Here is a 144179-nt window from a genome sequence, read left to right as displayed (position 1 = left end):
CGTGCTCAGTGTGTGTCAGTGTGTGAACAGACCGGGCTCAGTGTGTGTCAGTGTGTGAACAGACCGGGCTCAGTGTGTGTCAGTGTGTGAACAGACCGTGCTCAGTGTGTGTCAGTGTGTGAACAGACCAGGCTCAGTGTGTGTCAGTGTGTAAACAGACCGGGCTCGGTCTGTGTCTGTGTGTGAACAGACCGGGCTCAGTGTGTGTCAGTGTGTAAACAGACCAGGCTCAGTGTGTGTCAGTGTGTGAACAGACCGGGCTCAGTGTGTGTCAGTGTGTGAACAGACCGGGCTCAGTGTGTGTCAGTGTGTGAACAGACCTGGCTCAGTGTGTGTCAGTGTGTGAAAAATCCTGGCTCAGTGTGTGTCTGTGTGTGAACAGACCGGGCTCAGTGTTTGTCTGTGTGTGAACAGACCGGGCTCAGTGTTTGTCTGTGTGCGAACAGACCGGGCTCAGTGTTTGTCAGTGTGTGAACAGACCGGGCTCAGTGTGTGTCAGTGTGTGAACAGACCGTGCTCAGTGTGTGTCAGTGTGTGAACAGACCAGGCTCAGTGTGTGTCAGTGTGTGAACAGACCGGGCTCAGTGTGTGTCAGTGTGTGATCAGACCGGGCTCAGTGTGTGTCCGTGTGTGATCAGACGGGGCTCAGTGTGTGTCAGTGTGTGAACAGACCGGGCACAGTGTGTGTCAGTGTGTGTACAGACCAGGCTCAGTGTGTGTCCGTGTGTGAACAGACCGGGCTCAGTGTGTGTCAGTGTGTGAACAGACCGGGCTCAGTGTGTGTCAGTGTGTGAACAGACCGGGCTCAGTGTGTGTCAGTGTGTGAACAGACCGGGCTCAGTGTGTGTCAGTGTGTGAACAGACCGGGCTCAGTGTTTGTCTGTGTGTGAACAGACCGGGCTCAGTCTGTGTCAGTGTGTGAGCAGACCGGGCTCAGTGTGTGTCAGTGTGTGAACAGACCGGGCTCAGTGTGTGTCAGTGTGTGAACAGACCGGGCACAGTGTGTGTCAGTGTGTGAACAGACCGGGCTCAGTGTGTGTCAGTGTGTGAACAGACCGGGCTCAGTGTGTGTCAGTGTGTGAACAGACCGGGCTCAGTGTGTGTCAGTGTGTGAACAGACCGGGCTCAGTGTTTGTCTGTGTGTGAACAGACCGGGCTCAGTGTGTGTGCGTGTGTGAACAGACCGGGCTCAGTGTGTGTCAGTGTGTGAACAGACCGGGCTCAGTGTGTGTCCGTGTGTGAACAGACCGGGCTCAGTGTGTGTCAGTGTGTGAACAGACCGGGCTCAGTGTGTGTCAGTGTGTGAACAGACCGGGCTCAGTGTGTGTCAGTGTGTGAACAGACCAGGCTCTGTGTGTGTCCGTGTGTGAACAGACCGTGCTCAGTGTGTGTCTGTGTGTGAACAGACCGGGCTCAGTCTGTGTCCGTGTGTGAACAGTCCGGGCTCAGTGTGTGTCAGTGTGTGAACAGACCGGGCTCAGTGTGTGTCCGTGTGTGAACAGACCCGGCTCAGTGTGTGTCAGTGAGTGAACAAACCGGGCTCAGTGTGTGTCAGTGTGTGAACAGACCAGGCTCTGTGTGTGTCAGTGTGTGAACAGACCAGGCTCTGTGTGTGTCAGTGTGTGAACAGACCGTGCTCAGTGTGTGTCTGTGTGTGAACAGACTGGGCTCAGTGTGTGTCCGTGTGTAAACAGACCGTGCTCAGTGTGTGTCAGTGTGTGAACAGACCCGGCTCAGTGTGTGTCAGTGAGTGAACAAACCGGGCTCAGTGTGTGTCAGTGTGTGAACAGACCAGGCTCTGTGTGTGTCAGTGTGTGAACAGACCGGGCTCAGTGTGTGTCAGTGTGTGAACAGACTGGGCTCAGTGTGTGTCAGTGTGTAAACAGACCGTGCTCAGTGTGTGTCTGTGTGTGAACAGACCGGGCTCAGTGTGTGTCAGTGTGTAAACAGACCGTGCTCAGTGTGTGTCAGTGTGTGAACAGACCGGGCTCAGTGTGTGTCAGTGTGTGAACAGACCGGGCTCAGTGTGTGTCAGTGTGTGAACAGACCGTGCTCAGTGTGTGTCAGTGTGTGAACAGACCAGGCTCAGTGTGTGTCAGTGTGTAAACAGACCGGGCTCGGTCTGTGTCTGTGTGTGAACAGACCGGGCTCAGTGTGTGTCAGTGTGTAAACAGACCAGGCTCAGTGTGTGTCAGTGTGTGAACAGACCGGGCTCAGTGTGTGTCAGTGTGTGAACAGACCGGGCTCAGTGTGTGTCAGTGTGTGAACAGACCGTGCTCAGTGTGTGTCAGTGTGTGAACAGACCGGGCTCAGTGTGTGTCTGTGTGTGAACAGACCGGGCTCAGTGTTTGTCTGTGTGTGAACAGACCGGGCTCAGTGTTTGTCTGTGTGTGAACAGACCGGGCTCAGTGTTTGTCAGTGTGTGAACAGACCGGGCTCAGTGTGTGTCAGTGTGTGAACAGACCGTGCTCAGTGTGTGTCAGTGTGTGAACAGACCCGGCTCAGTGTGTGTCAGTGTGTGAACAGACCGGGCTCAGTGTGTGTCAGTGTGTGATCAGACCGGGCTCAGTGTGTGTCCGTGTGTGATCAGACGGGGCTCAGTGTGTGTCAGTGTGTGAACAGACCGGGCACAGTGTGTGTCAGTGTGTGTACAGACCGGGCACAGTGTGTGTCCGTGTGTGAACAGACCGGGCTCAGTGTGTGTCAGTGTGTGAACAGACCGGGCTCAGTGTGTGTCAGTGTGTGAACAGACCGGGCTCAGTGTGTGTCAGTGTGTGAACAGACCGGGCTCAGTGTGTGTCAGTGTGTGAACAGACCGGGCTCAGTGTTTGTCTGTGTGTGAACAGACCGGGCTCAGTCTGTGTCAGTGTGTGAACAGACCGGGCTCAGTGTGTGTCAGTGTGTGAACAGACCGGGCTCAGTGTGTGTCAGTGTGTGAACAGACCGGGCTCAGTGTGTGTCAGTGTGTGAACAGACCGGGCTCAGTGTTTGTCTGTGTGTGAACAGACCGGGCTCAGTGTGTGTCAGTGTGTGAACAGACCGGGCTCAGTGTGTGTCAGTGTGTGAACAGACCGGGCTCAGTGTTTGTCTGTGTGTGAACAGACCGGGCTCAGTCTGTGTCAGTGTGTGAACAGACCGGGCTCAGTCTGTGTCAGTGTGTGAACAGACCGGGCTCAGTGTGTGTCCGTGTGTGAACAGACCGGGCTCAGTGTGTGTCAGTGTGTGAACAGACCGGGCTCAGTGTGTGTCAGTGTGTGAACAGACCGGGCTCAGTGTGTGTCAGTGTGTAAACAGACCAGGCTCAGTGTGTGTCAGTGTGTGAACAGACCGTGCTCAGTGTGTGTCAGTGTGTGAACAGACCGGGCTCAGTGTGTGTCTGTGTGTGAACAGACCGGGCTCAGTGTTTGTCTGTGTGTGAACAGACCGGGCTCAGTGTTTGTCTGTGTGTGAACAGACCGGGCTCAGTGTTTGTCAGTGTGTGAACAGACCGGGCTCAGTGTGTGTCAGTGTGTGAACAGACCGTGCTCAGTGTGTGTCAGTGTGTGAACAGACCAGGCTCAGTGTGTGTCAGTGTGTGAACAGACCGGGCTCAGTGTGTGTCAGTGTGTGATCAGACCGGGCTCAGTGTGTGTCCGTGTGTGATCAGACGGGGCTCAGTGTGTGTCAGTGTGTGAACAGACCGGGCACAGTGTGTGTCAGTGTGTGTACAGACCGGGCTCAGTGTGTGTCCGTGTGTGAACAGACCGGGCTCAGTGTGTGTCAGTGTGTGAACAGACCGGGCTCAGTGTGTGTCAGTGTGTGAACAGACCGGGCTCAGTGTGTGTCAGTGTGTGAACAGACCGGGCTCAGTGTGTGTCAGTGTGTGAACAGACCGGGCTCAGTGTTTGTCTGTGTGTGAACAGACCGGGCTCAGTGTGTGTCAGTGAGTGAACAGACCGGGCTCAGTGTGTGTCAGTGTGTGAACAGACCGGGCTCAGTGTGTGTCAGTGTGTGAACAGACCGGGCTCAGTGTGTGTCAGTGTGTGAACAGACCGGGCTCAGTGTTTGTCTGTGTGTGAACAGACCGGGCTCAGTGTGTGTCAGTGTGTGAACAGACCGGGCTCAGTGTGTGTCAGTGTGTGAACAGACTGGGCTCAGTGTGTGTCAGTGTGTGAACAGACCAGGCTCAGTGTGTGTCAGTGCGTGAACAGACCGGGCTCAGTGTGTGTCAGTGCGTGAACAGACCGGGCTCAGTGTTTGTCAGTGTGTGTACAGACCGGGCTCAGTGTGTGTCAGTGTGTGAACAGACCGGGCTCAGTGTGTGTCAGTGTGTGAACAGACCGGGCTCAGTGTGTGTCAGTGTGTGAACAGACCGGGCTCAGTGTGTGTCAGTGTGTGAACAGACCGGGCTCAGTGTTTGTCTGTGTGTGAACAGACCGGGCTCAGTCTGTGTCAGTGTGTGAACAGACTGGGCTCAGTGTGTGTCAGTGTGTGAACAGACCGGGCTCAGTGTGTGTCCGTGTGTGAACAGACCGGGCTCAGTGTGTGTCAGTGTGTAAACAGACCGGGCTCAGTGTGTGTCAGTGTGTAAACAGACCGGGCTCAGTGTGTGTCAGTGTGTGAACAGACCGGGCTCAGTGTGTGTCAGTGTGTGAACAGACCGGGCTCAGTGTGTGTCAGTGTGTGAACAGACCGGGCTCAGTGTGTGTCAGTGTGTGAACAGACCGGGCTCAGTGTGTGTCAGTGTGTGAACAGACCGGGCTCAGTGTGTGTCAGTGTGTGAACAGACCGGGCTCAGTGTGTGTCAGTGTGTGAACAGACCGGGCTCAGTGTTTGTCTGTGTGTGAACAGACCGGGCTCAGTCTGTGTCAGTGTGTGAACAGACTGGGCTCAGTGTGTGTCCGTGTGTGAACAGACCGTGCTCAGTGTGTGTCAGTGTGTAAACAGACCGTGCTCAGTGTGTGTCCGTGTGTGAACAGACCGTGCTCAGTGTGTGTCAGTGTGTGAACAGACCGGGCTCAGTGTGTGTCCGTGTGTGAACAGACCGGGCTCAGTGTGTGTCAGTGTGTAAACAGACCGGGCTCAGTGTGTGTCAGTGTGTAAACAGACCGGGCTCAGTGTGTGTTCGTGTGTGAACAGACCGGGCTCAGTGTGTGTCAGTGTGTGAACAGACCGGGCTCAGTGTTTGTCTGTGTGTGAACAGACCGGGCTCAGTGTGTGTCAGTGTGTGAACAGACCGGGCACAGTGTGTGTCAGTGTGTGTACAGACCGGGCTCAGTGTGTGTCCGTGTGTGAACAGACCGGGCTCAGTGTGTGTCAGTGTGTGAACAGACCGGGCTCAGTGTGTGTCAGTGTGTGAACAGACCGGGCTCAGTGTTTGTCTGTGTGTGAACAGACCGGGCTCAGTGTTTGTCTGTGTGTGAACAGACCGGGCTCAGTGTTTGTCAGTGTGTGAACAGACCGGGCTCAGTGTGTGTCAGTGTGTGAACAGACCGTGCTCAGTGTGTGTCAGTGTGTGAACAGACCAGGCTCAGTGTGTGTCAGTGTGTGAACAGACCGGGCTCAGTGTGTGTCAGTGTGTGATCAGACCGGGCTCAGTGTGTGTCCGTGTGTGATCAGACGGGGCTCAGTGTGTGTCAGTGTGTGAACAGACCGGGCACAGTGTGTGTCAGTGTGTGTACAGACCGGGCTCAGTGTGTGTCCGTGTGTGAACAGACCGGGCTCAGTGTGTGTCAGTGTGTGAACAGACCGGGCTCAGTGTGTGTCAGTGTGTGAACAGACCGGGCTCAGTGTGTGTCAGTGTGTGAACAGACCGGGCTCAGTGTGTGTCTGTGTGTGAACAGACCGGGCTCAGTGTTTGTCTGTGTGTGAACAGACCGGGCTCAGTGTGTGTCAGTGTGTGAACAGACCGGGCTCAGTGTGTGTCAGTGTGTGAACAGACTGGGCTCAGTGTGTGTCAGTGTGTGAACAGACCAGGCTCAGTGTGTGTCAGTGCGTGAACAGACCGGGCTCAGTGTGTGTCAGTGCGTGAACAGACCGGGCTCAGTGTTTGTCAGTGTGTGTACAGACCGGGCTCAGTGTGTGTCAGTGTGTGAACAGACCGGGCTCAGTGTGTGTCAGTGTGTGAACAGACCGGGCTCAGTGTGTGTCAGTGTGTGAACAGACCGGGCTCAGTGTGTGTCAGTGTGTGAACAGACCGGGCTCAGTGTTTGTCTGTGTGTGAACAGACCGGGCTCAGTCTGTGTCAGTGTGTGAACAGACTGGGCTCAGTGTGTGTCAGTGTGTGAACAGACCGGGCTCAGTGTGTGTCAGTGTGTGAACAGACCGGGCTCAGTGTGTGTCCGTGTGTGAACAGACCGGGCTCAGTGTGTGTCAGTGTGTAAACAGACCGGGCTCAGTGTGTGTCAGTGTGTAAACAGACCGGGCTCAGTGTGTGTTCGTGTGTGAACAGACCGGGCTCAGTGTGTGTCAGTGTGTGAACAGACCGGGCTCAGTGTTTGTCTGTGTGTGAACAGACCGGGCTCAGTGTGTGTGCATGTGTGAACAGACCGGGCTCAGTGTGTGTCAGTGTGTGAACAGACCGGGCTCAGTGTGTGTCCGTGTGTGAACAGACCGGGCTCAGTGTGTGTCAGTGTGTGAACAGACCGGGCTCAGTGTGTGTCAGTGTGTGAACAGACCGGGCTCAGTCTGTGTCAGTGTGTGAACAGACCGGGCTCAGTCTGTGTCAGTGTGTGAACAGACCGGGCTCAGTGTGTGTCCGTGTGTGAACAGACCGGGCTCAGTGTGTGTCAGTGTGTGAACAGACCGGGCTCAGTGTGTGTCAGTGTGTGAACAGACCGGGCTCAGTGTGTGTCAGTGTGTGAACAGACCGGGCTCAGTGTTTGTCTGTGTGTGAACAGACCGGGCTCAGTGTGTGTCCGTGTGTGAACAGACCGGGCTCAGTGTGTGTCCGTGTGTGAACAGATTGGGCTCAGTGTGTGTCAGTGTGTGAACAGACTGGGCTCAGTGTGTGTCAGTGTGTGAACAGACCGGGCTCAGTGTGTGTCAGTGTGTGAACAGACCGGGCTCAGTGTGTGTCAGTGTGTGAACAGACCGGGCTCAGTGTGTGTCCGTGTGTGAACAGACCGGGCTCAGTGTGTGTCAGTGTGTAAACAAACCGGGCTCAGTGTGTGTCAGTGTGTAAACAGACCGGGCTCAGTGTGTGTCAGTGTGTGAACAGACCGGGCTCAGTGTGTGTCAGTGTGTGAACAGACCGGGCTCAGTGTGTGTCCGTGTGTGAACAGACCGGGCTCAGTGTGTGTCAGTGTGTGAACAGACCGGGCTCAGTGTGTGTCAGTGTGTGAACAGACCGGGCTCAGAGTTTGTCTGTGTGTGAACAGACCGGGCTCAGTGTGTGTCAGTGTGTGAACAGACCGGGCTCAGTGTGTGTCCGTGTGTGAACAGACCGGGCTCAGTGTGTGTCAGTGTGTGAACAGACCGGGCTCAGTGTGTGTCCGTGTGTGAACAGACCGGGCTCAGTGTGTGTCAGTGTGCACAGACCGGGCTCAGTGTGTGTCAGTGAGTGAACAGACCGGGCTCAGTGTGTGTCAGTGTGTGAACAGACCGGGCTCAGTGTGTGTCAGTGTGTGAACAGACGGGGCTCAGTGTGTGTCAGTGTGTGAACAGACCGGGCTCAGTGTGTGTCAGTGTGTGAACAGACCGGGCTCAGTGTGTGTCAGTGTGTGAACAGACCGGGCTCAGTGTGTGTCCGTGTGTGAACAGACCGGGCTCAGTGTGTGTCAGTGTGTGAACAGACCGGGCTCAGTGTGTGTCAGTGTGTGAACAGACCGGGCTCAGTGTGTGTCAGTGTGTGAACAGACCGGGCTCAGTGTTTGTCAGTGTGTGAACAGACCGGGCTCAGTGTGTGTCAGTGTGTAAACAGACCGGGCTCAGTGTGTGTCAGTGTGTGAACAGACCGGGCTCAGTTTGTGTCAGTGTGTGAACAGACCGGGCTCAGTGTGTGTCAGTGTGTGAACAGACCGGGCTCAGTGTGTGTCAGTGTGTGAACAGACGGGGCTCAGTGTGTGTCAGTGTGTGAACAGACCGGGCTCAGTGTGTGTCAGTGTGTGAACAGACCGGGCTCAGTGTGTGTCAGTGTGTGAACAGACCGGGCTCAGTGTGTGTCCGTGTGTGAACAGACCGGGCTCAGTGTGTGTCAGTGTGTGAACAGACCGGGCTCAGTGTGTGTCAGTGTGTGAACAGACCGGGCTCAGTGTGTGTCAGTGTGTGAACAGACCGGGCTCAGTGTGTGTCAGTGTGTGAACAGACCGGGCTCAGTGTGTGTCAGTGTGTGATCAGACCAGGCTCAGTCTGTGTCAGTGTGTGAACAGACCGGGCTCAGTGTGTGTCAGTGTGTGAACAGACCGGGCTCAGTGTGTGTCAGTGTGTGAACAGACCGGGCTCAGTGTGTGTCAGTGTGTGAACAGACCGGGCTCAGTGTGTGTCAGTGTGTGAACAGACCGGGCTCAGTGTGTGTCAGTGTGTGAACAGACCGGGCTCAGTGTGTGTCAGTGTGTGAACAGACCGGGCTCAGTGTGTGTCCGTCTGTGAACAGACCGGGCTCAGTGTTTGTCTGTGTGTGAACAGACCGGGCTCAGTGTGTGTCCGTGTGTGAACAGACCGGGCTCAGTGTGTGTCCGTGTGTGAACAGATTGGGCTCAGTGTGTGTCAGTGTGTGAACAGACTGGGCTCAGTGTGTGTCAGTGTGTGAACAGACCGGGCTCAGTGTGTGTCAGTGTGTGAACAGACCGGGCTCAGTGTGTGTCAGTGTGTGAACAGACCGGGCTCAGTGTGTGTCCGTGTGTGAACAGACCGGGCTCAGTGTGTGTCAGTGTGTGAACAGTCCGGGCTCAGTGTTTGTCTGTGTGTGAACAGACCGGGCTCAGTGTGTGTGCATGTGTGAACAGACCGGGCTCAGTGTGTGTCAGTGTGTGAACAGACCGGGCTCAGTGTGTGTCCGTGTGTGAACAGACCGGGCTCAGTGTGTGTCAGTGTGTGAACAGACCGGGCTCAGTGTGTGTCAGTGTGTGAACAGACCGGGCTCAGTGTGTGTCAGTGTGTGAACAGACCGGGCACAGTGTGTGTCCGTGTGTGAACAGACCGGGCACAGTGTGTGTCCGTGTGTGAACAGACCGGGCACAGTGTGTGTCCGTGTGTGAACAGACCGGGCTCAGTGTGTGTCAGTGTGTGAACAGACCGGGCTCAGTGTGTGTCAGTGTGTGAACAGACCGGGCTCAGTCTGTGTCAGTGTGTGAACAGACCGGGCTCAGTCTGTGTCAGTGTGTGAACAGACCGGGCTCAGTGTGTGTCAGTGTGTGAACAGACCGGGCTCAGTGTGTGTCAGTGTGTGAACAGACCGGGCTCAGTGTGTGTCAGTGTGTGAACAGACCGGGCTCAGTGTGTGTCAGTGTGTGAACAGACTGGGCTCAGTGTGTGTCAGTGTGTGAACAGACCAGGCTCAGTGTGTGTCAGTGCGTGAACACACCGGGCTCAGTGTGTGTCAGTGCGTGAACAGACCGGGCTCAGTGTTTGTCAGTGTGTGTACAGACCGGGCTCAGTGTGTGTCAGTGTGTGAACAGACCGGGCTCAGTGTGTGTCAGTGTGTGAACAGACCGGGCTCAGTGTGTGTCAGTGTGTGAACAGACCGGGCTCAGTGTGTGTCAGTGTGTGAACAGACCGGGCTCAGTGTGTGTCAGTGTGTGAACAGACCGGGCTCAGTGTGTGTCAGTGTGTGAACAGACCGGGCTCAGTGTGTGTCAGTGTGTGAACAGACCGGGCTCAGTGTGTGTCAGTGTGTGAACAGACCGGGCTCAGTGTTTGTCTGTGTGTGAACAGACCGGGCTCAGTCTGTGTCAGTGTGTGAACAGACTGGGCTCAGTGTGTGTCAGTGTGTGAACAGACCGGGCTCAGTGTGTGTCAGTGTGTGAACAGACCGGGCTCAGTGTGTGTCCGTGTGTGAACAGACCGGGCTCAGTGTGTGTCAGTGTGTAAACAGACCGGGCTCAGTGTGTGTCAGTGTGTAAACAGACCGGGCTCAGTGTGTGTTCGTGTGTGAACAGACCGGGCTCAGTGTGTGTCAGTGTGTGAACAGTCCGGGCTCAGTGTTTGTCTGTGTGTGAACAGACCGGGCTCAGTGTGTGTGCATGTGTGAACAGACCGGGCTCAGTGTGTGTCAGTGTGTGAACAGACCGGGCTCAGTGTGTGTCCGTGTGTGAACAGACCGGGCTCAGTGTGTGTCAGTGTGTGAACAGACCGGGCTCAGTGTGTGTCAGTGTGTGAACAGACCGGGCTCAGTGTGTGTCAGTGTGTGAACAGACCGGGCTCAGTCTGTGTCAGTGTGTGAACAGACCGGGCTCAGTCTGTGTCAGTGTGTGAACAGACCGGGCTCAGTGTGTGTCCGTGTGTGAACAGACCGGGCTCAGTGTGTGTCAGTGTGTGAACAGACCGGGCTCAGTGTGTGTCAGTGTGTGAACAGACCGGGCTCAGTGTGTGTCAGTGTGTGAACAGACCGGGCTCAGTGTTTGTCTGTGTGTGAACAGACCGGGCTCAGTGTGTGTCCGTGTGTGAACAGACCGGGCTCAGTGTGTGTCCGTGTGTGAACAGATTGGGCTCAGTGTGTGTCAGTGTGTGAACAGACTGGGCTCAGTGTGTGTCAGTGTGTGAACAGACCGGGCTCAGTGTGTGTCAGTGTGTGAACAGACCGGGCTCAGTGTGTGTCAGTGTGTGAACAGACCGGGCTCAGTGTGTGTCCGTGTGTGAACAGACCGGGCTCAGTGTGTGTCAGTGTGTAAACAAACCGGGCTCAGTGTGTGTCAGTGTGTAAACAGACCGGGCTCAGTGTGTGTCAGTGTGTGAACAGACCGGGCTCAGTGTGTGTCAGTGTGTGAACAGACCGGGCTCAGTGTGTGTCCGTGTGTGAACAGACCGGGCTCAGTGTGTGTCAGTGTGTGAACAGACCGGGCTCAGTGTGTGTCAGTGTGTGAACAGACCGGGCTCAGAGTTTGTCTGTGTGTGAACAGACCGGGCTCAGTGTGTGTCAGTGTGTGAACAGACCGGGCTCAGTGTGTGTCCGTGTGTGAACAGACCGGGCTCAGTGTGTGTCAGTGTGTGAACAGACCGGGCTCAGTGTGTGTCCGTGTGTGAACAGACCGGGCTCAGTGTGTGTCAGTGTGCACAGACCGGGCTCAGTGTGTGTCAGTGAGTGAACAGACCGGGCTCAGTGTGTGTCAGTGTGTGAACAGACCGGGCTCAGTGTGTGTCAGTGTGTGAACAGACGGGGCTCAGTGTGTGTCAGTGTGTGAACAGACCGGGCTCAGTGTGTGTCAGTGTGTGAACAGACCGGGCTCAGTGTGTGTCAGTGTGTAAACAGACCGGGCTCAGTGTGTGTCAGTGTGTGAACAGACCGGGCTCAGTTTGTGTCAGTGTGTGAACAGACCGGGCTCAGTGTGTGTCAGTGTGTGAACAGACGGGGCTCAGTGTGTGTCAGTGTGTGAACAGACCGGGCTCAGTGTGTGTCAGTGTGTGAACAGACCGGGCTCAGTGTGTGTCAGTGTGTGAACAGACCGGGCTCAGTGTGTGTCAGTGTGTGAACAGACCGGGCTCAGTGTGTGTCCGTGTGTGAACAGACCGGGCTCAGTGTGTGTCAGTGTGTGAACAGACCGGGCTCAGTGTGTGTCAGTGTGTGAACAGACCGGGCTCAGTGTGTGTCAGTGTGTGAACAGACCGGGCTCAGTGTGTGTCAGTGTGTGAACAGACCGGGCTCAGTGTGTGTCAGTGTGTGATCAGACCAGGCTCAGTGTGTGTCAGTGTGTGAACAGACCGGGCTCAGTGTGTGTCAGTGTGTGAACAGACCGGGCTCAGTGTGTGTCAGTGTGTGAACAGACCGGGCTCAGTGTGTGTCAGTGTGTGAACAGACTGGGCTCAGTGTGTGTCAGTGTGTGAACAGACCAGGCTCAGTGTGTGTCAGTGCGTGAACACACCGGGCTCAGTGTGTGTCAGTGCGTGAACAGACCGGGCTCAGTGTTTGTCAGTGTGTGTACAGACCGGGCTCAGTGTGTGTCAGTGTGTGAACAGACCGGGCTCAGTGTGTGTCAGTGTGTGAACAGACCGGGCTCAGTGTGTGTCAGTGTGTGAACAGACCGGGCTCAGTGTGTGTCAGTGTGTGAACAGACCGGGCTCAGTGTGTGTCAGTGTGTGAACAGACCGGGCTCAGTGTGTGTCAGTGTGTGAACAGACCGGGCTCAGTGTGTGTCAGTGTGTGAACAGACCGGGCTCAGTGTGTGTCAGTGTGTGAACAGACCGGGCTCAGTGTTTGTCTGTGTGTGAACAGACCGGGCTCAGTCTGTGTCAGTGTGTGAACAGACTGGGCTCAGTGTGTGTCAGTGTGTGAACAGACCGGGCTCAGTGTGTGTCAGTGTGTGAACAGACCGGGCTCAGTGTGTGTCCGTGTGTGAACAGACCGGGCTCAGTGTGTGTCAGTGTGTAAACAGACCGGGCTCAGTGTGTGTCAGTGTGTAAACAGACCGGGCTCAGTGTGTGTTCGTGTGTGAACAGACCGGGCTCAGTGTGTGTCAGTGTGTGAACAGTCCGGGCTCAGTGTTTGTCTGTGTGTGAACAGACCGGGCTCAGTGTGTGTGCATGTGTGAACAGACCGGGCTCAGTGTGTGTCAGTGTGTGAACAGACCGGGCTCAGTGTGTGTCCGTGTGTGAACAGACCGGGCTCAGTGTGTGTCAGTGTGTGAACAGACCGGGCTCAGTGTGTGTCAGTGTGTGAACAGACCGGGCTCAGTGTGTGTCAGTGTGTGAACAGACCGGGCTCAGTCTGTGTCAGTGTGTGAACAGACCGGGCTCAGTCTGTGTCAGTGTGTGAACAGACCGGGCTCAGTGTGTGTCCGTGTGTGAACAGACCGGGCTCAGTGTGTGTCAGTGTGTGAACAGACCGGGCTCAGTGTGTGTCAGTGTGTGAACAGACCGGGCTCAGTGTGTGTCAGTGTGTGAACAGACCGGGCTCAGTGTTTGTCTGTGTGTGAACAGACCGGGCTCAGTGTGTGTCCGTGTGTGAACAGACCGGGCTCAGTGTGTGTCCGTGTGTGAACAGATTGGGCTCAGTGTGTGTCAGTGTGTGAACAGACTGGGCTCAGTGTGTGTCAGTGTGTGAACAGACCGGGCTCAGTGTGTGTCAGTGTGTGAACAGACCGGGCTCAGTGTGTGTCAGTGTGTGAACAGACCGGGCTCAGTGTGTGTCCGTGTGTGAACAGACCGGGCTCAGTGTGTGTCAGTGTGTAAACAAACCGGGCTCAGTGTGTGTCAGTGTGTAAACAGACCGGGCTCAGTGTGTGTCAGTGTGTGAACAGACCGGGCTCAGTGTGTGTCAGTGTGTGAACAGACCGGGCTCAGTGTGTGTCCGTGTGTGAACAGACCGGGCTCAGTGTGTGTCAGTGTGTGAACAGACCGGGCTCAGTGTGTGTCAGTGTGTGAACAGACCGGGCTCAGAGTTTGTCTGTGTGTGAACAGACCGGGCTCAGTGTGTGTCAGTGTGTGAACAGACCGGGCTCAGTGTGTGTCCGTGTGTGAACAGACCGGGCTCAGTGTGTGTCAGTGTGTGAACAGACCGGGCTCAGTGTGTGTCCGTGTGTGAACAGACCGGGCTCAGTGTGTGTCAGTGTGCACAGACCGGGCTCAGTGTGTGTCAGTGAGTGAACAGACCGGGCTCAGTGTGTGTCAGTGTGTGAACAGACCGGGCTCAGTGTGTGTCAGTGTGTGAACAGACGGGGCTCAGTGTGTGTCAGTGTGTAAACAGACCGGGCTCAGTGTGTGTCAGTGTGTGAACAGACCGGGCTCAGTGTGTGTCAGTGTGTGAACAGACCGGGCTCAGTGTGTGTCAGTGTGTGAACAGACGGGGCTCAGTGTGTGTCAGTGTGTAAACAGACCGGGCTCAGTGTGTGTCAGTGTGTGAACAGACTGGGCTCAGTGTGTGTCAGTGTGTAAACAGACCGGGCTCAGTGTGTGTCAGTGTGTGAACAGACCGGGCTCAGTTTGTGTCAGTGTGTGAACAGACCGGGCTCAGTGTGTGTCAGTGTGTGAACAGACGGGGCTCAGTGTGTGTCAGTGTGTGAACAGACCGGGCTCAGTGTGTGTCAGTGTGTGAACAGACCGGGCTCAGTGTGTGTCAGTGTGTGAACAGACCGGGCTCAGTGTGTGTCAGTGTGTGAACAGACCGGGCTCAGTGTGTGTCCGTGTGTGAACAGACCGGGCTCAGTGTGTGTCAGTGTGTGAACAGACCGGGCTCAGTGTGTGTCAGTGTGTGAACAGACCGGGCTCAGTGTGTGTCAGTGTGTGAACAGACCGGGCTCAGTGTGTGTCAGTGTGTGAACAGACCGGGCTCAGTGTGTGTCAGTGTGTGATCAGACCAGGCTCAGTGTGTGTCAGTGTGTGAACAGACCGGGCTCAGTGTGTGTCAGTGTGTGAACAGACCGGGCTCAGTGTGTGTCAGTGTGTGAACAGTCCGGGCTCAGTGTGTGTCAGTGTGTGAACAGACCGGGCTCAGTGTGTGTCAGTGTGTGAACAGACCGGGCTCAGTGTGTGTCAGTGTGTGAACAGACCGGGCTCAGTGTGTGTCCGTCTGTGAACAGACCGGGCACAGTGTGTGTCAGTGCGTGAACAGACCGGGCTCAGTGTGTGTCAGTGTGTGAACAGACCGGGCTCAGTGTGTGTCAGTGTGTGAACAGACCGGGCTCAGTGTGTGTCAGTGTGTGAACAGACCGGGCACAGTGTGTGTCCGTGTGTGAACAGACCGGGCACAGTGTGTGTCCGTGTGTGAACAGACCGGGCACAGTGTGTGTCCGTGTGTGAACAGACCGGGCTCAGTGTGTGTCAGTGTGTGAACAGACCGGGCACAGTGTGTGTCCGTGTGTGAACAGACCGGGCACAGTGTGTGTCCGTGTGTGAACAGGCCGGGCTCAGTGTGTGTCAGTGTGTGAACAGACCGGGCTCAGTGTGTGTCAGTGTGTGAACAGACCGGGCACAGTGTGTGTCCGTGTGTGAACAGACCGGGCACAGTGTGTGTCCGTGTGTGAACAGACCGGGCACAGTGTGTGTCCGTGTGTGAACAGACCGGGCTCAGTGTGTGTCAGTGTGTGAACAGACCGGGCTCAGTGTGTGTCAGTGTGTGAACAGACCGGGCTCAGTGTGTGTCCGTGTGTGAACAGACCGGGCACAGTGTGTGTCCGTGTGTGAACAGACCGGGCTCAGTGTGTGTCAGTGTGTGAACAGACCGGGCTCAGTGTGTGTCAGTGTGTGAACAGACCGGGCACAGTGTGTGTCCGTGTGTGAACAGACCGGGCACAGTGTGTGTCCGTGTGTGAACAGACCGGGCTCAGTGTGTGTCAGTGTGTGAACAGACCGGGCTCAGTGTGTGTCAGTGTGTGAACAGACCGGGCACAGTGTGTGTCCGTGTGTGAACAGACCGGGCACAGTGTGTGTCCGTGTGTGAACAGACCGGGCTCAGTGTGTGTCAGTGTGTGAACAGACCGGGCTCAGTGTGTGTCAGTGTGTGAACAGACCGGGCTCAGTGTGTGTCAGTGTGTGAACAGACCAGGCTCAGTGTGTGTCAGTGTGTGAACAGACCGTGCTCAGTGTGTGTCAGTGTGTGAACAGACCGGGCTCAGTGTGTGTCAGTGTGTGAACAGACCGGGCTCAGTGTTTGTCAGTGTGTGAACAGACCGGGCTCTGTGTGTATCAGTGTGTGAACAGACCGTGCTCAGTGTGTGTCAGTGTGTGAACAGACCGGGCTCAGTGTGTGTCAGTGTGTGAACAGACCGGGCTCTGTGTGTGTCAGTGTGTGAACAGACCGTGCTCAGTGTGTGTCAGTGTGTGAACAGACCGGGCTCAGTGTGTGTCAGTGTGTGAACAGACCGGGCTCAGTGTGTGTCAGTGTGTGAACAGACCAGGCTCTGTGTGTGTCAGTGTGTGAACAGACCGGGCTCAGTGTGTGTCAGTGAGTGAACAGACCGGGCTCAGTGTGTGTCAGTGTGTGAACAGACCAGGCTCAGTGTGTGTCAGTGTGTGAACAGACCGGGCTCAGTGTGTGTCAGTGAGTGAACAGACCGGGCTCAGTGTGTGTCCGTGTGTGAACAGACCGGGCTCAGTGTGTGTCAGTGTGTGAACAGACCGGGCTCAGTGTGTGTCAGTGTGTAAACAGACCGTGCTCAGTGTGTGTCTGTGTGTGAACAGACCGGGCTCAGTGTGTGTCAGTGTGTAAACAGACCGTGCTCAGTGTGTGTCTGTGTGTGAACAGACCGGGCTCAGTGTGTGTCAGTGTGTGAACAGACCGTGCTCAGTGTGTGTCAGTGTGTGAACAGACCGGGCTCAGTGTGTGTCAGTGTGTGAACAGACCGGGCTCAGTGTGTGTCAGTGTGTGAACAGACCGGGCTCAGTGTGTGTCAGTGTGTGAACAGACCAGGCTCAGTGTGTGTCAGTGTGTGAACAGACCGTGCTCAGTGTGTGTCAGTGTGTGAACAGACCGGGCTCAGTGTGTGTCAGTGTGTGAACAGACCGGGCTCAGTGTGTGTCAGTGTGTGAACAGACCGGGCTCAGTGTGTGTCAGTGTGTGAACAGACCGGGCTCAGTGTGTGTCAGTGTGTGAACAGACCGGGCTCAGTCTGTGTCAGTGTGTGAACAGACCGTGCTCAGTGTGTGTCAGTGTGTGAACAGACCGTGCTCAGTGTGTGTCTGTGTGTGAACAGACCAGGCTCAGTGTGTGTCAGTGTGTGAACAGACCGGGCTCAGTGTGTGTCAGTGTGTGAACAGACCGGGCTCAGTGTGTGTCAGTGTGTGAACAGACCGGGCTCAGTGTGTGTCAGTGTGTGAACAGACCGGGCTCAGTGTGTGTCAGTGTGTGAACAGACCGGGCTCAGTGTGTGTCAGTGTGTGAACAGACCGTGCTCAGTGTGTGTCTGTGTGTAAACAGACCGGGCTCAGTGTATGTAAGTGTGTGAACAGACCGGGCTCAGTGTGTGTCAGTGTGTGAACAGTCCGGGCTCAGTGTGTGTCAGTGTGTGAACAGACCGGGCTCAGTGTGTGTCAGTGTGTGAACAGACCGGGCTCAGTGTGTGTCAGTGTGTGAACAGACCGGGCTCAGTGTGTGTCAGTGTGTGAACAGACCGGGCTCAGTGTGTGTCAGTGTGTGAACAGACCGGGCTCAGTGTGTGTCAGTGTGTGAACAGACCGGGCTCAGTGTGTGTCTGTGTGTGGACAGACCGGGCTCAGTGTGTGTCTGTGTGTGAACAGACCGGGCTCAGTGTGTGTCAGTGTGTGAACAGACCGGGCTCAGTGTGTGTCAGTGTGTGGACTGACCGGGCTCAGTGTGTGTAAGTGTGTGAACAGACCGGGCTCAGTGTGTGTCAGTGTGTGAACAGAACGTGCTCAGTGTGTGTCTGTGTGTGAACAGACCGGGCTCAGTGTGTGTCCGTGTGTGAACAGACCAGGCTCAGTGTGTGTTAGTGTGTGAACAGACCGGGCTCAGTGTGTGTCAGTGTGTAAACAGACCGGGCTCAGTGTGTGTCTGTGTGTGAACAGACCAGGCTCAGTGTGTGTTAGTGTGTGAACAGACCGGGCTCAGTCTGTGTCAGTGTGTGATCAGACCGGGCTCAGTGTGTGTCAGTGTGTGAACAGACCGGGCTCAGTGTTTGTCAGTGTGTGAACAGTCCAGGCTCAGTGTGTGTCAGTGTGTGAACTGACCGGGCTCAGTGTGTCTGAGGCTGATATAGGAAGAGTTTAAGAATACAGTCTGCCTGAGACTGATAGAGCGCGAGTGAGGGAATACAGTCTGACTGCGACTGATAGTGTGAGAGAATACCGTCTGTGTGAGGCTGATAGAGAGAGAGTGAGAGAATACAGTCTGTCTGTGACTGATAGAGAGTGTGAGAGAATACAGTCTGTCTGTGACTGATAGAGAGTGTGAGAGAATACAGTCTGTCTGAGACTGATAGAGAGTGTGAGAGAATACAGTCTGTCTTAGACTGATAGAGTGTGTGAGAGAATACAGTCTGTCTGAGTCTGATAGAGATTGTGAGAGAATACAGTCTATTTGAGACTGATAGAGAGTGTGAGAGAATACAGTCTGTCTGAGACTGATAGAGAGTGTGAGAGAATACAGTCTGTCTGAGACTGATAGAGAGAGTGTGAGAGAATACAGTCTGTCTGAGACTGATAGAGAGTGAGAGAATACAGTCTCTCTGACGCTGATAGAGAGAGAGTGAGAGAATACAGTCTGTCTGAGACTGATAGAGAGAGTGAGAGAATACAGTCTGCCTGAGACTGATAGAGAGAAAGGGAGAGAATACATTCTGCCTAAAACTGATAGAGAGTGTGAGAAAATACAGTCTGCCTGAGGCTGATATCGGAAGAGAGTGAGAATATAATCTGTCTGAGAATGTGAGAGAATACAGTCTGTCTGAGACTGATAGAGAGTGTGAGAGATTACAGTCTGCCTGAGACTGATAGAAAGAGTGTGATAATACAGTCTGTCTGAGACTGATAGAGAGTGTGAGAGATTACAGTCTGCCTGAGACTGATAGAAAGAGTGTGATAATACAGTTTGTCTGAGACTGATAGAGAGAAAGGGAGAGAATACAGTCTGCCTAAAACTGATAGAGAGTGTGAGAAAATACAGTCTGCCTGAGGCTGATATAGGAAGAGTGTGAGAATACAATCTGTTTGAGACTGATAGAGAAAGAGTGCGAGAGAATACAGTCTGTCTGGGCCTGTTAGAGAGCGAGTGTGAGAATACAGTCTGTTTGAGACTGATAGAGAGAAAGTGAGAGAATACAGTCTGCCTGAGACTGATAGAGAGTGTGAGAGAATACAGTCTGTCTGAGCCTGATAGCGAGAGAGTGAGAGAATACAGTCTGTCTGAGACTGATAGAGAGAAAGTGAGAGAATACAGTCTGCCTGAGACTGATAGAGTGAGAGAATACAGTGTGTCTGAGGCTGATAGAGAGAGAGTGAGAGAATACAGTCTGTCTGAGACTGATAGAGAGTGTGAGAGAATACAGTCTGTCTGAGCCTAATAGGGAGCAAGTGTGAGAATACAGTCTGTCTGAGACAGATAGAGAGAAAGTGAGAGAATACAGTCTGCCTGAGACTGATAGAGAGTGTGAGAAAATACAGTCTGCCTGAGGCTGATATAGGAAGAGTATGAGAATACAATTTGTCTGAGCCTGATAGAGAGAGAGTGTGAGAGAATACAGTCTGTCTGAGACTGATAGAGAGAGAGAGAGAGAATACAGTCTGCCTGAGTCGAATAGCGAGAGTGTGAGAGAATACAGTCTGTCTGAGACTGATAGATAAGAGTGTGTGAGAATACAAACTGTCTGAGACTAATAGAGAGAGAGTGTTAAAGAATACAGTCTGCCTGAGTCTGACAGTGAGAGTGTGAGAGAATACTGTCTGCCTGAGACTGATAGAGAGCGAGTGTGAGAATACAGTCTGCCTGAGACTGATAGAAAGAGTGTGAGAGAATACAGTCTGTCTGAGCCTGATAGAGAGCGAGTGTGAGAATACAATCTGCCTGAGACTGATAGAGAGAGAGAGTGAGAGAATACAATCTGCCTGAGACTGATAGCGAGAGAGTGTGAGAATACAGTCTGTCTGAGGCGGATAGAATGAGTTTGAGAGAATACAGTCTGATCATCCTCAATCAGTATCCTGTTCCTGCCTTATCTCCATAACCCTTGATTCCACTATCCTTGAGAGCTCTATCTAACTCTTTCTTAAACGAGTCCAGAGACTGGGCCTCCACTGCCCTCTGGGGCAGAGCATTCCACACAGCCACCACTCTCTGGGTGAAGAAGTTTCTCCTCATCTCTGTCCTAAATGGTCTACCCCGTATTTTTAAGCTGTGTCCTCTGGTTCGGCACTCACCCATCAGCGGAAATATGTTTCCTGCTGCCAGAGTATCCAATCCTTTAATAATCTTATATGTCTCGATCAGATCCCCTCTCAATCTTCTAAACTCAAGGGTATACAAGCCCAGTTGCTCCAGTCTTTCAGTGTAAGGTAATCCTGCCATTCCAGGAATTGGCCTCGTGAACCTACGCTGCACTCCCTCAATAGCCAGATGTCTTTCCTCAAATTTGGAGACCAGAACTGCACACAGTACTCCAGGTGTGGTCTCACCAGGGCCCTGTACAGCTACAGAAGCACCTCTTTGCTTCTATACTCAATCCCACTTGTTATGAAGGCCAGCATGCTATTAGCTTTCTTCACTACCTGCTGTACCTGCATGCTTACCTTCATTGACTGGTGTACAAGAACACCCAGATCTCTCTGTACTGCCCCTTTACCTAAATTGATTCCGTGGGGTAGTAATCTGCCTTCCTGTTCTTGCCACCAAAGTGGATAACCATACATTTATCCACATTAAACTGCATCTGCCATGCATCTGACCACTCACCTAACCTGTCCAGGTCACCCTGTAATCTCCTAACATCCTCCTCACATTTCACCCTGCCACCCAGCTTTGTATCATCAGCAAATTTGCTAATGTTATTGCTAATACCATCTTCTATATCATTAATATATATTGTAAAGAGCTGCGGTCCCAGCACGGATTCCTGTGGTACCCCACTGGTCACTGCCTGCCATTCCGAAAGGGAGCCGTTTATCACTACTCTTTGTCTCCTGTCAGCCAACCAATTTTCAATCCAATCTAGTACTTTGCCCCCAATACCATGCGCCCTAATTTTACTCACTAACCTCCTGTGTGGGACTTTATCAAAAGCTTTCTGAAAGTCCAGGTACACTACATCTACTGGATCTCCCTCATCCATCTTCAGAGTTACATCCTCAAAACATTCCAGAAGATTAGTCAAGCATGATTTCCCTTTCATAAATCCATGCTGACTCTGACCTATCCTGTTACTGCTATCCAGATGTGTTGTAATTTCATCCTTTATAATAGACTCCAACATCTTTCCCACCACTGAGGTCAGACTGGTCTATAATTTCCTGCTTTCTCTCTCCCACCTTTCTTAAAAAGTGGTACAACATTAGCTACCCTCCAATCTGCAGGAACTGATCCTGAATCTATTGAACTCTGGAAAATAATCACCAAGTCACCCACGATTTCTCGAGCCACCTCCTTCAGTGCTCTGGGATGTAGACCATCAGGCCCTGGGGACTTATCAGCCTTCAGACCTAAGAGTCTCTCGAACACCAATTCCTGGCAAATATGAATTCCCTTCAGTTCAGGTCCTTCAGCCACTGTTACCTCAGGGAGATTGCTTGTGTCTTCCCCAGTGAACACAGATATGAAGTATCAATTCAACTCTTCTGCCATTTCTTTGTTTCCTGTAATATATTCCCCTGTTTCTGTCTTCAAGGGCCCAATTTTAGTCTTAACCAATTTTTTCCCTTTCACATACCTAAAAAAGCTTTTACTATCCTCCTTTATATTTTTGGCCAGTTTACCTTCCTGCCTCATTTTATCTCTGCGTATTTCCTTCTTAGTAATCCTCTGTTGTCCTTTAAAAGCTTCCCAGTCCTCCGTTTTCCCACTTATCTTTGCTACGTTATACTTTTTCTCTTTTGACTTTATCTGTTTCTTAACTTCCCTCGTCAGCCACGGCCACCGCTGCCTCCTCATAGGATCTTTCTTCCTTTTTGGAATGAACTGATCCTGCACCTTCTGCATTATATCCAGAAATATCTGCCATTGTTCCTCCACTGTCATCCCTGCTAAGGTATTGCACCTTTGAACTTTGGCCAGCTCCTCCCTCATAGCTCCATAGTTCCCTTTATTCAACTGAAATATTGTCACTTCCAATTGCAGATTGAAGCTTATTGTATTATGGTGACTACTTCCCAATGGCTCCTTCACTTCGAGGTCCCTGACCAATTGTGGTTCGTTGCACAATACCAGATCCAGAATTGCCTTCTCCCTGGTAGGCTCCAGCACCAGCTGTTCTAAGAATCCATCTCGGAGGCACTCCACAAAGTCTCTTTCTTGACGTCCAATACCATCCTGATTCTCCCAGTCTACCTGCATGTTGAAATCCCCCATAACAACTGTAGTAACATCTTTGCGACAGGCCAATTTCAGCTCCTGATTTAACTTACACCCTACATCCAGACTACTGTTTGGGGGCCTGTAGATAACTCCCAAGAGGGTCTTTCTACCCATAGAATTTCTCAGCTCTATCCACACTGACTCTACATCCCCTGATTCTAGGTCCCCCCGCGCAAGAGACTGAATATCATCCCTTACCAACAGGGCCACCCCACCCCCTCTGCCCGTCAGTCTGTCCTTACGATAGCACGTGTAGGCTTGAATATTCATTTCCCAGGCTCTGTCCACTTGAAACCACGTCTCAGTTATCCCCACAATATCGTAGCTGCCAATTTGCAAAAGAGCCTCAAGCTCATCCATCTTATTTCTAATACTTCATGCATTCATATATAGTATTTTTAATTTGTTACTGCCCTCACCCTTCCCATCAACCCCCATTTCACTCAACCTTACAGCATGATCCCTTTCTGATTTTTCTGCCTCATTGATACCGTTGTCTTTCTTGACTTTCCTTGTTCTAACTTTCCCTCCAATTTCCTTCTTAAACTTCCAGTTTGTCCCCTCCCCCCGCTACTTAGTTTGAATGTAGCTGTGTTGCAGTAGCAAACCTGCCTGCCAGAATGCTGGTCCCCAACCTCTTCAGGTGCAAACCGTCTCTTTTGTATAATTTCTGCTTACCACAAAACATACCCCAGTGATCCAAGAATTTAAATCCTTGCTTCCTGCACCAGTTCCCCAGCCACACATTCAAGTCCATTATCTCCCTGTTTCTGGCCTCACCAGCCCGAGGAACTGGAAGCAAACCGGAGATAACCACCTTGGATGTCCTGCTTTTCAGCCTTCTTTCTAGTTCTCCCAAGTCCCACTGTAATATGTTCCTCCTCTTCTTCCCGACATCATTTGTGCCGACATGTACCACCACCTCTGGCTCTTCACCTTCGTCCTTGAGGATTTCCTGCACTCTGTCTGTGATGTCTTTAACCCTGGCACCAGGAAGGCAACACACCATCCTTAAGTCCCGCCTGTTGCCACAGAAACCCCGTTCAGTTCCTCTCACTATGGAGCCCCCTATCACCACGGCTCTGTGCGATGTCTGACTCCTCGGCTCTGCCTCCATGCCAAATTTTGATTGACAGACCTGACCACCTCGCGGACTGGCAGTGTCATCTGTCTACTGTTCCCAAAAGATTCAACTTATTCCTGACAGGTACTTCCCCCAGGGTCTCTTGCACCTGTCTCCTCTCTGCCTTCCTCATCGTCTTCTCTCTTCTGCTCTCTTCTGGTATGGTTGGTGTAATAACCTTGCTGAAGGTCCTGTCCAGAATGATCTCGTTCTCTCGGATGAGCCTAAGGTCCTCGAGTTCTTTCTTCAGTGCTGCGATATGCTCGGTCAGTAGCTGAACGTGCACACACTTTACACAGATATACGAGCCAGACACACCAGAGTCGTTGACCTCCCACATCAAGCACATAGCACACTGAACCAGCTGGGCAGTCATGTCTTCACCCTCTTCAACTGTGTTGAAGAGACAGAGAACACAGTCTAAGACTGATAGACAGACTGTACTCTCTCACACTCTATCAGTCTCAGACAGACTGTACTCTCTCACACTCTATCAGTCTCAGACAGACTGTACTCTCTCACACTCTATCAGTCTCAGAGTGTGAGAGAGTACAGTCTGTCTGAGACTGATAGAGTGTGAGAGAGTACAGTCTGTCTGAGGCTGATAGAGTGTGAGAGAGTACAGTCTGTCTGAGACTGATAGAGTGTGAGAGAGTACAGTCTGTCTGAGGCTGATAGAGTGTGAGAGAGTACAGTCTGTCTGAGGCTGATAGAGTGTGAGACAGTACAGTCTGTCTGAGGCTGATAGAGAGCGAGTGTGAGAATACAGTCTGCCTGATTATGATAGACAGAGTGTGAGAGAATACAGTCTGTCTGAGCCTGATAGCAAGAGTGTGAGAGAATACAGTCTGTCTGAGGTTGATAGAGTGAATTTGAGAGAATACTGTCTGCCTGAGTCTAATAGCGAGAGTGAATGCAGTCTGCCTGGGACTGATAGAGAGAGAGTGAGAGAATACAGTCTGTCTGAGACTGATAGAGAGAGTGAGAGAATACTGTCTGTCTGGGACTGATAGAGTGTGAGAGAATACAGTCTGTCTGAGACTGATGGATGAGTGTGTGAGAATACAGTCTGTCTGAGACTGATAGAGAGAGAGAGTGAGAGAATACAGTCTGCCTGAGACTGATAGCGAGAGTGTGAGAGAATACAGTCTGTCTGAGACTGATAGAGAGAGTGAGAGAATACAGTCTGTCTGAGACTGATAGAGAGAGAGAGTGAGAGAATACAGTCTGTCTGAGACTGATAGCGAGAGAGTGAGAGAATACAGTCTGTCTGAGACTGATAGAGAGAGTGAGAGAATACAGTCTGTCTGAGACTGATAGCGAGAGAGTGAGAGAATACAGTCTGTCTGAGACTGATAGAGAGAGTGAGAGAATACAGTCTGTCTGAGACTGATAGAGAGAGTGAGAGAATACAGTCTGTCTGAGACTGATAGAGAGAGTGAGAGAATACAATCTGTCTGAGACTGATAGCGAGAGAGTGAGAGAATACAGTCTGTCTGAGACTGATAGCGAGAGAGTGAGAGAATACAGTCTGAGACTGATAGAGAGAGAGTGAGAGAATACAGTCTGCCTGAGGAATGGGTGATTGTTTGTTAACTCATTATATTTTGAAAATTGCGAGTCTTCTGTCACCATAGTTCCCTCTGACCGTCTCACTTTGCTCTCACACTTTTCCAGGTCTCTTCCTGTCAGCAGCAGCTGCGCCCCCAGCAGCACCAGCACCACCAACAGCAGCAGCTGCCCCCCAGCAGCACCAGCAGCATCTCCAGCAGCAGCAGCAGCAGCACCAGCACCACCATCAGCAGCAGCTGCCCTCCCCAGCAGCACCTCCAGCAGCAGCAGCAGCACCACCATCAGCAGCAGCTGCCCTCCCCAGCAGCACCAGCAGCATCTCCAGCAGCACCAGCAGCACCAGCAGCACCACCATCAGCAGCAGCTGCCCTCCCCAGCAGCACCAGCAGCATCTCCAGCAGCAGCAGCACCAGCACCACCAACAGCAGCAGCTGCCCTCCCCAGCAGCACCAGCAGCATCTCCAGCAGCAGCAGCAGCACCAGCACCACCATCAGCAGCAGCTGCCCTCCCCAGCAGCACCAGCAGCATCTCCAGTAGCAGCAGCAGCACCACCATCAGCAGCAGCTGCCCTCCCCAGCAGCACCAGCAGCATCTCCAGCAGCAGCAGCACCAGCACACCAACAGCAGCAGCTGCGCCCCCAGCAGCACCAACAGCAGCAGCTGCCCTCCCCAGCAGCACCAGCAGCATCTCCAGCAGCAGCAGCAGCACCAGCACCAGCACCACCAACAGCAGCAGCTGCCCTCCCCAGCAGCACCAGCAGCATCTCCAGCAGCAGCAGCACCAGCACCACCAACAGCAGCAGCTGGCCCCCCAGCAGCACCAGCAGCACCAACAGCAGCAGCTGCCTTCCCCATCAGCACCAGCAGCATCTCCAGCAGCAGCAGCACCAGCACCAGCACCACCAACAGCAGCAGCTGCCCTCCCCAGCAGCACCAGCAGCATCTCCAGCAGCAGCAGCAGTGTCAGGATGGTGAACTACCAGATTCGTGTATACCAGGACTCGGATTATCAGAGCGTGCGGGACCTGTATGTAAGTGGTGTCCGCCAGCATTTCCCCAGGGTGTGTCGCTATGTCCTGAAGCAGCCTGTGATCCAGGCCAGTGTCACTGTCAGCTTGTCCTTGCTGTTGGTGCTGTGCGACTCCTTGCTGCTGTTTCTCTTCCTGCTGGCTGTGTTACTGGTCCTGGGCCGCCTGCTCCTCAAGAGACTTTGGGACCTCCTGATTGACCAAAACCTGAGGGCAGACCTCCTGGACATCTGGGCATCGTACAGTGAACGGCCAGGTGCCTGTTTCTGGGTGGCACAGTGGGATGGTGTTGTGATCGGGACAGTTGGAGCTGTTCCATCTGACCACTCGCCCACTGACCTTGAGCTGAAACGACTGAACGTTCACCGGGAGTACCGTGGCCAGGGCATTGCCAAGGCCCTGTGCCACACTGTCCACGAGTTTGCTCATCTCTCTGGCTTCACTGGCATCGTGCTGGGCACTTCAGTCATTCAGACAGAAGCGCAGCAGCTCTATCGCAAGCTGGGCTACAGGCTGGTGGGCACGAGGGTCGTGCCACACACCTTTGCTAAACTCATCAACTACACCATCTACAAATACCAGTACCAGCTCCGCCCCCGCCCTGACCGCCCACAAACACAGGAATGATTACTGGGAGAGTAACCCGCAGCCTGTCCCAGAGCAGGAATGTGCCCCAATCAGGACAGGCCATGACAAACACACAGCCTCTCAAACTAGGGACCGATCAAACAAACCAACATGGTTACCAGGATAGGACAGATCTTGTTAAAGGAGACAGACAGATCAACCTGTTCATTCAAGGGAAGAGGTGATAACCATGTGCATTATATTTAATTGGACTGACTATCAAGCTACACATGTTGACATATGTGTTTTCCAGGCAAGCCGTACTATCCTAGTGCATCGGGGGATCAGAACAGACACCTGGAAGCAGTGTTCCAGCTGCTGAGGAAGTGCACTGAAAGGTAGAAGCTTGATAGTCATTTTGATAGACGTACAATTGGGTTTTAAAACAGCAGATGGTTATAAGACACATGAGGAGTCACCATGCTCTGGCACCACCTTTTTATCGAGAGCCCGAGAATACAGGAGCAGAATTTATAATAGATGGAAGCTGTTCCACTAGACACATGATCAGGGCTAATCCTGGACAACCCTTATTATTTCCCTCAGTTCCCTGGAAAATCCAACAGTCCCAGCCCTCGACGACTGACTGAGACTCCACAATCTCCAATGGGAGAGAATTCCAAAATTCACAAGGCTTCTGAGTTTTCCAGATTCAAATGAGATTGCCTCTCATTCCTCGAAACCCCTGAGTATTGGTCCAACTTATTCAGCTCCTCATCACCAGGATCCGATTTAAGTGAGCCCTCACTGTAACTCTTTCAGTTTTAGTTTATATTAAAAGTACACAATGTTCCAAATGCGATCTTAGCAAAACCCGAAAACTGCGCCATTACTCCAAGACTCTTGCAAAGGAGCGAGAGAGAGAGTAACTCTTTATTTATCATTTCTCCCACATACAACTGATACAGTGAAAATGAGACAGCGTTTCCTCCAATACATGGACAGCACAATCTACACACTCGTACACCGCATAAAGTGAAAAGGAAGTGCAGAACACACACATTACACTGGAATAGAAGAACGATAAATAATAGGCATTATTCCTACAGCAATTCAAAGTCATGCAAAGGGTTTCAGATGGGAAAGTCCGATCATACGGTGTTAAGGAGCCCGATGACTTGGGGGAAGAAATTGTAGCTCAGCCTGGCTGTGAGAGACTGGGTACGCTGGTACCTTCTGCCAGATGGCAGGAGGGAGAAGAGTTTGAGTGAGGTGGGGTGTGGGGTTGTCCACCATGGTCTTAGCCTTTTGGATGCAGCGTGTGGTGTGGTGTAACGGAGGGAGGAGAGATCCCAATGATCTTCTCAGCTGTCCTCACTATCTGTTACAGGGTCTTACGATCTGAGACGGTGCAATTCCTGAACCAGACAGTGATGCAGCAGCTCCGGGTATTCTCAATGAACCCCCTGTAGGATGTGGTGAGGATAGGGGGATGGGAGGTGGGCTTTCCTCAGCCTGTGCAGAGAGTAAAGACTCTGCTGGGCTTTCTTGGCTATGGAGCTGGTGTTGAGGGTCCAATGTGCCATTTACCATTACAATTTATTGTCAAGATGAAAGCCAGTTAAGTGCCTTTCACCTTGGGCACCTCCAATCCAAAGCTGGACTGATTGTATTGTTGCCCTGTTGTCATGGTGACTGCTTCGTTGTTGCTCACTCTGGCCTAGTGAAAGCCACCCTCAAACTCTTTAATTCTGCTGACAAATAACCAGAACAAAGCTCAGTAAACCTCTCACCAGCACGTAGGCCAGATATTCCACCTCTCACCACTGTGAAGGAGAGACTCTCGAACATGTTGAGCATTTGTCAGACCTCAGCAGCTCCCTCTCTCAACCAGCCCCATCTCCAACAACAGCCCCAGCCTGCTTTCTCCAAGATATAGCAGCAGATGGTTGACAATAAAGACAGCTGCAAGTTCCCAAAGTCCAAGGGTACTCAGCAGTTGTCAGCACACTGTTGGACTGTGTGGTGTTTCAGCATCGACTCAGAACATCAAAGGAATTCCATCAGTAATGCATCTGCCACATCCTCGGAATTCACCTCTGAGCAAACTTTAGTCTCCTTCTTGAACCCAACTCCACAAGCACCCAGACCAAACATCTGCTAAGTCCACTTTGGAACTGACTGGACACTCTGTCTGGGTGGACACTCTGTCTGGGTGGATACTCTGTCTGGGTGGACACTCTGTCTGGGTGGACACTCTGTCTGGGTGGACACTCTGTCTGAGTGGACACTCTGTCTGGGTGGACACTCTGTCTGAGTGGATACTCTGTCTGGGTGGACACTCTGTCTGGGTGGACACTCTGTCTGAGTGGACACTCTGTCTGGGTGGACACTCTGTCTGGGTGGACACTCTGTCTGGGTGGATACTCTGTCTGGGTGGATACTCTGTCTGGGTGGACACTCTGTCTGAGTGGACACTCTGTCTGGGTGGACACTCTGTCTGGGTGGACACTCTGTCTGAGTGGACACTCTGTCTGGGTGGACACTCTGTCTGGGTGGATACTCTGTCTGAGTGGATACTCTGTCTGGGTGGACACTCTGTCTGGGTGGACACTCTGTCTGAGTGGACACTCTGTCTGAGTGGACACTCTGTCTGGGTGGACACTCTGTCTGAGTGGACACTCTGTCTGGGTGGACACTCTGTCTGGGTGGACACTCTGTCTGAGTGGACACTCTGTCTGGGTGGACACTCTGTCTGAGTGGACACTCTGTCTGGGTGGACACTCTGTCTGGGTGGATACTCTGTCTGGGTGGACACTCTGTCTGGGTGGATACTCTGTCTGGGTGGACACTCTGTCTGGGTGGACACTCTGTCTGGGTGGACACTCTGTCTGGGTGGATACTCTGTCTGGGTGGATACTCTGTCTGAGTGGACACTCTGTCTGGGTGGACACTCTGTCTGGGTGGATACTCTGTCTGGGTGGATACTCTGTCTGGGTGGACACTCTGTCTGGGTGGACACTCTGTCTGAGTGGACACTCTGTCTGGGTGGACACTCTGTCTGGGTGGATACTCTGTCTGGGTGGATACTCTGTCTGGGTGGATACTCTGTCTGGGTGGACACTCTGTCTGGGTGGATACTCTGTCTGGGTGGACACTCTGTCTGGGTGGACACTCTGTCTGGGTGGATACTCTGTCTGGGTGGACACTCTGTCTGGGTGGATACTCTGTCTGAGTGGATACTCTGTCTGAGTGGATACTCTGTCTGGGTGGACACTCTGTCTGGGTGGATACTCTGTCTGGGTGGACACTCTGTCTGGGTGGACACTCTGTCTGGGTGGATACTCTGTCTGGGTGGACACTCTGTCTGGGTGGATACTCTGTCTGGGTGGACACTCTGTCTGGGTGGACACTCTGTCTGGTGGCTGAAAGTATCTCCCCTACCATGTGTGGGCTTCTCAACTCTCAAATCTCTGATATTCCAGGGAGGATAACTAAAACTCCAAACCCACTCAGAAGCTCTTACTGAATTATGGTTGCATTGGCATTAATCAAGCCATTTGGCCCATTGAGCCCACACTGACCCTCTGAAAAGCATTCCACCCAGACCCAGGCCCTACCCCATCCGTGTAACCTGAATTTCCCATGCTAGCCCACCTAGACTGCTCATCCCTGGACACTGTGGGCAATTTAGTTTGCCCGTTCCACCAGACCTGCAGATCTTTGGACTGTAGGAGGAGCCTGGAGCACCTCAGGGAAACCCACGCAGACATGGGGAGAATGTGCAAACTCCACCCAGTCACGGAATTGAACCGGGATCCCTGTTGCTATTAAGACAGTGACAACTTGTCTGTCCAACTGCATCACATTTAGAGTCTAAAAACCATTAATATTGAGGCCTAGTGGAGGCAGGAAAGAAAAGGAAACATTTCCTGCCTCAATGGCTCAAGCATGTCCCTACTTTCTGGTGCCTATTGATCTGCAGCCCATGTTTCAGCCTGACCAGTATTATTATTTTTTTGATTAGATTCCCTACAGTGTGGAAACAGGCCCTTATTATGAAGACTCAGGGCACAGACTCACCACGCTGAGGTGATACCATCCTTGAATTGAGAGGCAATCAATGATGGTGCCACCTGAATGCCAGGATTTGTGGTCCTTCCTTGAGTAATCCCTAGTTTCACACGGTATTCTGGATTGCCATCTTTGTCAGCAAGTGAATAACTCCACCCTTGCCCACATATTTCACTGGCCATTTAACGTTCTCAATTTCTACACTGCTGGTGACCTCGATCTTTCCACTTTTGTTTTTTTGTGGTATGAGCAACATTAGATGGCTTACTCTTTATCTCGACATCAAAGTCTTAATGCAGATTGTAAGCAGTGCATTATCCATTTGCGTGACACATTTTCAAAACATTTCTAAAAATAAAGATATCATCTGATTGCATGTTGTGTTTTAATCTGCTTAATTTACTTGTGTTTTAATTTAAATTGCCTAAAGTCTGGGAGAGAAAAAGCTGAACAACATTCGATAACTGGGCTAAACTTGAAAAAAAGACTCGCAGAAAAGTTGGGAGTTCATTGGTTACGAAGCAACTGACGGGTTTTAATCACGAGGCTTTCAAACGCTGTTCAAGGAGAAGGATGCAGAGTGAAAACAAGATTGTGGAATTATGTAAAGTCAGAATGAGAGGAGGTCTTCAATACCCTTCTCTTTACCATCAGGCAGAAGTGGATATGTTAGCAGATTATTGGACAATGTTAAAGACCATTAGCGATCCCTCAAACACTGAAGCAGTCCGTGCTCAAATGCAACAAGATCTGGATAATATCTGACAACTGACATGTCCCATACAGCCACACAAATGCTCAGCTATGACCATCTCCAATAAGAGACAATCTAACCACCACCCCTTGGCATTCAACGGTGTTCCCATCACTGAACCCCCACTGTCAACATCCTGGGGGTTACCATTGACCAGAAACTCAACTGGACTCACCACATAAATGCAGTTGCTCCAAGAGCAGGAATATTGCAGTGAGAACTCACTTCCCGACTCCCCAAAGCCTTCTGCAATCTACAGGCCTCAAGTCAGGAATGTGATGGAATACTCCCCAATTGCCTGGATGGGTGCAGCTCCAACAACACTCAAGAAGCTTTACTCCACCCAGGAGAAAGCAGCCCACTCGATTGGCCCCACATCCACAAACACCCCCTCCCTCCACCACCGACACTCAGCAGCAGCAGGGTGTACTATCTCCAACACGCACAGCAGAAATTCACCAAAGATTCTCAGACAGTACCTTCCAAATCCCCAACCACTTCTAGCCAGAAGGACAGGGCAGCAGGTACATGGGAAAACCACCCACTCCAAACCACTCACCGTCCTGACTTACAAATATATCACCGTTCCTTCACCGTCGCCTCCAAACCACTCACCGTCCTGACTTACAAATATATCACCGTTCCTTCACCGTCGCCTCCAAACCACTCACCGTCCTGACTTACAAATATATCACCGTTCCTTCACCGTCGCCTCCAAACCACTCACCGTCCTGACTTACAAATATATCACCGTTCCTTCACCGTCGCCTCCAAATCACTCACCGTCCTGACTTACAAATATATCACCGTTCCTTCACCGTCGCCTCCAAACCACTCACCGTCCTGACTTACAAATATATCACCGTTCCTTCATGGTCGCCTCCAAACCACTCACCGTCCTGACTTACAAATATATCACCGATCCTTCACCGTCGCCTCCAAACCACTCACCGTCCTGACTTACAAATATATCACCGTTCCTTCACCGTCGCCTCCAAACCACTCACCGTCCTGACTTACAAATATATCACCGTTCCTTCACCGTCGCCTCCAAACCACTCACCGTCCTGACTTACAAATATATCACCGTTCCTTCACCGTCGCCTCCAAACCACTCACCGTCCTGACTTACAAATATATCGCCGTTCCTTCACCGTTGCCTCCAAACCACTCACCGTCCTGACTTACAAATATATCACCGATCCATCATCCTCACCTCCAAACCACTCACCATCCTGACTTACAAATATATCACCGTTCCTTCACCGTCACCTCCAAACCACTCACCGTCCTGACTTACAAATATATCACCGTTCCTTCACCGTCGCCTCCAAACCACTCACCGTCCTGACTTACAAAAAATCGCCGTTCCTTCACCGTCGCCTTCAAACCACTCACCGTCCTGACTTACAAATATATCGCCGTTCCTTCACCGTCGCCTCCAAACCACTCACCGTCCTGACTTACAAATATATCGCCGTTCCTTCACCGTCGCCTCCAAATCACTCACCGTCCTGACTTACAAATATATCGCCGTTCCTTCACCGTCGCCTCCAAACCACTCACCGTCCTGACTTACAAATATATCACCGTTCCTTCACCGTCACCTCCAAACCACTCACCGTCCTGACTTACAAATATATCGCCGTTCCTTCACCGTCGCCTCCAAATCACTCATCATCCTGACTTACAAATGTGTCACCGTTCCATCACCGTCGCCTCCAAACCACTCACCGTCCTGACTTACAAATATATCACCGTTCCTTCACCGTCGCCTCCAAACCACTCACCGTCCTGACTTACAAATATGTCACCGTTCCTTCACCGTCGCCTCCAAACCACTCACCGTCCTGACTTACAAATATATCACCGTTCCTTCACCGTCGCCTCCAAACCACTCACCATCCTGACTTACAAATGTGTCACCGTTCCATCACCGTCGCCTCCAAACCACTCACCGTCCTGACTTACAAATATATCACCATTCCTTCACCGTCGCCTCCAAACCACTCACCGTCCTGACTTACAAATATATCACCGTTCCTTCACCGTCGCCTCCAAACCACTCACCGTCCTGACTTACAAATATATCGCCGTTCCTTCACCGTTGCTGGGTCAAAATCCTGGAATTCCCTCCCTCAGGGCATTGTGGGTCAACCCACAGCACATGGACTGCAGCGGTTCAAGAAGGCAGCTCACCCCCACCTTCTCAAGGGGCAATTAGGGACGGGCAATAAATACTGGGCCCAGCCGGTGAATCTCATATCTCATGAATGAATTAAAAAAAGCTAACAATAGTCTGAAATACTTCCCTCTGTGCTGTCTGTTTCTGTTATTGTGTGACAAAGGGATAGCATGCCAGTTTGAAGGGAGAGGGATGAAATGAAACTTATCAACATTATCAACAGTGAGGAAGATAGTGACAAACCTCTATCAATGAAGATAGATTTATGATAGACCAGGTCAGAAGTGGGAAGTGATTTATTCTGCACAGGGACAAGAAAAAACTCTGAAGGACAGAATTGTAAATGCCCATAAATCAATAAAGATGAAAGGATACATTGAAACAGCAGTTAACATTTCTGATACAACCCTCAACCTGCAATTAACTAAACAGATCAAAGCCGAAACCTTTGTTTCTGCTTTTTCCCCATCCTCACCATGGGAAAAAAGGGATGTTTTTCTTCATACAATCAGCCAGAATACTTTGCCAAGTTCTGGGTGCCACACTTTAGGAAAAACAAGGAACTTCAGTTACGCAGAAAGGCTGGAGAAGTTGGGATTTTTAATGGAGAGAGGGGAAGGAGGGTTTGACAGAGTTGTTTAAAATCACGAGAGGCCTGGACAGAGCAGATCAGGTTCCACATGATGATAGAGTCAATCACAAGAGAGGATGATGATTGAATTCAAGTGGTTGGTGCAGGGTAAAATGTTTTAATGCAGCACATTGTTTGTATCTGGAACGCATGGCCTGAGAGTGTTGCCGAGGCAGGTTTGCTAGCGATTTTAAAGAGAGAACTGGATTATTATCTGTAAAAGAAGAATATGCGAGACTCGGAGTTGGAATTAGGTGAATTGCTCCGGAGGAGATCCAACTGATCAATCATCTATCAATGTACAAAACGTTCTCACTTCCAAACTTCCCACTTTGGCCCCTCCTATTCCACTATCAACCATCATACCGCACCCACTCCCCGATACTGGGACCTTACCTTGAGGCCCTCTGCCTGCCTTTCACCTCTGACAAACTGCAAACCCCTTCTCACAATGTCTCTTTCTGACCATTTCTTATTCTGTTCCAATGACATTTCTCTGGTTTGCTGCTTGCTGACCTCTAATGCCCTGGGAGACACAGTGGTATGTATTGGGCATATCTCACAGACAGACAAACACTGCTTGACATTGCGGCTTTCTGACCAAGAGAAGAAGCACTCAAACAGAACACAGGCCGATGTGCTCTGACCGAGGAGATTACAAGACCCAGGAGTTGCCACATCGAACTGATCGTAAGACGCTCAAGAACAAACCTGTTAATCTGAACAAGTGGCACTGTCCACAGTTTTAATTTTCTGCCCATTTCTTGGAATTTTACATTGGAATCAATATTTCTCCTCAGATGTTAATTTATTAATTTTTATTGATTATCAATTTGCGCAATTACAGAATCCTTACAGGGTGGAAGCCCCACCCAACCCTCCAAAAAAGTGCCCAGACCCACACTATCCCTGTCACCCCACATTTCCCATGGCTAATCCACCCCTAACCTCGACATCCCGGGAGACAAAGAAGGGTGGTAAGGACAAGCCAGGGAACTGTAGACCAGTGAGCCTGACCTCAGTGGTGGGCAATTTGTTGGAGGGAATCCTGAGGGACAGGATGTACATGTATTTGAGGAGAAAGTGAGGACTGCAGATGCTGGAGATCAGAGCTGAAAATGTGTTGCTGGAAAAGCGCAGCAGGTCAGGCAGCAACACATCCAAGGAGCAGGAGAATCAACGTTTCATATCCGCCACAAATTCACCTGCACCTCCACACACATCATCTATTGCATCCGCTGCACCCGATGTGGCCTCCTCTATATTGGGGAGACAGGCCGCCTACTTGCGGAACGCTTCAGAGAACACCTCTGGGGCACCCGGACCAACCAACCCAACCACCCCGTGGCTCAACACTTCAACTCCCCCTCCCACTGCACCAAGGACATGCAGGTCCTTGGACTCCTCCATTGCCAGACCATAGCAACACGACGGTTGGATGAAGAACGCCTCATCTTCCGCCTAGGAACCCTCCAACCACAAGGGATGAACTCAGATTTCTCCAGTTTCCTCATTTCCCCTCCCCCCACCTTGTCTCAGTCCCAACCCTCGAACTCAGCACCGCCTTCCTAACCTGCAATCTTCTTCCTGACCTGTCCGCCCCCACCCCACTCCGGCCTATCACCCTCACCTTGATCTCCCTCCACCTATCGCATTTCCAACGCCCCTCCCCCAAGTCCCTCCTCCCTACCTTTTATCTTAGCCTGCTGGACACACTTTCCTCATTCCTGAAGAAGGGCTTATGCCCGAAACGTCGATTCTCCTGTTCCCTGGATGCTGCCTGACCTGCTGCGCTTTTCCAGCAACACATTTTCAGCTATACATGTATTTGGAAAGGCAAGGACTGATTAGGGATATTCATGGCTTTGTGCATGGGAAATCATGTCTCACAAACTTGATTGAGTTTTTTGAGGAAGTGACAAAGAAGATTGATGAGGGCAGAGCAGTAGATGTGATCTATATGGACTTCAGTAAGGCGTTCGACAAGGTTCCCCATGGGAGACTGATTAGCAATGTTCGATCTCATGGAATACAGAGAGAACTAACCATTTGGATAGTTTGCAGATGACTCCAAAATTGGAGTGTAGTGGACAGCGAAGAGGGTTACCTCAGATTACAACAGGATCTTGACCAGATGGGCCAATGGGCTGAGGAGTGGCAGATGGAGTTTAATTCAGATAAATGCGAGGTGCTGCATTTTGGGAAAGCAAATCTTTGCAGAACTTATACACTTAATGATAAGGTCAGAGGGAGTGTTGCTGAACAAAGAGACCTTGGAGTGCAGGTTCATAGCTCCTTGAAAGTGGAGTTGCAGGTAGATAGGATAGTGAAGAAGGCATTTGGTATGTTTTCCTTTATTGGTCAGAGTATTGAGTACAGGAGTTGGGAGGTCATGTTGCAGCTGTACAGGACATTGGTTAGGCCACTGTTGGAATATTGCGTGCAATTCTGGTCTCCTTCCGATCGGAAAGATGTTGTGAAACCTGAAAGGGTTCAGAAAAGATTTACAAGGATGTTGCCAGGGTTAGAGGCTGGGGCTGTTTTCCCTGGAGCATCGGAGGCTTATAGAGGTTTACAAAATTATGAGGGGCATGGATAGGGTAAATTGACAAAGTCTTTTCCCTGGGGTCAGGGAGTCCAGAACTAGAGGGCATAGGTTTAGGGTGAGATGGGAAAGATATAAAAGAGACCTAAAGGGCAACTGTTTCACACAGAGGGTGGTACGTGTATGGAATGAGCTGCCAGAGGAAGTGGTGGAGGCTGGTACAATTGCAACATTTAAAAGGCATTTGGATGGGTATATGAATAGGAAGGGTTTGGAGGGATATGGGCCGGGTGCTGGCAGGTGGGACTAGACTGGGTTGGGATATCTGGTCGGCATGGACGGGTTGGACCGATGGGTCTGTTTCCGTGCTGTACATCTCTATGACTCTAATGGGCAATTTAACATGGCCAATGCACCTAAAGTGCACATCTCTGGACTGTGGGAGGCGACTAGAACCACTGGAGGAAACTCATGTTGACATGGGGAGCATGCGCAAACTCCCCTCAAGAGGGTGGTATAGAACTGAGGTCCCTGGTGCTGTGAGGTAGCGGTGCTAACCACTGAGGCACCGTGCCAGCCCAATATGTCAACCATTTATAAATAAAAGATGTTTCTGTGTTGCATTTTACAAATACCTTACAAAGTTAGATACTATCGCATCAATGTCCATCTATAGTGCATCATTGACATGGGCTGTTTACCAAAGCACTTCTCATGAAGACGTTTGAAACAGTTCGGCAAAATGTAAATAAGGAATTTCAAATGAACTAGGGCAGATTTGGCTGGAGTGGGCAGGAAAAAGGAGTTTAGTAGCAGAGACAGTTGAGGATCAATGGCAGACCTTTTTTTAAAAAGTGCAGGACTCAGAACATATATATGCCTGTGAGAAAGGACAATTCCATGAATAAGATAAGCTCACCACAATTAACAAGGGAAGCTGAGGATACATTTAAATTGGAAGAAAAAAATATACAAAATGGCAAAGATTATTGGTGAGCCAGAGGATTGGGAAACTTAAAAAGCAAAAGATAGTCAAAATAAAGACAGAGAAAGTAAGTGCTGGGAGGTAGCTAGCAAGCCAGGCAAAAGTGAGGACTGCAGATACTGGAAACCAGAGTCTAGATCAGAGTGGTGCTGGAAAAACACAGCAGGTCAGGCAGCATCCGAGGAGCAGGAAACATCAAGCTGGATAACAAGGGCAACAGAGGGTAGAAAATAGATATACAGGCCCCTCAGAGAATAATGTTGGGGATCCAGGAAATAGAAGATGAGTTGAGTAGATATTTTGCATTATTCTTCACAGTAGAAGACATTAATACCTCTCCAATATTACCAAATATTAATTGCATTAATACCTCCCCAATATTACTAAATAATCAAGTGTTAAAAGGGGGAGAGGAAGTCAGTAGGTAGAGTATAGCATTAGAAAACCAGGTCAGGCAGCAGTGAGGAGCAGGAACCCTTCAACAGAGCTGTCGCTGCCTGACCTACTTTCCAGCATCACACTTCATCAACTCCGGCTCTCTCACATCTGCAGGCCTCACTGTCTCCAAGAGGAAATAAGTATAATAACTAACACAAGAGAAAATATACTCATGAAACTATTTGGGCTAAAGGCTGACAAGTTCCACTGGGAACCATTTTCCCGATTTCTTATGATCATAGAATTCCTACAGTGTGAAAACAGGCCATTCGGCCCAACAAGTCTGTACCAACCCTCTAAGGAGTAACCCACTCAGATACATCCTTTTACCTTATTACTCTACATTTACCCCTAAAGCACCTAACCTACACATCGCTGAACACTATGGGACAACTTAGCATGGCCAATTCACCCTGGGAGTGGGTGTGGACATGAGGATGGTGCAGTTCATGTAGTTTATATGGATTTCAGCAACTACTTTGACAACATCCCACAAGGGAGACTGATAAGAAGATAAATGCATGTGGGATCCTGAGAAACGTGATAAATTATTCCGAAAATGGGCTTTGTGGCAGGAGATTGAGGGAAGGCTGTTTGTGTGACTGTCGGTGGTGTCCGATGCGTACCACTGGGGTTGGGTGCTGGGTTCCTTTACTATATATATATATACCCTATATACTTGAGTAAAAGTTGATCTCATTTAAAAGTTGACCTATTTTTGGCTAAGAAATCTGGAATTTTCCATATCTCTTGAGTAAAGGATGACCCTCGTTCTTCACAGACAACAGATCAACATTTTTGAATCAGAGTATTATCCTGCACATAAATGTTAAGGTGAGGAAATGAATCTTTTTTCGTGCTGTTATATGAGATCACACCAATTCGGCATGAGTCAGGTGGCAACCAACCTTGTGGGATACAACCATATCCCCTCGTTGAGGTTTTAAAATTTATTCATCATTTTGTGAAAAAATGCCCTCCAGAAAGAAAAAACAAAAACCATACAGTAGTGTTTAATCTGAAAGTTATTGAAGTTGCAGAGAAGAAAAATAACTGTGCAGCAGCAAGAAAACTTTCTTTTTCAGAGAACCTTGGAAGAGACTGGAGAAAGATATTGAATCAAACTCAGACCACACCAGAGTGGAAGTATGCCAACATAGCAAGTAACCACAACTAGAGAAAACATTACTGAGTGGCTGCTTGAAAATCGTTAAAATGGAAAATGTGTTAGTGGGTGGTGAAGTGTGTGGGGGAGGTGAGTGGTGAGGTGTGGGGGAGGGGGTGGGTGGTGAGGTGTCGGGGAGGGGGTGGGTGTTGAGGTGTGGGGGAGGGGGTGGGTGGTGAGGTGTGGGGGAGGGGGAGGGTGGTGAGGTGTGTGGGGGAGGTGAGTGGTGAGGTGTGGGGGAGGGGGTGGGTGGTGAGGTGTGGGGGAGGGGGTGGGTGGTGAGGTGTGGGGGAGGGGGTGGGTGGTGAGGTGTGTGGGGGAGGTGAGTGGTGAGGTGTGGAGGAGGGGGTGGGTGGTGAGGTGTCGGGGAGGGGGTGGGTGTTGAGGTGTGGGGGAGGGGGTGGGTGGTGAGGTGTGGGGGAGGGGGAGGGTGGTGCTGTGTAGGGGGAGGGGGTGGGTGGTGAGGTGAGGGGGTGGGTGATGAGGTGTGGGGGAGGTGGGTGGTGAGGTGTGGGGGAGGTGGGTGGTGTGTGGGGAAGGGTCTGGGTGGTGAGGTGTGGGGGACGAGGTGGGTGGTGAGGTGTGGGGGAGGTGGGTGGTGAGGTGTTTGGGGGAGCTGTGTGGTGAGGTGTGGGGGAGGGGGTGGGTGGTGAGGTATGGGGGAGGTGGGTTGTGAGGTGTTTGGGGGAGGTGGGTCGTGAGGTGTGAGGGAGGATGTGGGTGGTGAGGTGTGGGGGAGGAGGTGGGTGGTGAGGTGTAGGGGAGGGATGCTGGTGGGTGGTGAGGTTTTGGGGAGGAGCCAGTGGTGAGGTGTGTGGGGGAGGGTGGGTGGTGAGGTGTGGGGGAGGGGGTGGGTGGTGAGGTGTGTGGGGGAGGTGGGTGGTGAGGTGTGGTGGAGGGGTGGGTGGTGAGGTATATGGGGGAGGGTGTGGGTGGTGAGGTGTATGGGGGAGGGTGTGGGTGGTGAGGTGTTGGGGAGGCTTGCCGGTGGGTGGTGAGGTTTTGGGGAGGAGTCAGTGGTGAGGTGTGTGGGGGAGGTGGGTGGTGAGGTGTGTGGGGGAGGGTGTGGGTGGTGAGGTGTTGTGGTGGCTTGCCGGTGGGTGGCGAGGTTTTGGGGAGGCGTCAGTGGTGAGGTTTTGGGGAGGGGGTGGATGGTGAGGTGTGGGGGAGGTGAGGACTTATTCATTGCTTGTTGACATATGTTGGAGGGAGGAGGTGATTGGTGACGTGATGGAGTGTAGAGGTGATGTGGGTGGTGAGGTATGGGGATGTGGGGGTAGTTGACGAGGCGTTGAGATTTGGGGGGGGGGGGATAGTGAGTTGTTAAAATGGAATAGATTCCCTACAGTATGGAAACAGACCGTTGGGCCCAGCAAGTCGACACTGACCCATTCCCCTACTTGACATTTACCCCTGACTCATGCCCCTAACTCACACATCCCTGAACACTGTGGGCAATTTAGCATTTCCAATTCACCTAACCCACACATCCCTGAACACTGTGGGCAATTTAGCATTTCCAATTCACCTAACCCACACATCCCTGAACACTGTGGGCAATTTAGCATGGCCAATTCACCTAACCCACACATCCCTGAACACTGTGGGCAATTTAGCATGGCCAATTCACCTAACCCACACATCCCTGAACACTGTGGGCAATTTAGCATGGCCAATTCACCTAACCCACACATCCCTGAACACTGTGGGCAATTTAGCATGGCCAATTCACCTAACCCACACATCCCTGAACACAACGGGCAATTTAGCATGGCCAATTCACCTAACCCACACATCCCTGAACACTACGGGCAATTTAGCATGGCCAATTCACCTAACCCATACATCCCTGAACACTGTGGGCAATTTAGCATTTCCAATTCACCTAACCCACACATCCCTGAACACTGTGGGCAATTTAGCATGGCCAATTCACCTAACCCACACATCCCTGAACACTGTGGGCAATTTAGCATGGCCAATTCACCTAACCCACACATCCCTGAACACTGTGGGCAATTTAGCATGGCCAATTCACCTAACCCACACATCCCTGAACACTGTGGGCAATTTAGCATGGCCAATTCACCTAACCCACACATCCCTGAACACTGTGGGCAATTTAGCATGGCTAATTCACCTAACCCACACATCCCTGAACACTGTGGGCAATTTAGCATGGCCAATTCACCTAACCCACACATCCCTGAACACTACGGGCAATTTAGCATGGCCAATTCACCTAACCCACACATCCCTGAACACTACGGGCAATTTAGCATAGCCAATTCACCTAACCCACACATCCCTGAACACCACGGGCAATTTAGCATGGCCAATTCACCTAACCCACACATCCCTGAACACTGTGGGCAATTTAGCATGGCCAATTCACCTAACCCACACATCCCTGAACACTGTGGGCAATTTAGCATGGCCAATTCACCTACCCCACACATCCCTGAACACTGTGGGCAATTTAGCATGGCCAATTCACCTAACCCACACATCCCTGAACACTGTGGGCAATTTAGCATGTCCAATTCACCTAACCCACACATTCCTGAACACTGTGGGCAATTTAGCATGGCCAATTCACCTAACCCACACATCCCTGAACACTGTGGGCAATTTAGCATGGCCAATTCGCCTAACCCACACATCCCTGAACACTGTGGGCAATTTAGCATGGCCAATTCACCTAGCCCACACATCCCTGAACACTGTGGGCAATTTAGCATGGCCAATTCACCTAACCCACACATCCCTGAACACTGTGGGCAATTTAGCATGGCCAATTCACCTAACCCACACATCCCTGAACACTGTGGGCAATTTAGCATGGCCAATTCACCTAACCCACACATCCCTGAACACTGTGGGCAATTTAGCATGGCCAATTTACCTAACCCACACATCCCTGAACACTGTGGGCAATTTAGCATGGCCAATTCACCTAACCCACACATCCCTGAACACTACGGGCAATTTAGCATGGCCAATTCACCTAACCCACACATCCCTGAACACTGTGGGCAATTTAGCATGGCCAATTCACCTAACCCACACATCCCTGAACACTGTGGGCAATTTAGCATGGCCAATTCACCTAACCCACACATCCCTGAACACTGTGGGCAATTTAGCATGGCCAATTCACCTAACCCACACATCCCTGAACACTACGGGCAATTTAGCATGGCCAATTCACCTAACCCACACATCCCTGAACACTACGGGCAATTTAGCATGGCCAATTCACCTAACCCACACATCCCTGAACACTACGGGCAATTTAGCATGGCCAATTCACCTAACCCACACATCCCTGAACACTGTGGGCAATTTAGCATGGCCAATTCACCTAACCCACACATCCCTGAACACTACGGGCAATTTAGCATGGCCAATTCACCTAACCCACACATCCCTGAACACTACGGGCAATTTAGCATGGCCAATTCACCTAACCCACACATTCCTGAACACTGTGGGCAATTTAGCATGGCCAATTCACCTAACCCACACATCCCTGAACACTGTGGGCAATTTAGCATGGCCAATTCACCTAACCCACACATCCCTGAACACTACGGGCAATTTAGCATGGCCAATTTACCTAACCCACACATCCCTGAACACTGTGGGCAATTTAGCATGGCCAATTCAACTAGCCCACACATCCCTGAACATTGTGGGCAATTTAGCATGGCCAATTCACCTAACCCACACATCCCTGAACACTACGGGCAATTTAGCATGGCCAATTCACCTAACCCACACATCCCTGAACACTGTGGGCAATTTAGCATGGCCAATTCACCTAACCCACACATCCCTGAACACTGTGGGCAATTTAGCATGGCCTATTCACCTAACCCACACACCCCTGAACACTGTGGGCAATTTAGCATGGCCAATTCACCTAACCCACACATCCCTGAACACTACGGGCAATTTAGCATGGCCAATTCACCTAACCCACACATCCCTGAACACTGTGGGCAATTTAGCATGGCCAATTCACCTAACCCACACATCCCTGAACACTGTGGGCAATTTAGCATGGCCAATTCACCTAACCCACACATCCCTGAACACTGTGGGCAATTTAGCATGGCCAATTCACCTAACCCACACATCCCTGAACACTGTGGGCAATTTAGCATGGCCAATTCACCTAACCCACACATCCCTGAACACTGTGGGCAATTTAGCATGGCCAATTCACCTAACCCACACATCCCTGAACACTACGGGCAATTTAGCATGGCCAATTCACCTAACCCACACATCCCTGAACACTACGGGCAATTTAGCATGGCCAATTCACCTAACCCACACATCCCCGAACACTGTGGGCAATTTAGCATGGCCAATTCACCTAACCCACACATCCCTGAACACTACGGGCAATTTAGCATGGCCAATTCACCTAACCCACACATCCCTGAACACTGTGGGCAATTTAGCATGGCCAATTCACCTAACCCACACATCCCTGAACACTGTGGGCAATTTAGCATGGCCAATTCACCTAACCCACACATCCCTGAACACTACGGGCAATTTAGCATGGCCAATTCACCTAACCCACACATCCCTGAACACTGTGGGCAATTTAGCATGGCCAATTCACCTAACCCACACATCCCTGAACACTACGGGCAATTTAGCATGGCCAATTCACCTAACCCACACATCCCTGAACACTGTGGGCAATTTAGCATGGCCAATTCACCTAACCCACACATCCCTGAACACTGTGGGCAATTTAGCATGGCCAATTCACCTAACCAACACATCCCTGAACACTGTGGGCAATTTAGCATGGCCAATTCATCTAACCCACACATCCCTGAACACTGTGGGCAATTTAGCATGGCCAATTCACCTCACCCACACATCCCTGAACACTACGGGCAATTTAGCATGGCCAATTCACCTAACCCACACATCCCTGAACACTGTGGGCAATTTAGCATGGCCAATTCACCTAACCCACACATCCCTGAACACTGTGGGCAATTTAGCATGGCCAATTCACCTAACCCACACATCCCTGAACACTGTGGGCAATTTAGCATGGCCAATTCACCTAACCCACACATCCCTGAACACTGTGGGCAATTTAGCATGGCCAATTCACCTAACCCACACATCCCTGAACACTACGGGCAATTTAGCATGGCCAATTCACCTAACCCACACATCCCTGAACACTACGGGCAATTTAGCATGGCCAATTCACCTAACCCACACATCCCTGAACACTGTGGGCAATTTAGCATGGCCAATTCACCTAACCCACACATCCCTGAACACTGTGGGCAATTTAGCATGGCCAATTCATCTAACCCACACATCCCTGAACACTGTGGGCAATTTAGCATGGCCAATTCACCTAACCCACACATCCCTGAACACTGTGGGCAATTTAGCATGGCCAATTCACCTAACCCACACATCGCTGAACACTACGGGCAATTTAGCATGGCCAATTCACCTAACCCACACATCCCTGAACACTGTGGGCAATTTAGCATGGCCAATTCACCTAACCCACACATCCCTGAACTCTGTGGGCAATTTAGCATGGCCAATTCACCTAACCCACACATCCCTGAACACTGTGGGCAATTTAGCATGGCCAATTCACCTAACCCACACATCCCTGAACACTGTGGGCAATTTAGCATGGCCAATTTACCTAGCCCACACATCCCTGAACACTGTGGGAAATTTAGCATGGCCAATTCACCTAACCCACACATCCCTGAACACTGTGGGCAATTTAGCATGGCCAATTTACCTAACCCACACATCCCTGAACACTGTGGGCAATTTAGCATGGCCAATTCACCTAACCCACACATCCCTGAACACTGTGGGCAATTTAGCATGGCCAATTCACCTAACCCACACATCCCTGAACACTGTGGGCAATTTAGCATGGCCAATTCACCTAACCCACACATCCCTGAACACTGTGGGCAATTTAGCATGGCCAATTCACCTAACCCACATATCCCTGAACACTGTGGGCAATTTAGCATGGCCAATTCACCTAACCCACACATCCCTGAACACTGTGGGCAATTTAGCATGGCCAATTCACCTAACCCACACATCCCTGAACACTGTGGGCAATTTAGCATGGCCAATTCACCTAACACACACATCCCTGAACACTGTGGGCAATTTAGCATGGCCAATTCACCTAACCCACACATCCCTGAACACTACGGGCAATTTAGCATGGCCAATTCACCTAACCCACACATCCCTGAACACTGTGGGCAATTTAGCATGGCCAATTCACCTAACCCACACATCCCTGAACACTACGGGCAATTTAGCATGGCCAATTCACCTAACCCACACATCCCTGAACACTGTGGGCAATTTAGCATGGCCAATTCACCTAACCCACACATCCCTGAACACTGTGGGCAATTTAGCATGGCCAATTCACCTAACCCACACATCCCTGAACACTGTGGGCAATTTAGCATGGCCAATTCACCTAACCCACACATCCCTGAACACTACGGACAATTTAGCATGGCCAATTCACCTAACCCACACATCCCTGAACACTGTGGGCAATTTAGCATGGCCAATTCACCTAACCCACACATCTCTGAACACTGTGGGCAATTTAGCATGGCCAATTCACCTAACCCACACATCCCTGAACACTACGGGCAATTTAGCATGGCCAATTCACCTAACCCACACATCCCTGAACACTGTGGGCAATTTAGCATGGCCAATTCACCTAACCCACACATCCCTGAACACTACGGGCAATTTAGCATGGCCAATTCACCTAACCCACACATCCCTGAACACTACGGGCAATTTAGCATGGCCAATCCACCTAATCCACACATCCCTGAACACTATGGACAATTTAGCATGGCCAATTCGCCTAACCCACACATCCCTGAACACTGTGGACAATTTAGCATGGCCAATTCACCTAACCCACACATCCCTGAACACTGTGGGCAATTTAGCATGGCCAATTCACCTAACCCACACATCCCTGAACGCTGTGGGCAATTTAGCATGGCCAATTCACCTAACCCACACATCCCTGAACACTGTGGACAATTTAGCATGGCCAATCCACCTAACCCAGACATCCCTGAACACTGTGGACAATTTAGCATGGCCAATTCACCTGACCTACACATCTTTGGACTGTGGGAGGAAACCGACGCAGACACGGGGAGAATGTGCAAACTCCACATAGTCGCCCGAGGGTGGAATCGAATGGGGGTCCCTGGTACGCTGAAGCAGCAATGCTAACCACTGAGCCACTGTTTTTTTTAAATAAACCAGTTAAGATCTGCCTTCCTCCCTCATTCATCCGACCCCACACCCCTGGCCTATTAGGAGCAGAAATTAGGCCATTTAGCCCATTGAGTCTGCTCCACCAGTCGATCATGGCTGATACGTTTCTCGTCTCTATTCTCCTGCTTTTTCCCTGAACTCTTGATATACAAGAGTATCTATCTCTGTCGTAAATATACTCAATGTTTCCATGCTGTACACCTCCAAGACTCTATGCCCTGGCTGACTCTGGCAATGAATTCCATGGATTAATCACTTGCTGGCTGAAGAGGTTTCTCCTTATCTCTGTTCTAAAAGGTTTTGCCTTTCCTCTAAAGCTGTGCTCACAGGTCCTAGTCTCTCCTACTAATGGAAACATCTTTCCAACATCTACTCTGTCCAGGACATTCAGTCTTCTGTAAGTTTTAATTAGATCCTCCCTCATCCTTCTAAACTCCATCGAGTATAGACCCAGAGTCCTCAAACGTTCATCATACGTTAAGCTTTTCATTCCTGGGACCCTTCTCGTGAATCTCCTCTAAACCCGCTCCAAGGCCAGTACATTCTTCCTGAGATATGAAGCCCAAAACTGCACACAATACTCCAAATATGGTCTGACCAGAGTCTGATAGAGCCTCAGAAGTACATCCCTGCTTTTATATTCAAGTCCTCTCAAAATAATAGACAATAGACAATAGGTGTAGGAGTAGGCCATTCTGCCCTTCGAGCCTGCACCACCATTCATTATGATCATGGCTGATATCCTCAATCAGTATCCTGTTCCTGCCTTATCCCCATAACCCTTGATTCCACTATCCTTGAGAGCTCTATCCAACTCTTTCTTAAATGAATCCAGAGACTGGGCCTCCACTGCCCTCTGGGGAAGAGCATTCCACACAGGCACCACTCTCTGGGTGAAGAAGTTTCTCCTCATCTCTGTCCTAAATGGTCTACCCCGTATTTTTAAGCTGTGTCCTCTGGTTCGGCACTCACCCATCAGCGGAAACATGCTTCCTGCCTTCAGAGTGTCCAATCCTTTAATAATCTTATACGTGTCAATCAGATCCCCTCTCAGTCTTCTAAACTCAAGGGTATACAAACCCAGTCGCTCCAATCTTTCAACATAAGATAGTCCCGCCATTCCAGGAATTGACCTTGTGAACCTACGTTGCACTCCCTCAACAGCCAGAATGTCTTTCCTCAAATTTGGAGACCAGAACTGCATACAATACTCCAGGTGTGGTCTCACCAGGGCCCTGCAAAGCTGCAGAAGCACCTCTTTGTTTTTATACTCAAACCCTCTTGTTATGAAGGCCAGCATGCTATTAGCCTTCTTCACTACCTGCTGTACCTGCAGGCTTACCTTCATTGACTGGTGTACAAGAACACCCAGATCTCTTTGTACTGCCCCTTTACCTAACTTGACTCCATTTAGGTAGTAATCTGCCTTCCTGTTCTTGCCACCAAAGTGGATAACCATACATTTATCCACATTAAACTGCATCTGCCATGCATCCGTCCACTCACCTAACCTGTCCAGGTCACTCTGTAATCTCCTAACATCCTCCTCACATTTCACCCTGCCACCCAGCTTTGTATCATCAGCAAATTTGCTAATGTTACTATTAATACCATCTTCTATATCATTAATATATATTGTAAAAAGCTGCAGTCCCAGCACTGATCCCTGCAGTACCCCACTGGTCAATGCCTGCCATTCCGAAATGGAGCCGTTTATCACTACTCTTTGTCTCCTGTTAGCCAATCAACTTTCAATCCAAGTTAGTACTTTGACCCCAATACCATGCACCCTAATTTTGCTCACTAACCTCCTATGTGGGACTTTATCAAAAGCTTTCTGAAAGTCCAGATACACTACATCTACTGGATCTCCCTTGTCCATCTTCGGAGTTACATCCTCAAAAAATTCCAGAAGATTAGTCAAGCATGATTTCCCTTTCATAAATCCATGCTGACTCTGACCTATCCTGTTACTACTATCCAGATGTGTCGTAATTTCATCCTTTATAATTGACTCCAGCATCTTTCCCACCATTGAGGTCAGACTAACTGGTCTATAATTTCCTGCTTTCTCTCTTGCTCCTTTCTTAAAAAGTGGTCCAACATTAGCCACCCTCCGATCCACAGGAACTGATCCTGAATCTATCGAACTCTGGAAAATAATCACCAATGCATCCACGATTTCTCGAGCCACCTCCTTCAGTGCCCTGGGATGTAGACCATCAGGCCCCGGAGACTTATCAACTTTCAGACCTAACAGTCTCTCCAACACCAATTCCTGACAAATATAAATTCCCTTCAGTTCAGGTCCTTTAGCCACTGTTACCTCAGGGAGATTGCTTGTGTCTTCCCCAGTGAACACAGATCTGAAGTACCAATTCAACTCTTCTGCCATTTCTTTGTTCCCTGTAATATATTCCCCTGTTTCTGTCTTCAAGGGCCCAATTTTAGTCTTAACCATTTTTTTTGCCTTTCACATACCTAAAAAAACTTTTACTATCCTCCTTTATATTTTTGGCCAGTTTACCTTCCTGCCTCATTTTTTCTCTGCGTATTTCCTTCTTAGTAATCCTCTGTTGTTCTTTAAAAGCTTCCCAGTCCTCAGTTTTCCCACTTATCTCAGCTATGTTATACTTTTTCTCTTTTGACTTTATATGTTTCTTAACTTCCCTCGTCAGCCACGGACACCCCTGCCTCCTCATAGGATCTTTATTCCTTTTTGGAATGAACTGATCCTGCACCTTCTGCATTATACCCAGAAATATCTGCCATTGTTCCTCCACTGTCATCCCTGCTAAGGTATTGCACCTTTGAACTTTGGCCAGCTCCTCCCTCATAGCTCCATAGTTCCCTTTATTCAACAGAAATATTGTCACTTCCAATTGCAGATTGAAGCTTATTGTATTATGGTCACTACTTCCCAATGGCTCCTTCACTTCGAGGTCTCTGACCAATTGTGGTTCGTTGCACAATACCAGATCCAGAATTGCCTTCAGCACCAGCTGTTCAAAGAATCCATCTCGGAGGCACTCCACAAAGTCTCTTTCTTGACGTCCAATACCATCCTGATTCTCCCAGTCTACCTGCATGTTGAAATCCCCCATAACAACTGTAGTGACATCTTTGTGACAGGCCAATTTCAGCTCCTGATTTAACTTACATCCAACATCCAGACTACTGTTTGGGGGCCTGTAGATAACTCCTAAGAGAGTGTTTTTACCCATAGAATTTCTCAGCTCTATCCACATTGACTCTACATCCCCTGACTCTAGGTCCCCCCGCGCAAGAGACTGAATATCATCCCTTACCAACAAGGCCACCCCACCCCCTCTGCCCGTCAGTCTGTCCTTACGATAGCACGTGTAGCCTTGAATATTCATTTCCCAGGCCCTGTCCACTTGAAACCACGTCTCAGTTATCCCCACAATATTGTAGCTGCCAATTTCCAAAAGAACCTCAAGCTCATCCATCTTATTTCTAATACTTCAAGCATTCATATATAGTATTTTTAATTTGTTACTGCCCTCACCCTTCCCATCAACTCCTATTTCACTCTAGACAATAGACAATAGACAATATGTGCAGGAGTCGGCCATTCAGCCCTTCAAGCCTGCACCGCCATTCAATATAATCATGGCTGATCATTCCTAATCAGTATCCTGTTCCTGCCTTATCTCCATAACCCTTGATTCCACTATCCTTGAGAGCTCTATCCAACTCCTTCTTAAATGAATCCAGAGACTGGGCCTCCACTGCCCCCTGTGGCAGAGCATTCCACACAGCCACCACTCTCTGGGTGAAGAAGTTTCTCCTGAGCTCTGTCCTAAATGGTCTACCCCGTATTTTTAAGCTGTGTCCTCTGGTTCGGGACTCATCCATCAGCGGAAATATGTTTCCTGCTGCCAGAGTGTCCAATCCTTTCATAATCTTCTCCGTCTCAATCAGATCCCCTCTCAATCTTCCAAACTCAAGGGTATACAAGCCCAGTCGCTTCAGTCTTTCAGTGTAAGGTAATCCCGCCATTCCAGGAATTGACCTCGTGAACCTACGCTGCACTCCCTCAATAGCCAGAATGTCTTTTCTCAAATTTGGAGACCAGAACTGCACACAGTACTCCAGGTGTGGTCCCACCAGGGCCCTGTACAGCTGCAGAAGCACCTCTTTGCTTCTATACTCAATCCCTCTTGTTATGAAGGCCAGCATGCTATTAGCTTTCTTCACTACCTACCTTACAGCATGATCCCTTTCTGAGTTTTCTCAAATGCCATCACTGCAGTTGCCTTCCTAATTAAGGACTCAACATGCAAGTTTACCTTGAGAGAATCCTGAACTAGAATTCCCATGTCTCTTTGTACATCAGAATTCTGAATTTTCTCACCATTTAGTAAACAGTCCTACCAAAGTGCATGACCTCACACTTTCCCACGTTGTACTCCATCTGACACTTCTTTGCCCCCTCTCCTAACCTGTCCAAATCCTTCTGCAGCCTCCTCACCTCCTCAATGCTATCTGTCTCTCTACCTATCTTCTCAAAACCCGCTATCATATGCAAACTTAGCCAGAATGCCCTCAGTTCCTTCATCTCGATCATTAATGTATAAAATGTAGTCACAACATTGAGCTTTGCAGAACACCACTTGGTCACTGGCTGCCACACTCCCTCTCCAACAGGTCCATCGTTGGCCTCCTCCATTGCCGCAGTGAATCAGACCATAAATTAGAGAACCAACACCTTATCTTCTGCCTACAGCCCAAAGGACTCAACATTGAGTTCTCCAATTTCAAATAACATTCCCACCCGTCCCCCAGCTCCATTTCAAGTCCCGTCTTCATTTCCAGTCCCATCTCCTCCCTTCCTTTACATCTACCGACCCTCCTTTCCAGCTACCATTGACCAACCAAGCCATACCATCTACCTGTGTCCTCCTATCACTGCCTCACCATTCTGCTACCCTCCCCCCACCCTCTCTTATCTGTAGCTCCCAATACCCCTGCATCTAGTCCTGAAGAAGGGTTATACTCAAAACATTGACTTCTCCACATCTTGACGCTGCCTGGCTTGCTGTGCTCTCCCAGCCTCCTGTTTGTCTATCCTTAGCTGGTCTGGCCTACATGTGACTCCAGACCCACAACACCTCTGAAATGGCCTCGCAAGCCAGTCAGTTGTACCAATTGCTATGAAATCTCATCAAAGAAATGAAACCAGACAGATCACGTGGCATTGACCTAGGCACTGGAAAAGACAACAGCAGAAACAGCGCTGTTGACTCAGCAAAGTCCTCCTCACTAACATCTGGGGGCTAGTGCCAAAGTTGGGAGAGCTGTCTCACAGACTAGTCAAGCACCAGCCTGACACCATCCCTGCCTGTTTCACGAGGGCCAACACCATCCCTGTGCCTAATGCGGCCCATGCAGCATGGCTCAATGATTACTGCCCAGTGGCCCTAACCTCGGTGGGCATGATGTGCTTTGAAAGGCTGGTCATGGCATTAATCAACTCCAGCCTCCCCAGTACTGGACAAATGTTCAGCACAACATCGTGGGCCAAAGGGCCTGTTCTGTGCTGTATTGTTCTATGTTCTATGTACTTTTGACCCACTCCAATTTGCCTATTGGACCAACACTTGCCCGAAGGGCCATATCACTTGCCCTTCAGTCCTCCCTAGAACATCTTGACACCAAGAACAGCTATGTAAGAATCCTACTCATTGACTACAGTTCAACACTAGTATCCCCTCGAGACCGATTACTAAACTTAGTGATCTCAGACGAAGCCCCACTCTCTGCAACTAGATCCTCAGTTTCCTGACCCACAGGCCACAATCAGTGAAGGTTGGGGACAATATTTCATCCTCACTAACACTCAACACTGGAGACCCCAGGAATGCATACTCAGCCCCCTTCTGTACTCACTACGTACCCATGACTGTGTCGCCAAATACCAGACTAATGCCACTTACAAGTTCACTGATGACACCACCATAGTTGCTCAAATCTCAGATGGCGACGAAACAGACTACAGACAGGGGGTGGAAGACCTGGAAAAATGGTGCACTGAGAACAACCTAGCTCTCAACGCCAGCAAAACCAAAAGAACTCATTACTGACTTTTGGCGGGATGTTACTCATGCCCCTCCTACACATTAACTGCACAGAGGTGGAACAAATGGAGAGTGTCAAGTTCCTGGGAGTGGTCTTCCACAACAAGCTTTCCTGGACTCTTCATGTGGACGCACTGGTTACAAAGGCCCAACAACGTCTCTTCTTCCTCAGACAGCTGAGGAAATTTGCCATGATGGCGATACCCTTGCCAACTTTTATAGGTACACCATCGATAGTATTCTGTCTGGATGTATCACGAGGAGAAAGTGAGGACTGCAGATGCTGGAGATCAGAGCTGAAAAATGTGTTGCTGGAAAAGTGCTGCAGGTCAGGCAGCATCCAAGGAGCAGGAGAATAGACGTTTCGGGCATAAGCCCTTCTTCAGGAATGAGGAAGGTGTGCCAAGCGGGCTAAGATAAAAGGTAGGGAGGAGGGACTTGGGGGAGGGGCGTTGGAAATGTAATAGGTGGAAGGAGGTTATGGTGAGGGTGATAGGCCGGAGAGGGGGTAGGGGCGGAGAGGTCGGGAAGAAGATTGCAGGTTAGGAAGGTGGTGCTGAGTTCGAGGGTTGGGACTGAGACAAGGTGGGGGGAGGGGAAATGAGGAAACTGGAGAAATCTGAGTTCATTCCTTGTGGTTAGAGGGTTCCTAGGCGGAAGATGAGGCGTTCTTCATCCAACCGTCGTGTTGCTATGGTCTGGCAATGGAGGAGTCCAAGGACCTGCATGTCCTTGGTGGAGTGGGAGGGGGAGTTGAAGTGTTGAGCCACGGGGTGGTTGGGTTGGTTGGTCCGGGTGTCCCAGAGGTGTCCTCTGAAACGTTTCGCAAGTAGGCGGCCTGTCTCCCCAATATAGAGGAGGCCACATCGGGTGCAGCGGATGCAGTAAATGATGTGTGTGGAGGTGCAGGTGAATTTGTGATGGATATGGAAGGATCCCTTGGGGCCTTGGAGGGAAGTGAGGGGGAGGTGTGGGCGCAAGTTTTGCATTTCTTGCGGTTGCAGGGGAAGGTGCCGGGAGTGGAGGTTGGGTTGGTGGGGGGTGTGGACCTGACAAGGGAGTTGCAGAGGTAGTGGTCTTTCCGGAACGCTGATAGGGGAGGGAGGGAAATATATCCCTGGTGGTGGGGTCCGGTTGGAGGTGGCGGAAATGACGAAGGATGATACGATGTATCTGGAGGTTGGTGGTGTTGGTAGATAAGGACCAGTGGGGTTCTGTCCTGGTGGCAGTTGGAGGGGCGGGGCTCAAGGGCGGCGGAGCGGGAAGTGGAGGAGATGCGGTGGAGGGCATCGTCGATCACGTCTGAGAGGAAATTGCGGTTTTTGAAGAAGGAGGCCATCTGGGTTGTACGGTATTGGAACTGGTCCTCCTGGGAGCAGATGCGGCGGAGACGAAGGAATTGGGAATATGGGATGGCGTTTTTACAGAGGGCAGGGTGGGAGGAGGTGTAGTCTAGGTAGCTGTGGGAGTCGGTCAGTTTATAGTAAATGTCCGTGTTGAGTCGGTCGCCCGAGATAGAAATGGAGAGGTCTAGGAAGGGGAGGGAGGAGTCTGAGACGGTCCAGGTAAATTTGAGGTCGGGGTGGAAGGTGTTAGTAAAGTGGAAGAACTGTTCAACCTCCTCGTGGGAGCACGAGGCAGCGCCAATACAGTCATCGATGTAGCGGAGGAAAAGGTGGGGGGTGGTGCCAGTGTAGCTGTTCCATATATCCTACAAAGAGGCAGGCATAGCTGGGACCCATGCAGGTGCCCATGGCTACTCCTTTGGTTTGGAGGAAGTGGGAGGATTGGAAAGAGAAGTTGTTCAGAGTGAGGACCAGTTCAGTCAGTCGAAGGAGGGTGTCAGTGGAAGGGTACTAGTTGGGTCAGCGGGAAAGGAAGAAGCAGAGGGCTTTGAGTCCTTCGTGATGGGGGATGGAAGTGTACAGGGACTGGATGTCCATGGTGAAGATAAGGTGTTGGGGACCAGGGAAGCGAAAATCATGGAGGAGATGGAGGGCGTGGGTGGTGTCCTGAACATAGGTGGGGAGTTCTTGGACTAAGGGGGACAGGACCGTGTCGAGGTATGCGGAGATGAGTTCGGTGGGGCAGGAGCAGGCTGAGACAATGGGTCGGCCGGGGCAGTCAGGTTTGTGGATTTTGGGCAGGAGGTAGAAACGGGCGGTGCGGGGTTGTGGGACTATGAGGTTGAAGGCGGTGGATGGGAGATCCCCGAGGTGATGAGGTTATGGATGGTCTGGGAGATGATGGTTTGGTGGTGGGAGGTGGGGTCATGGTCAAGGGGGCAGTAGGAGGAGGTGTCCGCGAGCTGGCGATTAGCCTCAGCGGTGTAAAGGTCAGTGCGCCAAACTACCACTGCACCTCCCTTGTCTGCCGGTTTGATAGTGAGGTTGGGGTTGAAGCGGAGGGAGTGGAGGGCTGTGCGTTGTGAGGGTGAGAGGTTGGAGTGGGTGAGAGGGGTGGACAGGTTGAGGCGGTTAATGTCGCAGCAGCAGTTGGCTTTGAAGAGATCGAGGGCGGGTAAGAGGCCAGTACGGGGTGTCCAGGTGGATGGGGTGTGTTGGAGGTGAGAGAAGGGGTCGTCAGAGGGTGGGCGGGAGTCCTGGTTGAAGAAGTAGGCGCGGAGGCGAAGGCGGCAGAAGAATTGTTCGATGTCTCGCTCACTACCTGGTATGGCAACTGCACCATTCAAGATTGGAGACGGTTACAGAGAGTGGTGAACTCGGCCCAGACAATCACAAAGGCCAACAGCCCATCTATAGGATCCATCTACCAGGCCCGCTGTCAAGGAAAGGCCGCCAGCATTCTCAAAGATCCATCCCACCCTGGCAATGTTTTTCTACAACCTCTACCATCAGGGAGAAGGTACAGAAGCCTGAACACACGCATCAGCCGGTTTCAAAACAGTTTCTACCCTACTGCTGTTAGAATACTTGAATGGACTCACAAACTCTTAACATTCCCCTGTACCTGTGTTTTTGTTTTTGCCGCTGTTTACCTATTATTCACTTATCTATGTTCCTTAACTCTGTGATCTGCCTGTATTGTTCGCAAGACAAAGCTTTTCACTGTACCTCGGTACACGTGACAATAAATTCAATTCAATTCAATTCGGTCATACACATGAAATCTTATCTTACAGACAATGTCCCAGATACTGTGCTCACTGTCCCTGGATTTGGCCTGTCTCACTGTCAGAATACTCCCAGCAGAGCTGGTGACACAGTGATGTACAATCAGGAGACTTCAATATTGATTCTGGACCCTACAAAGTCTCCTGGCTTTAAGTTAAACATGGGCAAGAATGTATCAATACTCGACCATGTTGTACAATACTTGGAGGAAGACCAGAGGATGGCAAGGGTGCAGAATGTACTCTGGGTGTGTGATTTCAATGTCCACCACCAAGAGTGGCTCTGCAGCAGTACTACAGACTGAGCTGGTCGGGTCCGAAAGGACATAGCTGCCTGACTGGGTCTACAGCAGCTGGTGAGGGAGCCAATAAGAGGTAAAAACGGACTTGACCTCATCCTGATCAATCTGCTGGCTACAGATGCATCTGTCCATGACAGTATTGGTAAGAGTGACCATCACACAGTCCTTGTAGAGGCAAAGTCCATCTTCACACTGAGCATGTTCTCCATCATGTTGTGTAGCACTAACACTGTGCTAAATGGGATAGAGTTTGAATTGACCAAGTAACACAAGACTGGCCATTCACTTTCCTGCACTTTCCCTGCAACCTTCAATTCTTCTACTTGTCAGGAACTGTCTATCTGGCCTCAGCCCTAAATATACATAAGGACTGTGTCCCCACAGCGATCTGCAGCAAGAAGTTCCAAAGACATTCAACACTCTGAGAAAAGAAATTATTTTGCTTGCTGAGCTGGAAGATTTGTTCTCAGACATTCCATCATCATGCTAGGTAACATCATCAGTGAAGCGCTGGTGTACTGTCCCACTTGCTATTTATCTGTCTTGGTCTGTTGTGGTAGGGGATATCACTTCCAGTTCTGTTTCTGAGAGGTTGATCAATGAGATCTAAATTGATATGTTTGTTATTGGAGTTCTGGTTTGAATGCCAGGCCTCTAGGCATTCCTGTGCGTGTCTCTGTTTAGCCTGTCCCTGGATGGATGCATTGTCTCAGTCGAACAGTCCCTCATTGTCTAACATCGGACAGAATGGCAGGAAACTAGCCACCAGGATACATGAACAACAACTAGCCACCAAAAGATATGCCCAAGTATCACTGGTATCCTTACACACAGACACCAGTTCGACTGTCCAGACGAGGGACACCAGTTCGACTGGGACAATACATCATCCAGGGACAGGCTATACAGAGACACGCACAGGAATTCCTAGAGGCCTGGCATTCAAACCGGAACTCCATTAACAAACATATCGATTTGAACCCCATTTACCAACCTCTCAGAAACAGAACCCACCACAACAGACCAAGACAGATAAACAGCGAGTGGGACAGTACACCAGCGCTTCAACAGATAATGTCACTGAGCATGATGACGAAACATCTGAGAACAAACCTACCAGCTCAACAAGCAAACTTACAACCTGAGCTACAAATCTTCTCAAAAATTGTGAAGAAGAAATTCCTCCATATCTTAGTCTTTTCCTCATCTTCAGTAGATGTACTACTGTGGTGAAAAAGATCCTGGAAGCACCTTAAAGAGCAAAGCTGCAGACTGGGATGAGATGAATTCATATTGCAAGGATACAAGAAAAAGTAAATGTGTTCTCATTTCTGTTTGTAAAATGTGGATCAAGCCTTCCATATCACAGTATCATTCAGGTTTTGTTTCTGCTCACAGTCTCTGACTCTGTTGCATCACTGAAGTTTAACTCTGGAAGGTAAACAGTTTTCAGTCAAATGGAATTATCTAAGGGAGCAGAAATCTCACTCCCAACTGGAATGGTCTCAGGCACTGAATCTTAGGAAAGCACATCCATAGTTGCTGGTATGGAGGGAAGGTCTTATGAGGAAAGGCTGAGGGACTTGAGGCTATTTTTGTTAGAGAGAAGGTTGAGAAATGACTTAATTGGGACATATAAGATAATCAGAGGACAGTGAGAGCCTTTTTCCTCGGATGGTGATGGCTCGCACGAGGGGACAAATTGAGGGGTAATAGATATAGGACAGATGTCAGAGGTAGTTTCTTTACTCAGAGGGTAGCAGGGATGTGGAACGCTGTGCCTGCAAAAGCAGTAGACTCGCCAATTTCATGGGCATTTAAATGGTCATTGGATAGGTATATGGATGAGAATGGAGTAGTGTCGGATAGATGGGCTTCAGATTGGTTCCACAGGTCGGTGCAACATCGAGGGCCGAAGGGCCTGAACTGGGCTGTAATGTTCTGTTTTATCATTTTAAATTATTTGTAGTCATTGTAGATAGATACAAAAATGTTTCTTCATAATTACATTACTTTTTGCTCCAAAATCATAAACTGGACCCAAGCAATTTATTATATTTCAATTACAGCAACAAACTGTAACATAAATGAACTGAACATAAATTAAGCTAGATTTTACTTGAAAGCTTTTCTTTTCTTGCTGTGGTTAAAAATAAAAATGCGATATATTAGCTTGACTAGTACTTGGTCAGTATATTTACAAGAAATAGATGGACACAAACCTGTTAGGAGTTGTTCTGTTGTTATCTTCCTTGGATAGGAAGAATCATTACTGAGCAACAGAATTACATGCTATAAAGCTGTACAACAAATAAGTAATGGAGCATCATTGTTCAGCTTATGACATCAACTGACTCCATTGTTGGTTGGGTCTAGTGAAGTGGTAGTGGAAGGGCCTCATGGCGACACCTTCAAGGGAGGCCCAGCAGCTAGAGTGTGACCCTGATGATGGACGGCCCAGCGTAGATGGTGGCGAGGTGATGGTGGAGGAGAGTCAACCCAGTGGCAAAAGCTGGAGCCTGAGGATCAATGACTTTGATGTTGATTGAGGCCGATGTAGAAGGAGGAAGGGGGTGGAGGAGGCCCGTTGATGGTGATGAGCCGGCGCAGGACTGATGGACTCTCTCTAAGACATATCTTGCTAATTCTTTTTGTTATTCTTAAATTATTCAAAATGATGCCAGATCGTGGTGACATTGGAAAAGCTTTTCACTGCATTTTACTCTTTTTCTCACAGTCATTCATTCTAATTTTTCTTGTTTACTTTGTTGTCCTTATAGCGTTTTGCTGCTTCAAAGGGAAGGTTTGAAGATTCAAAGTAAATGGTTTTGCATTCATTAAATTGCCTCAGATCTGCTTCTCTAATACATTCAAGAGTGTAAGTAAAAGTTACAGAGAGAACAGAGATATAGTAACAGATCAGCATATGTTACAGTTTTTAATATTGATCAGGGCATTGTAGTTTACCAGTTAATGTCTAAATCTGTGGAGAGAAGAAAATGTTTTAATAAATGATTTGTAGAAAATGAATGGTCATTGAACTTTTTGCCCCTTATATAATCACGAGGAAGAAAAGCTAGACATTTCTGACAATGTACTGGAGAGGAAACAGTTAATAGGTGGAATCCTCTGTTACGGTTGAGTTCACTGATGGACATAGAGATGAGCAGCATTTGCACTCAGGGCACGTCAGCTTCTGTCAAGCAAGTTAGTTCTTAGTTCACTATCTATGCATTTTTTAAAAACCACTCACAGGACACAGGCGTTTCTGCTTAGCTAGTGTTCATTGTCCAATTGTCTGGAGAACTGTTAAGAGTCACCCACGTTGCCGTGGGTCTGGAATCACATGTGGTCCCGACCAGGTAAGGATGGCAGTTTCCTTCCCTAAAGGGACATTAGTGAACCAGACGGGTTTTTCTGACAATTGATGCTGGTTTCATGGTCATCATTAGACTTTGAATTTCAGATTCCTTATTAAATTCCAATTGAATGCACCTTCACCTTTTATGAACCAGACCTAACCCCCTTCAAATTTAGCAACGAGATAGCCTAAACCTTAACTTTTATCTTATTTAAAGACAGGTATAAGTGTTGTGTTCCCAATGTAATTCAATTGGTCTCGCTACTTTAAGTAAAACATATTTTATTCAAATGCACAGCTAAAATATAAACTGAAGAAAGAAGATTTGTTCTAACTTTAACACTATTGGAAAATTTAAAAGAATAATAGATTATTTAACTACTAAACAGCAACTGTTTCAATAAAGTAATATCCTATAACCACACCCTCGGCAAAGACAAATTCAGTAAAATAGATTATCTGACATGGAGCATTCCTCCAGTCCAGAAGGAAAGAGCATCAAGAGAAAATTCTGGCAGAGAGAGAGAGAGAGAGAGAGAGAGAACTCCAGCTCTTTGCTGTAGCTGAGAACGATAAAATAGTCAACTTCAGAACCCCAACAACTGCTGAAAGCTAAACTAAAACCCAGAGGCCTGATTCCATCCGTTCAGGCTGCTCCTATTGTTCCAACTTGAAAATAAAGCCCTTCAAAGCATCTCAAGCTATTTATTGGCTGGGAAGAAACATATGGCTCAAAACCTCTCTTAAAATAAAAAGGACAAATTATACCCCTCAAAGCCATAGCATCATCACACAGCACATTCCTGTGCAGAACATTCCACATCCTAACAACTCGGACAAAATAAGTTTCTCCTTATCTGACTCCTAGACCCTGCTGATAAGCTTGAAATTGTGAGCCCTAGTTACTGACACACCAACTAGTGGAAACACAATATCCTTCTTTACCCTGTCAAAATGGTTCATAATTTTAAATACCTCAATAACGTCCCCTCGTAATTTTCTCCACTCCAAAGTGAATAAGCTCAATTTCTCTAATCTTTCTTACTACTGAAATTCTCATTTTGCTATCATTTAACTAAATCTCCTTTGAGCTCTCTCCAAGGCTTTAATATCGGGTCTACAATCGGGTACCCCAAACTGAACACAAGACTGCAAATGTAGTTTGACAAATGACAGAGGTGTAGCGTCACATTTTTGCTTTTATATTCTTGGCTTCAGTTTATAAACCAAAGGATCGTATAAGTTTTCTGAACAGCTGTTTCAACTTGCCCAGATCAGAGTGGTGCTGGAAAAGCACAGCAGGTCAGGCAGCATCCGAGGAGCAGGAAAATTGATGTTTCGGGCAAAAGCCCTTCATCAGGAATTCTGCCTGGCTACCTTCAGAGGATCATGTACATGCATTCTGCACATGTAATTCCTTGAACGTTGTCCCATTAAGCCTGGATTATCTCACCGTGTTTTTTCTACCAAAATGCATGACCTCACATTTCTCTACATCGAAATTTATCTGCAGGTATCTACCCATTTGGCCAACTGAAGTCACTCATCATCACTCTCCAAACTCACCATTTTTCTTAGCTTAGTATTATCTACAAATTTGGAGATTAATCCCTCAACATCAATCTCCAAATTTCTTCTATCAGTATGTCTCCATTCTGAGAAATGCTCAGCGATACCAACCATCTAGTTTCCCACCTTTCAGCTAACTTCTAATCCATGCCAGGTAAAAGTGAGCACTGCAGATGCTGGAAACCCGAGTCTAGATCAGAGTGGTGCTGGAAAAGCACAGCAGGTCGGGCAGCATCCGAGGAGCAGGAAAATCAATGTTTCAGGAGAAAGCCATTCATCAGGAATAGAGGCAGGGTGCCTGCAGAGTGGAGAGATACATGGGGGGGGGGAGGTAGCAAAGAGTATAATAGGTGAGTGGGGGTGGGGATGGAGGTGATAGGTCAGACAGGAGGGTGGAGTGGATAGGTGGGAAGGGAGATTGGCAGGTAGGACAGGTCATGGGGACAGTGCTGAGCTGGAAGCTTGGAACTGGGGTGAGGTGGGGGAAGGGGAAATGAGGAAACTGGTGAAGTTTATATTGATGCCCTGGGGTTGATGCCCGAGGCGGAAGATGAGGCGTTCTTGAAGTGTTCCGAGGCGGAAGATGAGGCGTTCTTGAAGTGTTCCGAGGTGGAAGATGAGGCATTCTTATCCATGCTGCCATGGACCCATCAATCCCAAACGGTTCTAATTTGCTAACCAACCTGCCATGTGGCACTGTATCAATGCTTTCTAAAAATCCAAATATACAATGTACCCAACACTACCCTCATCTAGTGTCTGGATCATCTTGTCAAAGAACCTTATTAAATTGGCCAGATCTGACCTGCCCTTGACAAAGCCATGTTGACTGTCTTAAAGTAAGTTCCTTTTCAATGTGTATATTTACCTTATCCTGTAATATGGCCTCCATCGGGTTTCCCAATACTGATGTCAAGCTGACAGTTCTGTAGTTCCCAGGTTATCTTTTGCTCCTTTTTTAAACAACGGAGTCACATTTACAATCCTGGACTAATGCCGTGTTCAGAGATGCCTGGAAAATGTCTGTCAACAGCTCCACAACTTGCTCTATCACATCCCTCAGTAAACCAGGATGAATCTCATCTGGGACTGGTGACTGGTTTGTCTGGAGTGCTGTCAGCCTCTTGAGCATCGATTCTTTCTCCATCATCATTACTTCTCAGTAGCTCAACACCCACATTTTCAACTAGGCCATTGTCACCATCCTCCAATTTGGTGAGGACAGAACCATTGTACTCATTTAGTACCTTTATCAGATCAGTACTGCCCTGTTTGCTTCACTATTCATTTAATATTGATATGTTTGAAAAATATATTACTATTTGTTTCTGCGTATCCTGCTATCTTTACCTCATACTTCCTCTTCACCTTCCTTATTCCAACCTTAGTCTCTCTCCAGTATTTGAGACAGGTTTCCTATGTCTATTGCTATTATTATTCTGTATGCATCATATGCCTCCTTTCTCATCAATATCCTTCGTCACTCAGGATGCTTTGGCTTTGGATACCCCGTGTTTATTTCTCATGGGGATGTACCAAGCTTGCGCCCTGTTCATCTCTCTTTTGAAGTTCTCCAATATTTCATCCACTCAAATGCATCTCCAATCAACCTGCTCCAGTTCAACTTTTAGATCTCTACAATCTGCCCTTTTCCAGTCTCGGAACTTAATCTGAACCTCATTATAGCATGATCATCATTTCCAAAATGGTTCCTCACCCTGATGTTCTCTGCTTGGCCTGCCTCATTTAAAATCATGGAATCCCTATACTGTGGACAGAGACCATTTAGCCCATCAAGTACATACTCACAGTCTAAAGAGCATCCCACTCGGATCCATTCCCCCCCCCATCCCTGTAACCTTGCATTTACCATGCCTACTCCACATAGCCTGCATATCTTGGGGCAATTTAGCAAAGTCAATCCACCTGACCTGCACATCCTTGGGCTGTGGGAGGAAACTAGAGCACCCGGAGGAAACCCATGCAGACATGCAGAGAACACTCAAACTGTACACAGACATTTATCTAAGACTGGAATCAAACCAAGGCCCTGGCCTGTGAGGCAGCATTGCGAACCACTGAGCCACAGTGCCAGCTGATCCAAGGACCAGATCCAACACAGCTCGCTTCCTGCTCGGGCTGGAAATGTACATTAATGAGATTACTACCCTGGATATCCTCCGTTTCACCCGACTCCCAGAAACTGATCCTGCAACTTGATTGTAAACTTTGTGGAGAATCTGATTTTTGGAAGCTTGCACAATTCAGTTCCTGCCTTGATTTATAAGCCAGGGTGCAGACTCCACTTAGTCCTACAGGCCTAACCCTTCATCAACGGCAAGTGGGGTTAGATTAGGTTGGGAGATCTGGCCAGCATGGACAAGTTAGATCGAAGGGTCTGTGTCCGTGCTGTACACCTCTAAGACGCTATGATTCTAATATCTGTCCTCCTGATTAGATCATTCACCATCTTGTTGCTTTCTGGCATTACAAAGAGGAGGCTTCAGAATATTCCCATCCTCAAGGATGGGGGAGCACAGCTTAGGTTAGACCTAACAAATCTGGTTGAATGTTTTGAGGAGGTGACGAAGTGTGTAGATGAGGGTAGAGTAGTTTATATATTCAGCAAGGCATCGGAGACTGATAAGGAAGGTAAAGGCGATAGGATCCAGTGTAAGATGGTGTTGATAGGTTATAGCTAAGCAAGGGCTGGTCGATAGTACTGCTAATGAAACCTTCCATGACTTGACTGAAGCTTGAGAGTAAACTAATGCTGCAGTAACTGCCTGGGTTGGATTTATCCTGCTTTTTGTGTACAAAGCATACCTGGGCAGTTTTTCTCATTATTGGGTAGATGTCAGAGGGCAGTGCTGGGAAGTGATTGAGTGGGATCCTGGGAAGAGGCAGCTCAGTCACTGTGACCGAGGAGGGGAGGGGAGAAGAGCTGGTGTCAGAGAATGGCACAAAAGCATCCAACAGAGGAAGTGCGGGGTGTCTGAAACATGCGAAAGTGGATAAATCCCCAGGACCTGATCAGGTGTACCCGAGAACTCTGTGGGAAGCTAGAGAAGTGATTGCTGGGCCTCTTGCTGAGATATTTGTATCATCGATAGTCACAGGTGAGGTGCCGGAAGACTGGAGGTTGGCAAACGTGGTGCCACTGTTTAAGAAGGGCGGTAAGGACAAGCCAGTGAACTATAGACCGGTGAGCCTGACCTCGGTGGTGGGCAAGTTGTTGGAGGGAATCCTGAGGGACAGGATGTACATGTATTTGGAAAGACAAGGACTGATTAGGGATAGTCAACATGGCTTTGTGCGTGGGAAAACATGTCTCACAAATTTGATTGAGTTCTTGAAGAAGTAACAAAGAGGATTGATGAGGGCAGAGCGGTGGACATAATCTATATGGACTTCAGTAAGGCATTTGACAAGGTTCCCCATGGGAGACTGGTCTTGATCAAATGGGCCAATGGGCTGAGAAGTGGCAGATGGAGTTTAATTCAGATAAATGCGAGGTGCTGCACTTTGGGAAAGCAAATCTTAGCAGGATTTTTGTAATTAATGGTAAGGTCCTAGGGAGTGTTGCTGAACAAAGAGACCTTGGAGTACAGGTTCATAGCTCCTTGAAAGTGGAGTCGCAGGTAGATAGGATAGTGATGAAGGCGTTTGGTATGCTTTCCTTTATTGGTCAGAGTATTGAGTACAGGAGTTGGGAGGTCATGTTGTGGCTGTACAGGACATTGGTTAGGCCACTTTTGGAATATTGCGTGCAATTCTGGTCTCCTTCCTATCGGAAAGATGTTGTGAAACTTGAAAGGGTTCAGAAAAGATTTACAAGGATGTTGCCAGGGTTGGAGGATTTGAGCTATAGGGAGAGATTGAATAGACTGGGGCTGTTTTCCCTGGACCGTTGGAAATGAGGGTGACCTTATCGAGGTTAATAAAATCATGAGGTGCATGGATAGGATCACCTGCCTCACCAAAGCCCAGTATTCACCAAAAATCCACACTTAAACTGCAAAACAGCCCTTCTCAAAACAGCCCCTCTGGAAATAACTGCTTAACTGGAGCTTGCCAATCATTTACTCGTTCCTGGGCAGTCACTGGTGACTGAGCTGACTGGGGTGGGGGAGTCCAGAACAAGAAGTTTAGGGTGAGAGGGGAAATATATAAAACAGACCTAAGGGGCAACCTTTTCACGCAGAGGGTGGTACGTGTATGGAATGAGCTGCCAGAGGATGTGGTGGAGGCTGGTACAATTGCAACATTTAAAAGGCATCTGGATGGCTATATGAATGGGAAGGGTTTGGAGGAATATATAGGCCAGGACTAGATTGGGTTGGGATATCTGGTCACCATGGACGAGTTGGACCAAAGGGTCTGTTTCCATGCTGTACAATTCATGAGTATATGAGAGAGTGCTGCTTGGAAATGATTCAGGAGGATTCTGGGAGGAGTCAGCTCAGTCACCAGTGACTGCCCAGGAACGAGTAAATGATTGGCAAGCTCCAGTTGACTAGTTATTTCCAGAGGGGCTGTTTTGAGAAGGGCTGTTTTGCAGTTTAAGTGTGGGTTTTTGATGAATACTGGGCTTTGGTGAGGCGGGTGATTCATAACAAGGTAAGGGCAAGATAAGATTCGGTTCTCGGTCTTACTGAGAAGGGTCAGAGATGGCAGTTAGGGCAGTGGTATACTCTTTCTGCCAGATGTGGGCAATCAGGGAACAGTCTAATGTCCCTGATGACTGTGTCTGCAGCCCCTCACAGACAGTGTGGTTCAGTGAGAGCAGCAGTTGGCCACACTGAGGAACATACAGGAGGCAGACAGTGTGATAGACTCTAGTTACAATGATGTGGTGACACCATTGATTCGGTCAGGTAGATGGGTGACTGTCAGGAGAGGTGGGCAGCTAGTGCAGGGGTCTCCTGTGACTATTTCCCTCTCTAACAGGCATACTGGTTTGGATACTGTTGGGGGTGTGTGGGGGGAGAGGGGGAGGTGGAATAGCCTCTCAGGGGAGTATAACAGCAGCAGCTACAACTCACGCTGCTAGCGACCAAGATTGGCAAGATCCAAGGGAGTAATAGTGTTCAGGGACTGGCCAGTCAGGGGCACAGATAGGTGTTTCTGTGGCTGTGTTCGAGACTCCTGGATTGTGTGTTGCCTCCCTGGTGCCAGGGTCAAGGATATCTCCAAACAGTTGCACGAAATTCTTAAGGGGAAGAGAGAACAGCTAAAGGTTATAGTACAAATTGGTACCAACGACAAAGGTAGGAAAAGAGATGAGGTCCTGCAGAGTGATTATAAGGAGTCAGGTAGAAGGTTAAAGTGCAGGACCTCAAGGGTAGTATTTTCTGCATTACCTCCATGAGAATGAGAGCAGGAATAGGAGGATTTGGCGGATGAATGTGTGGCTTGAGAGCTGGTGCAGGGGACAGGGATTCAGATTCTTGGATCTTTGGGATCTCTTCCGGGATAGTGATGACCTGTACACAAGGGACAGACTGCACCTGAACTGGAGGGGGACAAAAATCCTGGTGGGAAGATGTGCTCAAGTTACTCGGGATTGGTGAGGGGGGGAGCGGTGTAGTGGCAGGTGGGGTGGGATCCAAAGAGAGACAAAGAGAACATTGAGTGTAGTACGGAAGTTAATGAGAACAAGTTAAATAGTGAAGGCAGTGTTGGTAATCCTAATAGTAGTCAGGGCAGGCAGAGCGTGGCAGGAAGGAGGGGAAGTCTCAATTAAACTGCACTTATTTCAATACAAGAGGCCTGACAAATAAGGCAAATGAATTTGGAGCGTGGGTGGGTGTATGGGACTGGGATACTATAGCGAGTACAGACACATGGTTGAGGGAGGGACAGGACCAGCAGCTCAATGTTCCAGCATACAGATGCTATAGGAAGGATAGAAGGGGAGGCTAGAGAGGAGGGGGTATTGTGTTTTTGATTAGGGAGAATGTCATGGCAATATTGATAGAGGACGTTCTTGAGGGTTCATCCACCTGAATCTAAATGGGTAGAACTGAGAAATAAAAAAGGGGAGATCATTTTGATAGCATTGTACTATAGATCTCCCAATAGTCAGCAAGGGATGAGGAGCAAATATACAGGGAGATCACAGATAACTGTAAGAATGCTAGTGTGGTAATATCAAGGGATTTTAGCATTGACTGGGACTGTCATAGTGTTAAGGGTTTCGTTGGGAAGAAATTTGTTAAGTGTGTTCATGAAGAATTTGTCATGCAGTATGTAGATGGCCGTATCAGAGAAGATGCAAAACCTGACCTCCTCTTGAGAAGCAAGGCAGGGCAAGTGACGGAAGTCTTAATGGGAAAGCCCTTTGGGACCAGTGCCCATAATTCCATTAGTTTTAAAATAGCTAAGAAAAAGAATGGAACTGGTCCACAATTTAAAGTTCTAAATTGGGGAAAGGCCAATTTGGATGGTCTTAGACAGGAACTTTCAAACATTGATTGGAGGAGGCTATTTCCAGGCAAAGAGATGTCTGGTAACTGTAAGGCTTTCAAAAGTGAGTTAATGAGGGTTCAGGACAAGCGTGTTCTTGTTAGGGTGAAGAGTAATGCTGGCAGGAGGAGGGAGCCCTGGATGACAAGACTGGTCAAGAAAAAGAAGGACTTATATGACATGTATAGGCAGCTAGGATCAAGTGAATTTCTTGAGGTGAGTAAAGAGAGGAGAGAGAGAGAGACAGAGAGAGAGACAGAGAGAGAGAGAGAGAGAGAGAGAGAGAGAGAGACAGAGAGCGAGAGACAGGGACAGAGAGAGAGATAGATAGATAGAGAGAGAGAGACAGAGAGTGAGAGCGATACAGGGACAGGCAGAGAGAGAGAGAGGGAGAAGACAGAGAGAGGGAGGGAGAGGGACAGAGAGGGAGAGAGAGAGAGAGACAGGGACAGAGAGAGAGGGTCAGAGAGAGAGAGAGAGAGAGACAGAGAGCGAGAGACAGGGACACAGAGAGAGAGAGCCACAGAGAGAGAGAGACACAGGGACAGGCAGAGAGAGAGAGAAAGAGAGGGAGAGGGACAGAGAGAGAGAGAGAGAGAGACAGGGACAGAGAGAGACAGGGACAGAGAGAGAGATAGATAGATAGAGAGAGAGAGACAGAGAGTGAGAGCGATACAGGGACAGGCAGAGAGAGAGAGGGAGAAGACAGAGAGAGAGGGAGGGAGAGGGACAGAGAGAGAGAGACAGAGAGAGACAGGGTCAGAGAGAGAGAGAGAGAAGGACAGAGAGAGAGAGAAGTACACGTAAGGGGAAATCAGGAGGTCTAAAAGGAGATATGAGGTGGCTTTGGCAGATAAGGGAAAGGAAAATGCAAAGAGATTCTACAGGTACATGAAGGGCAAAAGAAAAACTAGGGTGAGAATACGGCCTCTTAGATCAACAAGGTCATCTATGTGCAGAGCCACAAGAGATGGGTGAAATCCGAAATGAATATTTCTCATCAGTACTGTATTTCCTGTTGAGAAAGGCATGAATGCTCGGGAACTTGGGGAAATAAATAGTGAGGTCTTGAAGAGAGTCCACATTACAGAAGAGGAGGGGCTGAAAGTCTTAAAACGCATTAGGTTGATAAATGCCTGTGACCTGATGAAGTATATCCCAGGACTCTGTGGGAAGCCAGGGAGGAAATTGCGGGGCCCCTGGTAAAGATATTTGTATCATCAGCAGCCACAGGTGAAGTGCCCGAAGATTGTCAGGTGGCTAATGTTGTGCCATTATAAGTTCGTAAAGGGGATTCTGAGAGACAGGGTCTGCAGGCATTTGAAGATGGAAGTACTCATTTGGGGTAGTCAGCAAAGATTTGTGCGTAGGAAATTCTGTCTCACTAATTTGATTGAGTTTTTTAAAGGGGTGAGCAAGAAAGGAGGTGAGGGCAGTGATGCTGACATTGTACATGGATTTTAGCAAGGCCTTTAACAATGGTAGGTTGCTGAGTAAGGTTAAATCACACAGAATCCAGGGAGAGGTAGCCAATTGGATACAACATTTGCTTCACAGAGGGTGGTGGTAGAGGGTTATTTTTCAGACTGGAGGCCTGTGACCAGCAGTGTGCCATAGGGATCGGTACTGGGTCCACTATTATTTGTGATTTATATAAGTGATTTGGATAAGATTTTAGGAGGTATGGTTAGTACGTTTGCAGATGATACCAAGATTGGTGGTACAGTGAACAGTGAAGAAGGTTATCTGGGAATGCAGCGAGATCTTAAACAACTGGGCCAGTGGAATGGCTGAGGAACGGCAGATGGAGTCTAAGTTAGAGAAATGCAAGATGGAAAACCAGGGTACGACTTCCAATCAATGTGTGGGGCCCTGGGGAGTGTTATAGAATAAAGAGAGCTAGGGATAGCGGTTCATCGCTCCTTGCAAATGGAATCACACCAGGTAGACAGGGTGGTGAAGAAGGCTGATGGTATGTTTGTTTTCATTGGTAAAAGTACTGAGTATAGGACAAAACATTGGTGAGGCCACATTTGGAGTGTGTGTACTTCTGGTCGCCCTACTATAGTAAGGATATTATTAAACTAGAAAGATGCAGAAAAGCCTTACTAAGATGTTACCTGGACTGGGAGTGAAAGGTTTGAGTTATAAAGAGAGGCGGCATAGGCTTGGACTTTCTTTCCTAAAGTATAGGAGACTGAGGGGTGACCTTGCAGAGGTCTATAAAATCATGACAGGCATAAACGAGGGAGCTAGCCAACAGCTAGTCCTCATGGTAGGGGAGTCTAAAACTAGACAGCATCGGTTTAATCTAAGAGAGGAGAGATACTAAAGAGTCAGAGAGACATATTGTTTTCTACACAGAGAGGTGGTGGGTGTCTGGAATGGGCTGCTAGAGGTACTGGTGGAAGTGAGTACAGTTTCGATATTCAAGAAACAATTTGACAGGTATGTGAATAAGATAGGTATGGAGAGATATGGACCAAATGCAAGCAAATGGGACTGGATTAATTGTGAGAAATGGTCAGCATGGACAGGGTGGGCTGAAGAATCTCATCAAGTCATAGAGCTATACAGCACGAAGCAGACCATTGGTTTGACCAGGTCTCCAAAAACAATCTAGTCCTGTTTGCCAGCATTTGGCCTATATCTCTCCAAAGAGGTTCTCCTGCAATTGTGTGATATTGTGTGCAGTTCTGGTCCTCTTAGATTCACTCCAATGTGGAAACAGGCCCATCGGCCCAAGTAGTCCACACCAACCCTTCGAAGAGTAACCCACCCAGACCCATCTCCCTCTGACTAATGCACCTAACACTATGGGCAATTCAGCATGGCCAATTCACCTGACCTGCACATCTTTGGACTGAGGGAGGATATACTGGCTGTGGAGGCAGGGCAGAGGAGCTTCACCAGGTTGATTCCGCAGATGAAGGGGTAACCCTACGAGGAGAGGTCAAGGCGCCTGGGACTGTACTCACTAGAATTTTAAGAAATGAGAGGGTATCTTCTAGAAAGATGTAAAATTATGAAAGGGATAGCTTAGATAGAGGCAGGCAAGTTATTTCTGCTGGTGGGTGAGGCTCGGACTAGGAGCCATGGCCTCAGGATTAGGGGGATTAGATTTAGGACAGAGCTGAGGAGGAACTGCTTTTCCCAGAGAGTTGGGAACCTATGAAATTCTCTGCCCAAGGAAGCGGTAGAGACAGCTTCATTAAATATATACATGACACAGTTGGGTGGGTTTCTGCACGGTAGGGGAATTAAAGGTTATGGGGACAATGTAGGTAGGAGGGGCTGAGACAATGGATAGATCAGCTATGGTCTTAATGACGGGCCAAATGGCCTACTCCTGCTTCTATGACTATGAAACTATTCATATACCTGTCCAGGTGCCTTTTAAATGTTGTAATTGTACCAGTCTCCACCACTTCCTCTGGCAGCTCATTCCATACACTTACCACCCTCTGTGTGAAAAAGTTGTCCCTTAGGTCTCTTTTATATCTTTCCTCTCTCACCCAAAACCTATGCCCTCTAGTTCTGGACTCCCCCACCCCAGGGAAAAGACCTTTGTTGTTCACTCTATCCATGCCCCTCATAATTTTGTAAACCTCTATAAGGTCACCCTCAGCCTCCAACACTCCAGGGAAAACAGCCCCAGCCTGTTCAGCCTCTCCCTATAGCTCAAACCCTCCAACCCTGGCAACATAGAACATGGGGTCCATACAGTGTGGAAGCAGCCATTCAGCCTATCGAGTCCACACTGACCTACTGAAGTGCATCTCACCCAGACCCAGCACCTTATCCCTGCATTTCTCATGGCTAACCCTCCCTAGCCTGCATATTCCTGGACATTACTAGCAACTTTAGCATGATCGATCCACCTAACCTGCACATCTTTGGACTGTGGGAGAACACCAGAGCAAATCCACGCAGACATAGAAAATATGCCAACTTAAAACAGACACTCACCTGAACCCGTGTCCCTGGCACTATGAGGCAGCAGTGCTAACCACTGAGATACCCCTGTCACCAACATTCTTGGAAATCTTTTCTGAACCCTTTCAAGTTCCACAACATCCTTCCTATAGCAGGGAGCCCAGAATTGCACACAATATTCCAAAAGTGACCTAACCAATGACCTTTACAACTGCAACATGACCTCCCAACTCCTGTACTCAATACTCTGACCAATAAAGGAAAGCATACCAAACGCCTTCTTCACTTTCCTATCTACCTGCAACTCCACTTTCAAGGAGCTATGAACCTGCACTCCAAGGTCTCTCTGTTTAGCAACATTCCCAGGACCTTACCATTAACTGTATAAGTACTGCCCTGATTTGCCTTTCCAAAATGCGTTTATTTAAATTAAACTCCATTTGCCACTCCTCATCCCGCTGGCCCATCTGATCAAGATCCTGTTGTAATCTGAGGTAACTTTTCTCGCTGTCCACTACACCTCCAATTTTGTCGTCATCTCCAAACTTACTAACTATACCTCTTATGTTCACATCCAAATTATTTACATAAATGACGTAAAATAATGGACCCAGCACTGATTCTTGTGGCACACTTCTGGTCACAGGCCTCCAGTCTGAAAAGCAACCCTCCACCTTCACCCTCTTGTCTCCTATCCTCAAGTGTAGGCCTCTATGAGTCTATGCCAATGCTGAAATGGTACTGGAACAGCTTGACAAGAGGCACAGCTCATTCTAGAGTATAACTCATCAGTACTATTGCTGGCACAACCACAGAGCCATAGCCCTGAAAACAAGTGTCTTTAGTAATTTCTTGATATCATGTCGAATGAATTGAGTTGTCTGAAGACTGGCATGTGTGGCACTATGGTGTCTGGAGGAGGCCAAGAAGGGTCAGGCGATTGGCATACTTGGCTGAAGGTGTTTCTAGTGAGTCAGCACTGTCTGCTGCTCGGTTCATAGAATCATATAGTACAGAACAAGCCTTTTGGTCTACTGAACAAAACCCACTTTGAATCTACACTAGTCCCGCTTTTCTGCACTTCACCCATAGCCTTCAACACATTCCAAGTGTTCATCTAAGGACTTTCCCAGCTTAGCTACCCTCCCAGGTAGAGCATTCCAGATTCTCACCAGCCTCTGGGCTGAAAACATTTCTCCTCAAATCTTCTCTCAATCCCTTGCCTTTCATCTTAAAAAGATGTCCCCTTGTTATTGATCCTTCTACTAAGGGAACAGTTGCTTTCTATTCCCTCTGTCCAAATCCCTCATAATCTTAAACACCTCTATCAGGTCCCCTCAGAATCTCCTACAACCTCTTCCCTCAGGCAGGAGGTAGAGAGGCCTGAACACGCACCAGCAGGTTCAGGAACAGCTTCTTCCCTGCTGTTATTAGACTGATGGATGGAGTCCCTAGCCTCCAATAATGCTAATCTTGTTGATGTTGATCTCCCCTTGCTCTGTGAAATGTAACCTGTATGCCTCTAACCTTTTTGATCTGTACATCCTTGCTTTCCATGACCTGCCTGTACTGTTCAGAAACAAAGCTTTTCATTGTACTTTGGTACAAATGACAATGAATCAATCCATCAACAGAAAACAACCCAAGCTTACTCAGTCTCTCTTTATTGCTAAATTGCTCCATCCCAGTGAATCCCCTCTGCACCCGCTCCAGTGCAATCACATCCTTCTTTATGTGGAGACCAGAATAGCGCACAATATTCCAGCTTTTTTACAGCTCCAACAAACCTCTCTGTTTTTATAATCTGTGCCACAGTTGGTAGAGGTGAGTCACCTGTATGCCCTTTTAACTACCTAACTAATGTCTTGCCTGAGCCACTGTTTTCATGTTTGGAATAATAGTTAGATATTAAATAGTCCTGTTGCTTACCTGGTGGTGGTGTTAGACTGCAGAGGGTGGATGCAGATCCTGCAGGCGAGTGGAAGCACGGTCACCAACACTACATGGAGAAGAAATCATTTGGAGCTTGCTATTTTAACATTGTTGTTTAATCAGTTCCCTGCCTCCTCCCCCTTTTAAAACACATTCTATCAATTCTTGAACATAGGCTAAGGCATGAAACCTGCTCAAAATCATTAGCAAGAGATGAATAAGAACATATCTGTTGACTTTCAGCCCTTTTTCCCAAGAGATGACTCTGCTGTTTGCAAATCATTTGCAGTTACCCCAGCCGAAACTGGGAAAACATTCTGGACTTCACTGGGGGGAGACTGGAAAACTTTGTGCCGTTGGTCAGAAGCCTTAACATCAGGCACACACACACACACAGACACAGACACAGACACACACACACACACAGAAACACACAGACACACACAGACACACACACACCCACACACACCCACACCCACATAGACACACACACACACATACACCCACACACACCCACCCACACAGACACACACCCACACCCACATAGACACACACACACACATACACCCACACACACCCACCCACACAGACACACACACACACCCACATAGACGCACACAGACACACACACAAACACACACAGACACACACACAGACACACACACGCAGACACACACAGACACACACAGACACACACACCGACACCCACACACCCACACACACCCACAGACACACCCACACCCACACAGACACCCACACTGACACCCACACAGACACCCACACACAGACACACCTACACACACACAGACACCCACACAGACACCCACACAGACACCCACACAGACACCCACACAGACACACACACACAGACACACACACAGACACACAGACACAGACACAGACACAGACACACACACACAGACACCCACACACACACAGACACACCCCCACACACCACATACAGACACATACAGACACACACACACAGACACCCACACACAGACACACCCACACACACACAGACACCCACACAGACACCCACACACCCACACAGACACACACACACAGACACACACACACACAGACACAGACACACACCCACACACACACAGACACCCACACACACACAGACACACACACAGACACACCCCCACACACCACACACAGACACAGACACAGACACAGACACAGACACAGACACATACAGACACATACAGACACACACACACACACAGACACATACAGACACATACAGACATACACACACACAGACACACAGACACCTCATGATTTCCAAATGCTGGTTCCATGGTTGGTGACAGTCTGCACTTGAATTTCTAGTGTGTACCTGTCAGCACACACTCACCCCTTCACTGAAAGGACCGGGCATTTCAAACTGGCAATTGGAGTTTGACGCAGTTTACGCAAATAAAAGGAGAATGGAGCAGAGGTGTGGGTGTTCAGGAAAACTTTCTAGATCAGTAGATTTGCAGCACTGGAAGTACTTATAGAGTCCTAGAGTCCTACAGCATGGAGACAGGCTACGTGAACCACATTTCTCAGCACTTGGCCCATATCCTTCTAATCCATGTATTTGACCAAATGCCTTTTAAAAGTTGTTAATGTACCCACCTCAACCACTTCCACTGGCAGCTCATTCCATATGCGTACCACCCTCTGTGCAAAAATGCTTCCCCTCAGGTTCCCTTTTATTCTTTTCCCTCTAACCCTCTAACCTCGAGCCCTTGATTCCCTAACCCTGGGAAAAAGACTCAGTGCATTCACCTTATCCATGCCTCTCACAATCTTCTATAAAATCTCTCTCCCCCCACCCCACCCCACACTACCCCAATACGCTCTGAAGAAAAAAGTTCCGAGCTTGTCCACCCTCTCCCTATAACTCAGACCCTTGAGTCCTGGCAACATCCTTATAAATTTCTTCTGCTCGCTTTCCAGTTTAATAACATCCTTCTTACGGCAAGGTGACCAAAACTGAACACAATCCTCCAAGTGCAGCCTCACCAACGTCTTGTACAACTGTAACATAACTTCCCAACCTCTATACTCAGTGCCCTGACTGATGGAGGCCAGTGTGCCAAAAGCCTTCTTCACTGTCCTGTGTACCTGGGACTCCACTTTCACCTGAACACCAAGGTCCCCCTGTTCACTCCTTTAGGTCCTACCATTCACCATGAAACTCCTACCTTGATTTGACTTTCCAAAATGCAAGATCTCACACTTACCTATAATAAATTCCATTTGCCACTTCTTGACCCACGTTCCCAGTTGACCAAGGTCCTGCTGCAATTTCTGATAACCTCCCTCATTGTCCATGATACTGCCTATTTTCATGTCAGCTGCAAACCAATAATCAAGCCTTGTACACTCTCATCCAAATCACTGATTTTCAAAGCAGGTTACAGGTTACAACTGGCTACAAGAATGAGGTGGGCCAAGTTCATTAATCGTCAATAGGGTAACATTAAGGGGACTGTGATTATAGAATCAAAAGGCTGGATTTTCCACCTCATTCGACCAGGGGTGCAGTAAGGGCCAATGAATTCCACCTTTAATTCTCTTCCCTCACTTCTCTGACCCCGCCCTCACTCGGGCCTACCAGCCAAGTCCCATCATTACCTGGATATTCCACAAAATCAGGCCTCTGCTACCTCCTATTCTTATTTGGGACCAGCCTCCAGTCTCACCAGTGGCTTGGACTTGCTGGGACGGCAGAGCTGCCAAACAGCTTGGCTAGGTGAGGCAGAACTACCATCCTGTGGTAATTAGATTCATAGTCACACAGCACGGAAACAGACCCTTCGGCCTAATACATCCACGCTGACCAGGTTTCCTAAACTGAACGAGTCCCATTTGCCTGTGCTTGGCCCATATGCCTCTAAACCTTTCCTATCCACTTACCTGCTCAAATGTCTGTTAAATGTTATAATTGACCCTGCCTCTTTCACGTCCTCGGACAGCTTGTTCCATACATGCAGCACCCTCTGTGTGGAAAACATTGCCCCTCAGGTCCTTTTAACTCTTTCTCCTCTCACCCTAAAACTATGCTGTCTAGTTTTGGACTCCTCTACCCCGGGAACAAGATCTTGGTTACTCAGGTAACATGCCCATCGTGATTTTATAAGCCCCTATAAGGTCACCCCTCAGCCTCCTGTGCTCCAGGGAAAAATCAGCCTCTTCTTCAAACTCAAACTCTCTGGTCTCAGTAACATCCTTCTCAATTTGTTTTGCATTCTTTCCAGTTTAATAACATGTTTTCTATAGCTGCACACCACAGTTGTACACTGGATTCTAAACATGGCCTTCCCAATGTCTTGTCGTAACACGGTGTCCCAAATCCTGGACTCAATACTCTGACCAATGAAGGTAAGCATACCAACTATTGTCTTCACCTCCCGGTCTACCTGTGACATTACTTTCAAGGAATTATACACTTGAACCCTTTGTGATTTTGTTCAGCAACACTCCCCAGGGCCCTACCATAGGCCTGCCCTGGTTTACTTTACCAAAATAAAAGACCTCACACTTACCGAAATTAAACTCAGCCCATTGGCCCATCTGAATAAAGTCCCATTATACTCTGAGAGAATCGACTTCACTGTCCACTACAATACCTATTTCGGTGTTATCTACAAACTTACTCACCTCCTACATTCACATCCAAATCATTTATATAAATGAGGAAAAGCAGTGGACCCAGCACTGATCCTTGTGACACATCGCTGGCTACAGGTCTCCAGTCTGAAAAGCAATCCTGTACCTTCTACCTTCAAGCCAATTTTGCATCCAATTGGCTAGCTCCCCTGGATCCCATGTGATTAAACCTTACTAACCAGTCTATCATGTGGAACCTTGCTGAATGCTTTACAGAAATCTATACAGACAACATCTACCAGTCTGCTTTCATCAATCTTCTTTGTCACCTCTTCAAAAAACTTAATCAAGTTTGTGAGACACAAATTCTCATGCACAAAGGCATGCTGACTATCCCTAATCAGTTCTTGCCTCTCTAAGTGCATGTAGATCCTGACTCATAGAATCCCCTCCAACAACTTATCCACCACTGCCATTACTGTAGTTCCCTGACTTTTCCTTGTTGCCTTTCTTGAATAATGGAAGTCATTAGCCATCCTCCAGTTTTCTGGTACCTCACCCATGACTGTCAATGATATGAATAGCTCTGCTCAGGGCTCTGCAATTTCTTCCATATCCTTCCACATCCATAAGAACATAAGAGCAGAAACTAGGCCATTCAGCCCATTGAGTTTGCTCTGCCATTCTGGCTGATAGGTTTCTTGACCCCATTCTCCTGCTTTCTCCCTTGATCCCCTTGATAATCAAGGACCTATCTATCTCTGTCTTAAATATATTCAATGACCTGGCCTCCACAGCCTTCTGTGGCAGTGATTTCCACAGACTCCCCACTCTCTGGCTGAAGACGTTTCTCCTTATCTCCATTCTAAAGGGTCTTCCCTTTACTCTAAGGCTGTGCACTCGGGTCCTAGTCTCTCCAACCAATGGAAACATCTTCCCAAATCTACCCTGTCCAGGCTGTTCACTATTCTGTAAGTTTCAATTACATCACTCCCCATCCTTCTAAACTCCATCGAGTATAGACCCAGAGTTCTCATACGTTAAGCTGTTCATTCCTGGGACCATTCTCATGAATCTCCTCTGAGCACAGTCCTGAGATATGACGCCCAAAACTGCACACAATACTCCAGATGTGGTCTGACCAGAGTCTGATAGAGCATCAGAAGTACATCCCTGCTTTTATATTCAAGTCCTCTCAAAATAAATGCCATCACTGTATTTGCCTTCCTAACTACTGACTCAACCTGCAAATTTACCTTGAGAGAATCCTAGACGAGAACTCCCAAGTCTGTTTGCAGTTCTGAATTTTCTCTCCATTTGGAAAACAGTCCATGCCTCTGTTCTTCCTACCAAAGTGCATGACCTCAAACTTTCCCACGTTGTACTCCATCTGCCATATTTATGCCCATTCTCCTAACTTGTCCAAATCCTTCTTCAGCCCCCCCACCTCCTCAATGCTATCTGACTCTCTACCTATCTTTGTATTATCTTCAAACTTAGGCAGAATGCCCTCAGTTCCTTCATCTAGATTGTTAATGTAGAAAGTGAAACGTTGTGGTCCCAACACTGATCCTTGCGGAACACCACTTGTCACTGGCTGCCATTCTGAGAAGGACCCTTATATTCCCCACTCTGCTTTCTGCCAGACAGCCAAACTTCTAATAATGCTGGCACCTTGCCTCGAATACCATGGGCTCTTATCTTACTCAGTAGCCTCCTGTGTGGCACCTTGTCAAAGGCCTTCTTGAAGTCTATCATGTGGAACCTTGCATTGGCTCTCCTTGGTCTAACCTGCTCATTACTTCCTCAAAGAATTCTAGCAGATTTGTCAGCCATGACCTCCCCTTGATGAAATCATACTGATTCTGCTTCGCCTGGAGGCCCACTGAAGATGTTACCTAGTATGGTGATGAAACGTCTGGAAATGAACCTTCTAGCTCAGCGAGCAAACCTACATCCAGGACCTCAACCTGAGCTACAGATCTTATCAAAACTTGCTATGACTCTGCCCTATTTTACCATGCACTTCCAAGTGGGAAGTTGAGTGTGGACCCTGTGGAGATCGGACAGGAGCTAAATGAACATTTCTCATCAGTTTTCACTCAGGAAAAGAAGAATATTGTAGAGGAGGAGAATGAGATGTGAGATCCTAGACTGGAAAGGATCGAGGTTAGTTACAAACAGGTGTCATCAATTCTAGAAGGAGTGAAAGTAGACAAGTCCCTGGGCCAGATGGGATTTATCTGAGGATTCTCTGGGAAGTTAGGGAGGAGATGGTGGCACCTTTGGCTTTGATCTTTAAGTCATCATTGTCTACGGGTTTAGTACCTTGTTGTGCCCTTGTTCAAGAAGGGCAGTAGAGATGACCCAGGTAATTATAGACCAGTGAGCCTTACATCTGTTGTAGGAAAAGTTTTGGAAAGGATTATAAGAGATAAGATTTATAAGATTTCAGATAGTCAACATGGTTTTGTGAAGGGCAGGTCGTATCTCACAAATCTCATTTGTGTTTTTTGAGAAGGTGACCAAGCATGTAGATGAGGGTAGGACAGCTGACGTGGTATACTTGGACTTCAGTAAAGCCTTTGATAAGGTTCCACATGGTAGGCTGTTGGAGAAAATGCAGAGTTATAGGATTGAAGGTAATTTAGCAGTTTGGATTAGAAACAGGCTTTCTGAAAGAAGGCAGTGAGTGGTGGTTGATGGTAAATATTCAGCCTGGAGTCTGGTCACTAGTGGTGTGCCACAAGGGACCACTGCTGTTTGTCATTTTTATAAATGACTTAGAGACAGGCATAGGTGGGTGGGTTAGTAAATTTGCAGACAACACTAAAGTCGGTGGAGTAGTGGACAGTTTGGAAGAATATTACAGGTTACAGGTGGACTTGGGTAAACTGCAGAATTGGGCTGAGAGGTGGCAAATGGAGTTCAGTGCAGCTAAATGTGAGGTGATTCACTTTGGGAAGAATAACAGGAAGGCAGAGTACTGGGTCAATGGAAAGAATCTAGGTATTGTGGATGTGCAGAGGGATCTTGGAGTCCATGTGCATAGATCCCTGAAAGTTGCCACCCAGGTGGATAGTGCTGTTAAAAAGGCATACGGTGTGTTAGGTTTCATTGGTAGAGGGTTTGAATTCCGGAACCACAATATCATGCTGCAATTATACAAAATGCTGGTGTGGCCACACTTGGAATATTGTGTACAGTTCTGGTCCCCATATTTCGGGAAGGATGTGGAAGCATTGGAAAAGGTGCAGAGGAGATTTACCAGGATGTTGCCTGGTCTGGAGGGAAGGTCTGATGAGGAAAGGCTGAGAGACTTGGGTCTGTTCTCATTGGAAAGAAGAAGGCTGAGGGGGGGATTTGATGGAGACATACAAGATGATCAGAGGATTAGATAGGGTAGACAGTAAGAGTCTTTTTCCTCGGATGATGACATCAGTATGTACAAGGGGGCAGAACTACAAATTGAGGGATGATATATTTAAAACAGATGTCAGAGGCAGGTTTTTTTATTCAGAGTGGTAAGGGTGTGAAATTCTCTGCCTGTCAACTCAGCCACATTAGGGAGATTTAAACAATCCTTGGATAAGCAAATGGATGATCATGCGATAGTGTAGGGGCATGAGCTTAGATTAGTTCACAGGTCAGCACAACATCGAGAGCTGAAGGGCCTGTCCTGCGCTGTATTGTTCTATGTTCTATTCAGAAATCTCATCCTTCACAATGGATTCCAGGATCTTACCCATGACTGAGTTTAGCCTAATTGGTCTGTAATTTTCTGTCTTCTGCCTTATTCCGTTTTTAAATGAGGGTGTCACGTTAGTGATTTTCCAATCCTCTGGGACCCTCCCTGATTCTGGAAATTCCTGAAGGATCACTCCTAACTCCCCCACTATCGCTTCAGCTATCTCCCTAAGAACTCTGGGGTGTAGTCCATCTGGTCCAGGTAATTTATCCACCTTCGAGCCATTCAGTTTTTTTAGCACTTTCTCCTTGGTGATGGCCACCATACTCAGCTCTGCCTCCTCACTCTCTTGAATTTTTGGGATATTACTCTTGTCTTCCACCGTGAAGACTGTCACAAAGTAACTATTTAGCTCCTCAGCCATTTCCTTGTCCACCACTACTCCCTCTCCAGAGTCATTTTCCAGTGGCTCAAATGTCCACTTTTGCCTCTCTTTTTCCCTTGACATATCTGAAGAAACTCTAACCGTCTTCTTTTATGTTACTGGCTAACTTATCATCATGTTTAATCTTCCTTTTGTTGTTGCCCACTGTGGGTCTTTGTAAGCTTCCCAATCCTCTGGTTTCCCACTGACCTTCACCAGATATGTTTTCTCTTTTGCTTTTCTGCTATCCTTGACTTCCCGAGTCAGCGATGGTTGCTTTATCCTCCCTGTACCATGCTTCTCTTTCCTCAGGATGACTTTCTACTGTGTCTCCTGGATTACTCCCAGAAAAGCCTGCCATTGCTGTTCCCCAATCTTTCCTGCTAGGCTCCTCTCCCAGTCAGTTCTACCCAGCTTATCCCTCATGCCTCTGTAGTTGCCTTTATTCAGCTGTAATATCATTACCTCTGATTCGATCTTCTCCCTCTCAAATTACAGAGTAAAGTTGATCATGTATTAGATTAGATTAGATTCCCTACAGTGTGGAAATAGTCCCATCGGCCCAACCAGTCCACACCGACCCTCTGAAGAGTAACCCACCCAGACCCATTTCCCACTCTGACCAATGCAATTTAGCATGGCCAAATCACCTAACCTGCACATCTTTGGACTGTGGGAGGAAACTGGAGCACCCGGAGGAAACCCACACAGACACAGGGAGAATATGCAAACCCCACACAGACAGCCGCCCGAGGATGGAATCGAACCCAGGTCCCTGATGCTGTGAGGCAGCATTGCTAACCACTGAGCCACCATGCTGCCCCTCATGTCATGATCACTGCTTCGTAAGGGTTCCTTCACCTTAAGCTCCCTTATCAAGTCTGCCTCATTTTACAGCACGAAATCCAATATTGCCTGTTCCCTAGTGGGCTGCACCACAAGCTGCTCCAAAAAGCCATCTCAGAGACATTCCACAAATTCCTTTTCTTCCAAACCCAACCGACCTGATTTTCCTACCTGCATATTGAAATCCCCCATGATCACTGTAACTTTGCCTTTCCTACACATCTTTTCCATCTCCTGGTGTATCTTGCGCTCCAGCTCCTGACTACTACTCTTTGGGGCGGCACTGTGGCTCAATGGTTTGCACTGTGCTGCCTCACAGCGCCAGAGACCCGGGTACAATTCCCGCCTCAGGGCGTTTGCACGTTCTCCCCGTGCCTGCGTGCGTTTCCTCCGGGTGCTCCGGTTTCCTCCCACAATCCAAAGATGTGCAGGTCAGGTGCGTTAGCCATGAGATGTTGGCCAATGGGGCTGGGTGGGATGATCTTTGGAGGGTTGGTGTGGACTTGTTGGGCTGAATGGCCTGCTTCCACACTGTGAGTGTTCTATGCTGTTTGGAGGCCTACACATGACTCTAGCTCTGTTTATTTTAACCTTTGCAGTTCCTCGATTCTACACCATCTGACTCTGCTTTGTTTCTTACTGTTGATTTAATTTAATTTTCTCACTAATAGGGTAACCCGCCCCCTCTACCCACCTGCCTATCTTTCTGATAGGATATATTTTCCGCTCCCAGTCCCGATCCCCTTGCAGCCGTGTCTCTGTGATGCCCACCACATCATACCTGCCAATTTTAATCTGCACCACAAGCTCATTTACCTTGTTCCTTATACTGCATAAAGCACCTTCAGTCCTGTATTAACTGTCCCTCTTCGCATTGTCACTTGTTTGTCCAGTGTACTTGCAGTTTGATTGTGAACACTCTGTCTTACTTGTGTCTGTGCTGGAGATTTTAATAACCTCTCCTGAGGTCTGCACTCTTAGCTCCTCCTTTAATTTGGTTGTCTAATTTCCCCTATAACTGAAGCCCTACCCCCTGTGCACAGCCTTCCCCAGTCAACGTTTGCAAGTTCCTTCTAATACCATTAAGATTAGCTTTGCCCCAGTTTAGAACTTTAACTTATACACCAGCTCAATCCTTTTCCATATCTATTTTAAAACTAAAACAATTATGGTCACTGGTTCCAAAGTGCTTTCCCACTGCCACCTCAGTCACTTGCCCTGCCTTATTTCCCACGAGGAGGTCAGGTTTATCCCTTCCCTAAGGCGATTTAAGAACACACTTAATAAATTCCTCCTTATCCAAGCCCCTTATCCTATGACAATTCCAGTCTATGTTTGGAAAGGTGGAATCCCCTACTATTAGAAACCTATTATTCTTCCAGCCACCTGTAATTCCCTGACCTATTTGCTCCTCAACTTCCCACTGACTATTCAGGGGCCTATGGTACAATCCCATCAAAGTGATCACCCCTTTCTTTCTCAGTTCCACCCAGACAGCTTCACTGGATGATTCCCCCAGGAATATCCTCTCTCAGTACTGCCATGTTGTTTTCCTTAATGAGAAAGACCAGTCCCCCCTCCTGTCATGCCTCCCCCTCTATCCTTCCTATAGCCTCTGGACCCCAGAACGTTTAGCTGCCAGTCCTGTCCCTCCCTCAGCCTCATTTCTGTAATAGCGATGAGATCCCAGCCCCACGTTCCCATCTGTGCCCTAAGTTCATCTGTCAGGCTTGCATTGAATTATACAGTTTAATTTATCAATCTTCTTTTGTTCTCTACTGTACGCTTGCCCGCCTTGTTTATTTAGCTTTCTGTTTCAAACTTCTGCACCAGCCACAACCTCCAAGAGTGAGGAAGTGACTTTGGTTAGGCCACACTTAAGAGTATTGCGTGCAATTCTGCTAGCTACATTACAGCTTTGGGAAGGGTGCAGATGCTGTTTACCAGGCTGCTGCCTGTATTAGAATAGGCTTTATTGTCACGTAAACTCAGTGAGTACAGTGAAAAGCTTATATGTCGCCAATTACAGTGCCAACGTACATTCACAAGTACCTTGTGCAGAGAGCTGTGAGTGCATGGAATGCGTTGCCAGCTGTGGTGGTGGAAGCAGAGTCATTGGGGACATTTAAGTGACTGCTGGACATGCACATGGATAGCAGTGAGTTGAGGGGAGCATAGATTAAGTTACTATATTTTACATTAGGATTAAGTCTCGGCACAACATCATGGGACTAAGGGCCTGTTCTGTGCTGTACTTTTCTGTATTCTATGTTCTATCTAGGCACAGATTCTTTTGAAGAGAAAGTGAGGACTGCAGATGCTGGAGATCAGAGCTGAAAATGTGTTGCTGGAAAAGCGCAGCAGGTCAGGCAGCATCCAAGGAGCAGGAGAATCGACGTTTCGGGCATAAGCCCTTCTTCAGGAACCCCGTCGATTCTCCTGCTCCTTGGATGCTACCTGACCTGCTGCGCTTTTCCAGCAACACATTTTCAGCAACAGCTTCTTTTGAGACAAGATGTGTTATAGAAATAAAATGTCCAGCATAACAGAAGAATCCAGTACAGTAGACTGGGGTGTATGAGTTATAAGGAGATGTTGGGTGAACTCGGGTTGTTTGCTCTGCTCAGTGGAGGCTGAGGGGAGACCTCATAGAAGTTTATAAAATTATGAGAGGCATAAATAGGGTTGACAGACAGAATTTTTCTCCCAGAGTTGAAATATCTAACACTGCAGAGCCTGCATTTAAGCTAAGAGGGGGAAAATTCAAAAGAGATGTGAGGGGCAAGTTTTTTATACAGAGAGTGGTAAGTGACTGGAACATGCTGCCAGGGGGCACTGGTGAAAGCAGGAATGATGATAGGCACATTTACAGGACTTTTAGATAGGCACATGAATAAACTAGGAATGGACGGAATGGACTATGGGCAGCCAGAAGAGACGAGTTTAATTTGGTGTCATGTTCAGCACAACACAGTGAGCCAAAGGGCCCTCTCCTGTACTATATTCTTTGTTCTATATCCTCTCTTGTCTCACCACTGCTGCCCACAATGTACACATGACTGTAGGGTGACCGGTGTTTTGCTAGCCATGTTCCCTGGCTGATTGACAGTACCTCAGGTAATGGGGCCTGTAAGATTTCGATTGTGGGAAAGGAGGACTGCTCCATAATAAAGTAATAACTGAGGGTGGACCAATTTGTTTGGGCTGAGAATGCATTTAGTTTTGGAAAATTAGAGTCAAAGTCTGAAAGAAAACCATGGCATGTATTTCAAATGGGAATGGTTTGTTCACAGTTCATGTAGTTTACATACAAAACATATCAAATAGTAACAGACACAGACCACTAGGCCCCTCAAGCTTGTTCTGCCATTCAATAACATCGTTGCTGATCTCTTTATCTTTCAAATTCCACAATTTTACTTACTCTCAATTCCACCAGAATCTACTCACCTCCACCTTAAAAATGCTCAATGACCCCACCTTCTTAGATCGAGAGTTCCAAAGTAGATCTATCTACACTTCCTGCTGCCTTGCAAGAGCAGCTAACATAATCAAAGACCTCTTCCATCACACAGGAGACACAAAAGTTTGAAAATATGGACCAACAGCTCGAAGAGCAGCTTCTTCCCCGCTGTTATCGGACTTATGAATGGACTTCTTGTGTATTAGAGCAGATCTTTTTCGATGTAGCTGGAACATTATATTCTGCATTCTCTTCTATTCCCCTGAGTTACTTATGATCTGTCTGGATAGCACACAAAACAACACTTTTCACTGTATCTTGGTATACGTGACAAACAATTCCCACAACTCTGAGGCAAAAAGTGTTTCTTCATCTCTGCCACATGAGGGTGGTTTGTAAATTTCAAACTGTGCCCCTGGACTGACATTTTTGTTTATTCATTCACAGGATGAGGGCATTACTGGCAAGGCTAGCATTTCTTGCCCATCCCTAATTGCCCAGATAGCAGTTAAGAGTCAAAGAACAAAAAACAAAAGAACTAAGAAAATTTACACTCCAAGCCTGAGCCAATCCAAATGTACTGTCTAAACCTGTTGGTCAATTCCTAAGCATCTGTATCCCTCTGCTTCCCTACTCATGCATTTATCCAGACGCATCTTAAATGAGTCTACCGTGCCTGCCTCTACCACCTCTGCTGGCAACGCGTTTCAAACGCCCACCACATCTGTGTGAAGTACTTGCCGCATGTATCCCCCTTAAACTTTCCACCTCTCACCTTGAAAGCATGACCTCTCGTTATTGAATCCTTCACCCTGGGAAAAAACTTGTCTCTATCCACCCTGTCTATATCCTTCATGATTTTGTAAACCTCAATCAGGTCCCCCTCAATCTCCTTTTTTCTAGTGAAACCTCTCTTCATAGCTAGCACCTTCCATACCAGGCAACATCCTCGTAAACCTTCTCTGCACCCTCTCCAAAGTGTCCACATCCTTTTGGTAATGTGGCGCCCAGAACTGTACACTGTATTCTAAATGCGGCCCAACCAATGTATTGTACAATTTTAACATGACTTGCCAGCTCTTATACTCGATACCCCGAGCAATGAATGCAAGCATAATATATGCCTTCTTGACCACTCTATCCACCTGTGCAGCAACCTTCAGGGTACAATGGACCTGCACTCCCAGATCTCTCTACTCATCAACTTTTCCCAAGGCTCTTCCATTCATTGTATAATTCACCCCCCTAAAACCCACCCTCCCATCCTGGCACCTTCCCCTGCCACCACAGGAACTGTAAAACCTGCACCCACACCTCCTCCCTCACCTCTATCCAAGGCCCTAAAGGAGCCTTCCACATCCATCAAAGTTTTACTTGCACATCCACTAATATCATTTATTGTATCCGTTGCTCCCGATGCAGTCTCCTCTACATTGGGGAAACTGGGCGCCTCCTAGCAGAGCGCTTTAGGGAACATCTCCGAGACACCCGCACCAATCAACCACACCGCCCCGTGGCCCAACATTTCAACTCCCCCTCCCACTCTGCCAAGGACATGGAGGTCCTGGGCCTCCTTCACCACCGCTCCCTCACCACCAGACGCCTGGAGGAAGAACGCCTCATCTTCCGCCTCGGAACACTTCAACCCCAGGGCATCAATGTGGACTTCAGCAGTTTCCTCATTTCCCCTTCCCCCACCTCACCCTAGTTTCAAACTTCCAGCTCAGCATTCTCCCCATGACCTGTCCTACCTGCCTATCTCTTTTTCCACCTATCCACTCCACCCTCCCCATCACCTTCATCCCCTCCCCCACTCATCTATTGAACTCTATGCTACTTTCTCCCCACCCCCACCCTCCTCTAGCTTATCTCTCCACCCTTCAGGCTCCCTGCCTGTATTCCTGGTGAAGGGCTTTTGCCCAAAACGTCAATTTTACTGCTCCTTGGATGCTGCCTGAACTGCTGTGCTCTTCCAGCACCACTAATCCAGAATAAATGCATTACCTCACATTTGTCTGGATTGAAAGCCATCTGCCACCTTTCTGCCCAACTCTCCAGTCTATCTGTATCCTCTTGTATTCTCTGGCAGTCTCTTATGCTTTCTGCTACTCCACCAATCTTCGTGTCATCTGCAAACTTGCTGATCATACCAACAGTGCCCTCTTCCAGATCATTTATGTATATCACAAACAACAGTGGCCCCAGCACTGATCTCTGTGGAACACCACTGGTCACCTTCCTCCATTTCAAGAAACTCCCTTCGATTACTACTCTCTCCTGTTGCTCAACTTGTTCTTTATTCACCGAGCTAGAACACCCTGCACACCATGTGACTTCACTTTCTCCATTAGTCTATAATGGGGAACCTTATCAAACGCCTTACTAAAGTCCATGTATATGACATCAACAGCCCTTCCTTCATCTAACAACTTGGTCACTTCCTCGAAGAACACTATTAAATTGGTAAGGCACGATCTCCCCCGCACAAAACCATGTTGCCTATCACTGATAAGCTCATTCTTTTCCAAATATAAAAAGATTTTATCCCTCAGTACCTTCTCCAGCAACTTCCCCACCACCGATGTCAGGCTCACTGGCCTGTAGTTACCTGATTTCCTGAGGAAGGGCTTATGCCCGAAACGTCGATTCTCCTGCTCCTTGGATGCTGCCTGACCTGCTGCGCTTTTCCAGCAACACATTTTCAGCTCTGATCTCCAGCATCTGCAGTCCTCACTTTCTCCTAGTTGCCTGGAATATCCCTACTGCCCTTCTTGTACAGGGGGACAACATAAGCAACCCTCCGCCACCTCACCTGTGTTTAAGGATGCCATAAAGATATCTGTCAGGGCCCCAGCTATTTCCTCTCTTGCCTCCCTCAGTAACCTGGGATATATCCCATCCGGTCCTGGGGATTTGTCCACCTGAATAACCTCTAGCCTACCAACACATCTTCCATCCTTATGTCAATGTGGTCCAGACTAATCAAACTTCTATCTCTAATCTCAATATTCATCATGTTCCTCTCCTCAGTGAACACTGATGCACAGTAATCATTCAGAATCTCACCCATTCTCTCAGGTTCGGCACACAGCCTTCCTTCATTATCCTTTAGTGGACCAATCCTTTAGGTAAAAACAATGACTGCAGATGCTGGAAACCAGAGTCAAGATTAGAGTGGTGCTGGAAAAGCACAGCAAGTCAGGCAGCATCCGAGGAGCAGGAAAATCGACGTTTCTGGCAAAAGCTCTTCATCAGGAATAGAGCTCTATCCCTGCTCCTCGGATGCTGCCTGACCTGCTGTGCTTTTCCTGGACCAATCCTTTCTCTAGTTACCCACTTGCTTCTTATACAAGAATAAAATGCTTTGGGATTCTCCTTAATTCTGCTCGCTAAAGCTATTGCACGACCCCTTTTAGCCCACTTGATTCCTCATTTAAGATTGGCCCTACTCTCTCGACATTCCTCCAGGGCCCGTTCTGTTCTTAGCTGCCTGGACCTTATGCACGCTTCTCTTTTCCTCTTGGCTAGTCGTACAATTTCTCAACTACATTGCTGTGGGTCTGGAGTCACATGTAGGCCAGACCAGATAAGTTTCCTTCCCTAAAGGACATTAGTGAAGCAGATGGGTTTTTCTGATAATCGACAGTGGATTATAGACAATAGACAATAGGTGCAGGTGTAGGCCATTCTGCCCTTTGAGCCAGCACCACCATTCATTATGATCATGGCTGATTATGTGGTCCATCAGTATCCTGTTCCTGCCTTATCCCCATATCCCTTGATTCCACTATCCTTAAGAGCTCTATCCAACTCTTTCTTGAAAGTATCCAGAGACTTGGCCTCCACAGCCTTCTGGGGCAGAGCATTCCATACACCCACCACTCTCTGGGCGAAGACATTTTTCCTTAACTCTGTCCTAAATGGCCTAACCCTTATTTTTAAGCTGTGTCCTCTGGTTCGGGACTCACCCATCAGCGGAAACATGTTTCCTGCCTCCAGAGTGTCCAATCCTTTAATAATCTTATACGTCTCAATCAGATCCCCTCTCAGTCTTCTAAACTCAAGGGTATACAAGCCCAGTCCCTCCAATCTTTCAATGTAAGGTAATCCCGCCATTCCAGGAATTGACCTCGTGAACCTACGCTGCACTCCTTCAATAGCCAGAATGTCTTTCCTCAAATTTGGAGACCAGAACTGCACACAATATTCTTTGAAACTGTGGTGAACATAATCACAGTCTGTCTAACATTTTAGGTATCAATCTCGTAAATATCCTTTGAACTGCCTCCAATGTATTTATACCCCTTCCTTAAATAAAGAGATCAAACCTACATTCAAATTTGAGAAGTGGTCTCACCAGTGCCCTGTATAACTGAGGCATAAAATCATTCATTTGAAGTTCAGTTGCTGGCATGATAAAGGATTGCCTCCCAGTAGCCTTCCTGCTTGTGTACTGAATGTGGACATTAACCTCACACGCTCCAGCCCTCTGCCTGCCAGAATTCAGCAGCCAGTCTCTGTTTAAGTAATGTACTGGTTTAGCATTCTTCCAGTCAAACTGAACAAGTTCACATTTCCCCTCTTTATACTTCAGCTCGCCCTTACCATTGCTCAGTGTCAGTCTTACACCCGGCTGCAGCTTTTGGCTGCTTTACGAGCCGGGAAGTAATCATCTCTTGCTTTAATTATGGTGATGCTTACCTTGATGCACAAGTCATCTGAATAGAAGATGTTGCACTTGATTTCCAGAATGCGATTCCCTTCTTCCTTAGGAGCTTTGCGAGAGAGTAAACTATAATCGACACCGTTAAAAATGGCACCACAAAGTTCATGGCGAAAGTCGTCGAATCAGTGGTTCCTGGGGGGGGAGGGAGCAGAAATGGATCAGGTCAGAGCACTCCCAGGTAACGGCTCCGATACTCCGATAATATTCATCCCCCAGTTAGGTACTGGACTGTAACTGCCCGATGCCTTATATATGCTCTATCCTGTGACCAGCTCAGGTGGGGACCACAGCCGTGCACTCAGATCCTGCATGGAGCAGCTGGTGGGAGTATTCACGCACATGTTTAGTCTCGGGTTGGTGTGGACTTGTTGGGCCGAATGGCCTGTTTCCACATTGTAGGGAATTTGATTTAAGCTCTCCTTACCCCAATCTGAGGCTCCTACCTGCTTCGAGAAGACCACTACCATTCCAATGCCAAAGGAAAACCAGGTAAGGTGCCTTATTGATTACTGCCTGGTGGCTCTGCCATCCATTGGTATGGAGTGCTTCGAGGGGTTAGTAATGGCTCACACCAGCTCCTCGGATGCTGCCTGAACTGCTGTGCTCTTCCAGCACTAATCCAGAATCTGGTTTCCAGCAGCTGCAGTCATTGTTTTTCACATCAGCACCTGCCCCTCAGGATATCTCCATCCACCACAACTCACCTACTGTCATAATAACCCAGTGCAGACACCATCTCCCCAGCCCCACACTCAGCCTTGGAATAGCAGCATAACAATGACACCTACCTCAGACTCATATTTACTGACATCATATTTATCCACCTTCCACACTATAATTCTCACCAAACTCCAAGACCCAGGACTCTGCTCCACTCTGTACTGGATCCTCAACTTCCTGACCCGTAGACTACAAGCAGTAAGCACAGACAGCAACACCATGATAATCCTCAAGACCTGTACCTGGAGGGCTGGAGGATAGGCTGGGGGATAGGCTGGTGGGATAGGCTGGTGGATAGGCTGGTGGGATAGGCTGGTGGGATAGGCTGGTGGGATAGGCCGGTGGATAGGCTGGTGGAAAGGCTGGTGGATAGGTTGGTGGATAGGCTGGTGGATAGGCTGGTGGATAGGCCAATGGATAGGCTGGTGGATAGGCCGGTGGATAGGTTGGTGGATAGGCCGGTGGGTATGCTGTTGGGTAGGTTGGTGGGTAGGCTGATGGATAGGCTGGTGGATAGGCCGGCGGGATAGGCTGGTGGGTAGGCTGGTGGATAGGCCGGAGGATAGGAAGGAGGATAGGTTGGTGGATAAGCTGGTGGATAGGCCGGTAGATAGGCCACTGGGTAGGCTGGTGGGCAGGTTGGTGGATAGGCTGGAGATTAGGCCGGGGGATAGTCTGGTGGATAAGCTGGTGGATAGGCCGGTGGATAGGCCGGTGGATAGGCTGGAGGTTAGGCCGGTGGGTAGGTTGGTGGATAGGCCGGTGGTTAGGCCGGTGGAGAGGCTCATGGATAGGCTCGTGGATAGGATGGTGGATAGGCCGATGGATAGTTTGGTGAATGGGCCGGTGGATTGGTAGATGGATAGGCCGGTGGGTAAGCTGGTGGATAGGCCGGTGGGTAGTTTGGTGGATAGGCTGGCGATTAGGTAGATGGATAGGCTGGTGGATAGGCTGCTGGGCAGGCTGGTGGATAGGCCGATGGATAGGCTTGTGGATAGGCTCGTGGATAGGATGGTGGATAGGCCACAGGATAGGCCAGAGGATAGGCCAGAGGATAGGCCAGAGGGTACGCTGGTGGATATGCTGGAGGATTGGCTGGAGGTTGGGCTGCAGGGTAGGCTGGTGGGTAGGCCTGAGGATAGGCCGGAGGATAGGCCGGAGGATAGGCCAGAGGATAGGCCGGAGGATAGGTTGGTGGATAAGCCGGTAGAATGGCTGGTAGTTAGGCCGCTGGGTAGGCTGGTGGGCAGGTTGGTGGATAGGCTGGAGGATAGGCTGGTGGGTAGGCCGGTGGTTTGGTTCGTGGATAGGTTGGTGGATAGCTTGGTGCATAGGCCGGTGGATTTTTTTTCTTTTTTTTTCGTTTTTATCCCCAGAACCCATGGTGTGTGTGTGCAGGTGGGAGACACAGTGGAAGACACAAAGTGCATGAATCTTTATTCAAATTCCACCACCAGGAAGATAGGAAGACACCCAGGTGGCCAGTGACAAACACTGCCCTTCACATCAAGGGACAGTGCTGTGTGATCAAAACAGTGAAGGGGAGAGTAGGGACTAAATCAAAATAGAATTGGAGGGAGAAATGATGCACTCCACTCCCTGCGGCGCCCACCTCTCCCTGAACAACTCCAGGGTGTTGGTCGACACCGCGTGCTCCTTCTCCAAGGACACCCGGGCCCTAACGTAACTGCGGAAGAGGGGCAGGCAGTCGGCCCTAACGACCCCCTCCATGGCCCGCTGCCTCGACCTGTTGATGGCCAGTTTGGCCAGGCCCAGGAGCAGACCCACAAGGAGGTCTTCAGACCTGCCCTCCTTCCTCCCACCGGGTGCCCAAAGATTAGGAGCGTGGGACTGAAGTGCAGCCAAAAACAGAGGAGAAGGTTTTTAAGGAAATCAAAAAGGGAGTGCAAACGCCCACACCCAATATATACATGGTCCACGGACTCCACAGCGCCACAGAACAAGCAGTTGGGCTGGGAGTCCGTGAACCACCGCAATCTGCGGTTGCAGGGGACTGCTGCGTGCAGCACCCTCCACCCCAGATCCCCGAGAGAAAGGGGGAGGACTCCCGTGTAGAGAGCCCTCCACTGGGGATCCCCACCGCCCGGTGGCAAATGGGCACGCCAAGACGTGTCCGGACAGTGGATGAGGGAGAAGAGGTGGACGGTGTGCAGCAGCAGTCGGTACAGGGTTCTTCTTTTCACTTCCCTAAACAAAACAAAATTAAAATTTCGGAGGCGGCTCAGGTTGTGGGGCACAGGCTCCCGCGGGAAGTACGGGACCTTGGGGCCAATGTGAAATTCCGTCCGGGCTGGGGTGAGCGCGGACGGGATCCCACCGCACACCTGAGCGTCCTCCAACTGGTGCACTACGTCGGGTCCGAGCACCGCCGTTTTGAGGCGTCGGATGGCGGTGGCCACGTACTGGACGTCTACCGCTGCCCTACCTGCTATGTCCTGCGGCAGCGTCCAGCCCAGGCCCCCGGCACCCAGCACGTCCCCGACCCTGGTCACCCTCGCCGCCGCGGCCCTCCCCTCCGACAGCCACTCGAACCCGCGAGTACGGAGGTGCGGATTCCTGAGCAACGACACCCTGACGACAGCCGCTACTCCAGCCGGAGGGTACGCGCGATGCGATTCGACCATGTTCCAGACAGTGATCAGGTCCTGGTAAATGACAGGCAGCGTCGTGAGGGCGACCTCCAAACCGTCACGGTCGACGAACAGGAGCTGCGTGTCGTAGTTGAGGTTACGCACCTGGCGGAAAAAATACGTCGCCAGGGCGCACCACCTAGGAGGAGGCTCGACGTAAAGGTATCGCCGCAAGGTCTGAAGGCGGAAGGTCGCGACCTGGGTGCGGACGCACACCAGCGACTGACCGCCCTCCTCAATAGGGAGATTCAGAACCTGCGCGGCGACCCAGTGCATCTTTTTGTCCCAGAAGAAAATCGACCAACGTTCTCTGGATGTCAGCGACAAAGCCAGGAGGAGGGACCAAAGTGACCAGCCGGTACCACAGCATGGCGGCCACCAGCTGGTTTATGACCAGCACTCGACTCCTGTAAGATAGCACTCGGAGCAGTCCTGTCCAGCGGCCTAGGCGAGCCGAGACTTTGGCCTCCAGCTCCTGCCAGTTGGCCGGCCAGGATTCCTCAGCCGGGCTGAGGTAGACCCCCAGGTAGAGGAGATGGGTGGTACTCCAGCTGAACCCCCGTAACTCCCATAGGCCGGTGGATAGGCGGGTGGTAAGGTTAGTGGATAGGTTGGTGGATAATTTGGTGGATAGGTTGGTGGACAGGCTGGTGGATATGTTCGTGGATTGTCTGGTGGAAAGGCTGGCGGATAGGCCGGTGGATAGGTTGGCGGATAGGCTGGCGGATAGGCTGGCGGATAGGCTGGTGGGTAGGTTGGCGGAGGGGTTGGCGGAGGGGTTGGTGGGAAGGTTGGTGGATAGGCTGGTGAATAGGCCGGTGGATAGGCCGGTTGATAGGCCAGTGGATAGGTTCGTAGTTCGGATGGTGTTTAGTCTGTTTGGTAGGCTGGTGGGTAGGCTCGTGAATAGGCTGATGGATAGGTTGGTGGATAGGCTCGTGGATAGGCTGGAGGATAGGTTGGAGGATAGGTTGGAGGATACGCACTTGAATAGACTGGAGGATAGGCTGGAGTATAGGTTGGTGAGTAGGTTGGTGGATAGGCCGGTGGGTAGGTGGGGGGGTAGCTTGGTGGGTAGGTTGGTGGATAGGCCGGTGGATAGGCTGGTGGGTAGGTTGGTGGATAGGCCGGTGGATAGGCTGGTGGGTTGGCCGGTGGGTAGACCGGAGGATAGGCTGGAGAATAGGCCGGTGGACAGGTGCAGGGTAGACCGGTGGATAGGCTGGTGGAGAGGCTGGTGGATAGGCTGGTGGATAAGCCGGTGGACAGGCTGGTGGGTAGGTTGGTGGATAGGCCGGTGGATAGGCCAGTGGATAGGCCTGTGGGTAGTTTGGTGGATAGGCTGGTGATTAGGTAGATGGATAGGCTGGTGGATAGGCTGCTGGGCAGGTTGGTGGATAGGCCAGTGGGTAGGCTGGTGGATAGGCTCGTGGATAGGCTTGAGGATAGGATGGTGGATAGGCCGGAGGATAGGCCGGAGGATAGGCCAGAGGATAGGCCAGAGGGAACGCCGGTGGATAGGCTGGAGGATTGGCTGGAGGTTGGGCTGCAGGTAGGCTGGTGGGTAGGCCTGAGGATAGGCCGGAGGATAGGCCAGAGGATAGGCCGGAGGATAGGCCGGAGGATAGGTTGATGGAAAAGCCGGTGGATTGGCTGGTAGTTAGGCCGCTGGGTAGGCTGGTGGGCAGGTTGGTGGATAGGCTGGAGGATAGGCCGGTGGTTTGGTTGGTGGATAGGTTGATGGATAGGTTGGTGCATAGGCCGGTGGATAGGCCGGTGGTAAGGTTAGTGGATAGGTTGGTGGATAATTTGGTGGATAGGTTGGTGGATAAGCTGGTGGATATTTTGTTGGGTAGGTTGGTGGATAGGTTGGTTGATAGGCTGGTGGATAGGCTCTAGAATAGGCTCTAGGATAGGCTGGAGGATAGGCTGGAGGATAGGCTGGAGGATAGGCTGGTGGGTAGGTTGCTGGGTAGGTTGATGGCTGGTGGGTAGGTTGGAGGATAGGCCAGTGGATTTGCTGGTGGATTGGCCGGAGGATAGGCCGGTGGATAGGCCGGTGGAGAGGCTGGTGGATAGGCTCGTGGATAGGCTGGAGGATAGGCCGGAGGTTAGGCCGGTGGATAGGCCAGTGGATAGGTCGGATGATAGGCTGGTGGATAGGCTGGAGGATAGGCTGGAGGATAGGCCAGTGGGTAGGTGGGGGGGGTAGCTTGGTAGGTAGGTTGGTGGATAGGCCGGTGGATAGGCCGGTGGATAGGTTGGTCGATAGGCTGGTGGATAGGTCAGAGGATAGGTTGGTGGATAGGCTGGTGGGTAGGTTGGTGGATAGGCTGGTGGATAGGTCGGTGGTTAGGTTGGTGGATAGGCTGGTGGAAAGGCTGGTGGATAGGCTGGTGGGTAGGCCCGTGGGTAGGTGGGGGGGTAGCTTGGTGGGTAGGTTGGTGATAGGCCGGCGGATAGGCTGGTGGGTTGGCCGGTGGATAGACCGGAGGATAGGCCGGAGGATAGGTCGGTGGATAGGCCAGTGGATAGGCCGGAGGATAGGATGGTGGATTGGCTGGTGTAAAGGTTGGTGGAAAGGTTGGTGGATAGGCTGGTGGGTAGGCAGGTGGGTAGGTTGGTGGGTAGGTTGGTGGGTAGGTTGGTGGGTAGGCCGGTGGTTAGTGCGGTGGATAGTGCGGTGGATAGGCTAGAGGATAGGTGGGGGAGGTAGCCTGGTGGGTAGGGTGGTGGATAGGCCGGTGGATAGGCTGGTGGACAGGCGCAGGGTAGACCGGTGGATAGGCTAGTGGGTAGGTTGGTGGGTAGACCGATGTATAGCTTGGTGGATAGGCCGGTGGATAGGCTGGTGGATAGGCTGGAGGATAGGCCGGTGCATAGGTTGGTGGATAGACCTGTGGGTACGTTGGTGGATAGGCCGGTGGATAGGCCGGTGGACAGGCTCGTGGATATGTTCGTGGATAGTCTGGTGGAAAGGCATGCGGATAGGTTGGCGGATAGGTTGGCGGATAGGCTGGTGGATAGGTTGGCGGATAGGCTGGTGGGTAGGTTGGCAGGTAGGTTGGTGGAGGGGTTGGTGGAGGGGTTGGTGGGAAGATTGGTGGGAAGGTTGGTGCAAAGGTTGGTGGGTAGACCGGTGGGTAGGCCGGTGGGTAGGCCGGTGAGTAGGCTGGTGGGTAGGCTGGTGGGTAGGTGGGGGTGGGGGGGGGTAGGTTGGTGGATAGGCTGATGGATAGGCTGGTGGGTTGGCCGGTGGATAGACCGGACGATAGGCCGGTGGACAGGCACAGGGTAGACCGGTGGATAGGCTGGTGGATAGGTTGGTGGACAGGCCGGTGGACAGGCCGGTGGTTAGGTTGGTGGAGAGGTTGGTAGATAGTCTGGTGGATAGGCTCGTGGATAGGTTGGCGGATAGGCCGGTGGAGGGGTTGGTGGAGGGATTGTTGGAGAGGTTGGTGGATAGGTTGGTGGAAAGGTTGGTGGATAGGCTGGTGGATAGGTTGGTGGATAGGCTGGAGGATAGGCTGGTGGATAGGTCGGAGGATAGGATGGAGGATAGGATGGAGGATAGGATGGAGGATAGGCCAGTGGGTAGGTGGGGGGGTAGCTTGGTGGGTAGGTTGGTGGATAGGCCGGTGGATAGGCCAGTGGATAGGTTGGTGGATAGGTTGGTGGGTAGGTTGGTCGATAGGCTGGTGGATAGGTCGGAGGATAGGATGGAGGATAGGCTGGAGAATAGGCCAGTGGGTAGGTGGGGGGGTAGCTTGGTGGGTAGGTTGGTGATAGACCGGTGGATAGGCTGGTGGGTTGGCCAGTGGATAGACCGGAGGATAGGCCGGAGGATAGGATGGTGGATTGGCTGGTGGAAAGGCTGGTGGATAGGCTGCTGGGTAGGCAGGTGGGTAGGTTGGTGGATACATTGGTGGGTAGGTTGGTCGATAGGCCGGTGGATAGTGCGGTGGATAGTGCGGTGGATAGACTGGTGGATAGTCTGGTGGATAGGCTGGTGGATAGGCTGGAGGATAGGTGGGGGGGTAGCTTGGTGGGTAGGGTGGTGGGTTGGCCGTTGGATAGACCGGAGGATAGGCCGGAGAATAGGCCGGTGGACAGGCGCAGGGTAGACCGGTGGATAGGCTGGTGGATAGGCTGGTGGATAGGACGGTGGATAGGCTGGTGGATAGGTTGGAGGGTAGGTTGGTGGTAGGCCGGTGGATAGGCGCAGGGTAGACCGGTGGATAGGACGGTGGGCATGTTGGTGGATAGGCTGGTGGATACGTTGGTGGATAGACCGGGAGATGGGCCGGTGGATAGGCTGGTGGGTAGGCTGGTGGGTAGGCCAGTGGGTAGGTGGGGGGGGGTTAGCTTGGTGGATAGGTTGGTGGATAGGCCGGTGGATAGGCCGGTGGATAGGACGGTGGATAGGCCAGTGGTTAGGCTGGGGGATAGGCTGGTGGGCAGGTTGGTGGATAGGCTGGAGGAAAAGCCGGTGGGTAGGCCGGTGGTTTGGTTGGTGGATAGGTTGGTGGATAGGCTGGTGGAAAGGCTGGTGGAAAGGCTGGTGGATAGGCTGGTGGGTATGCCTGTGGATAGGAGGGGGGGTAGCTTGGTGAGTAGGTTGGTGATAGGCCGGTGGATAGGCTGTTGGGTTGGCCGGTGGATAGACCGGAGGATAGGCCGGAGGATAGGTCGGTGGATAGGATGGTGGATTGGCTGGTGGAAAGGTTGGTGGATAGGCAGGTGGGTAGGCAGGTGGGTAGGCAGGTGGGTAGGTTGGTGGATACGTTGGTGGGTAGGTTGGTCGATAGGCCGGTGGATTGTGCGGTGGAGAGTGCGGTGGATAGGCTGGTGGATAGGCTGGTGGATAGGCTGGAGGATAGGTGGGGGGGTATCTTGGTGGGTAGGGTGGTGGATAGGCCGGTGGATGGGCTGGTGGGTTGGCCGGTGGATAGACCGGAGGATAGGCCGGAGAATAGGCCGGTGGACAGGCGCAGGGTAGACCGGTGGATAGGCTAGTGGGTAGGTTGGTGGGTAGGTTGGTGGGTAGACCGGTGGATAGCTTGGTGAAGAGGCCGGTGGATAGGCTGGTGGATAGGCTGGAGGATAGACCGGTGCATAGGTTGGTGGATATACCTGTGGGTACGTTGGTGGATAGGCTGGTGGATAGGTTGGAGGGTAGGTTGGTCGATAGGCCAGAGGATAGGTCGGAGGATACGTCGGAGGATAGGTTGGTGGATAGGCTGGTGGATAGGCCAGTGTATAGTCCGGTGGATAGGATGGTGGGCAGGTTGGTGGCTAGGCCGGTGGATACGTTGGTGGATAGGCCGGGAGATGGGCCGGTGGATAGGCTGGTGGATAGGCTGGTGAGTAGGCTGGTGGGTAGGCTGGTGGGTAGGCTGGAGGATAGGTTGGTGTATAGGTTGGTGGATAGGTTGGTGGATAGGCCAGTGGGTAGGTTGGGGGGGGTAGCTTGGTGGGTAGGTTGGTGGATAGGCTGGTGGGTAGACCGGAGGATAGGCCGGAGAATAGACCAGTGGACAGGCGCAAGGTAGAGCGGTGGATAGGTTGATGGAGAGGCCAGTGGATAGGCCGGTGGATAGGCTGGGGGATAAGCTGGAGGATAGGCTGGAGGATAGGCCGGTGGATAGGCCGGTGGATAGGCCGGTGGTTAGGCTGGGGGTTAGGTTGGTGGATAGGCCGGTGGTTAGGCTGATGGATAGGCCGGTGGATAGGCCGGTGGATAGGCTGGTGGATAGGCTGGTGGATAGGCCGGTGGATAGGTTGGTGGATAGGCTAGAGGATAGGTTGGGGGATAGGTTGAGGGATAGGCCGGTGGATAGGCTGCTGGATAGGTTTGTGGATAGGCCGGTGTATAGGTTTAGGGATAGGTTGGTGGATAGGCTGGTGGATAGGCCGGGGGATAAGTTGGTGGATAGGCCGAAAGAAAGGCCGGAGGATAGGCCGGAGGATAGGCCGGAGGATAGGCCGGTGGATAGACTGGGGGATAGGCCGGTGAATATGCCGGAGGATTGGCCAGTGGCTAGGCCGGAGGATAGGCCGGTGGATAGGCCGGTGGATAGGCCGGAAGAAAGGCGGTGGATAGGCCAGAGGATAGGCCGATGGATAGGCCGATGGATAGGCCGGGGGATAGGCCGGGGGATAGGCCTGGTTGGCAGGCTGGGGGATAGGCCGGTGGATAGGCCGGAGGATAGGCCGGTGGATAGGCCGGGGGATAGGCCGGGGGATAGGCCCAAAGAAAGGCCGGAGGTTAGGCCGGAGGATAGGCCGGAGGATAGGCCAGGGGATAGGCCGGGGGATAGGCCGGGGGATAGGCCGGGGGATTGGCCGGTGGATAGGCCGGGGGATAGGCCGGGGGATAGGCCGGGGGATAGGCCGGGGGATTGGCAAGTGGCTAGGCCGGAGGATAGGCCGGTGGATAGGCCGAGGGACAGGCCGGTGGATAGGCTGGAAGAAAGGCCGGTGGATTGGCCGGAAGAATGGCCGGAGGATAGGCCGGTGGATAGGCCGGAGGATAGGCCGGAGGATAGACCGGAGGATAGGCCAGTGGATAGGTCAGTGGATAGGACGGTGGATAGGCTGGTGGATAGGTCGGTGGATATGCTGGAGTATTGGCCAGTGGATAGGCCGGAGGATAGACCAGAAGAAAGGCCGGAAGAAAGGCCAGAGGATAGGCCGGAGGATAGGCCGGTGGATAGGCCGGAAGATAGACCAGTGGATAGGCCGGAAGATAGACCGGTGGATTGGCCGGAAGATAGGACAGAGGATAGGTCGGAGGATAGGCCGGAGGATAGGCCGGTGGATATGCCAGGTGATAGGACTGGGGATAGACCGGTACATAGGCCGGAAGATAGGCTGGATGATAGGCCGGAAAATAGGCCGGAGGATAGGCCGCAGGATAGGCTGCGAGATAGGCTGGTGAATACGCCGGAGGATAGGCCGGTGGATAGGCCGGGGGATAGGCCGGGGGATAGGCCCAAAGAAAGGCCGGAGGTTAGGCCGGAGGATAGGCCGGAGGATAGGCCAGGGGATAGGCCGGGGGATAGGCCGGGGGATAGGCCGGGGGATTGGCCGGTGGATAGGCCGGGGGATAGGCCGGGGGATAGGCCGGGGGATAGGCCGGGGGATTGGCAAGTGGCTAGGCCGGAGGATAGGCCGGTGGATAGGCCGAGGGACAGGCCGGTGGATAGGCTGGAAGAAAGGCCGGTGGATTGGCCGGAAGAATGGCCGGAGGATAGGCCGGTGGATAGGCCGGAGGATAGGCCGGAGGATAGACCGGAGGATAGGCCAGTGGATAGGTCAGTGGATAGGACGGTGGATAGGCTGGTGGATAGGTCGGTGGATATGCTGGAGTATTGGCCAGTGGATAGGCCGGAGGATAGACCAGAAGAAAGGCCGGAAGAAAGGCCAGAGGATAGGCCGGAGGATAGGCCGGTGGATAGGCCGGAAGATAGACCAGTGGATAGGCCGGAAGATAGACCGGTGGATTGGCCGGAAGATAGGACAGAGGATAGGTCGGAGGATAGGCCGGAGGATAGGCCGGTGGATATGCCAGGTGATAGGACTGGGGATAGACCGGTACATAGGCCGGAAGATAGGCTGGATGATAGGCCGGAAAATAGGCCGGAGGATAGGCCGCAGGATAGGCTGCGAGATAGGCTGGTGAATACGCCGGAGGATAGGCCGGTGGATAGGCCGGGGGATAGGCCGGGGGATAGGCCCAAAGAAAGGCCGGAGGTTAGGCCGGAGGATAGGCCGGAGGATAGGCCAGGGGATAGGCCGGGGGATAGGCCGGGGGATAGGCCGGGGGATTGGCCGGTGGATAGGCCGGGGGATAGGCCGGGGGATAGGCCGGGGGATAGGCCGGGGGATAGGCCGGGGGATTGGCAAGTGGCTAGGCCGGAGGATAGGCCGGTGGATAGGCCGAGGGACAGGCCGGTGGATAGGCTGGAAGAAAGGCCGGTGGATTGGCCGGAAGAATGGCCGGAGGATAGGCCGGTGGATAGGCCGGAGGATAGGCCGGAGGATAGGCCAGTGGATAGGTCAGTGGATAGGACGGTGGATAGGCTGGTGGATAGGTCGGTGGATACGCTGGAGTATTGGCCAGTGGATAGGCCGGAGGATAGACCAGAAGAAAGGCCGGAAGAAAGGCCAGAGGATAGGCTGGAGGATAGGCCGGTGGATAGGCCGGAAGATAGACCAGTGGATAGGCCGGAAGATAGACCGGTGGATTGGCCGGAAGATAGGACAGAGGAAAGGTCGGAGGATAGGCCGGAGGATAGGCCGGTGGATATGCCAGGTGATAGGACTGGGGATAGACCGGTACATAGGCCGGAAGATAGGCCGGAAAATAGGCCGGAGGATAGGCCGCAGGATAGGCTGCGAGATAGGCTGGTGAATACGCCGGAGGATTGGCCAGGGCTAGGCCGGAGGGTAGGCCGGTGGATAGGCCGATGGATAGGCCGGTGGATAGGCCGGAGGATAGGCTGGAGGATTGGCCGGAGGATAGGATGGTGGATTGGTTGGTGGAAAGGTTGGTGGATACATTGGTGGGTAGGTTGGTCGATAGGCCGGTGGATAGTGCGGTGGATAGTGCGGTGGATAGGCCGGTGGATAGGCTGGTGGATAGGCTGGTGGATAGGTGGGGGGGTAGCTTGGTGGGTAGGGTGGTGGATAGGCCGGTGGATAGGCTGGTGGATTGGCCGCTGGATAGACGGGAGGATAGGCTGGAGAATAGGCCGGTGGACAGGCGCAGGGTAGACCGGTGGATCAGCTGGTGGATAAGCTGGTGGGTAGGTTGGTGGGTAGACTGGTGGATAGGTTGGTGGATAGGCTGGTGGATAGGACGTTGGATAGGTTGGAGGGTAGGTTGGTCGATAGGCTGGAGGATAGATCGGAGGATACGTCGGAGGATAGGTTGGTGGATAGGACGGTGGATAGGACGGTGGATAGGATGGTGGATAGGCTGGTGGATAGGACGCTGGATAGGACGCTGGATAGGACGGTGGATAGGACGGTGGATAGGACGGTGGATAGGTTGGAGGGTAGGTTGGTCGATAGGCCGGAGGATAGATCGGAGGATACGTTGGAGGATAGGTTGGTGGATAGGCTGGTGGATACGTTGGTGGATAAGCCGGGAGATGGGCCGGTGGATAGGCTGGTGGGTAGGCTGGTGGGTAGGCTGGAGGATAGGTTGGTGGATAGGTTGGTGGATAGGCCGGTGGATAGGCCGGTGGATAGGCCGGTGGATACGCTGGAGGATAAGCTGGAGGATAGGCTGGAGGATAGGCCGGTGGATAGGCCGGTGGATAGGGCGGGTGGGGGGGTAGCTTGGTGGGTAGGGTGGTGGGTAGGCTGGTGGGTAGGTTGGTGGGTAGGTTGGTGGGTAGACCGGTGGATAGCTTGGTGGATAGGCCGGTGGATAGGCTAGTGGATAGGCTGGAGGATAGGCCGGTGCATAGGTTGGTGGATAGACCGGTGGATAGGCTGGTGGGTTGGCCGCTGGAAAGGCCGGTGGATAGGTTGGTGGATAGGTTGGTGGATAGGACGGTGGATAGGAGTGTGGATAGGACGGTGGATAGGTTGGAGGGTAGGTTGGTCGATAGGCCGGAGGATAGATCGGAGATAACGTCGGAGGATAGCTTGGTGGATAGGCCGGTGCATAGTGCGGTGGATAGGTTGGTGGCCAGGTTGATGGCTAGGCCGGTGGATAGGCGCACGGTAGACCGGTGGATAGGACGGTGGGCATGTTGGTGGATAGGCTGGTGGATACGTTGGTGGATAGGCCGGGAGATGGGCTGGTGGATAGGCTGGTGGATAGGACGGTGGATACGTTGGTGGATAGGCCGGAAGATGGGCCGGTGGATAGGCTGGTGGGTAGGCTGGTGGGTAGGCTGGTGGGTAGGCTGGAGGATAGGTTGGTGGATAGGTCAGTGGGTAGGTGGGGGGGTGGGTAGCTTGGTGGGTAGGGTGGTGGGTTGGCCGGTGGATAGACCGGAGGATAGGCCGGAGAATAGGCCGGTCGACAGGCGCAGGGTAGACCGGTGGATAGGTTGATGGATAGGCCGGTGGATACGCTGGAGGATAAGCTGGAGGATAGGCTGGAGGATAGGCCGGTGGATAGGCCGGTGGTTAGGCTGGGGGATAGGCTGGGGGATAGGTTGGTGGATAGGCCGGTGAATAGGCTGGTGGATAGGCCGGTGGATAGGCCGGTGGTTAGGCCGGTGGTTAGGCTGGGGGATAGGTTGGTGGATAGGCTGGTGAATAGGCTGGTGGATAGGCCGGTGTATAGGCCGGTGGATAGGCCGGTGGATAGGCTGGTGGATAGGCCGGTGTATAGGCTGGTGGATAGGCTGGTGGATAGGCTGGTGGGTGGGCCAGTGGATAGGTTGGTGGATAGAACATAGAACATAGAACATAGAACAATACAGCACAGAACAGGCCCTTCGGCCCACGATGTTGTGCCGAACTTCTAACCTAGCTTAAGCACCCATCCATGTACCTATCCAAATGCCGCTTAAAGGTCGCCAATGATTCCGACTCTACCACTCCCACGGGCAGCGCATTCCATGCTCCCACCACTCTCTGGGTAAAGAACCCACCCCTGACATCTCCCCTATACCTTCCACCCTTCACCTTAAATTTATGTCCCCTTGTAACACTCTGTTGTACCCGGGGAAAAAGTTTCTGACTGTCTACTCTATCTATTCCTCTGATCATCTTATAAACCTCTATCAAGTCACCCCTCATCCTTCGCCGTTCCAATGAGAAAAGGCCGAGAACTCTCAACCTATCCTCGTACGACTTCCTCTCCATTCCAGGCAACATCCTGGTAAATCTTCTCTGCACCCTCTCCAAAGCTTCCACATCTTTCCTAAAGTGAGGCGACCAGAACTGCACACAGTACTCCAACTGTGGCCTAACCAAAGTCCTGTACAGCTGCAACATCACTTCACGACTCTTGAATTCAATCCCTCTGCTAATGAACGATAATACTCCATAGGCCTTCTTACAAATTCTATCCACCTGAGTGGCAACCTTCAAAGATCTATGTACATAGACCCCAAGATCCCTCTGTTCCTCCACCTGACTTAGAACCCTACCATTAACCCTGTATTCCGCATTCTTATTTGTTCTTCCAAAATGGACAACCTCACACTTGGCAGGGTTGAACTCCATCTGCCACTCCTCAGCCCAGCTCTGCATCATATCTAAGTCCCTCTGCAGCCGACAACAGCCCTCCTCACTGTCCACAACTCCACCAATCTTCGTATCATCTGCAAATTTACTGACCCACCCTTCGACTCCCTCATCTAAGTCATTAATAAAAATTACAAACAGCAGAGGACCCAGAACTGATCCCTGCGGAACTCCACTTGTAACTGGGCTCCAGGCTGAATATTTACCATCTACCACCACTCTCTGCCTTCGACCGGTTAGCCAGTTTTCTATCCAATTGGCCAAATTTCCCACTATCCCATGCCTCCTGACTTTCCGCATAAGCCTACCATGGGGAACCTTATCAAATGCCTTACTAAAATCCATGTACACTACATCCACTGCTCTACCCTCATCCACATGCTTGGTCACCTCCTCGAAGAATTCAATAAGACTTGTAAGGCAAGACCTACCCTTCACAAATCCGTGCTGGCTGTCCCTAATCAAGCAGTGTCTTTCCAGATACTCATAAATCCTATCCCTCAGTACCCTTTCCATTACTTTACCTACCACCGAAGTAAGACTAACTGGCCTGTAATTCCCGGGGTTATCCCTATTCCCTTTTTTGAACAGGGCACAACATTCGCTACTCTCCATTCCCCTGGTACCACCCCCCTTGCCAGTGAAGACGAGAAGATCATTGCCAACGGTACTGCAATTTCCTCTCTTGCTTCCCACATAATCCTAGGATTGGCAAGTGGCTAGGCCGGTGGATAGTCCGGTGGATAGGCTGCTGGATAGGTTTGTGGATAGGCCGGTGTATAGGTTTGGGGATAGGTTGGTGGATAGGCTGGTGGATAGGTCGGGGGATAGGCCGGAGGATAGGCCGGAGGATAGGCCGGGGGATAACTTGGTGGATAGGCTGGGGGATAGGCCGGTGAATACGCCAGAGGATTGGCTAGTGGCTAGGCCGGAGGATAGGCCGGTGGATAGGCCGGTGGATAGGCCGGGGGATAGACCGGAAGAAAGGTGGTGGATTGGCGGAAGGAATGGGCGGTGGATAGGTTGGGGGATAGGCCGGTGAATATGCTGGAGGATAGGCCGGAGGATAGGCTGGAGGATTGGCCAGTGGATAGGCCGGAGGATAGGCCGGTGGATAGGCCGATGGATAGGCCGGGGGATAGGCTGGGGGATAGGCCGGTGGATAGGCCCAAAGAAAGGCCGGAGGATAGGCCGGAGGATAGGCCAGGTGATAGACCTGGGGATAGGCCGGTGGATAGGCCGGGGGATAGGCCGGGGGATTGGCAAGTGGCTAGGCCGGAGGATAGGCCGGTGAATAGGCTGCTGGATAGGCTGCTGGCTATGCTGGAAGAAAGGCCGGTGGTGAGGCCGGAAGAAAGGCTGGTGGATTGGCCGGAGGAATGGGCGGTGGATAGGCCAGAGGATTGGCCGGAGGAATGGCTGGAGGAATGGCCGGAGGAGAGGCCGGTGGATAGGCCGGGGGATAGGCCGGGGGATTGGCGAGTGGATAGGCCGGAAGAAAGGCCGGTGGATTGGTCAGAAGAAAGGCCGGTGGATAGGCTGGGTGATAGGCCAGTGAGTATACCAGAGGATTGGCCAGTGGCTAGGCCGGAGGATTGGCCTTAGGATCGGTCGGAGGATAGGCTGGTGGATAGGCCGGAGGATAGGCCAGAGGATAGGCCAGAGGATAGGTCGGTGGATAGGCTGGTGGATAGGCCGGTGGATAGGCCGGTGGATAGGCTGGTGGATAGGTCGGTGGATAGGTCGGTGGATAGGCCGGAGAATACGCTGGAGTATTGGCCTGTGGATAGGCCGGAGGATAGGATGGTGGATAGGCCAAAAGAAAGGCCGGAGGATAGGCCGGAGGATATGCCAGGTGATAGGCCTGGGGATAGATCGGTGATAGGCCGGTGAATACGCCGGAGGATATGCCGGGGGATAGGCCGGGGGATAGGCTGGAGGATAGGCCGGAAGAAAGGCCAGTGGATAGGCCGGAAGAAAGGCCGGTGGATTGGCCGGAGGAATGGGCGGTGGATAGGCTGGAGGATTGGCCGGAGAATAGGCCGGAGGGTACGCCAGTGGATAGGCCGGGGGATAGGCCGGAGGATAGGCCGGGGGATAGGCCGGAGGATAGGCAGGAGGATAGGCCGAAGGATAGGCCAGAGGATAGGCTGGAGAATAGGCCGGTGGATAAGCCGGTGGATAAGCCGGTGGATAGGCTGGAGGATAGGCCGGTGTTTAGATTAGAGTGATGCTGGAAAAGCACGGCAGTTTAGGCAGCATCCGAAAAACAGTAAAATTGATGTTTCGGGCAAAAGCCCTACATCAGGAATACAGGCAGAGAGGCTGAAGCGTGGAGAGATAAGCTAGAGGAGGGTAGGAGTTGGGAGAAAGTAGCATAGAGTACAATAGGTGAGTGGGGGAGGAGATGAAGGTGATAGGTCAGGGAGGAGAGGGTGGAGTGGATAGGTGGAAAAGAAGATAGGCAGGTAGGACAAGTCATGGGGACAGTGCTGAGCTGGAAGTTTGGAACTGGGGTGAGGTGGGGGAAGGGGAAATGAGGAAACTAGTGAAGTCCACATTGATGCCCTGGGGTTGAAGTGTTCCGAGGCGGAAGATGAGGCGATCTTCCTCCAGGCGCCTGGTGGTGAGGGAGCGGCGGTGAAGGAGGCCCAGGACCTCCATGTCCTCGGCAGAGTGGGAGGGGGAGTTGAAATGTTGGGCCACAGGGTGGTGTGGTTGATTGGTGCGGGTGTCTCGGAGATGTTCCCTAAAGCGCTCTGCTAGGAGGCGTCCAGTCTCCCCAAGGTAGAGGAGACCGCATTGGGAGCAACGGATACATTAAATGATATTGGTGGATGTGCAGGTAAAACTTTGATGGATGTGGAAGGCTCCTTTAGGGCCTTGGATAGAGGTGAGGGAGGAGGTGTGCGCACAGGTTTTGCAATTCCTGCGGTGGCAGGGGAAGATGCCAGGAAGGGAGGGTGGGTTATTGGGGGGCGTGAACCTGACCAGTTAGTCACAGAGGGAACGGTCTTTGCGGAAGGCAGAAAGGGGTGGGGAGGGAAATATATCCCTGGTAGTGGGGTCTTTTTGGAGGTGGCGGAAATGTCGGCGGATGATTTGGTTTATGTGAACGTTGGTAGGGTGGAAGGTGAGGACCAGGGGGGTTCTGTCCTTGTTACATTTGGAGGGGTCGGGTCTGAGGATAGGCTGGTGGATAGGCCAATGGATAGGCCAGTGGATAGGCCGGAGGATAGGCCGGTGGATAGGCCGGAGGATTGGCCAGTGGCTAGGCCAGAGGATTGGCCTTAGGATCGGCCGGGGGATAGGCCGGGGGATAGGCCGGTGGATAGGCCGGAGGATAGGCCAGAGGATAGGCCGGTGGATAGGTTGGTTGATAGGCCGGTGGATAGGTTGGTGGATAGGCCGAAAGAAAGGCCGGAGGTTAGGTCGGAGGATATGCCAGGTGATAGGCCTGGGGATAGACCGGTGGATAGGCCGGTGAATACGCCGGAGGATAGGCCGGGGGATAGGCCGGGGGATAGGCCGGTGAATATGCTGGAGGATTGGCCAGTGGCTAGGCCAGAGGATAGGCCGGTGGATAGGCTGGAGGATAGGCCGGAGAAAAGGCCAGTGGATTGGCCGGAAGAAAGGCCGGTGGATTGGCCGGAGGATTGGCCATAGGATAGGCCGGAGGAATGGCCGTAGGATAGGCCGGAGGAATGGCCATAGGATAGGTCGGAAGAAAGGCCACTGGATAGGCTGGGCGATAGGCCGGTGAATACGCCAGAGAATTGGCCGGAGGATTGGCCGGAGGATAGGCCGGTGGACAGCCCGGTGGATAGGCCAGAGGATAGGCCGGTGGATAGGCCGGTGGATAGGCCGGTGGATAGGCCGGTGGATAGGCCAGAGGGTAGGCCAGAGGGTAGGACTGAGGGTAGGACTGAGGGTAGGCCGGGGGATAGGCCGGGGGATAGGCCGCAGGGTAGGCCGGTGGGTGGCCGGAGGGTAGGCCGGAGGGTAGGCCAGGAGAGAGGCCGGCGGTGAGGCCGGGGGAGAGGCCGGTGGATAGGCCGGGTGGATAGGCCGGCGGATAGGCCGGGGGATAGGCCGGGGGATAGGCCGTGAATATGCAGGAGGATTGCTCGTGGGATAGGCTGGAGGATAGACCGGAGGAATGTACGGTGGATTGGCCGGAGGATAGGTCGTGGGATAGGCCAGTGGATAGGCCACGGGATAGGCCGGAGGATAGGCCGGGGGATAGGCCGGGGGATAGGCCGGGGGATAGGCCGGGGGATAGGCCAGAGGATAGGCTGGAGGATAGGCCAGTGGATAGGCCGGAGGGTAGGCTGGTGGATTGGCCGGGGGATAGGCCGGTGGATTGGCCGGGGGATAGGCCGGGGGAATGGGTGGTGGATAGGCTGGAGGATAGGCCGGAGGATAGGCTGGTGGATTGACTGGAGGATTGGCCGGAGAATAGGCCGGAGGGTACGCCGGAGGATAGGCTGGAGGATAGACCGGAGGAATGTACGGTGGATTGGCCGGAGGATAGGTCGTGGGATAGGCCGGGGATAGGCCAGGGGATAGGCCAGGGGATAGGCCGGAGGATAGGCCGGGGGATAGGCCGGGGGATAGGCCGAGGGATAGGCCGGGGGATAGGCCAGTGGATTGGCCGGGGGATAGGCTGGAGGATAGGCCGGTGTTTAGATTAGAGTGATGCTGGAAAAGCACGGCAGTTTAGGCAGCATCCGAGGAACAGTAAAATCGATGTTTCGGGCAAAAGCCCTTCATCAGGAATACAGGCAGAGAGCCTGAAGTGTGGAGAGATAAGTAAGAGGAGGGTGGGAGTTGGGAGAAAGTAGCATAGAGTACAATAGGTGAGTGGGGGAGGGGATGAAGGTGATAGGTCAGGGGAGGAGGGTGGAGTGGATAGGTGGAAAAGAAGATAGGCAGGTAGGACAAGTCATGGGCACAGTGCTGAGCTGGAAGTTTGGAACTGGGGTGAGGTGGGGGAAAGGGAAATGAGGAAACTGGTGAAGTCCACATTGATGCCCTGGGGTTGAAGTGTTCCAAGGCGGAAGATGAGGCGTTCTTCCTCCAGGCATCTGGTGGTGAGGGAGCGGTGGTGAAGGAAGCCCCAGGACCTCCATATCCTCGGCAGAGTGGGAGGGGGAGTTGAAATGTTGGGCCACAGGATGGTGTGGTTGATTGGTGCGGTTGTCCCAGAGATGTTCCCTAAAGCGCTCTGCTAGGAGGCGTCCAATCTCCCCAATGTAGAGGAGACCGCATTGGGAGCAACGGATACATTAAATGATATTGGTGGATGTGCAGGTAAAACTTTGATGGCTGTAGAAGGCTCCTTTAGGGCCTTGGATGGAGGTGAGGGAGGAGGTGTGGGTGCAGGTTTTACAGTTCCTGCGGTGGCAGGGGAAAGTACCTGGAGGGGAGGGTGGGTTATTGGGGGGGCGTGGACCTGACCAGGTAGTCACGGAGGGAACGGTCTTTGCGGAAGGTGGAAAGGGGTGGGGAGGGAAATATATCCCTGGTGGTGGGGTCCGTTTGGAGGTGGTGGAAATGTCGGCGGATGATTTGGTTTATGTGAACGTTGGTAGGGTGGAAGGTGAGGACCAGGGGGGTTCTGTCCTTGTTACATTTGGAGGGGTCAGGTCTGAGGATAGGCTGGTGGATAGGCCGATGGATAGGCCAGTGGATAGGCTGGAGGATAGGCCGGTGGATAGGCTGGAGGGTAGGCCGGAGGGTAGGCCGGGGGATAGGCCGGGGGATAGGCAGGAGGGTAGGCCGGAGGGTAGGCCGGGGGTTAGGCCGGGGGATAGGCCGGAGGGTAGGCCGGAGGGTAGGCCGGGGGGTAGGCCGGGGGATAGGCCGGGGGATAGGCCGGGGGATAGGCCGGAGGTTAGGCCGGGGGGTAGGCCGGAGGGTAGGCCGGGGGATAGGCCGGGGGATAGGCCGGGGGATAGGCTGGAATTTCTCTAGAGAGTTCCTGAGAAATCTGTGGGGTTTGTCTCGATTACAACTGATATTTGCCGTTCCTGTACAGTGGGCAATCATAGTTTTTTACCCATGTTTCTTGATATTCAAAATTGGTTGTACTGCTGCTCGAACTCGTACAGCAATGTTTATAGTTGTTTGTTCAAAACTGTGGAGGATTTGGAATGATGCTGTAAGTCCCAGACAGCACATGTTTTGTCTGCTTGTAAACTCAAGATGAATGGTGCTGAACAGGTCGGTGTGGAATGTGGTAACCTTGACCAGCTGATCTTCTATGGAATCATAACAGGATCTGAAAGTTGCTAAATATTAAAACCCAGGATTCTGCTGCTTGTAACTCGCAAGAATATGTAGAGACATCACGCCTGTTTTAACTTAGCCATTCCCTGGTTAAATGCTCAGGACAGTAGTTTGACCAATCAGTCAATCTGTTTGGTTTAAGTTTAAACAAAGTTTGACAGTTAACTGGAAATCATTATCTAACTGATGCATTCTCATGGGAATACATTCCCAATTCGAGGCGACTTGCCAACCAATCAGTGCTTCTCAGGTAGTTGAAAATGATGTTTCCCTTTTATCCTGAATTCCTGGGATTGGGACCATTTCTGGAGAAGGCGGAACCTGTACAAACCTGGCAGGTTACACCTGGGACAAAACTCAACACTGCAGCGAGCCGAGAGGAGTATAGAACGTACAGGGATCAAATATAAAACAAGAAACAAGGAACCAAACAGAGGGCATGGAAAATATCAGCAAACAAGAGAAAGGAAACCCCAAAGAACGTATTACCAGTGTCTAAAGAGAAAAAGGATAGTGAAAGAAGAAGTGAGACCTTTCAGATAAAGAAGGGAACTTTTGCAATGATGCAAAGGATATGGAAAGAATTTTCCATGAGTTTTTTTGTCTGTATTCACAAAGGAAAGGGATGATGTGGATGCAGTAATCCAAGAGGAGCAGTGTGAAATACTGAACAAAATAATCACAAGAGAGGAAATGTTAGAGGGATTGGAATCCTTGAACATGGATAAGTCGCCAGGGTTAGATGGATTGTTCCCCAGGATGTTGAAGGAGGTCAGACAGCAATCAGCTCTGAGGATTATTTTCCAATCTTCACTGGTCACAGGTGAGGTGCCAGAGCACTGGAGGAACGCATTGTTTAAAAAGGGGACAAAGGAAATACCAAGCAATTATAGGCCAGTTAGTCTGACTTTAATCGTGGGAAAATTGTGAGAATCAATCCTGAGAGATTGGATAAACTGTTATTCAGAAAAATATGGACTGGCCAGGGATAGTCAGCTTGGCTTTGCTAAGGGAAGGTCATGCCTTACAAATTTGATTGAATTCTTTGAGGAAGTGACAGAGAGAATCAACGCAGCGGATGTTGTCCACACGGTTTTATAAGGTCCCACATGACGGACTGGTCAAAAAACATAAAAACCCATGGGATACAGGGGAATGTGATGAATTGGATCCAAAGTTGGCTCAGTGACAGGAAACAAAGGGTAATGGTCGATGGTTTGTGAATGGAAAGCAGTTTCAAGTGGTGTTCCATTTGGCTTGGTGCTGGGACCTCTGCTGTTTGTTTTGTACAGTATCGATTTGGACTTGAACATGGGCAGCACAATTGGGAAATTTTGCAGATTTCACAAAGATTAGCCGTGCAGTGGATTGGGTTGAAGATAGCTGTAAACTCCACAATGGTACAGATGCTGCCAGACCTGCTGAGCTTTTCCAGCAACTTCTGTTTTTATTTCTGATTTACAGTTTTTTTGGTTTTTCTGGCACCGATGGGTTGGTGGAGTGGGCAGGAAAGTGATGAACTGAATTCAGCTCTGGTAAGTGGGGGAGGGGGGGGGTCAAACAGTAAATGGGAAATACACAATAAACAGGAATATACTGATGGGGTGGGTGAAGTGAGAGATTTTAAGAGTGCACAGGTCCCAAAAAGTTGGAGTCCAGGTGGGTAAGGTTGTAGTCCAGGTAGGTAAGTTTGTGGTCCAGGTAGGTAAGTTTGTAGTCCAGGTAGGTAAGGTTGTAGTCCAGGTCGGTAAGGTTGTAGACCAGGTAGGTAAGGTTGTAGTCCAGGTTGGGAAGGTTGTAGTCCAGGTAGGTAAGGTTGTAGTCCAGGTAGGTAAGGTTGTAGTCCAGGTCGGTAAGGTTGTAGTCCAGGTCGGTAAGTTTGTAGTCCAGGTTGGGAAGGTTGTAGACCAGGTCGGTAAGTTTGTAGTCCAGGTTGGGAAGGTTGTAGTCCAGGTAGGTAAGGTTGTAGACCAGGTAGGTAAGGTTGTAGTCCAGGTTGGGAAGGTTGTAGTCCAGGTAGGTAAGGTTGTAGACCAGGTGGGTAAGGTTGTAGTCCAGGTAGGTAAGGTTGTAGTCCAGGTAGGTAAGGTTGTAGACCAGGTAGGTAAGGTTGTAGTCCAGGTTGGGAAGGTTGTAGACCAGGTGGGTAAGGTTGTAGTCCAGGTCGGTAAGGTTGTAGTCCAGGTTGGGAAGGTTGTAGTCCAGGTAGGTAAGGTTGTAGTCCAGGTAGGTAAGGTTGTAGTCCAGGTAGGTAAGGTTGTAGACCAGGTCGGTAAGTTGTAGTCCAGGTCGGTAAGGTTGTAGACCAGGTGGGTAAGGTTGTAGTCCAGGTCGGTAAGGTTGTAGTCCAGGTTGGGAAGGTTGTAGTCCAGGTAGGTAAGGTTGTAGTCCAGGTAGGTAAGGTTGTAGTCCAGGTAGGTAAGGTTGTAGTCCAGGTTGGGAAGGTTGTAGTCCAGGTCGGTAAGGTTGTAGACCAGGTAGGTAAGGTTGTAGTCCAGGTTGGGAAGGTTGTAGTCCAGGTAGGTAAGGTTGTAGTCCAGGTAGGTAAGGTTGTAGTCCAGGTCGGTAAGGTTGTAGTCCAGGTCGGTAAGTTTGTAGTCCAGGTTGGGAAGGTTGTAGTCCAGGTAGGTAAGGTTGCAGTCCAGGTAGGTAAGGTTGTAGTCCAGGTCGGTAAGTTTGTAGTCCAGGTTGGGAAGGTTGTAGTCCAGGTAGGTAAGGTTGTAGTCCAGGTCGGTAAGGTTGTAGTCCAGGTAGGTAAGGTTGTAGTCCAGGTCGGTAAGGTTGTAGTCCAGGTGGGTAAGGTTGTAGTCCAGGTTGGGAAGGTTGTAGTCCAGGTAGGTAAGGTTGTAGTCCAGGTCGGTAAGGTTGTAGTCCAGGTAGGTAAGGTTGTAGTCCAGGTCAGTAAGGTTGTAGTCCAGGTGGGTAAGGTTGTAGTCCAGGTTGGGAAGGTTGTAGTCCAGGTCAGTAAGGTTGTAGTCCAGGTGGGTAAGGTTGTAGTCCAGGTCAGTAAGGTTGTAGTCCAGGTAGGTAAGGTTGTAGTCCAGGTCAGTAAGGTTGTAGTCCAGGTAGGTAAGGTTGTAGTCCAGGTCAGTAAGGTTGTAGTCCAGGTAGGTAAGGTTGTAGTCCAGGTCAGTAAGGTTGTAGTCCAGGTGGGTAAGGTTGTAGTCCAGGTTGGGAAGGTTGTAGACCAGGTGGGTAAGGTTGTAGTCCAGGTCGGTAAGGTTGTAGTCCAGGTGGGTAAGTTTGTAGTCCAGGTAGGTAAGGTTGTAGTCCAGGTAGGTAAGGTTGTAGTCCAGGTAGGTAAGGTTGTAGTCCAGGTCAGTAAGGTTGTAGTCCAGGTAGGTAAGGTTGTAGTCCAGGTAGGTAGGGTTGTAGTCCAGGTGGGTAAGGTTGTAGTCCAGGTCGGTAAGGTTGTAGTCCAGGTGGGTAAGGTTGTAGTCCAGGTAGGTAAGGTTGTAGTCCAGGTAGGTAGGGTTGTAGTCCAGGTAGGTAAGGTTGTAGTCCTGGTAGGTCGGGTTGCAGTCCAGGTCGGTAAGGTTGTAGTCCAGGTCGGTAAGGTTGTAGTCCAGGTGGGTAAGGTTGTAGTCCAGGTAGGTAGGGTTGTAGTCCAGGTAGGTAAGGTTGTAGTCCAGGTAGGTAAGGTTGTAGTCCAGGTGGGTAAGGTTGTAGTCCAGGTCGGTAAGGTTGTAGTCCAGGTAGGTAAGGTTGTAGTCCAGGTAGGTAGGGTTGTAGTCCAGGTAGGTAGGGTTGTAGTCCAGGTCGGTAAGGTTGTAGTCCAGGTCGGTAAGGTTGTAGTCCAGGTCGGTAAGGTTGTAGTCCAGGTAGGTAAGGTTGTAGTCCAGGTAGGTAAGGTTGTAGTCCAGGTCGGTAAGGTTGTAGTCCAGGTCGGTAAGGTTGTAGTCCAGGTAGGTAAGGTTGTAGTCCAGGTAGGTAGGGTTGTAGTCCAGGTCGGTAAGGTTGTAGTCCAGGTAGGTAAGGTTGTAGTCCAGGTAGGTAAGGTTGTAGTCCAGGTAGGTAAGGTTGTAGTCCAGGTTGGTAAGGTTGTAGTCCAGGTCGGTAAGGTTGTAGTCCAGGTAGGTAAGGTTGTAGTCCAGGTCGGTAAGGTTGTAGTCCAGGTAGGTAGGGTTGTAGTCCAGGTAGGTAAGGTTGTAGTCCAGGTCGGTAAGGTTGTAGTCCAGGTCGGTAAGGTTGTAGTCCAGGTGGGTAAGTTTGTAGTCCAGGTAGGTAAGGTTGTAGTCCAGGTAGGTAAGGTTGTAGTCCAGGTCGGTAAGGTTGTAGTCCAGGTAGGTAGGGTTGTAGTCCAGGTCGGTAAGGTTGTAGTCCAGGTGGGTAAGGTTGTAGTCCAGGTCGGTAAGGTTGTAGTCCAGGTGGGTAAGGTTGTAGACCAGGTCGGTAAGGTTGTAGTCCAGGTCGGTAAGGTTGTAGTCCAGGTGGGTAAGGTTGTAGTCCAGGTAGGTAGGGTTGTAGTCCAGGTCGGTAAGGTTGTAGTCCAGGTAGGTAGGGTTGTAGTCCAGGTCGGTAAGGTTGTAGTCCAGGTGGGTAAGGTTGTAGTCCAGGTCGGTAAGGTTGTAGTCCAGGTGGGTAAGGTTGTAGACCAGGTCGGTAAGGTTGTAGTCCAGGTCGGTAAGGTTGTAGTCCAGGTGGGTAAGGTTGCAGTCCAGGTAGGTAAGGTTGTAGTCCAGGTGGGTAAGGTTGCAGTCCAGGTCGGTAAGGTTGTAGTCCAGGTGGGTAAGGTTGTAGTCCAGGTCGGTAAGGTTGTAGTCCAGGTGGGTAAGGTTGCAGTCCAGGTAGGTAAGGTTGTAGTCCAGGTGGGTAAGGTTGCAGTCCAGGTAGGTAAGGTTGTAGTCCAGGTCGGTAAGGTTGTAGTCCTGGTAGGTAAGGTTGTAGTCCTGGTAGGTAAGGTTGTAGTCAAGGTAGGTAAGGTTGTAGTCCTGGTAGGTAAGGTTGCAGTACAATCTCAGTGGCTGAAGCATTAGAGAGGATGTGAGGACCTGTTTTACACAGAGGGTGATGGCTGACTGCAATTTGCTGCCTGTGTTGGTGGTGGAGGCAGACACAAATTAATTCTTCTAAAACATCAGGCTGATGGTTTTTCTCTCCATTGTATGGACCATACAGCGTCCTCTGGTAAGACAAAGGGTGGAGGGGTTTGCTTTTTAATCACCAACGTGTGGTGCACTGACATTGTAACCCTGGGCAGTTATTGCTCCCCAAACCTTGAACCCCTCACCACCAAATGCCACCCTTTCTATCTACCATGGGAATTTCCCGCTGCTATACTAACTGCTATGTGCAGACCGTCACAAACAAAGGTTGAGGATGCTCTGGATGTGCTGTACTCCACCACTAACACCCTGGAGACAGAGCACCTCAAGGCCCTGTTTATTGTAACTGGTGGTTTCAATCAAGCCAATCCAAGGAAGGTGTTGCCCAAGTACTACCGGAACATTACCTGTCCCACCAGGGGCCCGAACATTTTAGACCACTGCTACACCACTGAGAAGGATGCCTACTGCTCCATCCCTGCCCTCATTCCGGGAACTCCGACCACAATGCCGTGTTCCTTCTCCCGGCTTACAGGCAAAAGCTTAAGCAGGAGACCCCCCCCCCCCCCTCACTGATACAGGTCCAGTGCTGGTCGGAGGAGACAGAGGATCAACTCCTGTGCTGTATAGAATCGGCTGATTGGGCCCTGTTCAAACAGCCTGCAGGTACCTCGGGCAAGTACGCCACCACTGTCACTGACTTTATCAGCAAGTGTGTGGAGGACTGCACACCAAGGAAGTCATTCCCGGGGTTCCCCAGCAGGATATTTTCGGCGGCAGTTGGAGTGGGAGCAGCAACAGCGAGGAGCAGAGGCCCGACAGGTAGGTAACCTTAAAATATACAAACCTTACCTTGGCAAGCGAACAGTGGATAGGAACAGACACGGCACTGCTGGGTAAGTGAGGCTTTTAAAGGAGCAGCAGAAGGAGGAGGCCACAGCGAGGAGCAGATGCTGCTGGGTATATATTTGGGCAGCGGCTGAATCCCGAGACACTACACGTGTAGTGTCTCCCACCCGCTCTCCTCCTCTAACCAAAAAAAACATACTCTCATGTGTTGCTAAGTTAAGGCGTTTCAATTTATATTTGTCATGTATCACGTGATCGATTGAAAGGTAACTGTGAGTTGGTTAGTTGAATAAGAACTTAGAGAAGTAGTAGAAATTATTTAATTCATAAATTTGTATAAATTATTGAAATAAGTAGAGATGGCTGGGCAGGTGATGTGCTGTAGCTGTATGATGTGGGAGCTGGCTGATCCCATTGTGAGCGGCAGTGACCACATCTGCAGCAAGTATCGGTTGCTGGAAGAACTCCGGATCAGAATTGATGATCTGGAAGCTGAGCTTCAAACACTGCGGCACATCTGGGATGGGGGAGAGTTACCTGTACGCTTTGTTTCAGGAGGCAGTCACACCCGGTAGATTAAGTAATTTAAATTCAGTTAATGATCAGGGACAACAGGGTGTGACTGTAAGTGAGGCAGGTAGGGGGATTCTGAGTTCAGGAGTGGAGAAGCCTCAGCCCCTGACCTTGTCCAACAGGTATGAGATTTTTGCTCCGTGTATGGATAAGGATGTGGACAGGATGAGCCAGCTGACCATGGCACCGTGGCAGAAGGCCATTCAAAGGGTGTGGGGGAGCAAAAAGACAAGTAGTTGTTATAGGGGATTCCATAATTAGGGGAATCAGATAGAATCCTTTGTGAGTTGGATCAGGAGTCCCACATGGTGTGTTGCTTGCCCGCAGCCAGGGTGCAGGACATCTCCAACCAGCTTGAAAGGATATTGGAGCGGGAGGGAGAAGATCCCGTTGTTGTGGTCCACGTTGGCACTAACAACATAGGCAAGGCTAGGAAGGAGGACCTGCTTGGGGATTATCGAGCACGAGGAAAGTAATTGAAGAACAGGTCCTCGAGGGTCATAATCTCTGGATTACTGCCCGAGCCACATGCTAATTGGCATAGGGATAAGAAAATTAGGGAAGTAAACACGTGGCTAAGAGATTGGTGTGGGAAAGAGGGATTCCATTTCATGGGACATTGGCATCAGTTTTGGAACCGGGTAGATCTGTACCGATGGGACGGTCTCCACCTGAACCGTTCTGGTAAAAAGGATAAATAGGGTGGTCACTAGGGCTGTATTAAGGCGCTTTCCCTGAATGCTCTTAGTATTCGTAACAAAGGAGATGAATTAACGGCACAAATCATCGTGAATGATAATGATGTGGTAGGCGTCACAGAGATGTGGTTGCAGGGGGTTCAGGACCGGCAGTTAAACATCCAAGGATTTACAATGCATCGAAAGACAGGGAGATGGGTAGAGGGGGCGTGGTTGCCTTGTTAGTTAAGAATAAGATGAATTCTATAGCACTGAATGACATAGGGTCAGATGATGTGGAGTCTGTGTGGGTGGAGTTGAGGAACCACAAAGCAAAAAAACCATAATGGGAGTTATGTACAGACCTCCTAGCAATGGTCAGGACCAGGAGTACAAGATATGCCAGGAAATAGATAGGGTATGTCAGAAAGGCAAGGTCACAGTGATCATGGGGGACTTCAACATGCAGATGGACTGGGTGAATAATGTTGCCAATGGATCCAAAGAAAGGGAATTCACGGAATACTTACAGGATGGCTTTTTGGAACAGCTAGTGATGGAGCCCACAAAGGAGCAGGCTATTCTGGACTTAATTCTATGTAATTAGCCAGACTTTATAAAAGATCTTAAAGTAAGGGAACACTTTAGAGACAGCGATCATAATATGGTAGAATTCAGTCTGCAGTTTGAAAGAGAGAAGGCAAATTTGGATGTAATGGTGTTACAGTTAAACAAAGGTAATTACAGGGGCATGAGAGAGGAACTAATGAAAATCAACTGGAAGCAGAGCCCAGTGGGGAAGACAGTCGAGCAACAATGGCAGGAGTTTCTGGGTGTAATTGAGGACACAGTACAGAGGGTCATCCCAAAGAAAAGAAAGGGAGGGGCTTAGACAGCCATGGCTGACAAAGGAAGTCAGGAAATGTATCACAGAAAAAGAGAGAGCTTTAAAAAGTGGCCAAGAGCACTAGGAAATCAGAAGATTGGGAAGATTACAAAAATAGAGGATAACAAAGAGAAAAATAAAGAAGGAGAGGATCAAATATGAAGGTAAGCTAGCCAGTAATATTAGAAATGATAGTAAAAGTTTCTTTCAACATATAAGAAACAAACGAGGCAGAAGTTGAAATTGAGCCGCTCCAAATTGATGCAGGAAGGCTCGTGCTGGGAGATAAGGAAAGAGCTGAAGAACTTAATAAATAATTTGTGTCAGTCTTCACAGTGGAAGACATGAGTAATATCCCAACAATTAAGGAGAGTCAAGGGGCAGTGTTGAGTATGGTGGCCACTACAAAAGAGAAAGTGCTAGAAAAGCTAAAAGGTCGAAACATTGATAAATCTCCTGGCCCAGATGGGCTCCATCCTAGAGTTCTGAGGGGGGGGGGAAGAGGGGCTGAGGAAATAGCAAAGGCATTGGTTGTGATCTTTCTTTGATCACTAGAGTCAGGGAAAGTCCGAGATCATTGGAAAATGGCTGTTGTAACCCCCTTGTTCAAGAAAGGATCAAGACAAAAGATGGAAAATTATAGGCTGATTAGCCTAACCTCAGTTGTAGGAAAAATTCTACAATCCATCGTTAAGGATGAGATTTCTAAATTCTTGGAAGTACAGGGTCAGATTAGAACAAGTCAGCAGGGATTTAGTAAGGGGAGGTCGTGCCTGACAAACCTGTTAGAAGTCTTTGAAGAGGTAACAAGTAGGTTAGACCAGGGAAACCCAGTGGATGTTATCTATCTCGACTTCCAAAAGGCCTTTGATAAGGTGCCTCACGGGAGGCTGCTGAGTAAGGTGAGGGCCCACGGTGTTCGAGGTGAGCTACAGGCATGGATTGAGGATTGGCTGTCTGACAGAATGCAGAGAGTTTGGATAAAAGGTTCTTTATCGGGATTGCAGCCGGTGGCGCCCCGCAGGGTTCAGTGTTGGGGCCGCAGCTGTTCAGTTTATATGTTAATGATCTGGATGAAGGGACTGGGGGCATCCTGGTGAAGTTCACTGATGATGCAAAGTTAGGTAGACAGGCAGGTAGTACTGAGGAGGTGGGGAGGCTGAAGAAAGATTTAGACAGTTTAGGAGAATGGTCCAGGAATTGGCTGATGAAATTCAACATGAGGGGTCTTGCACTTTGGAAAAAAGAATACAGGCAAGGACTATTTTCTAAACGGTGAGAAAATTCATAAAGCCAAAGTATAAAGGGATCTGGAATTGCTCGTACAGGATTCTCTAAAGGTTAACTTGCAGGTTGAGTTCATGGTTAAGAAAGCAAATGTAATGTTGTCATTTTTAGTGTTAAAGGTTTAGATGGAGAGGAATTTCTTAAGTGTGTACAAGACAATTTTCTGATTCAGTATGTGGGTGTACCTACGAGAGAAGGTGCAAAACTCTTGGGAAATAAGACAGGGCAGGTGACTGAGGTGTCAGTGAGGGAGCACTTTGGGGCCAGCAACCATAATTCTATTAGATTTAAAATAGTGATGGAAAAGGATAGACCAGATCTAAAAGTTGAAGTTCTAAATTGGAGAAAGGCCAATTTTGACGGTATTAGGCAAGAACTTTCAAAAGCTGATTGGAGGCAGATGTTCGCAGGTAAAGGGACGGCTGGAAAATGGGAAGCCTTCAGAAATGAGAAAAAAAGAGTCCAGAGAAAGTATATTCCTGTTAGGGTGAAAGGGAAGGCTGGTAGATATAGGGAATGCTGGATGACTAAAGAAATTGAGGGTTTGGTTAAGAAAAAGAAGGAAGTATATGTCAGGTATAGACAGGAGAGATCGAGTGAAACCTTAGAAGAGTATAAAGGAAGTAGGAGTATACATAAGAGGGAAATCAGGAGGGCAAAATGGGGACATGAGATAGCTTTGGCAAATAGAATTAAGGAGAATCCAAAGGGTTTTTACAAATATATTAAGGGCAAAAGGGTAACTAGGGAGAGAATAGGGCCCCTCAAAGATCAGCAAGGTGGCCTTTGTGTGGAGCCACAGAAAATGGGAGAGATACTAAATGAATATTTTGCATCAGTATTTACTGTGGAAAAGGATATGGAAGATATAGACTGTAGGGAAATAGATGGTGACATCTTGCAAAATGTCCAAAATACAGAGGAGGAAGTGCTGGATGTCTTGAAACGGTTAAAGGTGAATAAATCCCCAGGATCTGATCAGGAGCACCCGAGAACTCTGTGGGAAGCTAGAGAAGTGATTACTAGGCCTCTTGCTGAGATATTTGTATCATCGATAGTCACAGGTGAGGTACCGGAAGACTGGAGGTTGGCAAACGTGGTGCCACTGTTTAAGAAGGGCGGTAAAGACAAGTCAAGGAACTATAGACTGGTGAGCCTGACCTCATGTTGGGCAAGTTGTTGAAGGGAATCCTGATGGACAGGATGTACATGTATTTGGAAAGGCAAGGACTGATTAGGGATAGTCAACATGGCTTTGTGCTTGGGAAAACATGTCTCACAAACTTGATTGAGTTTTTTGAAGAAATAACAAAGAGGATTGATGAGGGCAGAGCAGTAGATGTGATCTTTATGGACTTCAGTAAGGTGTTCGACAAGGTTCCCCATGGGAGACTGATTAGCAAGGTTAGATTTCATGGAATACAGGGAGAACTAACCATTTAGATACAGAACTGGCTCAAAGGTAGAAGACAGAGGGTGGTGGTGGAGGGTTGTTTTTCAGACTGGAGACCTGTGACCAGTGGAGTGCCACAAGGATCGGTGCTGGGTCCTCCACTTTTTTGTCATTTACATAAATGATTTGGATGCGAGGATAAGAGGTACAGTTAGTAAGTTTGCAGATGACACCAAAATTGGAGGTGTAGTGGACAGCGAAGAGGGTTACCTCAGATTATAACAGGAACTGGACCAGATGGGCCAATGGGCTGAGAAGTGGCAGATGGAGTTTAATTCAGATAAATATGAGGTGCTGCATTTTGGGAAAGCAAATCTTAGCAGGACTTATACACTTAATGGTCAGGTCCGAGGGAGTGTTGCTGAACAAAGAGACCTTGGAGTGCAGATTCACAGCTCCTTGAAAGTGGAGCCGCAGGTAGATAGGATAGTGAAGAAGGTGTTTGGTATACTTTCCTTTATTGGTCAGAGTATTGAGTAGTTGGGAGGTCATGTTGCGGCTGTACAGGACATTGGTTAGGCCACTGTTGGAATATTGCGTGCAATTCTGGTCTCCTTCCTATTGGAAAGATGTTGTGAAACTTGAAAGGGTTCAGAAAAGATTTACAAGGATGTTGCCAGGGTTGGAGGATTTGAGCTATAGAGAGAGGCTGAACAGGCTGGGGCTGTTTTCCCTGGAGCGTCAGAGGCTGAGGGGTGATCTTACAGAGGTTTACAAAATTATGAGGGGCATGGATAGGATAAATAAATAAAGTCTTTTCCCTGAGGTTGGGGAGTCCAGAACTAGAGGGCATAGGTTTAGGATGAGAGAGGAAAAATATAAAAGAGACCTAAAGGTAACTTTTTCACACAGAGGGTGGTACGTGTATGGAATTATCTGCCAGAGGAAGTGGTGGAGGCTGGTACAATTGCAACATTTAAGAGGCATTTGGATGGGTATATGAATAGGAAGGGTTTGGAGGGATATGGGCCGGGTGCTGGCAGGTGGGACGAGATTGAGTTGGGATATCTGGTCGGCATGGACAGTTTGGACCGAATGGTCTGTTTCCATGCTGTACATCTCTATGACTCTGTGTGCTACTGAGACTTTATAAAACTCTGGTTAGGCCCAATTTAGAATACTGTATCCAATTTTGGGTCCCACACCTCAGGAAGGACATACTGGCACAGGAGCGTGTCCAGCGGAGATTCACATGGATGATCCCTGGACTGGCAGGTCTAACATACGATGAACAGCTGACGATCCTGGGATTGTATTTGTTAGAGATTAGAAGATTGAAGGGAGGTCTAATAGAAATTGACAAGATAATGCATGGCTTAGAAAGGGTGGGTGCTGGGAAGTTGTTTCCATTCGGCGGGGATACGAGGACCCATGGGCATAGCATTAGAATTAGAGAGGTCAATTTAAAATGAAAATGAGGAGTCATTTCTTCAGCCAGAGAGTGGTGGGCCTGTGGAATTCATTGTCACAGAGCGCAGTGGAGGCTGGGCCGTTAATGTCTTGAAGACAGAGATTGATAAATTCTTGATCTCGCAAGGAATTAAGGGTTATGGGGAGAGTGTAGGTAAGTGGAGTTGAAATGCCCATCAGCCATGATTGAATAGCGGAGTGGACTCGATGGGCCGAATGGCCTTACTTCCACGCCAATGTCTTATGGTCTTATGGAAACCCTGGATGAATCAAGACATACACAATCTACTAAAAACCAGGCATGAGGCCTTCAGATCAGGAGACCCACTCAAATACAAGGAATCCAAGTATGACCTTCGCAGAGCCATTAGGACAGCCAAGGACCAATACTGATCCAAACTAGAGACTCAGACAGACACCCGGCGACTATGGCAAGGACTGAATGACATCACAGGTTCTAAAAAGAGACAGTGCAAGATAGCAGACGATGACATATCCCTCCCAGATTGTCTCAACGCCTTCTATGCTCGCTTTGAGCAGAATTTCAGCAGAGAGGTAACACCTATTCTGACAGGTCCTGACGAACCTAACCCAACAGTCACTGCATCAGAGGTCAGACCAGTTTTCCTTTATGTGAATCCAAGGAAAGTGATGGGACCAGATGGAATACCAGGCTGTGCACTCAGGGCATGTGCAGATCAACTGGCAGAGATCTTCTCAGACATCTTCAAGCTCTCCCTGCAGCAGGTTACTGTCCCTGCCTGTGTCAAGATGGCCAACTTCATCCCTGTGCCTAATGCGGCCCATGCAGCTTGGCTCAATGATTACTGCCCAGTGGCCCTAACCTCGGTGGGCATGATGTGCTTTGAAAGGCTGGTCATGGCATTAATCGACTCCAGCCTCCCCAGTACTGGACAAATGTTCAGCACAACATCGTGGGCCAAAGGGCCTGTTCTGTGCTGTATTGTTCTATGTTCTATGTACTCTTGACCCACTCCAATTTGCCTATCGGACCAACATTTCCACGTCAGATGCCATATCACTTGCCCTTCAGTCCTCCCTAGAACATCTTGACACCAAGAACAGCTATGTAAGAATCCTACTCATTGACTACAGTTCAACACTAGTATCCCCTCGAGACCGATTACTAAACTTAGTGATCTCGGACTAAGCCCCACTCTCTGCAACTGGATCCTCAGTTTCCTGAGCCACAGGCCACAATCAGTGAAGGTTGGGGACAATATTTCATCCTCACTAACACTCAACACTGGAGACCCCAGGAATGCATACTCAGCCCCCTTCTGTACTCACTATGTACCCATGACTGTGTCGCCAAATACCAGACTAATGCCACTTACAAGTTCACTGATGACACCACCATAGTTGCTCAAATCTCAGATGGCGACGAAACAGACTACAGACACTGGGTGGAAGACCTGGAAAAATGGTGCACTGAGAACAACCTAGCTCTCAATGCCAGCAAAACCAAAAGAACTCATTACTGACTTTTGGCGGGATGTTACTCATGCCCCTCCTACACATTAACTGCACAGAGGTGGAACAAATGGAGAGTGTCAAGCTCCTGGGAGTGGTCTTCCACAACAAGCTTTCCTGGACTCTTCACGTGGATGCACTGGTTACAAAGGCCCAACAACGTCTCTTCTTCCTCAGACAGCTGACGAAATTTGCCACGAAGGTGAATACCCTTGCCATCGAGAGCATTCTGTCTGGATGTATCACTACCTGGTATGGTAACTGTATCATTCAAAATCAGAGACGGTTAGAGAATGGTGAACTCGGCCCGGATGATCACAAAGGCCAACCTCCCATTTATAGAATCATTTATCAGGCTGCTATCAAGGAAAGGCCACCAGCATTCTCAAAGACCTATCCCACTCTGGCAATGTTTTTCTACAACCTCTACCATCGGGAAGAAGGTACAGAAGCCTGAACACATGCACCAGCCAGTTCCAAAACAGTTTCTACCCTACTGCTGTTAGAATACTGAATGGGCTCACAAACTCTTAATATTCACCTGTACCTGTGGTTTTGTTTTTGCTGCTGTTACCTATTATTTACTTATCTATGCTCCTTAACTCTGTGATCTGCCTGGATTGCTCGCAAGGCAAAGCTTTTCACTGTCCCTCAGTACATGTGACATTTGATTCGATTTGATTTGTTGTAAGCTGCAGATCTATGGACCTTGTGCATGAAGATGGGAAGGGCATCTGAGGGTCTTTGGGAAAGCATGGACAAGATGGGCCGAATGCCCCCTTTCTGTGCTGTATCACTTCTATAGTTCTATTGTTGCGAATGTCCTGACCAAGAACAACAATAAAAGCTTCAATCAAATGTGTCTTTTCACTTCCACAATTTCTCCATTGAAGTCCAAGTTGGTCATATTCTTCCCAAGACGAATCATTTCACATTTCTCTGCATTGTGTAGATGTATGCTGCTGACCATTTCCATCACCCTCTGTCATCCCGAGGCATGGAATTCTCTCAGTTTAGAGAAATGTTGCATACACTACAAAGTTGATGCTGCTTTTTCACCTGAGGAAGGTAGTTTTCCAGGATGAGGGCATCACCGGCCAGGCCAGCATCTTTTGCCCATTCCTAATCACTCAGTTTAAGAGGTAAGCACATAGCTGTGGGTCTGAAGTCACACGTAGGCCAGACCAGGAAAGGATAGCAGCTTCCTTCCCCAAAGGGCATTAGAGGACTAGATGAATTCTCCCCTCCCCCCAACAACTGGTTCATGGTCATCAGCACCAGACTCTTGATTTCCAGATTTTGATTTTTTATTGAATTCATTCCATCATACATCATGGGGGACTTGAACCTAGATCCCCAGGATATTACCTGGGTTTCCTGGCCTAATAGCTGAGTGATAATACCACTAGGCCAGCACCTCCCCATTCAGCCTGTTTGATGTGTGAGGTTTCTTACCTGGACCCTCTGTAGTACTATGCTGAAGTTCATCTGTTGTTTCAGGCAATGCAGTTAAAGCTAAAGGAAAGAACAGAAAACATTCTCAATTCAAAAAAAAATTCTATTCAGATACTGCACGTCGAATTTTAGATTTGCATGCTATTGACTTGTCTTCATCTGTTCTCTAGCTAAAAGTAGATCCATATGGGGACATTGATTTCACACAGCAGTGCAATCCCTGATCCTATAAGACTTTAAAAAATAGGAACAGGAATAGGCTATTCAGCCCGCCAAGCCTGCTCCCCCATTCAGTCGGATCATGGCTGATCTGAAATTCCTCATATTCACATTCCTGCCCTTTCCCCATAACCCTTGATTTCCAGATTGGTTATGAACCTATCTCTCTCAGATTTAAAGTACTCTGCCTCCACAGCTCACTGTGGTCAGGAGTTCCAAAGACTCCCAATGCTCAGCTCAATCTAAACTGGAACCCCATCATTCTGAGACAATGCCCTCTGCTCCTCTGCTTTCCCATCTCTGCATCTTGCACACAGTTCACCCTCTCACCCAACCTTGCGTCCTCTGCAAATGTGGAGATATTACCACATCACCACGAGTAGAACCTCTGAGTAGAACCTCTCACTAGTCACTGCCTGCCACGAAAAACGATCCACTTATCCCTTCTCCCGTTTCCTCTCTGCCAACCAGACCTCTATCCATTCCAGTACACTACTCCTAATCCTTGCACTTTAATATTACACACTTAGCTGTTATGTGAAACCTGATTTCTCTTACATAAGTCCTTGCTGACCCTTTCAAAAGGATCTAATTATTGCATTACATGGTGAAGTGTAGACTGGAAGACCATATTCTGATGAAGGGCTTTTGCCCTAAACGTCGATTTCGAAGCTCCTCGGATGCTGCCTGAACTGCTGTGCTCTTCCAGCACCACTAATCCAGAATCTGTTTTCCAGCATCTGCAGTCATTGTTTTTACCTGGAAGACCATATTCCTTTACAACTGTCCTTCCTTAAGTTTAGAGCTGAAAATGTGTTGCTGGAAAAGCGCAGCAGGTCAGGCAGCATCCAGGGAACAGGAGAATCGACGTTTCGGGCATAAGCCCTTCTTCAGGAATGTGATTCCTGAAAAAGGGCTTATGCCCGAAACGTCGATTCTCCTGTTCCTTGGATGCTGTCTGACCTGCTGCGCTTTTCCAGCAACACATTTTCAGCTCTGATCTCCAGCATCTGCAGACCTCACTTTCTCCTCAAAGACTTCCTTAAGTTTAGCATAGTTGTTTCCTATAGTGATTTTAAGAGGTCAGCCTCATACAATATGAGTTTCCTGACTGGGGCTGTTAATCTGATCTGATCAGACAGTTCCGACTGATATAAAAAGGGTGAGTGTCAGAGATACTGCCACTCTGGGGCCCGATTCTGAATGAGGCAGTAGTATAGTCAAGGATTGTTCATGTGTAAGTAATGGCCTCTGTGGAGTTAATTCAGTGGTGACAAGAGTAAAGCATGATCCTGAAGAAACTCACTCACAACATTAGTCCTTGGGATGGCTTAAGCATTTCTTCAATCAAGCCGTTATTTAGGAAGCTTGACTTGTTTGACCCTGCTGTTGACTGGGCTCAGGTTGTGGAGAGAATGTGTTACTTTTCTAAGCAAATAACATTGTGGCAGATGAAAAACAATGAGCCTGCTGGAGCTGCAGCTTTTTCTGTCATTAGGAGCCTAATTTTCCCTGAGGCACTTGATACTAAAACCTTGCAAGAATTAACTCACACAGTTAAGGAAGTCAGAAGTCACACAACACCAGGTATCGCTCCTTCCTCCGGTGAGGTCCACCTTCACATCACCTGATGAAGGGGCAGCGCTCCAAAAGCTTGTGATTTCAAATAATTGGACTGTAAACCTGGTGTTGTGTAACCTCTGACTTTATCCACCCCAGTCTAATACCAGCACCTCCACAGTACGGCTGCAGTTAAAGAATATTATGACCCCATTCCACCTCTAATTCTGAGATGCTATGGCTTTTAATCATCAATTTGAGAACTGAGGGATCCACATTGTGGTTTTTGACTAGGTTAAGATGACTAGCAGGAGCCTTTGAATTTGGTCTAACTTTTAATGAGGTACTTAGAGACTGTCTGGATTAATGAGGTAACCGTGTTAAAAGGTCTGCTAGCTGAAGCCCAACTGGACTTCAAACAGATGTGACAGCTGGCTGTATCATTGGATAGTGCAGCAAGGGCAGGATACCAGTTGCAGAGTATTGCCATGAAAGTTGACACCCTCACCAGCCCGACTGGGCTTGGGAAACACCACTTGAGTGAAGGCAATTGCATAGCTTCCCTCAGGACATGTCCTGGTCAGAGAAACTCATGGTCAGCCCACAGCAAAGCACCAATACAAAGCCAAGCCTCAATCAGATGGTTACAATTTCCTTCAGCAAGCCATAGTAGTGGTTGCTGGTATGCAGACTTCAGACAGCAAGAGAGTTCGATGAGAATATAGGAGGCATGGTTAGTAAGCTTGCAGATGACAGCAAAATTGTTGGTAAAGTGAACAGTGAAGAAGGTTATATATGATTACAAAGAGATCTTAGTCAATTGGGTCAATGGGCTGAGGAGTGGCTAATAGAGTTTAATTTGGACAGATGTGAGGATTTGCATTTTGATAAGACGAACAAAGGCAGGCCTAATACAATTAATGGTAGGGCCCTGGATACTGTTGTAGAACAGACAGACCTAGGTGTTCAGGTATCTAATTCTTTGAAATTTGCAACACAGGTAGACAGGGTAGTTAAGAAGGTGTTTAGCATGCTTGCCTTCATTGCTCAGACCTTTGACTTTAAGAGTTGGGATTTCATGTTGATGTTGTACAGGATGTTGGTGAGGCCTATTCTGGAGCACTGTGTGCAGTTCTGGGTTGCCTGTTATAGGAAGGAAATTATTAAACTGGAGAGAATTCTGAGAGGATTTACCCAAATGTCGGGAATGGACGGTTTGAGATATGAAAATAGACTGGAGGCCTGAGACCTTTTTCACTGGAGTGTAGGAAGTGGATGGGTGACTTTGTAGAGGTCTATAAAAACATGAGGGGCAGAGGGCATGTTTTTAAGATGAGAGGAGAAAGTTTGAAAAAGGACATGAGGGGCAACTTTTTTACATAGAGTAGTTCATGTGTGGAATCATCTGCCAAAGAAAATGATGGATGCAGGTATAGTTACAATGTTTAAAAGACATTTGGATAAGGTTATGAATAGGAAAGGTTTGGGCCCAGCAGAGGCAAGTGGGTCTAATTTAGTTTGGGAACATGGTCTGCGTGGACTGGTAGGACCAAAGGATCTGTTTCCATGGTATACGACTCTATGACTCTATAACTAAATTGAGTAAGATAACTCATTTGCTGGTATCCAAGAGAACTCATACCCTGCAAACTCCACCCACATCTTGTTTGGAACAGCTAACTTGCTTAGCAACCCCAAAGTCAGAACCAATCAAGATAAGCATCTGGTTAAATGGTCATCTGGCTTTAATGGAGATTGATACTGGTGTGACCATATCAGTGATTGCAGAACTAGTTTTTAATAAAATTCACTATGGACTCTAACCTTAACTTTGTGCAAGACCTTGGCTGGACTAAGAACCTATACTGGGGAACCTTTATAGATTAAGGGCACAACTTTAGTTCCCGTCTCTTATGATAAACAACTGGTTCACTTACCACTGATTGGAGTAAAAGACTCGAACCCAAGCTTCATGTGATGAAATTGTTGCAAGGGATTCACCTCGATTGGTACAATATTTTTCAAGTACGAAATGGCTGCCTGAGTGACTTCCTAATTAAATTCCAGGAAGGATTAGGGACAATCAGAGAAGCAAAGGCCACCTACCATGTTGACCTGGAAGCACTTCCGCGACTCTGCGAGGCCTGCCCAGTGCCATTTGCCTTATGGGCAAAGGTAAAGGCAATAATCAGGAGGCTGGAAAATTAAAGAATCATCAAACCCAGTCCAATTCATGGAATGAGCAGCATTGACCAGGTGGTCAGTCACCTTTGTGGGATTATAAACAAACAGAAACCATTTGGTAAAACACGCAATCTCCCAGATAGAGGATTTATACACAAAGCTGGTGGGGGAACTGTCCTTCACAAAGCTGGACATGAGTCATGTTTACTTGCAATAGTACTTACACCTAGATTCCCAGAAGTAAACTACAATTAATACCCATAAGCATTTGTACCAATATATGAGATTGCCATTTGGGGTATCGTCAGCCTGTTCAATTTTGCAACTTATAGCTAAGGTCGCTATTTACATAAATGATGATTTGGAGATGTCGGTGTTGGACTGGGGTGTACAAAGTTCAAAATCACACAACAGGTTATAGTCCAACAGGTGCTCCACAATCATCTGATGAAGGATGGGAATGGCCAAGTAAACCTCAGACTCAGTTCCAGGCAGCCCCTTTCAAGGATTCAATGTTAGAACATAGAACATAGAACAATACAGCACAGAACAGGCCATTCGGCCCATGATGTTGTGCCGAACGTTTGTCCTAGCTTAAGCACCTATCCATGTACCTATCCAATGGCCGCTTAAAGGTCACCAATGATTCTGACTCTCCCACTCCCACATGTTCTTAGTCATAGTTTCCAGAAAAGTAGTACTCAAACCTTTTATCCATGTACTGTTCCTAGTGTGACAGATAAAAGACAAGGAACCAATTCTGAATTTAAGTCAACAAACCCAACTTCATTTAACCCTTTCAGTACTAATACTCAATATAAAACATACATTTGTTGCATCCCTAAAGTCTGAGCAAATATTGAAATTTTTGGATGTAGGTTTGCTTGCTGAGCTGGAAGGTTCGTTTTCAGGTGATTTTCACCATACTCGGTAACATCTTCAGTGAGCCTCCAGACAAAGCACTGGAGATGTAGCCCGCTTTCTATTTATTTGTTTGGGTTGCCTTGGGTTGGTGATGTCTTTTCCTGTGGTGACATCATTTCCTATGGTGATGTCATTTCCTATTCTTTTTCACAGGGGGTGGTAAATGGGATCCAAGTCGATGTGTTTGTTGATAGAGTTCTGGTTGGAATGGCATGTTTCTAGGAATTCTTGTGTGTGTCTCCGTTTGCCTTGTCCTAAGATGGATGTGTTGTCCCAGTCGAAGTGGTGTCCTTCCTTATCTGTATGTAAGGATACTAGTGAGAGAGGGTCATGTCTTTTTGAGGCTAGTTGATATTCATGTATCCTGGTGGCTAGTTTTCTGCCTGTTTGTCCAATGTAGTGTTTGTTACAGTCCTTGCAGGATATTTTGTAAATGACATTAATTTTGCTTGTTGTTTGGAGAGGGTCTTTCAAGTTCATTAGCTGCTGTTTTAGTGTGTTAGTGGGTTTGTGGGCTACCATGATGCCAAGGGGTCTGAATAGTCTGGCAGTCATTTCCGAGCTACCTTTGATGTAGGGGAGAGTGGCTAGGGTTTCTGGACACATTTTTTCTGCTTGTTTGGGTTCGTTGCTGAGAAATCGGCGGACTATGTTCATTGGACATTTTGAAGGGTTTTTTTGAGGAACACACTATACCCTAATTTACTGGTGTGATAGAAAGCACACAACACGTTTCTCTACTAAATCTCAGAAAGGCAGAGATTGGTCAGGGATAGTCAGCACAGAATTGTTGCAAAGAGCTCCTCTCTGATTACGTTAATTTATGTTTTGTTAAGTTAAATAAATACATTGATAAGACTAATACTGTTGATGAAGCTTTGAGAAATTAGGTATATTCTCCCTGGAGCAGAGAAGATTAAGAGGTGACCTTATTGAGGTTTGCAAAATTAACATCAATTTTGACAGAGTAAAGAAAGATATCCTGTTTCCATTAGTTGGTGTGTCAGTAATTAGGGGTCACAATTTCAAGACTGTCAACAAGAGAGCTTGGAGTGAAATGAGGAGAAACGTCTGTACTCAGAGTTGTTAAGATTTGGAATGCATTGCCGAGGAGAGTGATGGAGGCGGATTCCATAGGATGTTTCAAAACAGAGCTGGATGTACATGTGAAAGGGATGAATTTGGAGGGCTATGCAGGCAGGGCTGGAGAATGGGACTAGTTGAGTAACTCTTTCGGGAACCAATACTGACATGATGGGCCAAATGCCCTCTGACTATTTTGTAAAATTCTATGTCAAAAGACCCACCAAGTTACGCTATATTTATCATTGATACCGATCCAGCTCCCTCAGAATGAACACAATCTCTGACACTCCTGTTTCTATCTGCAGCCAGGGCTCCCTGATTGACCAGGTTAACAGCCCCAATCAGGGAACCTGTATCCTATGTGGTACACTTTGCTGCCCTCATTACAATCACTGCACTATGAACATACAGTTTACCAGAACCTCAGAAAGGCCTTTACCAAGGTCCCACTTGGAAGATTACTCCACAAGGTAAGAACCCAGTGTATCCAGGAGAAGATGACAAACTGTATCCAAAACGGGTTTACAAATAGGGAGAAAAGGGTGATGGTGGCGTGTTTGTGATCGGAAGGCCTGTGACCAGCAGTGTACCACTGGATTGAAGATGGGACACTTGCTGTTTGTTACAGTCACTAGTGACTTGGCTGTGAATGTAGACGGTATCACGAGTAAGTTTGCAGATAACATAGAAACTGGCGGGGTTGTTGATAGTGAGGAGGGTGGCCTCAGGCTGCAGGCTGACATTGATCAGCTGGTAAATTGGGCAGAGTGATGGTAAGTGTGAGGTGATGGATTTTGGGAGGTCTCATAAGGGAAGGATTTACACATTAAATGGTAGGTCCCGAGAGAACATTAAGAAGGAAAAGGAAACACATCCATAGATTCCCAAAGGAGACAACACAGGTCGATAGGATGATGAAGAAGGCATACAGGATACTTCCCTTCATTAGCAGGTGCAGAGAATATAGGAGCAAGAAGTCTTGTTGCAAATTTATACAGCATTGGTCAGGGCACAGATGGAATACTGTGTGCAGGTCTATGGATGTACTGGAGAGGGTGTGGAGGAGATACACAAGGATGTGGCCCCGGATGGAAAGATGTTAGATAGAGGATCAGAATTAGGCCAGTCGGCCAATTGGGTTTGCTCCATCATTGAATTATGGCTGCTATGTCTCAGTTACAGAGAGAGAGAGAGAGAGAGAGAGAGAGACTGCAGAGGCTGGATTTGTTTACCCTGGAGCAGAATTGGTTCTGAGGGATCAGACTGAAATATACAAAATTATGAAAGGGGATAGAAAGGGTCGATTGAGAGAATCCGTTCCCCACAACACATATGTCTAAGACAATAGAGCAGAGGTTTAAGGGGTGGAGTAAGTGATTTAGAGGGGCTCTAAGGTTTGCTATTTTCACCCGGGGGGAGGTTGGGGGGAGGGTAGCGTAGAAATGTGGACCATGCTGCCTGGAAGGGTGGTGGAGGCAGGAACTCCTACAATGTTCCAGAAGCTTCTAGACCAGCACTTAAAATGCTGAGTCACAGGGGCAATGGTCAAGTGCAGGTCAATGGGATTAGTGTAGTAGGTTTGTTGGTCAGTGTGGATATGATTGGCTAAAGGGCCTGTTTCTGGGGCCTGTGATTCGGAGAATTATTGTGTCTGTAATTATACTATAGCTTCAGGAAATAGATCTAAAACACTGGCATATAACTCAACTAACTAAAACTCAAATCCCATCCTAAACGTCCACTTACACACCCACAGCCAAACAGGGAAAATAAATTATTGCTGGATGTACAAACACTCCAAAGTTAGTTCAGGGGCATTTATTTCTGAATCCTGATGGTGAGGTGACCATTCTCTGGATAGCCCAGCCCTTGGTGGTCAGATGCTTTTCTCTGGAAGCTTCCCCTGGTTTGTAAAAAGTACAGAGTGACTGATTCACTTACAAATATTTCTGAGTTGTTCATTCAAAAGTCACAGCTCACAACAGCTGCTGCAGTAACTGGTTTGTATCAAGTTTAAACTGAGGCTTTTACTGCAGAGAACAGGTGGCTTCTGCTGGGGAGAATGACTGTCCAGCCCTCTGTGTCTTTTCTCTCTCTTTATGTCTGTTCCTTCTGTAAGTTGAGTCCAGTTCCAGTCTGTTCAATTAGCTGTGAACTAATCAACTTCATTTAGACAACTGCAAGTTGGAGGATACCACAGCTACAAAAACAATCACGTTCATGATCAGAATCAGATTCCTGCTCTGAAATTATGCAGATATCCCGGTAAATCCTTGTTTTTGAAAATAACTCTTTCTCATGACAGGCCACAGATTGTAAAGGCACAAAAATAAAAGACATCTCACTTGCATTATTACATTGAAGGGGTTACCTCAGGAAGATTTATTACCTGCTGTCTCTCTGGTGCTTTGCCCAAGCTCTGGTATGGTTCCTGTATTAGGCTCAGTTGTCTCAGGAGGACTAGCTGTGAAAAATAATGAAAGAAGCATCCTTAGTGAACGTACTAGTACATGCACACAAATACTCAGGGTTTGAGAGTTGTGTTGCGGAGTCAGGAGAAAGTGAGGACTGCAGATGCAGGAGATCAGAGTCAAAGAGTATGGTCCTGGAATACTGGTGCTGGAAGAGCACAGCAGTTCAGGCAGCATCCGAGGAGCAGTAAAATCGACGTTCATCAGGAATAAAGGCAGAGAGCCTGAAGGGTGGAGAGATAAGCGAGAGGAGGGTGGGAGTGGGGAGAAAGTAGCATAGAGTACAATAGGTGAGTGGGGGAGGGGATGAAGGTGATTGGTCGGAGGCGGGGGGAGGATGGAGTGGATAGGTGGAAATGAAGGTGGGCAGGTAGGACAAGTCATGGGGACAGTGCTGAGCTGGAAGTTTTGAACTAGGGTGAGGTGGGGGAAGGGCAAATGAGGAAGCTGTTGAAGTCCACATTGATGCCCTGGGGTTGAAGTGTTCCGAGGTGAAAGATGAGGCGTTCTTCCTCCAGGGATATATTTCCCTCCCCACCCCTTTCCGCCTTCCGCAAAGACCATTCCGTCTGTGACTACCTGGTCAGGACCACGCCCCCCTACAACCCAGCCTCCCGTCCTGGCACCTTCCCCTGCTACTGCAGGAACGGCAAAACCTGCGCCCACACCTCCTCCCTCACCTCTATCCAAGGCCCTAAAGGAGCCTTCCACATCCATCAAAGTTTTACCTGCACATCCACCAATATCATTTATTGTATCCATTGCTCCCGATGCGATCTCCTCTACATTGGGGAGACTGGACGCCTCCTAGCAGAGCGCTTTAGGGAACATCTCCGGGACACCCGCACCAATCAACCACACCGGCCCATGGCCTAACATTTCAACTCCCCCTCCCACTCTGCCGAGGACATGGAGGTCCTGGGCCTCCTTCACCGCTGCTCCCTCACCACCAGACGCCTGGAGGAAGAACGCCTCATCTTCCGCCTCGGAACACTTCAACTCCAGGGCATCAATGTGGACTTCAACAGCTTCCTCATTTGCCCTTCCCCCACCTCACCCTAGTTCCAAACTTCCAGCTCAGCACTGTCCCCACGACTTGTTCTACCTGCCTATCTTCATTTCCACCTACCCACTCCACCCTCTCCTCCCTGACCTATCACCTTCATCCCCACCCCCACTCACCCATTGTACTCTATGCTACTTTCTCCCCACCCCCACCCTCCTCTAGCTTATCTCTCCACGCTTCAGGCTCTCTGCCTTTATTCCTGATGAAGGGCTTTTGCCCGAAACATCAATTTTACTGCTCCTTGGATGCTGCCTGAACTGCTGTGCTTTTCCAGCACCACTAATCCAGAATCCGGTTTCCAGCATCTGCAGTCCTTGTTTTTACCATGGTCCTGTCCCATAGGAATGTTCACCAGGATGATCCGGGTGTACATGGATTGTCTTATGGGCAAAGGCTAAACGGGTTGGGACTGGACTCACTGGAGTTTAGAAAAATGGGAGGTGATTGTATTGAAACCTAGAGGATTCTTAAGGGGCTTTCAGGCTAAATGACACAAGCATGTTATTCCTCATGGAGGAGTCAGTCCAAGACCATATAGTCTCAGATTAAAGGGGCACCAACTTAAGGCTGAAATCAGGAGGAATGTCCTCTCTCAGAGGGGTGAGAGTCTCTGGAACTCCTTACCAACGACAGCTGTGGGGGCAGGGTCCTTCTGTATGTTGCAGGCTGAGATAAACAAGGAATGAGGGATACAGGGAAAATGCAGAAAGGTGGAAGTGAGGAATACTGGATCAGCCGTGATACCATTGAGGGGATGAATGGCCTACTCCTCTTCCTATTTCTTATGGTCTTAGGACAGACCAAGCAGAGGTAGTGGAACAGAGGTATACAGTCAGGAGAGAGTTCTAGAACATAGAACATTGGCCCTTCAGCCCTTGATGAAAACCAATCTGAAGCACATCTATCCTACACTATTCCATTCTCGTCTATATGCTTATCCAATGACCATTTAAATGCCCTTAAAGTTGGCGAGTCTACTGCTGTTGCAGGCAGAGCGTTCCATGCCCCTACTACTCTCTGAGAAAAGAAACTACTTCAGACATTTGTTCTTCATCTATCATCCCACAACGTAAAGCTATATCCCCTCGTGCTAGCCATTGCCATCTGAGGAAAAAGGCTCGCACTGTCCACTCTATCTAACCCTCTGATTATCTTATGTGTTTCTATTAAGTCACCTCTCAACCTTCTTCTCTCTAACAAAAACAGCCTCAAAATCCCTCGGCCTTTCCTCACAAGACCTTCCCTCCATACCAGGCAACATCCTAGTTAATCTCCTCTGAACCCTCTCCAAAACTTCCTCATCCTTCCTAAAATGCAGTGACCAGAACTGTGTGCAATACTCCAAGTGAGGCTGCACCAGAGTTTTTTACAGCTGCAGTATGATCTCATGGCTCTGAAACTCAATCCCTCTACCAATAAAAGCTAACTCACCGTATGTCTTCTTAACAACCCCATCAACCTGGGTGGCAACTTTCAGGGATCTATGTACCTGGACACCGAGATCTCTCTGCTCATCTACATGACCAAGAATTTTACCCATGATTTGGAGATGCCGGTGTTGGACTGGGGTATACAAAGTTAAAAATCACACAACACCAGGTTATAGTCCAACAGGTTTAATTGGAAGCACTAGCTTTCGGAGAGCTGCTCCTTCATCAGGTGATTGTCACCTGATGAAGGAGCAGCGCTCCGAAAGCTAGTGCTTCCAATTAAACCTGTTGGACTATAACCTGGTGTTGTGTGATTTTTAAGAATCTTACCATTAGCCCAGTACTCTGCATTCCTGTTACTCCTTCCAAAGTGAATCAGCTCACAATTTTCAACATTAAACTCCATTTGTCACCTCTCAGCCCAGCTCTGCAGCTTATATATGTCCCTCTGTAACCTAAAACATCCTTTGGCACTTTCCACAACTCTACCAACCTTACTGTCATCCGCAATTTTACTAATCTATCCTTCTCTGCCCCCATCCAGGTCATTTATAGAAATGACAAACAGCAGTGGACCCAAAGCAGATCCCTGCTGTACACTACTAGCAACTGAACTCCAGGATGAATATTTCCCATCAACCATCACTCTCTATTTTTTTCCAGCTAGCGAATTTCTGATCCAAACCGCTAAATCACCCTCAATCCCAAGCCTCTGTATTGTGTGCAAAAGCCTACCGTGGAGAACTTTATCAAAAACCTTACTGAAATCCATTTACGAGAGTGTGGTGCTGGTAAAGCACAGCAGGTCAGACAGCATTCGAGGAGCTGGAGAATCAACGTTCCGGGCAAAAGCCCTTCATCAGAAATGAAGGACTTTTGCCCGAAACGTCAATTCTTTTGCTCCTCGAATGCCACCTGACCGGCTGTGCTTGTCCAGCACCACACTCGCAACTCTGAGCTCCAGCATCTGCATTCCTCACTGGCCCCTGAAATCCATATACATCACACCGACAGCTTTACCCTTATCCACCTGTTTGGTCACCTTCTCAAATAACTCAATAAGGTTTTTGAGGCATGATTTACCCTTCACAAAACTGCGATGACTATCCCTAATCTTCTTATTCCTCTCTAGATGATTATAAATCCTATCCTATATAACCCTTTCCAACACTTTACTCACAACTGAAGTAAGCCTTACAGGTTTATAATTTCCAGGGTCGTCTCTACTCCCCTTAGAACAAGGGAGCAACAATCCCAGTCTTCTGGCACTATTCCTGTAGACTTCCTCTGGAAGTCCTCAAGATTAACCCTGGAACCCATGAAGCCTCATGGCATCAGGTCAAACACGGGCAAGGAAACCTCCTGCTGACTACCATGCATTGTCCTCTCTTGGCTGATGTACCCATTCTCCTCCCTATTCAATCACACTGCGAGGAAGCATTGAGAGTGCAAGAGGGCAACATGTACTCTGGGGCTGGGGTGGGGGGGGGGGGGGGGGGGGGTAGAGGTGGGGGTGGTGCTTTCAGTGTCCAGCACTAAGAGTGGCTCAGTAGCAGCTATACTCACTGAGCTAGTCAGGCCAGAAAGGACATAGCTGCGAGACTGGGTCTGCGGCAGGTGGTGAGGGAATCACTGAGAGGGAAACATACTTGTCCTCATCCATACCAATCTGAGGCTGCAGATGCATCTCTCCATGACTATACCAGTTAGAGTGACCTTAACAGAATAGACATCCCCTTTTCACATTGAGAATGTATTATTGTTATGGACTAGGCCAAACATGCTTAAGCAGGCAGCCCAAGACCTAACTTTGCAATTTGTTTCTGTAAGTGTACATGTAAATTACCCAGATTAAGTTAGCTAAGATTTTAAGTTAGTTAAGAATTTAAAACAGACAAACATTTATTCACAAAATTACACAATGAAACACAAAGAACAGAAAAAAATCCTCTACAGAACTCAGCCTATCCAGCTACACTTAATTATGCTGTGCCAAATATACACGACAGTGCCAAGAAGCAAACTCCCTTCAAAGCCCAGTATAAGTGGAACACATGCTTACTGATTGTGGTTGAAGGGCAGAAAAGAGAGAGAGAGAGTTTCCACACAGCTCCCTGTTCAACTTCCAACCAGTTCAAGACTGAATTAAAACTGTTCAGCCTGGCTAGAGAGCTGACCACTCCCCTTTCATTGTACAGGTCACTTCTAAAACATGACCACTTTGGCCTGAAGTCTCATTTGTTTATATATAAATAAAAGGCCTCTCAAAATCTTTTCATCTCTGTACGAAACTAGACTGATTGGAGCCCAGTCTGGTTTATTATCCCTCTGAAAAAAATCAAAGACAGAGTCTCCTTGAGCCTAGGAACAGCTTTTAGACAAAAAGGGACTAGCTTTGTGACATTACATTGTAGGGGATATTCTCACTCTGAAGGTGGGACTTTGTCTCCAGAAAGACTGTCAGTGCTTCTTGCACTTACTGTTCAACATGGAGCAGTACTGATTCATCAGTAAAGAGATGATGGTACGTGGTAACCAGCAGTCTTTAACCTGAGACCTCATGGCAACTTGGGTCAATATTGAGGATTCCCAGAACAGCTCCTTCCTGACTGTATATCACCGTACTGGCCCCTCTGCTGGGTCTGTCCGGCAGGTGGGACCGGACATATCCAGGGATGGTGATTGTGGAGTCTGCGACATTGTCGGTAAGGTATGATTCTGTGTCATTGCCGATTTCTCCATGGCTCATGTAGTAATGCCAAGATTATAATCCGATGTTCTTGTTTTAATGTAGATCATAACCATTCAAATTCTTTCATCAGCACCCCCTTTCTGGTCCGGTCAATGTTTTTGGGATGAAGGTGGCCAACAACAACTGGACTTCACACTCCAAGTTACTCTCCAGCCGTGACGGGATGAGCTGAACCCTGCCATCAGACAAGCAATGCCAATTTGAACAATCATACTCATGGAGAACACGATCAATTCTTTCTTTATTCAAATGGTTGTGAATCTTTGGAGGTTTCTACACCAGTGAAAGCTTAGTCTTTGCATATGTTTCAGGTGGAGGTTGAATTTTTGTTTAACATCAGTGGTGTGAAGGCTTACATGCCTTTTGTGGATAAAAGTGAAGTGTTCGATCAGAGATGATTGTGTTAGATGGAGTAGCAGATTCGATGTTCTAAATTCCCTGTTCCTGTTTTGGAAACGTCCGTTCAAATCTGGTATCCCTACTAAAGGAAGGATTTTGTGAAACTTGGAAAGGTTGAGGAAACATTTCCAAGGATGTTGCCAGGGTTGAAAGGTTTGAGCTATCGGGAGAGTCTGAATATGCTGGGGCTGATTTTCCTGGAGTGTTGGAGGCTGAGGGGTGACCTTATAGAGTTTATAAAATCATGAGGGGCATGGATAGAGTAAATAGGCAAAGTCTTTTTCATAGGGTGGGAGAGTCCAGAACTAGAGGGCATAGGTTTAAGGTGAGAGGGGAAAGATACAAAGGGACCTAAGGGGCAACTTTTTTACTCAGTGGGTGTTGTGTGTCTGGAATGAGCTGCCAGAAAAAGTGATGGAGGCTGGTACAATTACAACATTTAAATGGCATCTGGATGGGTATATGAACAGGAAGGGTTTAGAGGGATATGGGCCAAATACTGGCAAATGGGACTAGATTAATTGGACCGGAGGGTCTGTTTCAGGCTGTACAGCTCTATAGCTCAATGATGAGCATATCCTGTTGGAAAGCCATGACTGAGTGTGTCTCCACTACGTTCTCAAATAGAACATTGTGTCACTGTTACTTTGTCTGTCAATCACTTGTCAATGTCTGTGTCACTGTCGATCAGATGTCAAGGCAGGCTTCATGTGGAGAGAGATTGTTCTGGACCTGGGCACAGTTTCACAGGTAATCTCATGCACTTAATGATTCATGGGGGCAGGGAGATTTAAATTGACCCTCACTATCCATGTAGCCCTTCAAATCTTTACTTTATTTTGTAGTCTGCACAGTACCCTAATTTACCTGAGTGACAGAAAGCACAGAATAGATTTCTGTCCTCAACCTTGGAAAGGCAGGGATTAATCAGGGAATATCAGCAGAGATTTGTTGGAGGGAGATCCTGTCTGACTAATCTGCGTTTTTGATAAGGTGATGAAAATAATGCAGTTGATGTAGTTCAGAGGAATGAGCTGTATTCTCCCTGGAGCAGAGATGATTAAGATGTGATCGAGCAAGAGAGCAAGGAGTGAGATGAGAAGAAATGTCTTCACACAGAGAGAGTTGTTCGGATTTGGAATGCGCTGTCTGGAAGAATGGAGGAGGTGGATTCCACGGGAGCTTTCAAAGAGAGCAGGTGTGTGTGTATATGGATTTGAAAGGGATGGATTTTGAGGCCTATAGCGATAGAGAGAATGAGACTAGCTGAGTGCTTCTTTCGGGAGCCAGTACTGACATGATGGGCTGTCCTGTAACATTTACAATTGTATTAGTTTACCTTGATCTCGGTAAGGCCTTTGACAGGTTTGTCCTTTGTCCGTAAACCAAGACCCCAGGTGAAGATGGTAAACTGGGCCCAAGATAAACTACAAATAGGAGGCAAAGAGTACCCAGCAGAGGGTTATTGTTGTGATGGGAAGCCTCTGACTAGCTGTGTCTAAAGGCATCAGGAGGTGGGAACCCTGCTGGCTGTTATGGAATTTAGTCAGGTAGATGTGAAGGTAGACGGTATCATGAGTAAGTTTGCAGATAACATAGAAACTGGCGGGGTTGTGGATAGTGAGGAGGGTGGTCTCAGGCTGCAGGCTGACATTGATCAGCTGGTAAATTGGGCAGAGTGATGGCAGATAGAACTTTATACTGATAAGGGTGAGGTGATGCATTTGTTTCATAATGGAAGGAATTACACATTAAATGGTAGGTCCCTAGAGATTACTGAGAAACACAGGGACCTTGCACCTTCTGATACACATCCATAGATTCCCGAAGGAGACAGCACAGGTCGATAGGATGGTGAAGGAGGCATACTGGATACTTCCCTTCATTAGCAGGTGCAGAGAATATAGGAGCAAGAAGTCTTGTTGCAAATTTATACAGCATTGGTCAGGGCACAGATGGAATACTGTGTGCAGGTCTATGGATGTACTGGAGAGGGTGTGGAGGAGATACACAAGGATGTGGTCCCGGATGGAAAGATGGTTAGCTATAGGATCAGAATTAGGCCAGTCGGCCAATTGGGTTTGCTCCATCATTGAATTATGGCTGCTATGTCTCAGTTACAGAGAGAGAGAGAGAGAGAGAGAGAGAGAGAGACTGCAGAGGCTGGGTTTGTTTACCCTGGAGCAGAATTCTGAGGGATCAGACTGAAATATACAAAATTATGAAAGGGGATAGAAAGGGTCGATTGAGAGAATCCTTTCCCCACAACACATATGTCTAAGACAATAGAGCAGAAGTTTAAGGTGTGGAGTAAGTGATTGAGAGGGCCTTTTATCACCCGGGGGCGGGGGGGGGGGGGGGGGTGAGGAGGTGTGGGGGTAGAAATATGGGACATGCTGCCTGGGAACATTTCAGAAGCTTCTAGACCAGCACTTAAAGTGCTGAGTCATAAGGAGGCAATGGTCAAGTGCAAGTCAATGGGATTAGTGTCGTTGGTTTTGTTGGTCAGTGCAGACATGGTGGGCCGAAGGGCCTGTTTCTGGGGCCTGTGATTCGGAGAATTATTGTGTCTGTAATTATACTATAGCTTCAGGAAATAGATCTAAACATATAACTCAACTAACTAAAACTCAAATCCCATCCTAAACTTACACACACAGACAAACAGGGAAAATAAATTATTGCTGGATGTACAAACACTCCAAAGTTAGTTCAGGGGCATTTATTTCTGAATCCTGATGGTGAGGTGACCATTCTCTGGATAGCCCAGCCCTTGGTGGTCAGATGCTTTTCTCTGGAAGCTTCCCCTGGTTTGTAAAAAGTACAGAGTGACTGATTCACTTACAAATATTTCTGAGTTGTTCATTCAAAAGTCACAGCTCACAACAGCTGCTGCAGCAATTGGTTTGTATCAAGTTTAAACTGAGGCTTTTACTGCAGAGAACAGGTGGCTTCTGCTGGGGAGAACAACTGTCCAGCCCTCTGTGGTTTTCTCTCTCTTTATGTCTGTTCCTTCTGTAAGTTGAGTCCAGTTCCAGCCTGTTCAATTATCTATAAACCATTCAACTTCATTTACAGACAACTGTATATTGTAGGAGAAAGTGAGGACTGCAGATGCTGGAGATCAGAGCTGAAAACTAGGATACCACAGCTACAAACTAAAATCACCTTCCCGGTCAGAATCAGATTCTTGCTCTGAAATTATGCAGATATCCCGGTAAATCCCTGTCTTTAAAAACAATTCTTTCTCATGGCAGGCCACAGATTGTAAAGGCACAAAAATAAAAGACATCTCACTTGCATTATTACGTTGAAGAGGTTACCTCAGGAAGATTTATTACCTGCTGTCTCTCTGGTGCTTTGCCCAAGCTCTGGTATGGTTCCTGTATTAGGCTCAATTGTCTCAGGAGGACTAGCTGTGAAAAATAATGAACAGAAGCATCCTTAGTGAACGTACTAGTACATGCACACAATTACTCAGGGTTTGAGAGTTGTGTTGCGGAGTCAGGAGAAAGTGAGGACTGCAGATGCAGGAGATCAGAGTCAACCAGTGTGGTGCTAGAAAAGCACAACCAGTCAGGCAACCTCCTCAGATGCTGTTCCAGCACCACACTCTTTGAGAGGGGAGAAGAGGAAATGGCCATATGATATTATGAGTATCGTTAGATCCAGTTAATGTCCAGTTCATATCCCACCAAGACAGGTGGTGGCATCTGAATTCAATTCAAATCCTAAACTAAATCTCAAAGTTGGCTACATTCATCCCAACAACAACTAGACTCCACACTCCAAGTTATTCTCCAGGCCTGAGGGGATGAGCTGTACTCTGCCATCAGACAGGCAATACCAATTTCAACAATCATACTCATGGCTGTGGAGAACAAGATCAATTCTTTTTTTATTCAAATGGTTGCGAATCTTTGGAATGTTCTACACCAGAAAAAGTTTCATCTTTGCATATTGTTATGAAGATGTGGGTGTACCTTTAAGAGAGTTAAAAGCAGC

The 144179-nt window shown here is 49.3% G+C and overlaps 2 protein-coding genes across 7 annotated transcripts; one reads left to right on the top strand and one right to left on the bottom strand.

The window, feature by feature from the left end:
* Positions 1–24889: 24889 nt before the first annotated feature.
* nat8 (N-acetyltransferase 8) lies at positions 24890–28721 on the top strand. Its single transcript, XM_043685294.2, has one exon. The coding sequence runs from the start codon at positions 25749–25751 to the stop codon at positions 26433–26435; it is 687 nt and encodes a 228-aa protein (XP_043541229.2). The 5' UTR covers positions 24890–25748; the 3' UTR covers positions 26436–28721.
* Positions 28722–33698: 4977 nt separating this feature from the next.
* On the bottom strand, positions 33699–130086 carry LOC148152294 (uncharacterized). 6 transcript variants are annotated; one of them, XM_087992281.1, is made up of 5 exons: positions 129969–130049; positions 126084–126143; positions 90051–90207; positions 73314–73383; positions 33699–34233 (listed from the first exon to the last, which is right to left on the bottom strand). In XM_087992281.1, the coding sequence occupies exons 1-4, from the start codon at positions 130018–130020 to the stop codon at positions 73326–73328; spliced, it is 327 nt and encodes a 108-aa protein (XP_087848407.1). In that variant the 5' UTR covers positions 130021–130049; the 3' UTR covers positions 33699–34233; positions 73314–73325. The 6 variants fall into 6 exon arrangements, with proteins under 6 accessions (XP_087848407.1, XP_087848394.1, XP_087848384.1 ...); XM_087992268.1 differs by lacking the exon at positions 33699–34233 and adding an exon at positions 57960–58837; XM_087992258.1 differs by lacking the exon at positions 33699–34233 and adding an exon at positions 57961–59033.
* Between the last annotated feature and the right edge of the window lie 14093 nt (positions 130087–144179).

This window comes from Chiloscyllium plagiosum, unplaced genomic scaffold, assembly GCF_037043375.1.
Source record: "Chiloscyllium plagiosum isolate Xiang-an unplaced genomic scaffold, Cpla_swu_hap1 HiC_scaffold_1, whole genome shotgun sequence".
In the NCBI taxonomy this organism is placed as follows: domain Eukaryota; kingdom Metazoa; phylum Chordata; class Chondrichthyes; order Orectolobiformes; family Hemiscylliidae; genus Chiloscyllium; species Chiloscyllium plagiosum.
Note: the sequence above shows the minus strand (reverse complement) of the source record. Positions and strands in the feature narration are given on the sequence as shown.

Coding starts and splice junctions, on each gene's coding strand:
- LOC148152294 (XM_087992281.1), bottom strand. CDS start 130,020: ATGGCACTGGGCAGGCCTCGCAGAGTCGCGGAAGTGCTTCCAGGTCAA. Junction 126,144..129,968: donor AGTGCTTCCAGGTCAACATG/GTAGGTGGCCTT, acceptor TCTTTCCTTTAG/CTTTAACTGCATTGCCTGAA. Junction 73,384..90,050: donor CAGATGACTTGTGCATCAAG/GTAAGCATCACC, acceptor TTCTCCATGTAG/TGTTGGTGACCGTGCTTCCA.
- nat8 (XM_043685294.2), top strand. CDS start 25,749: ATGGTGAACTACCAGATTCGTGTATACCAGGACTCGGATTATCAGAGC.